This window comes from Pinus tabuliformis, chromosome X (genome assembly GCF_031772625.1).
Source record: "Pinus tabuliformis cultivar Carrire ecotype Pingquan chromosome X, CPIR1, whole genome shotgun sequence".
In the NCBI taxonomy this organism is placed as follows: domain Eukaryota; kingdom Viridiplantae; phylum Streptophyta; class Pinopsida; order Pinales; family Pinaceae; genus Pinus; species Pinus tabuliformis.
Window position 1 is genome coordinate 657,200,819 of NC_142308.1, and position 144,179 is coordinate 657,344,997.

Genomic DNA, 144,179 nt, shown 5'->3' on the forward strand with positions numbered 1-144,179 from the left:
AACATCAGGCCTTACAACCCAAAAGAGTGAAATTGAACGTATGGTTGTAGAAATGCTAGAGGTTGATATAATCCAACCTAGTCAAAGTTCTTTCTCTGCTCCAGTAGTATTGGTGCATAAGAAGGATGGATCATGGCATATGTGTCCATATTATAAGGAGCTCAACAAGCTCACTATTAAATATAAATTTCCTATTCCTGTGATTGATGAATTACATGGAGCAATTTACTTCACCAAGTTGGATCTTTGTTCGGGATATCATGAAATTAGAATGAAGACTAAAGGTATTATGAAAAAACATTCAAAAATCATGAGGGTCATTATTAATTTTTTTTCATGCCTTTTGGCCTTACTAATGCACCTTCCACATGTCAAGGTTTGATGAATTCCATTTTCAAACCCTTAGAAAATTTGTGGTAGTATTTTTTGATGATATACTAATTGACAACAAGTCTTGGAAGCATCATGTTCACCATGTTAACAGGGTGCTCAAACTATTGGAGGAGAAATAATTATATGAAAAAGCCTCCAAATGTTTCTTCGTAGTATAGGAGGGGGAATATTTGGGTCATATGGTTGCTATACAATATTTTTTCACACTCCTCGTCTCATATCATGAAGTGTCAAAATGACGAAAGTTGTCAGTGTATTCATCATGAAACATGTTCAGAAGCATCCCTGAAGGAAAGAAGAAAATTTTCCTTGAAATAATTATGAAGAAACTTGTCAAAAAACCTTGTTTTTAATATCAGTGCATTTTGCATCACTAGTGATCGGTGTTATTAACTTGTTGCACTATATTGTCCTAGCTCTGTTAGTACGGACTTTATCAAGAAAACCTGTGTTGAACCTCTTCAAGCAATTTTTCGTAAAGTGCAGGAGAATCTTCTCTTACTAGAAGTCTCAAGAATGATGAGTTGGTTACAGGTGAATGAGGATTGGAAGAAGACCTCCCATTCCTGGTCCTTGATCCTACTTTCATGGATCTTTCCCTTGAGATCTGGAACTTCTCCCCCATTTTATGGATCCTTAACTCACTCTTCTTTCTATAATGAGATCCGTACTGTCCACAACTTGTTGGCTATTGCTTGGTTGCCTTCCTAGTACTAAACTATGCCCAAATGCTACTCATTTTTCTAAGGAGAAAGGAGTGCTTGAAGGTTAAGGCTAGGACTTGGAAACTCACCTAAAGGAGGCTTCCAACATCAACGCTTAAGTGGTTGTAATTCTCCCTTTACTATCTATTAATAATAAATTATGTGTTTTCTTTCCATAAATGTGTCAATCATTGTTCATTTGGTATAATACTCCTTGATCTGTTATATGGCTTATATCATAATAGTTTTTTCTATGTATGTGTTTGTTGTCTCCACGTGATTTTCCTTACAGGTATTCATCCATAACAACAAAGAGGAGAATGAGCTTGGAAGCGGAAGAATCAAGGACAACACTAACTGACATTAGCATCAGAGTGAGCTAGGTCATCTATCCTCCTTTGTGTTTTCTAGTATAAACTAGCAAAGTTTTCACATATTTTTCTTTTTTTGTTGCTAGATCCTCCCATAAGACTAGAGGAATCATTTTTGTCAGAAAGGATTATCTGCACAAGAAAATGGCCACTCCATTGGGGAGCTTATAACCCTTCAAACCTCCTTTTTATGTTTGGTCTTTTTGATTAGTTTTGCCAACCTCCTAGTGATATGTAACTTAGGTCCATTACGGGTCCATATTCAGAGTAGTATGTTCTTTAGAGTGTCAAGTTTGGATATTTCTTTGAGTTTCTTTTCATTTTCCTAAGTATTTCTCACCCATCATGTTTTCTCCAGAAATAGTCGCGTTATCAACGCTGATTTTCCCCATTACATTCGCACTGAAGACCTTGTAAGCATGTCATCATGGGTTTTAACCATTAGAGTAGCGTTGAAATCCCATGTTAGAGCGGATTTTGACCATTGATGTAGTGCTAGTCCAAAAAAAGAGAATTTTTAGGGTTTCTACCAGAAAGGTCTAGTCTGTCTTGATATCTAAAGTGTCCTCCCACTCTATGTGCTTAGAACCTTCCATTATTTTTGTTGATTTCTTATTTGTTTGCAAAAGTCCATCCCATTGTTTGAAGTAGTGAAAGTGAATTTTGGTTGGCTCTTTAGTTCTTTGGGTCATTTGAATTCACTGTTTGCTACTTGTATGTGTGGAAGGAATATTGATTTGTTGTTGGTTAAAGCATTATTAGCTCAATTGGAAACCATAAAAGAAATGGCATTTGCATTTTCTTAGCTTTCATCTAAAAGTTTACTTTTCAAAATTGCATTAGATTACATTGCATTGAAAAGTTATTTTTGGGATTATCATTGAGCATAGATTACATTTCTTAGTGTTGAAAGCTGAAAAATGCATTCTCATTCATTGAAAAGAAAAAGTGAAAAAAATCATGTATGTGCATTTTAGTGAATTGAAATCCATTTTACTTTTGGTGGGTGCATTGAAATAGTGAAAGTGAAAGATCTAGTTAGGAAGCTTTGTTTGTTGCATAATTGGTTGTTGTATCAATGTTTTAACTTCTTCCCTATGCTAGATAACTTTCATTGAAATGAAAAGAATCATTATTTCATATTAGTTGCATCATAGGTGTGTTCCGGTGACATCAATTTTTGAGACTTGAAACTGAAAGTTAATTCAAGATAACTTTAAAATTTACCTCAATTAACCTAAGGAACATTTGGAACATTAATGAAAACATTTAGAGGTCGAGATGTGTTCTAGCATCATTAAATGTAGGAGTTGTTTTTGTTTGCTAGTGTTGCATCCTAGGGGTGAAATATTGTTCCATGTATGGAAGTGTATAGAACAGTTCTATTGTACTTTCAGGTATATCAGAGGCACTCCATGCCTGGTAAGTATATGGGAACACTCTCATCAAATGGTTACACATTAGAAAACACTAGTATGGACTACACTCCCATGTACCGTCGAGTATATTTTGGGAGTCCCCTATAGGTTGTTATCCATGCATAGATAACTGAGCCTGTCACCTTGTATACCATGATACACCGAACACAACATTTAGGGATATTGGTTGCTACACATTAAGTCATTGGTACGTCAAGGTGTATATTGCAGTTCACAGTTTCTTGGTAAACCTTTATGCCTAGTTATCCCTTTTTGATTTATTTTTTGTTAAGTTCTAAAATTTATTGACTGTGGAACAACATCCTTCCTGTGGAAATTCTCCTTAGTAGATCTTAGTTTGAGACTAATGGCAAAAGTTCCTGATTCCACTAATCAAGGAAACCCCTCTTACAGGAATCCTGGTCCTTTTCCTTGTTTTGGAAATATTGGTGCTCCCTATATGGAAACATTGTCCCTTCCTGGATTTACCATTGGGTTGCCATTTTGGTTATTTTCAACCCCCATGGTTCCAAATGTTTGAACTACTTCTAAAATAGGTTCTCCTCCACCTGAGAAATATCAACCTCCAATTGATCCTAAAGTTGACTCTTTGCCTTCTTCGCTTGTTCAGTCTTCTTCCTCTTCTTCCTCTTCGTTTGGTGAAAGCCTACAAGCTAGTAACTAGGTGGATAAGAAGAAGAAGATAAGAAATATTATGAAGAATAAAAATAAGAAAGGGGGAAACCAGGAAACCATTTCTATGGATGCAACTAGTATGGAGAAACCTTCTAATCATCCTCGCAAATTTAAATTCCCTTGCATGCTTTGTAAGGGTGACCACCTTATTAGGGATTGTCCTAGTATTCCCAAGGTATTAGAAGTAGGGTCTACATGATCACATTGGCCTTCATCATCAGCCTATGGAGATCATGCTAGTGACAAACCCTCAACTATTGATAGTAAGGTCCATGGGAAAAAGGGTAATGTCAAATTTCCTTGTAATTATGTGAAAGGAATAATCCTATTCACCTTTTTCCTTATATGGATGAAGCCTCAAAAGTGTTGGACAACCTTACAACTTCTTATCCTTGTCTTCCAACTGGTTATCGAAAGCTTTCCCTTGATCCTCCACTAGTTAATCAAGTGATTGATCAAAATTCATCTCGAGTCAATCCCACTCTCTCTAAATGTGAATCCCACGAGCCCATTCCTGACTGACCATTAGTTGAGAAATTGGTTGATCTGATTCCACCTTCAGTTGATCATACCTCTCCCATAGAGAGTGAGTCTCATATCACTTAGGTTCTTCTTGTTTCTTTAGATTCCAATGAATGGGGGGGAAATCCTCTCTTTCTCACAGTACAGGGGGAAATCTGCTCGTTCCCATGGTACACAGGGGTGGTCTTCCCTTTCCCATAATGTAGGGGGGCATTTCACCCATTCCCACGACACCCCCTCCAAGTAGTATGTTCACTTCTTTTGATTGGAGTCAACTGACATGATATCATCTTACTTTATACGTGCCCTTTCATATCACAATACAGGCTTATAATATAATTGTACCTGACATAATCATAGATTAAGGCACATCTATTAGTATTCTATCCTCAACTACTTGGAAAGATTTAGGTTCGCCGCAACTTGTGCCTATTACCTAGAATCTGTTTGCTTTTAACAGAGGAACCAATCAATCGTTAGGGATTCTTCCTAAGTTTCCTATTACTTTGGGAGGAAATACCATATATATCAATGTGATGGTTGTCGAAGGCCCTTTGGATTTTAATTTACTCCTTGGTAATGACTATGTTTATGTCATGGGAGATCTTGTCTCTTCTTTCTTTCATGTGATATGTTTCCTGCATGAAGGAAGAATTGTTTCCATTGATCATCTTTCGTTCGTTGGTACAAATTTAGCTCCCAATCAACCATCTTCCATAAATGGTCCTTGTATGCATGTGGTATCACCCCTGCCATAATTTAATTATGTGGCCACCTGTTTCGTTCCCACGTCTATTGATGTTCTAGTCAGTGATATAGTGAATTATGTATTGAGGGCATTGGATCCTGATTTTTCTATTATATACCTTGATATGTATCCCTTCCATAGTGTTGTTCTCACATATAATGATAACCTCTTGGAAACTGTGGCCTCTTATGGACCATGATCAAGATTCCTAGAGCATATTTCCTTTTCTTGTGTCAAGCTCCTTAAAAAATCAATCAAGGTTCCTAGAGCACTGACACAACAAAAGCCGCATCTACCCACATTATGCAAATAAAACTGCATGTCACACTATGTCCCAAGAATTTTAATATTCCTGCTTAGTAAAACCTTCTTAATGCTACTTCAATAAACTCTATGCGGGAACGTTTGATTTAACTATCCAAAGAAAGGACCTTTATAAACCTTTGAGTGGAGCCTTATAAATCCTTCGTAATCTTTGGTTAATTCTTATTACCTATGCATATTAACCATACCATGGATTTTAGACTTTCGTTAAAACTCAACTTAAACCATAATACATTAATCCCACTTATTTATATTATAATTCCCATATAATAGAAATATTTCATGAACCACACTTAAACCTTACCTTTCCTCCATTCCACAAACCTTTGGACATATATCAATGCTCTCCTTAGCACATTAAATCATTGTCATTGATCTCATTCCTCAATCCGATGGTTATCGCGTAAAAACTTGCACCAACTAGCCTGGCCAATCTCCACCTTTAATTTCTCCTACCTCAATCCAACGAAGATCATGTAATCTCTCGTGATTACATGCACGATTGATATTAGATTGAGAGCACGCGAGAAAAGTGGTTTTCTCATGCTACATGAAAACCCCTCAGGTTAATCGCGTGAAATCGTAGAATACCATTTACAACTCTTAGGGCATGCGAGATACCACTGACCACTTGCAAAGACCGCTCCATCCTTCTGCTAACACGTGGCATGGTCTACTACATTCACTTCTTGACTTCATTTTGCGTGACTTAATCCTAACTGTCTATATCCCTCACTCTCGTTCGTTGATCTGACTAATCGAACAACTGTGCATCGCTGCTACATTTTTCTGCATCTCACCATGTAATAGTCTTCTCACTTCTTTGTCTGTGTTTTTATTCTCGCCTTACAGTCTTTAATTGTTTTAATCCCGATCTTCAGCTCCATTACTTCACTCCTTCGCACCTTTATGCTTCCTTCGTAAATCCTTAGGTTTTTAGGAAACCTTGTAGTTATACCTTCGCTGTAACATTAAAGGGTTTCTCCAATATTGTCTATGTGCAAGACCATAACACTCCTCTATGTATTTCGTCACTAGTTCTTCACACCTCCAAACCTATATTACGCGGAATTACTCTAACTCACACAATTTATCACTTGATTACTCAATCCACACTTGCACAATTCAGAATTAAATCCTCTGTATATATATAAACAAATGATTACATAATGAGTCTTTCTTTGGCCTGATATTCTAATCATTGGCCTTTCTCTCTTTCTTCCCATAGGCTTACAGTCAAAACCTATCTAATCTCTAAACTCTGATTATGTAATTAACTAAATCTCTAACTAACTAACTCTCTCTATGCCTTTTAGGCTTAAATTTATATAAAAGGTTTTGTAACCCATTTTAGTTCAGATCCTTAATATTTTGAACTAAATCCTGAATATTCTCTAAGTCCACTTTTGACTCAACTAATCCCTAAGGATCCTCTCTAGTTCCACAAACCATGAAACCAATTCCTAATCTAAGATTTACAATTAATTCCCAAATCTCTCAATCTCTCAACTATCCTAATTCTCTCATGTTCTCCAACATTCGATAACATTTACAAATATGCCTCATAATACTTAATTAAATCCTATTCTTAATATCTCTCATAAAATTACTTAGAAACCTTAATAATTAAATTAATTTAATACTGAGGAAACCAACTTCCTTGAAAACACAAGACACCCTATGTCTACTAAAATACAATGAAATTGTTGAACTAGATGCTCCTGCATCAAACTCTGAAGGTTAAAATAATCATGATCTCCAGATCATGTGTTCTCATATGCTGATAGAAAACCTCCAAGGTCCCAAACTTTAGTTTGTAGTTGTCTGAATGCTCTATTCCTTTGTTGTTGTTGTATGTTTGTTGTCTTATATTTCATATTCCTCTCCTTGTCAATCAGGTTCAAATTCTGATTGATCATTCTTCCTGTTGTTGTCAATCTCCTCCATCTGGACTGCTTCATCATTAATTTCCATAATTCTTCAATCTCTATCTCCAGCACATCCTTGGGCTGGTACATACTCTGCCATTTGTTTTTGTACTCTGTCCACTCATCTTCAAATTGTTGTTCATTATCTTCTCTTTGAAGTTGTCGGATTCTTACTACCGCCCTTTCATCCTTACCCTCTTGTGACTTTCCAAACAACCTCTATTCAATATCTATAAATTTACTTTCAAAAAATAAATTGTCCTCCAATTCCCCTTGTACTTGATTCCTCTCAAATACATCACTATGTTGTTCATCAATTCCAGCATATTTTCCTTCCTCTTCTTTGACAACCCTCAGTAATTGTCCTTCACTTCCTTAATTGATTCTGACAGTCAATTTAATTTCTTCAAGCATGGTATCTTCATGATTTTATTTTTCCTCATCAGCATGTCCGACCTGGCAACTTCCAGTCTTCTTTAGTTCTAAAATAGACTCTTCAACTTGAAACATGTTTGTCTCATTTTCATCAAATCCTGTAATCATAAAACAATTATCAGAATTAAAAATATAAGGCCTCATTACCTTCTCTCTCTCTGGCAACATCTCAATATGCTTGTATGAGTTTTCCTCCTCTATCAGCACATCAGTATGCTGATTCAACCTCTTTAAAGAATTCTCCTAAGGACTCTTGAAACTGTCAGCAAGTCTCCCTTCCACACCATCTGCTTCAATGATGTCTTTATGCTCTTGTCCACTGTAGTGAACTCCTTCCTCTGCAATCACACTGTCATAATCCGAGTTTTCTATCAAATATTCCAGCAATTCAATTTCTCTTTGACACTTCATAAGTACTTCATCATCACTTATAATTTGTGCATTTATGCACAATTTATCAGTTTGAAAATTACAAGGTTCAATAGTCTCAATTGTTGCTTCACATGTCAACTCTTCAGAATAAATCTCATCTCCTTCTTTCACAAGAAATTGTTCATGTGTTGTAACAACTTCAAACATCAATGTATTACTAAATTTTTTTTGCTACAATAATGCACTGCTTTTCTCATTCAAGGGACATTGTCCATCCTTCTTTGCTTTAGAGTATTTATCTTCTGAAAGATACTCTTCCATACTTTTGATAGCTTCAAAAGATTTCTCATCATCTGCAAAACCTGTAATCACATCAAAATTATTAGATTCAAATATATAAGGTTTTACATCCTCCTGCTGATCTGAATTTTTCCAACAGTTTAGAAAATCATCAATAATTCCTTCCTCAGCAAAGTAAAATTCTTGTTGTCTTAAATTCGCACAATGTTTCATAAGATATTTCACAAATCTCCAGTCTTCATCTTCACCCAGAACTTCACCTTGTTCTACTTCACAAATGGAAACTTCGATTCTCAACTCAACTTCTCTGAGTTCTTCAGACTTCAATTGAACATTCATTACCTGTTCAATCTTCATCAGCTCTTCTTATAACTGCATATTCACCTACTGATTTCTCTTCTCTTATAGCCTCTGCCACTTTACTTTCTTCCTTATGACATAACCATGCTTCTAGTCATCCTTATTCATCTACAACATCTCCATCAATAACTCAAGATGAACTAAAATCTCAGCCTTCTCCCTCTCATATTATTCTTCACTTAATTATCTCTGTATGCCATCTGCTGTGGCATCAGCTTTCTTCACCTTTATTCTACTGTGGTCTTTCTCAGAACCTATGTTATCTCTGTTATGACTATCAATAGTCATCTACTTCTCTAACTTTATGAGTTACTCACTCACTTACTATGAACTGTATTAAATCCTCTGTAACAAAAAGTCCTCCCTGCTGTCACTTGCCTCTGATTTATCTCTTCTTAATCCAAAATCCACTAAGAGTACAGAAGTGCAACATCAGTAGCAGATATTAAATACAGATATCAATAAATCCTGCTCCATTCATTCATCAAAACCTCCTAAGAGGGTACAAAAGTGCATGTTCTGGGGATAATTTTTTGATAAATTTCAGGACCCTTCTCTAAATGCATGAGAAGGGTTTAAATACTACTAACTAAATCTAAAAATAACTTATTACAAAAATTTAGGATGTGGTTTAAAGGACCGTCCTCATTTCAGGCAAAAAATAAAACAAAATTAAAACTAAAACTGAATCTAAAATTAAAATTACTAACTAACTATTTCTGCATATGCTCCTTGAAATCACAAGTGTTCAGTATCTATTTGAGAAGAGTCGGCTAGACGAATTCCGATTTTAGCTGTGCTGAGAAAACAGAATCAACAAAAGCTGGCACCATCTTCTTGGCATAATTGATGATACACTTGAGAGTCATGCACTACCTGTGTGGTTTTACCAAGTATGCCCAGTAATAATCCCAATTCAACTTGGTTATCGTTTGGATTGATTCTGCCTTTTTCTTGAGCCTTTGTCTCCAACCTGTCTGCAGTTGCTGTGCATTTGGTAGATACCCTATTGAAGAAGTTTCGGACAATTACTACTAGCTTTAGGATTCAAGTTTTACTTTTTACCTCTATTGTTGCTTTCCTACAAATTTTGGACTTACAGGTGACTGAGCAATTAGAAGCTTTCCTTTTCAAGAAGTTTTTCTCAGTGATGCACGATTAGCGCTAGGCGCTAATAGCACATTGGAAACTGCCTCTGTTTCTTGATCCGGGCTTCCTTGGTGCATTTTCCGCCTTTTGCGCGTTTTCTTTTAGCAGATATAAAGCTCAAATTTTGTAAAAATAATGATTTCGTAAGCTCTTGACCCTGAGTTTTAAATTGTCTGTTTGTGATGTGAGCGCTATCTGGTACCTCTGTGTATGGAAGAATTTTGGCCTTGCCGCTATCCTGTGTAAGAAAGAACAAGCTAGCTCTATAATGGATGCCTTGGAAGAACCATGTGAGCCTGCAGTAGCCGTTACTTCCATCACTCTGGGATTTTCTTCCTCAAGTAGACTATACAAGCCTTCCCAAGTAGAAATACCATCGTCTCTGTTACAGGCAGTGTCTATATATAAGGGCGCCATTTCTTTCTCTTTAGAGCTCAGGGCTTTGCTTTTCTTTCCCATAGTATCCTGTGTATTGCTTTGTATCGTTCTCTGCTCTCCATTCCTGTAATTTACAAGTGAAGTGAGAATAATGATAAGGAAAGGTGACGGGAAAGTCTTAAATGCCAAAGACATATAAAATATACCACCTTACGTGAAATGACTTCTTAATAAGCACAAAACCATATTCCATTAATGACTGGCAACTAACTCATTAATAGCATTAAAGCGCATAACCAGGTCTCGGTTTATGGAAAATACTTTTTTGAACAACGAGCCCGAAAGATCTGCGATTTTGCGATTTTCTTCGCAATATCGCAGATCGCAACATCGCAGATTTACGACATCGCTTGCTTGCTATATCGCAAATTCACAATATCGTTTTATCGCACTATCGCATTATCGCATTATTGCATTATCGCATTGCTGCTCTATCGCATCGCAATATTACAATATCGCAATATCGCAGGAGCGTGGCATATGACAATTTTCGTTAATCTGTTTTCTGCGAAATGCGATTTGCGATATGCGCCATTGCATATCGACAGTTTAAAGTTTTTCAACGTAAGCAGTGTTTGATGCATGCAATGTGATATATGTTTGTAGTTTCGCATCCCGATCTCGCAATGTTGGAATTCGGCTTGCAAGGAGGTATCCATGATCCTTTTGCGATGCGATATTTCCTAAGGAATAATTTTACTTTATCATAAAACTTAGATTTTTTAGATTTTTCAAGAGTATTCTCCTAAGCTTATGACGATAAGTTTTAGTGAAAAAGGAAATACAAGCACTAATTGATTTTTTAAAATTCTGACTAAGGGTCCCCACTTATTTAGTATTAGGAATAACACTAAATAACAAGGGGAGTTGTTGCTGGCCACAACAATTGGCGATTCACTTGGAAGAACCGGTTATCTCTGCTTTTCTTTTGAATTTTCTAAACTTCCAAAACAGAAAATTTTCCAGAAAATTAAACTTTATTATAAAAAGACAAAGTACATTATGCTTTTACCTGTCAATGATATTTTGTTTCTTCTATTTTCAACTTTGATTATTTACTCCCTCAAGCTAGTCCTTGTATCTACATCAGTCATTAATTGGTTTATACAGATAAAAACAAAGCCTTCTCTGTAATTTAGTTTTGAATATGCTCATTTGTCGTAGGTAGAGCCTCTATTGCCAGCAACCGTTTATAGCCTCGACAGGATTACCTGTTACCTAGCAATGATCCTGTATCCTACTTAGAGAAATTTACAATTTTCAAAGAGAAATCCATATCCACACTTATTTCTTTCTTTTTCTTTTTTAACCTTAAAGAACAATGTATTGGTTTGGTAGCCAATTTATGACACAACCATTCACTTGATTTATGGCTTTGTTGAACAAGCTGGCTCGTGATGAGACCCCTTGTCTTTTGATTGCAGCAATCTTGAGTCATTGCCCTGTTGTGGTATGCAGTATTGGCAAAGTCAACAAGCTATAATATCTATGATCATGATAAGTCGGCTCGTGATGAGACCTCTTACTCTTTAAGTTAAAGTGTATCTTTGGATCATTCTCTGAACATTGTAGTTTCCTAAGTGGGGAGGAAGTCATTATTTCCTTAAGACAGCTCTGGACGACAATAGTAGAGTTTTTGGAAAGAGATTTTCTACAGAGAATCTTTATTTTTGTTATTGATACCTTTCATTGGCTGATACAAAACAATTTCTCACTAAAGTTTGCTTTTCATCAAAATTTACAAAGTCAAAACTAGTATCATCCCTAGGCGTAGAGCCTTTAATTGTATCTTTCAATAATAATGATCAATTTTCTAAAAGAATTCTATTTATACAAGTGAAAGAACAAAATCTAAAAGAGAATTTGTGTCTTTTTGTGAATTCCTAAATGTAACCATTTACAACCGGTTTTATTATGAAACTAAAACAACTACTTTACAAAATAGAAGAATGATCTCCTATGGAAAATATTTTTTGAGGATCTGTCCGTTAACAGGTAAAGAATCTCTTTTTCTTGTTAAATCCTGTAACATAAAAGTAGACGGACCTATGATTTCTATGATTTGAAAAGGGCCAAGCCACATTCGTTGAAATTTTGTATGTTTCCCTTTTTGTTCATGAGCTTTGTCCCATTTTAAAACTAGATCTCCCATCTGAAAATCTTTTCTGGATATCATGTTGGAATCAAAAGAGGATTTTACTAATGCTTGATGATGAGCGTGAGTTATTTTAGCCTATTCTCGTTGTTCTTCTAACTTAATTATTTCCAGTTGCCTTAGTTGTAAGGAAGAAGTTGGTTCTTCATCAATATATTGAACTAAGGCTAAAGAGGGAATTGCCAAATGAGTTGGAAGAACTACTTCTTTCCCATAAACTAAATTAAAGGGAGAAGTGACAATGGAGGCTTTTTGTGTTATTCGATCTGCCCATAAAGCATATATTAAAGATTTGTGCCAATTCTTATGATTTTGATCAATGGTTCGCTTAATGATTCTGATTAAATTCTTATTTGTAGATTTAGCTAACCCATTCCCTTGTGGGTAATAATTGGCAGAGTATTTAAGCTTGAAACCCCTTTTGAGTGCAAATTCAGTCATCACATTACCAGAAAAATATGATGCATTTTCAAACATTAAAGTAGAAGCCAACCCAAACCTGGTGATTATGAACTGATCTATGAACTTGATGATATTTTCAGCATTAGCCGTCTTCAGTGGAACTGCTTCTACCCACTTAGTAAAGTAATATGTCGCTGTAAGGATATATCTATGCTGTTTAGAAGAGTGAGGAACGATCTCACCTATTACGTCCAATCCCCACTGATCGAAAGGCTGCTCAATGTTAACTAGTTGTAGTGGCAAGGATGACAAACTTGACATTTCCTCACGTAGTTATGTGAGTCTTTGAATAATGTGGGCCAGTAATAGCCTGCACGTAATATTTTATGAGTAGTAGCGTCTCCAGCATAGTGTCCGCCTGCTGGCCCATTGTGGAGTTCCTGCAAGACTTTTTTAGCTTCAGATTTCTCAAGACATCTAAGGAGAACATAATCATAATTTATTCTAAAAAGAACATCATTCACGAGCTGATATTGTTTGGCTTTCAACCTTAGAGCTCTTTTATTGGTATGATCGAGGTTTGAAGGAGCGTATCCATTCTTTAGATAATAAATGATATCAGCGTATAATGACTCAACATCGTTTAGGCTTACCTCGTACATTTGTATCTCTGCAGATGGAATTTCGGACATCAGCGATGCTCCGGCCATCATTTTTCAAAAGCCTTGACCTTTTACAATACTTGCTGGTTTGATTTCCACGTCATATTCCTGTAAGGCAATAACCCAATTGGCTCTTTTCTCACCCACATATTTCTGTACTAGAAGATTTCTTACCGCTGGAAACGGTACTATGATTTTTGTATGTGTTTTGAGTAAAAAGGGTCTGAAATATTTAATTGCTTTGAAAATAGCATAAGCTTATTTCTCCACATCTGAATAATTCAACTCAGCCCCTTGTAAATTGAACTGAATAAAGCAATTGGGGCTTTTGCCTTTTCTTGATTTGCTTGAGTGAGTATCGCAACATATGATCTATCAGAGGCAAATGTATATAAAACAAAAGGATTAGAAAAATTTGGAGTTGCTAAAGATGGAGCATTAACAATTTCTCGTTTGATCAGATTGAATGCCTCATATTCATCTTGGCCCCATTTAAAGTTTGAGTTATTTTTAATCATTGCTTGTAAAGGAGACATGATTATTGAAAAATTTGGAACAAATCTCTTTACAAAGTTAATCTGGCCAAGAAAAGATTGCATGGCTTTCTTGTTGTGGGGTAGGGGTACTGCGGAAATCTCCTTGATTATGTCAGGATCAATGTGAATTCCAGATTTTGACACTATGAATCTGAGAAGTTTTCCTTCACTTAATGCGAAAAAGGATTTTTTCGGGTTAAGTGAAATTCCATACCTTAGACAACGTTGGAAGACTTGTTTTAAATCTCTAAGATGATTGTTTCGTTTCTTGGAATATACAGTTATATCATCCAAATAGATTACCACTAATTTATTAACTAAACCCTTGAATGTGATGTCCATGGCTTTCTGAAATGTGGCACCAGCGTTAATCAGACCAAATGGCATCTTTTGATATGCGTATGTGCCCCATTTAGTTCTGAAATGTGGTTTTTAATTGATCATTGGGATGTACCAACACTTGATTGTATCCTGAGAATCCATCCAAGAATGACATTAGTTCTGACCCCGCGACTGCCTGCAATATTTGTTCCATGGGAGGTAAAGGAAAAATATCCTTTTGGCAGGCTTTGTTAAGATTTCGAAAGTCAATGCAGATTCTAATGTCTCCATTTTTCTTTCTAACAGGGACCATATTGGAAACCCATTTGGAATGTCGAACGGGAAAAATTATTTTGGCTTTCAATAACTTATTGAGTTCAGATTTGATCTGGTTTTCTAGATTGGGATGGATCTTTCTCAATTTTTGTTGGACGGGTTTTTCATTGTCTATCATTGGAATAGTATGTTGGATGATGGAGGTGTCGTACGTTTTGAGTTCATCGTAATTCCAAGCAAAGACACTTTTGTATTGTCTCAAGAGACGAATATACGCTAATTTTTCTTCAGGAGCTAGACCAAGGCCTAGATTGATATTCTGTGGTTTGGTATCAGTTCCTAGATTTACTAATTCATAGTTCAAAGTTGAACGTTGGAGTTTTGAATTGGTAGATCTTTTAAACCGATCTTTCAAATCATAAAGGTCCTTTAACTTGACCACTGACTTACGTATGGCATTGTTAGTGCCATCTTGTTGCAATTGTCGGTCATGTTGGTCTTCGTCAATTATTTGATTGGTGTAGGATCCTTCAGATGTGAGGAAACTCACAATATCAGGATCGTCGTTGAAAATCCTCCAATTGGTAATGTTATCAGGAATAGATGGTCTAAAAATTAATTCAATTGAAAATCGATCAGGGCTAAAATCTTCTGAAGGAATGAGCTTGGAAGCTACGTTAGCTAAGAGGTTTGCACTAGCATTCTGGAGTTTGGGAATTGATGAAATATTAAATGCTATAAAGTGTTCAGTCAGATCTTGAACTAAAGATTGGTAATGTTTTAAATGACCTGATAAACGATGTATAGTATTACGTACCTGTCTGATTACAATTTTAGAATCTCCGAAAACTTGAAGGTATTTGACGTCTAATCTAATTGCTTTGTATAATCCTTGGACTAAAGCCTCGTATTCTGTGGTGTTTTTGGTGCAATCAAATTCGAGTCTACAAGTTAGCATAGTTTTATCTCCCTTCGGACTTATTAACACGCATCTTGCTCCTGCTCCTTCATTAGAATTAGAACCGTCAAAAAATAATTTCCAAAATAAAGATTTATTTACAGGACTATCTACAAAATTAATACATTTCGAACTATCTGTTTGAGAGAAACTTTCCACTTGAGATAAAACAGAATGTTCTAAGTAAGGTGAAGTATGAGCATTAAAATTTCCTAGGAAAGAATCTACTGAGTAGTTGCCAATGATGTTATTGTTGTATGCTACTAGTTCATTCTCTCCCTCCAGTTCTGTTACTATGTATTTCTGATGTGTTTCTCGCTCAACTTTTATTTTATTTGGTTTACCATTGTAAGGGAGCCACATGTGCGACCAATCAATTGCAAAGTATCCATGAAATTTTTTTGACCAATCTCTACTTAGAATTAAGCCATAAAATTCTGGAATATCAGAAACTAAAATATCGATAACTTGACATACCTTTGGGTTGGATGACAGTGTTATGGTAACCTGATTTAATTCGCCAATCACTTTGACTTGCGATTGATCTAATTGAACAATGCACACAGCGGATTTTTGTGGTTGAACATTCAATTTTGCACATATTGACTTTGGTAAAATATTCGATGAAGCTCCAGAATCCACTAAGCAATTATGCAAATTTTTATTGAAAATTTCATAAGTAAGAAGAAATGGGGGAGTATGAGATCTCGATCTTCCTCCAATTAAGGCGATATCGTTTGGATCAAATTTATTCATCGCATTAGTTAGAGGTCTTCCCATGTCATGGGAAGCTTGAGAGATTACAGCGGCGGGCAAAGGTGCAACTGGTACAACATGTAATCCTTTCAAAAGTACCTTTTTCTGGTGTTTTAACTTGCTCAATTCGTAAAAAGTGATATTGGCCCTAGTCTTTTTCATGTCTTCTATGATATTATACTCCATTTCATCTGAAATGATCAATGTTTTATATGGAGTTGATGGGTCTGTTCGGACTGGGCTGGTTTGAGTCGCTTTAGGTGTCATTTTCTTGGCTGCGACTTTATCCTTAGTCATCGAGCTTGCTCTCTTTGGCTTAGGTGTAGGTTGAGGAGGATCAAGTTGATTTCTACTGCGAGTACTAACCGGGGATGCCTCTTGATCCTCTTCATCCGGGAGGATGAAATCCCACATACCTTGTAACTCTACAACTTCTTCTTCATCGGTATGTTCCTTAGTAGCGATTTCCTCTTCTTCTTCTTCGGATTCAACACTTGTAATAGCGTTAGGGGGTTTGGAATCGGTCGAAGGGTTTCTTTTAAAAGGTCTGTACAACTTTTTAGAAGAAGTTTCTGCCACTTGTTTCTTAATGTCGACCATCTCGTTAGACATGGTCTTCAAAACTTTTTTCAATCCTTCTAAATCGAATGGTTCGATTGTTTTTTCTTGGGATCTTCCTTGAAAGTAACCTTCTTGGATTTTCATTCTTGTAGCATGTTTTTCTTTTCTAGGGCCATAATACGTTTCTCTACTGCTATTGCTTCTTTCATATTTTCAACTAAAGTTGTTTTGTTAGCCCTATCAACGAAGATTGCTATGTTTGATGGTAAAGCAATGATGTACCATTCACTTCGCACTTCCTTGTTAGGCTTGGAAGCAGTAGGAATTTTGTTTAAGATTTTATTGAAACGTAAATTGAAATATTTGATAGGTTCTTTTGACTCGGCCCTAAGGTTAGACAGGTCATTGATCAGTGTCGCCGTAGACCTGTCATCACCGAACTTAGTCAGGAATTGTTCTTGGAAAATTTCCCAACTAGTAATAAATCCAGACGGTAATGAGAAATACCATGATCTGGCTGTTCCTTTCTGAGTATAAGGGAAAAGTCGAACAACATCGTATTCGTTGGAAAATACATTGAGATTTATGGATAGCATAAAGTTATTTATATGTTCTTCCGCTAGCATGCCTCCCTCAGGGTTAAACTTAGGCAACCATTTTTCAGGATGGACCGGTAATTGACTCAAGGGTGCAAGCATTAAGACTGCCCCTGGGTTATTCCATGGATATTGGGCCATCGCTGATCTATTAGCAGAGGAAATTGCAAAAGATGATCCCTGCGGTTGAGAAGATGAGGATATTACGACTCCAGATGATTGAGAAGGAGCTGTGGGAGTACCGGTGGACTGATGGACAATGATCTGAAGTGGAGGAGTGGATGGTTGACTTCGCGGTGGAGAGGTTGAGATGGATGATGATAATGAAAGAGTCTCGCTATCAGACCCTTTAGGAGATTTTATTGCTCTCTTCCTTGTGGGTAGAGGTAACTCGGTTGGCTGAACACCAAATGTTTCGCTCTTTAATCTGGTAAGAGTATGAGCAGGGTTATATTGCGAGGTCATGCTGCCTTGAGATTTATCAGTTTTTTGAGGAGATATAGAAAATCGCTGAAGTTTGTGAATCAAAGATTCAACTTTAGGAGGTTCAATAGTAGATTGTTATGAAATGTCAGGGTTTGTAACAACGACTGTTGCTCCAGTGACTTTTGAATCTGGATTTAAAGATTCTAAATGCAATGGAGAAGTCAGGGGAGATGGTGAGGGCAATTTACTCTCAGAATGGTATTTAGATTTAGACTTGCTTGCCATTCACATTTCGGGGCCCTCCTTCTAGCACCAAATATGTTGAAGCCCCAAAAATCAAGTCTACAACAAGGGGGATACCCAGCCGGTCCGGACCTTGGTTAGCAGCTCCTTTTCCGTTTGGTATAGTGGGTCCGATTGGGGATATGGGACTAGTTTCCCAATTTATGTGTGTGTGTGTGAAGAGTTGATATTTCCTTTCTAAGAGTTCCTAAGTGATATGCTTTAATTCTAACTCTAATCTAACAATATGCAAATTTTATTCTAATAAGCAGAAATATCTAAGTCTACACTAACCTGGGGTGTAATCCTTCTGTTATGCGATCTAAAATGATTTCAGATAAAAATTGGTAATAAAGATCATTCAACTGTTATGAGAAAAGAATTCAATACAAAAAAACCACTTCGTATAAAAAGTTAGATGAAACAGTTGTGAAAAACATATCACATAATAAGCTACTCATACACTAAGCATAAATAAATAGCTATCACCGTACAAAAGTGCCAAATGATAACTCAAGCATTCACGCATCAACATATAAACAACTGAACATGAATATCACTTGTAACACAAAGGCAGAAATAGTTAAGAGATAGAAGTACCATTTATAACTAGTTCTACTCATGAGCTTCAAGCGATAATGATTTATCTCTTCTTAATCCAACATCCACTAAGAGTACAAAAGTGCAACATCAGTAGCAGATATTAAATACAGATATCAATAAATCCTGTTCCATTCATTCATCAAAACCTCCTAAGAGGGTACAAAAGTGCATGTTCTGGGGATAAGTTTTTGATAAATTTCAGGACCCTTCTCTAAATGCATGAGAAGGGTTTAAATACTACTAAATAAATCTAAAAATAGCTTATTACAAAAATGTAGGATGCGGTTTAAATGACCGTCCTCATTTCAGGAAAAAAATAAAACTAAATTAAAACTAAAACTAAATCTAAAATTAAAATTACTAACTATTTCTGCATCTGCTCCTTGAAATCACACGCATTCAGCATCTGTTTGAGAAGAGTCGGCTGGCCGACTTCCAATTTTAGCTGTGTTGAGAAAACAGAAACTGCAAGAGCTGGCGCCATCTTCTCGGTAGAATTGATGATACACTTGAGAGTCATGCACTAGCTGTATGGTTTTACCAAGTATGCCCAGTAATAATCCCAATTCAACTTGGTTATCATTTGGATTGATTCTGCCTTTTCTTGAGCCTTCTGTCTCTAACCTGTCTGCAGTTGTTGTGCATTTGGTAGATACCCTATTGAAGAAGTTTTGGACAATTACTACTGGCTTTAGGATTCAAGTTTTACTTTTTACCTCTATCGTTGCTTTCTTACAAATTTTGGGCTTACAGGTGACTGAGCAATTAGAAGCTTTCCTTTTCAAGAAGTTTTGCTCAGTGATGCGTGATTAGGCGCTGTTGAAACCTCGAAAATCGGGTCGACAACAAGGGGGATACCCGCCCGGTCCGGACCTTGGTTGGCAGCTCCTTATCCGTTTGGTATAGCAGGGCCGACTGGGGATAATGGGACTAGTTTCCCAATCTAAGGGTGTGTGTGTGTGCAGAGTTGGATGATGCTGATCTAAGAGTTCTGATCTAAGCTACTTTAATCTAATTCTATGCTATTGTAATCTAATGAAAACAGCACATCTAATCTATGCTAACCTGAGATGTATTTCTTCTATTATGCGATCTAAATAGATTTCAAATAATAACTGGTAATAAAGATCATTCAGCTATCATAAGAATGGAAATCAGTTAAGATGAACCACTTTGCATAAAAAGTTAGGCAAAATAGTTGTGAACAACATATCGCATAATAAGTTATTCATATATCAAACATAAATAAGTGGCTCCACCATACAAAAGTGCCAAATGGTAACTCAAACATTCATGCAATAACATATAAACAACTAAAAACTGTATATCACTTTAATAATATAAGCAGAAATGGCCAAGAGATAAAAGTACCATTTATGACTGGCCCTACTCATAAGCTTCAAGAAACAATGGTTTATCTCTCCTTGTTCTAATATCTACCAAGAGTACAGAAGTGCAACATCAGTAGCAGATATCAAATGCAAACATTAATAAACCTTGATCCATTCATTCATCAAAACCTCCTCTGAGGGTGCAAAAGTGCATGTTCTGAGGACAAGTTTTTGACAAATTTCTGGACCCTTCTCTAAATGCATGAGAAGGGTTTAAATACTACTTCCTAATTCTAATAATAGTTTATTTACAAAATTTAGGATGCGGTTTTCAAATGACCGTCCTTTTTCTAATCTAATTTTTAAGTAAAAACAACATTCCAAATTAAGCTACTTCTGAATCTGATCTTTAAAGCTGCATGCATTCATCATTGGTTTAAGGAGAGTCGGCTGGCTGACTTCTGCTTTGAGCTGGGCTGAGAAAACGGAATCTATGAGAGCTGGCACCACTTTCTCGGCCGCATTTATGATACATTTCACAGTCATCCATTGACTATGCCGCTTCACCAAGTATGCCCAGTAACACTCCCAATTTAACCTGTTTAGTGCTTGGATCGCTTTTCCCTTTTCTTGCGCCTTCTGCTTCCATTCTGCTTCTAGTCGTAGTTTATTTGGTAAATACCCCAGGGTGGTCTCTGCGATTAAATTTTCTTTGTGCAAATTTTCATTTACACAGTCGATAAGAATGCTTGCTGTCGTGGCCGCTGTTTCCGCTGCTTGTTCTGCCTGCTTTTGTGGAAATTCCATTGACTGAGCGGTGTCTTTAGCTGACTCTTCGCTCCTATCTTGGTTGTTTTCGGATCTTTTAGAATGCTCAGGCATCTCTTGTCTAGTCTTAGATTTAGATCCGGAAGTGCTTGAATTCCCACTAAGGTTAACGCTTGGAGTCAGTTCTCTGGTAGATAGTCGCAGCTTTTCTAGAGGAACACTGGTTAGTCTTCTTTCCCTGTACACCGTGAATCTTTGGACGTCATCTGGAGACAATCGTGATTGGGCTTCCCGCAAAATTTCCTGAAGTGAGCTTTTACTCTGAAATATATCATCAAATAAATCCTTTTTTCCATCGAACACTTTTATCTTGACTGTCGTTGTGAAATCCTGGGCAACCTCATTTGGGTCAAATGGTCTTGCTGGGAATTTAAATAATTGTAGACACGTCATATTCTGTACTTCGGTGAACGCGTGATCTACATTGAACAACAAAAAGGCCCCACAAGCCACAGGAAACTGTGGCCATATGGCCTTCTTTTTGTCTTTTAGGTCTTTAGTTAGGCCGCCTTCTGAACAGGTTTGATATGCAATTTCTCGAGCCAGAAGTTTGTCAAGGATATACAAAGGCAGGACATGAGGGGGGACGGTGCTTCCAAATACTCTAATATAGGTGAACCATTCTTCTCCGAACCATCTTGCGATGGGGATGATATCTATCTGTGCCTCAGGTGAGCACCTCGGGGGTCTTTATCATACATCATTCTATACATGGGTAAGATAAGCCCGTGACAAATCTGGTAGAAATGTGGAATGAACTGAGAATCCCATAATATCTTATGATAAACATGGATGGGTAATGGGTCCTGGGTTGTCCATTTCCAACCCATAACGGGAAATTTAGACACATAACAAATAGAATCCATAACATATGTGGATAGGTAAAAAGGAGGATAGATCCTTTGAGACATGGATCTTTTAGACCGGTAATTGATAATAGCCATGAATAGGTTATCAGAAAAGATCTTGGCCCAATCTATAATAACAGCATTTGTGGCAGCATCTATTAATGGTAATCACTCAGACGAAAACTTATTGATATCTGGCATCCCAAATAATCTACAAAGCATGGCCGCAGCAAAACAATACGGAGAGGTGAGGGAACCAGTGCTGTACATACCGTTTTTGTCTTTCTTGAGCGGTTCATCTTTTCTGGACCAATCTTTGGTGGTCGCTGATAGGTTTGGGTTCTCCGCCACAATTTTTTTAATGAATTGTGCATTGTAAGTCGCCTGCGGTTCAGGAAGATGATACATGCGCTTTAAATCTTGCGCAACGAATGACCCGATAAGCCCATGTCCTTGAATCTTGAATTGTCTGCTATTCATTTCTGCATTTTCAAGTATCCACTTGATCATATCCGTATATGGGAGAATTTTGGGCCTTGCTGCTATCCGATGAAGGAATGAGCACGCTAGTTCTTCTAAGGATGCTTTGAAAGAGCCCTGTGAGTCTGAGATAGCGGTAACCTTCATTATTCTGGGGTTTTCTTCTTCAAGCAGTCTATACATGCTTTCCCACGTCGATATCCCTTTGTCTCTGCTACAAGCAGTGTCTGTATATAAGGGTGCCATTTCCTTCGCCTCAGAGCCCTGAGCTTTATTTTTCTTTCCCATTTCTTCCTGCGTATGGCTTGGTATCGTCCTTCGTTCTCCGTTCCTGCAGCTCACAAGTGAAATGGAAATGACTGATCAATAAAGGTGATGGGAGAGTCTTAAATGCAGCAAATATATCAAATATGCCACCTTACGTGAAGTAATTCTTTGAAAAAGCACGCGTCTACATTTTATTAATAGATGACAACTAATTCCTTTATTATCATTAAAAGCGCATGATCTTGAGTCAGATTATGGTAAGTGGCTTTTCTTGAGTAGCGTGCCCGAAAGATTCGTGATGGAGTGATTTTGCGATTTGGTTCGCAATCATCGCAGATCGCGACATCGCATTATTGCACTATCACGCTCTCGCACCGACTCACAAATATAACATCACAGAGTTGATTTGGCTTAATATCGCAACCATCATTTTATCGCGATATCGCAACATCGCAGATCGCAGAAGTTTTATGCTTGCCAAATTTTGTTAGCCCATTCCCTGCAATATGCGATCTTGCGATCGGTGTTATCGCAAAACAGAAAATCTTGAAGTTTTTCCTTATTAGCATTACTTTATTGCGATGTGATATATTGCTTAGTACGAGAATCTTGCACATACTGGGATTATACCCAAATGGAGGTGTTTTTCTATCATTTTATGATGCGGCTTTTTAAAGATTTTTTCCTTATCATAAACTTATGTTTTAAAGTATTCAAAAGATCTTCCTAAGCTTACGATGGTAACTTTATTTTGAAGAAAGGAAACTCTTGCTTTTTCTAAATTTTAACTAAGGGTCCCCATTCATTTAGTATTTTGGACAACACTTAAATGAAAAAGGGGAGGGTTGTTGCTGGCCACAACAATTGGCGATTCACTTGGGAGAATCAATTATCTCTGATTTTCTATTGAACTTTTCAAATTTCCAAAACAAATTTTTTTAAGAAAATTAAACTTTATTATAAAAAGATAAAGCGCATTATACTCCAAACTGTCAATGACATTTTGTTCCAACCTATTTCTATTTTAATTATTTGCTTCCTCAGCTTGTCCTTGCATTTACATCAGCCATTACTTGGTCTTGTAAAGATAAAATAAGGTCTTCCCTGTGTACCAATTTTTTAAATATGCTCATTTGTCGTAGGTAGAGCCTATGCTGCCAGCAGGCGTTCATAGCCTCGACAGGGTTACCTATTACCGAGTAATGATCCTTTATCCTGCTTCAGGTGATCTACAACTTTCAAAGAAAAAACCCATATTGACACTTTTTTCTTTTTTATTCTTAAAGAACAATGTCTTGGTTTGGTAGCCAAATTATGACAGAGTCATTCACTTGATTTACACTTTTGCTGAAAAATCTGGCTCGTGATGAGACCCCTTGTCTTTTGATCTCAACAATCTTAAGTCGTTGCCCTGTTTTGCTAGACAGTAATGGAAAAGACATCAAGTTATAATATCTGTGATCATGATAAGCCGGCTCGTGATGAGACCTCTTATTCTTCAAGATATAGTGTATCCTTGGGTCGTTTCTTTAAATGCTGCGATTTTCTTTAGCAAGGAGGAAGTCATTTTTTCCTTAAGAAAGCTCTGGACGACAATAATAGAGTTTTTGGAAATGGCTGTTCTACAGGGAATCCTCATTTTGTTATTGATACCTTTCATTGTACTAATATAAAACAATTTCTTCACTAAGATTGCTTTCGTCAAATTTCTTGAAGTTGAAACTAGTACCATATCTGGGTTAAAGTTTTTAACTGTATCTATTAATAATAAAGATCAAGTTTCCAAAAGATTTGCTATTTATACAAGCAGAAGTTCAAAATATGATAGAGAAATGGTGTCTTTAGTAAATGTCAAATGCTGTTAACCACATCAAATTTTATTAGGGAGGAAAATATTTAAAGAAATGAGAGGTAACTATTCCCTTGGATTATGTACATGATAGGGATAATTTCTTCTCTTATTTTGCCTACCAACATTTAAAAATTAAATTATCCACCTAATAACCTAGCTAAACTACCCCTACTTCTATTCTAACTATACACAGAAAAATTAACTAGGTAAAATGATATTTCCAGTGGAACCATCTTTTCATTTTTATTCCTACACGTATGTACCTTTTAAACATCAGTGTTAAGAATAAAACTTTTCTTGGACTGTGAACATTGAATGTAGGATTAGAAAGTGTAACTTTAGTCGGAATTTTGCCTGAAATTTCTTTCTTATGAAATCTTCTTTCCAATTGGATACCTATTGGATCATAAAAATCAGGATGAATTTCTGTTATGGATTGGTGATCATGTAATAGGAAAGATGACAAGCTAGGATGCGAATATGATTTTTTTAGTTTTAATGGCCTGTAATCTACTATGCGTTAAAGTCAAGCTTTTAGCAATTTCTCGTAAAAGGAAAGTTTCCACATATAAATCACTAAGTAAATCAATGAAGAATAGATGGAAATTTCTCGAAAGAGATTTATCAATCAACGTGAATTGCTGGCAAGTTTCCAAAAATACTTTCTTTCGTTGATGATGTTTTGGATGACATAGAAGTTTCTTTTGAAAGGCTGATATTGATTGATCTTGGAATTGAAAAAGTTCTGTATTTTCTTGACACAATTCAGTTTTCCAAAATGGTAATACATCTCTCGAGTGTTCTTTTATAAGGTGCTCAATATGCCATAGTAATCTATCAAAAGTCTAAAAATTTAAAATACAATCCGATTTTATACAAAATGAGGGCAAGCGAAAAAGAATGTAATGATTATCTGTACAACTAATGTTACAGCACAACTGGGATTGACTTGAAATATCTTCTTTTTCACAAGAACTGACCAGAATTATGGGATCCGAGTAATTTTGAATTATGTCTTGTGAATCAGAAAACAAGTTATGATTGGGAACAGGCATGGGGGTTTGCTCATGATACGAATCATAGATCGGGGTATTGCTTTGGATAGTAAAATCATGCAAATGATCCGTCACTCTGGGATGAGGATTGACTCATATGATTCTTGAATTAGAATACCTCTCATTATCTGAGCTCTGTTGAGTTACTTGAGATAAATCAACATCATCATCATCAAAGTAGCTATCATAAATGATTTTACAGGTTTCTTTAGATTTTTCTTTTTTATCCAATATTTTCAGAAAAGGAAGGTCAAGTCATTCTTGTTTGTAAATGACCAAAGAATGTTCTATAGCTGCCTCTTTGTGATTCATTTGAATAATCCTCTGTACTTTTTGAGATATCATTAATACTGAGGGGGAAAAATTATCATCACTAAATACATCAGGATAAAGAGAAAAATGTGATTATGAAACAATGGATTTGAAAATATCATCGTGAAAAAATTCTTGTTCATCACATTCATTGTAGACATCGGGCTTTAGATCATACCTTTGCGTGTTTGTATTTTCCGAAAGAGAATTAATTTGTTGTTCTAACCTTGGCATCTGCATTTGTTGACTTGCGATGATATTATCTAACCTTGTCTCCAAGTTGCTTTCTGGTTCCAAGGCAGGCTTTCTTTCAACATTCTTGCTTTTGTCTTCTTGCATTAGAGCAGGCATGTTTCCTAAGCTTTGGGAAGTTTCTTCATCATGAGTGATTCGCACATTCAAATTGGAATTTTCATTCCTATTAGAAGAAAATAAAACAAGACTTGGACTAATTTCTGATGGATCGGACATAGGAGGTAGGGAATGCTTAGCATAATCTGAAGATTCTTCATTCATGAGTTCATTTTCAAGATCATATTTTAGACAATCAAGATGAAATCGCATATTAAAATCCCTAACAGATTCATCTTCTTTTCGTAGATACTCAATTTCATCATATACCTGATCATAATCATAACAATCAAATTTACAAATGAAAGCCTTGACAAATTGGTCCCAGCTGTGAATTGAGCCAACCGGGAGGGTTCTACACCATTTTCTAGCTTCCGCCGTGAATTTGAGAGTAAAAATTCTGCATAAAATGCCTTCATCAATTCTTTGAACGTTCGAACTTGAAACATTTTGAATAAATTGAAGGGCATGATTAAAAGTAGAAGAATTATTCTTACCATTGAATTTTACCTGAGACAAGAGTCTTACCACTTCAGGTGGAGTGTTGGAAGAGGCACGAACATGGATACAACTCCAAATGGGAAGTTTGTGAGCAGCCATCCTAATTCAAATGTTACGATTTCAAACCATTCCAACAGGCACTATGCTCAGGCCCTCCTTCTAGCGCCAAATATGTTGAAGCCCCGAAAATCGAGTCGACAACAAGGGGGATAACCGCCCGGTCCGGACCTTGGTTGGTAGCTCCTTATCCGTTTGGTATAGCGGGTCCGACTGGGGATAATGGGACCAGTTTCCCAATCTAAGGGTGTGTGTGTGTGCAGAGTTGGATGATGCTGATCTAAGAGTTCTGATCTAAGCTACTTTAATCTAATTCTATGCTATTGTAATCTAATGAAAACATCACATCTAATCTATGCTAACCCGAGATGTATTTCTTCTATTATGCGATATAAATAGATTTCAAATAATAACTGGTAATAAAGATCATTCAGCTATCATAAGAATGGAAATCAGTTAAGATGAACCACTTTGCATAAAAAGTTAGGCAAAACAGTTGTGAACAGCATATCGCATAATAAGTTATTCATATATCAAACATAAATAAGTGGCTCCACCGTACAAAAGTGCCAAATGGTAACTCAAACATTCATGCAATAACATATAAACAACTAAAAACTGTATATCACTTTAAGAATATAAGCAGAAATGGCCAAGAGATAAAAGTACCATTTATGACTGGTCCTACTCATAAGCTTCAAGCAACAATGGTTTATCTCTCCTTGTTCTAATATCTACCAAGAGTACAGAAGTGCAACATCAGTAGCAGATATCAAATGCAAACATTAATAAACCTTGACCCATTCATTCATCAAAACCTCTTCTGAGGGTGCAAAAGTGCATGTTCTGAGGACAAGTTTCTGACAAATTTCTGGACCCTTCTCTAAATGCATGAGAAGGGTTTAAATACTACTTCCTAATTCTAATAATAGTTTATTTACAAAATTTAGGATGCGGTTTTCAAATGACCGTCCTTTTTCTAATCTAATTTTTAAGTAAAAACAACATTCCAAATTAAGCTACTTCTGAATCTGATCTTTAAAGCTGCATGCATTCATCATTGGTTTAAGGAGAGTCGGCTGGCTGACTTCTACTTTGAGCTGGGCTGAGAAAACGGAATCTATGAGAGCTGGCACCACTTTCTCAGCCGCATTTATGATACATTTCACAGTCATCCACTGACTATGCGGCTTCACCAAGTATGCCCAGTAACACTCCCAATTTAACCTGTTTAGTGCTTGGATCGCTTTTCCCTTTTCTTGCGCCTTCTGCTTCCATTCTGCTTCTAGTCGTAGTTTATTTGGTAAATACCCCGGGGTGGTCTCTGCGATTAAATTTTCTCTGTGTAAATTTTCATTTACACAGTCGATAAGAATGCTTGCTGTCTTGGCCGCTGTTTCCGCTGCTTGTTCTGCCTGCTGTTGTGGAAATTCCATCGACTGAGCGGTGTCTTTAGCTGACTCTTCGCTCCTATCTTGGTTGTTTTCGGATCTTTTAGAATGCTCAGGCATCTCTTGTCTAGTCTTAGATTTAGATCCGGAAGTGCTTGAATTCCCACTGAGGCTAACGCTTGGAGTCGGTTCTCTGGCAGATAGTCGCAGCTTTTCTAGAGGAACACTGGCTAGTCTTCTTTCCCTGTACACCATGAGTCTTTGGAGGTCATCTGGAGACAATCGTGATTGGGCTTCCCGCAAAATTTCCTGAAGTGAGCTTTTACTCTGAAATATATCATCAAATAAATCCTTTTTTCCAACGAACACTTTTATCTTGACTGTCGTTGTGAAATGTTGGGCAACCTCATTTGGGTCAAATGGTCTTGCCGGGAATTTAAATAATTGTAGACACGTCATATTCTATACTTCGGTGAACGCGTGACCTACATCAAACAACGAAAAGGCCCCACAAGCCACAGGAAACTATGGCCATATGGCCTTCTTTTTGTCTTTTAGGTCTTTAGTTAGGCCGCCTTCTAAACAGGTTTGATATGCAATTTCTCGAGCTAGAAGTTTGTCAGGGATATACAAAGGCAGGACATGAGGGGGGACGGTGCTTCCAAATACTCTAATATAGGTGAACCATTCTTCTCCGAACCATCTTGCGATGGGGATGATATCTATCTGTGCCTCAGGTGAGCACCTCAGGGGGTAACCTTCATTATTCTGGGGTTTTCTTCTTCAAGCAGTCTGTACATGCTTTCCCATGTCGATATCCCTACGTCTCTGCTACAAGTTGTGTCTGTATATAAGGGTGCCATTTCCTTCGCCTCAGAGCCCTGAGCTTTATTTTTCTTTCCCATTTCTTCCTGCGTATGGCTTGGTATCATCCTTCGTTCTCCGTTCCTGCAGCTCACAAGTGAAATGGAAATGACTGATCAAGAAAGGTGATGGGAGAGTCTTAAATGCAGCAGATATATCAAATATGCCACCTTACGTGAAGTAATTCTTTGAAAAAGCACGCGTCTACATTTTATTAATAGATGACAACTAATTCTTTTATTATCATTAAAAGCGCATGATCTTGAGTCAGATTATGGTAAGTGGCTTTTCTTGAGTAGCGTGCCCGAAATATTCGTGATGGAGTGATTTTACGATTTGGTTTGCAATCGTCGCAGATCGCGACATCGCATTATTGCACTATCGCGCTCTCGCACCGACTCACAAATATAACATCGCAAAGTTGATTTGGCTTAATATCGCAACCATCATTTTATTGCGATATCGCAACATCACAGATCGCAGAAGTTTTATGCTTGCCAAATTTTGTTAGCCCATTCCTTGCGATATGCAATCTTGCGATCGGTGTTATCGCAAATCGGAAAATCTTGATGTTTTTCCTTATTAGCATTACTTTATTGCGATGCGATATATTGCTTAGTACGAAAATCTTGCACATACTGGGATTATACCCAAATGGAGGTGTTTTTCTATCATTTTATGATGCGGCTTTTTAAAGATTTTTTCCTTATCATAAACTTAGGTTTTAAAGTATTCAAAAGATCTTCTTAAGCTTACGATGGTAACTTTATTTTGAAGAAAGGAAACTCTTGCTTTTCCTAAATTTTAACTAAGGGTCCCCATTCCTTTAGTATTTTGGACAACACTTAAATGAAAAAGGGGGGGGGGGGGTTGTTTCTTTGCATCTGCAAATTCTGCTACACTTTATCTCTGTGTGCCTACTGTTTGTCAGATTTAAAATTTGATTTCCTCTTGCTTATATACATACCTCTAAAACATAACACTGTTATAAGTTTCCCAAAGAATTGTTCACGCAGAATTTCCTTGTTCAGCTCTGATACTAAAATGACGCAACAAAAGCTACATCTACACACATTATGCAAATAAAACTGCATGTCACACTATGTCCCAGGTATTTTAATATTACTGCTTAGTAAAACCTTGTTAAACTAAGTTTCAATGCTCCTTCAATAAACTCTATGCGGAAATGTTTGATTTAACTATCCAAAGTCTGGACCTTTATAAACCTTTGAAGGAACCTTATAAATCCTTCGTAGTCTTTGGTTAATTCTTATTACCCACACATATTAACCATACCATGGATTTTATACTTTGGTTAAAACTCAACTTAAACCATAATACATTAATCCCACTTATTTCTATTATAGTTCCCATATAATATAAATATTTCATAAACCACACTTAAACCTTACCTTTCCTCCATTCCACAAACCTTTGCACATATATCAATGCTCTCCTTAGCACATTAAATCTTCGTCATTGATCTCATTCCTCAATTTGACGGTTATCACACAATAACTCGCACCAAATAGCCTGGCCAATCTCCACCGTTAATTTCTCCTACCTGAATCCAACGACGATCGTGTAATCTCACGTGATTACATGCACGACCGATATTAAATTGAGAGCATGCGAGAAAAGTGGTTTTCTCATGCTACGTGTCAACCCCTCAGGTTAATCGCGTGAAATCATAGAATGCCATTTACAACTCTTAGGGTGTGCAAGATACCACTAACCAATTGCAAAGATTGCTCCATCCTTCTGCTAACACGTGGCTTGGTCTACTCCATTCACTTCTTGACTTCATTTTGTGCGACTTAATCCTATCCATCTATCTCCCTCACTCTCATTCATTGATCTGACAGATCTAACGAGTGTGCTTCACTACTACATTCTTCTGCATCTCACCGTGTAATAGTCTTCTTGCTTCTTTGTCTGTGTTTTTATTCTCGCCTTACGGTCTTCAATTGTTCTGATCCCAATCTTCAGCTCCATTACTTCACTCCTTCGCACCTTTATGTTTCCTTCGTAAATCCTTAGGTTTTTAGGAAACCTTGTAGTTATATCTTCCCTCTAACATTAAAGGTTTTCTCCAATACTGTCTATGTGCAAGCCCATAACACTTCTCTCTGCATTTCATCTCTGGTTCTGCACACCTGCAAACCTATGTTACATAGAATTACTCTAACTCACACACAATTTATCATTCAATTACTTAATCCACACTTGCACAATTCAGAATTAAATCCTTTGTATATATATAAACAAATGATTACATAATGGGTCTTTCTTTGGCCTAATATTCTAATCAGTGGCCTTGATCTGAAATGGGGCACTAAAGGCTTCTTGTCATGCTTACAAGAACCTCTCCCACTCCAAAGCTTAAAGATTCCCAAGACCTATGCTTATGATTGATAGTTAGCGGAATTAATAACTTGAAATAGGTGTATTCTTGGGTTTGCCTTTAATTGTTCAAGTGCTTGAGTTCATTTGCTTAAGCTGATATTTAAACATATAACAGTAAATGCAATGCAACAAATAAACATCATACACATAACAACAATATATTTAGGAGTTTGCCCAGACCTCTTGGGCTATGTCTCCATGAGCTCGAGTCAAATCAACTAGGCTCTTTGGGATTATGGCTTAAATTATTTTACAAGTTCCACACTCAACTCCATAGGTTTACAACTGAACCAATGGGCTTAGAATGCCATCTTTATCCATGGCTATTTGGCTCTCTAGCTCTCGGCTCTCAGCTCCTGGCTCTTGGCTCTTGGATCTCAGCTCTGGCTCTCGGCTCTGGCTCTCGGCTTTGGCTCTCAGCTCTTGGCTCTCAGCTCTATCTCTCGGCTCTAGCTCTTTTCCCAGCTATGAGCTCCCTCAAGGGAGACTCCTGAAGGGAGATCAGCTTCTTCGCTTGGCTCTCTGGCCTTTAAAGAATCCTCCGACTCTACAGCTTCCATCCATTCCTCTGTCCCTAATAATGAGGAATCATTCTTTTCTGCGGCTCTGCATCTCTTTGACTGGCCCTCTGGTTCACTGGCTTTGTGGCTATGCATCTTCTATAATGCATTCCTGTTACAAAACGCTCGCCTACAGCATGGCACAAGTGCAAGAGACTATTTACAGTGGAAATGAACTGGCGGGCATAGGAAACTCGGTTGTTTGGCCTTTCTGTGCAGAAATCCTGAAAATAGACAAATAATGGAATACATAATTAAAACGCATCATGAGTCATTTAACGAGAACTCAAAATATATGCAATTGCCCCTATAATCCTCTCGGGTCCGTCATTCTATTGCATATCGCAATCGCATTGCGTATGGCCAAAAAACCTAATTACACGGAAATACAAAGAAATCCTGTAAATCCAAATTTCAAATTATATGAAATCGCGCTTATAATCCCATTGGGTCTGCCTTTGGTCGCAATATCGCAATCGCATGTCGCATTGGCCTGAGGTCCATTCAACAACCCATGGTTTGTTTCGATGCAATGACTGTCGTCGATCGTTGATCACCAATCACTTCCTTGCACGCTGTCATTTGACACGTCCGATTGTGATTAGTGATTAATTACCGACCGTTGATCTGCTCCTAGATCCGACGATCGATATGCCATCGCAATCGCTTTATTGGCCTGATTGCAATCACAAGTCGCAACAACCCAAGGCCTATACAACATCCCATGGACTGCTCCGATGCGATACACATTTTTGATCACCGATCGCCTCTTGCTGCCTATCGCAATTGCTTTATCGACTCGCTCAGGTTCCTATATAGCATGGCAACCTATCTCCGATGTGATATGTCAGAGGTCGCAGTTGAGGATCCTTAAGGCCTGTTGCTCCACCCTTTAACATTGCGATGTGATATTACATATAGAGCCTGCCCTTATGCCTTTGCGATGAAATATTCTTTAAGGAGCCCTTAAGTCCATTTTTATAAGAAATTGCCTCCTTTTCTAAGGATAATGGGCAATCTTCTTTTTGAATAACTCCTTCGTCCAGAGTCCGTTTTGGCCCCTTCAAATTGTGTTGGATTCAGAATGAAACAATGTACGAAATGAGACTATTTTCAAAGAGAATCCTTCGACTTTAATTTTCCTCTGTGAGGAAGATTTTTAGACTTAGAAGTCTATATTAGATCCATTTTGGATCAGGCCTTTTTCTCTTTTTGCCTGTAGGCTTACAGTCAAAACCTATATAATCTATGAACTCTAATTCTCTAATTAACTAACTATATAACTAACTAACTCTGTCTATGCCTTTTAGGCTTACATTTATACAAAAGGTTCTGTAACCCATTTCAATTCAGATCCTTCATCTTTTGAACAAAATCCTGAATATCCTCTAAGTCCACTTTTGACTCAACTAATCCCTAAGGATCCTCTCTAGTTCTACAAACCATGAAACCAATTCCTAATCCAAGATTTACAATTAATTCCAAAATCTCCCAATCTCTCAACTATCCTAATTCTCTCATGTTCTCCAACATTCGAGAACATTTACAAATATGCCTCACAATACTTAATTAAATCCTATTCTTAATATCTCTCATAAACTTACTTAGAAACCTTAATAATTACATTAATTTAATACTGAGGAAACCAACTTCCTTGAAAACACAAGATCCCTTATGTCTACTAAAATACAATGAAATTGCTAAGCTATATGCTCCTGCATCAAGCACAGTTCCTTACTTGTGTCAAGCTCCTTAAAAATTGAATCAAGGTTCCTCTAGAACAGTTTCTTTTCTTGTGTCAAGATCCTTAAAAAATAAATCAAGATTCCTGCAGCACAATTTCTTTTCTTGTGTCAAGCTCCTTAAAAAATGAATCAAGGTTCCCAAAGCAGAGTTCCTTTACTTGTTTCAAGCTTGTTAAAAAATGAAACAAGGTGTCATGAGCATGGTTCTTTTCCTATGTCAAGCTCATTAAAAAATGAAACAAATCCCCTTCCAATTCGAGTCTTTGATTATATCTCGTAAAATCCCAGTCGAGTCTTTCACTTGATCTTATAAATGAACCTTCATTCCATCCACCTGTTACTAACCGGTAGTCTACTTAGGTGAATTAAATGGAGCTTGGGGAGCATGTACCTCAAATTGAGTTATTAAGCTGGGGGCATGCAAACTTATCTCAAGCATAGTTTTTCTTTGTTTCAATCTTATGTAAAAATGAAACCAAATTCAAGCATAGTTTTTTCTGATGTTTCAAGCTCGTGAAAAAATGAAACCATCTTCACATATCCTTAAGTATAGTTTCCCATGTTTCAAGCCTGTGTAAAAATGAAACCATTCCCATTTTACCTCTCGTGATTTCCATTTTTATCAAGTTTTTTTCGCTAGATGAGCCTTGGTTTTTTCATTATGTTGTCACCGTCTCTTTGGCTAATTATACACTTTCGCTTGGTTGTTTTACCCTTTCCTGAGGAACTTCTATGATGAGTGGTATGATTAGCCAGCATCTTGACCTTTACATGTTTTTGAGTGAGTTCCATCATCACTAGAACTAATTGTTATCCCTTTATACCACTCGTTCCTCCAGGAGGAGTTGTCTTTTAGCTCTTTTCAGACTCCCAAAATATGAAAATATTGTTGAGCGCTTGTCTTTTATAACTCATAAAAGTAAATGAAAATACGTCTACTTAGATAAGTTTAACCCTTTTCTGGACTGAGATAGACTAACTATGAAAAAGGAATACCTTAGTCGAACATGATTAAAATATTCTCTTGATTATTGTTTTCTACCTTTTTGGACTTAAGAGACTATCAATGAAAAGGGAAATTTGTAGTTTCCTTTTTGCCTCTTTTTTAAACTCTCTAAACATGAAAAGGATGTCAAGTTACCCCTTTGTCGGACTTGTAAAACTAAAATGATGAAGGACTTGTCACCATGACGAGGCCAAGCTACTCCTTCCTAGGGCTTGTTAAAAATACTAGGATGGATTCATCTGAAGAATGAACTTATACGACAAGAATATGGTATCCTCTTCAAGCTTGAGATTAAAAATAATGAGATACTCGCTAGAAATAGTGGGGAAAAATAGAATTAAGATTATATCCTGTATTTTGTATAAAAGGAAGCAGGTCAATCTTGAACATGACACTTGTTTGTATCTTGTGTTGGGTTTGGGTTACACTTCATCACTTGCCTTACTGGGTTTTGGGAATCCATTTTCTTATCATTTGATTATATCCTATTGTAATCATAACCTTTGATCCTATGTTGAGTCAAATTCATCCAAATTTCAGAGTCATGTTGCCAATATGTTCAAGAGCAGTCCCATATGCTATTTAAACCACTTATACCTTGTTTGAATTTTTTGCAACAATCCTGAATCACTCTTGCCAACTCTGCAAAATCCTATGTTTCGTGTCGATGATGTGGGAAAAATTATGGCCCTCCTTCAACAAATCACTTCCTGTCGACTCCAACTCATTATTCAGGAAGATGATCTAGAAACTCCCTTTGAGGACCTTGCAGAATGCATGCCTTAATGGTAGGTTCTTCACATTCGTCGATAAGTTCATATCATTGGCCTTCAATCGAATAATTTTTCGAGTGTTTGACTTCAGCTTCATTATTCACACTCATGGATTGTGCTATTGTACCTTGATTACCATCATCATTATTGGTGGTTTCTCTCGTGCCTATTAACAATTCACATCATTAACTAGTAATCAGGTAGTTTATACCATGTTCAAATCTGACACATCTATTAACATGGTGGGATTCGTACTTTGGTTGGGTCAAGATAGAGAGGAATACCCTGGGTTTCATTTGATAAATCCAAGTTGTGTGGAGTTATTAGACATTCATGATTGTGCACATGATCCCTTCTATTTAGATGGTTACGTCCATGTAGTGGATCCATACACATTATCTTTTCTATTCAGATGGCTGCGTCCATGCCGTGGATTCAAGTATTGTTAGATGCCTACTCAGAGATGTATTATTAAGCATACTTACATCAGATATGTCAAATATCTTGTATCATGTTTGATTTGCAGGTCTCTTGACGGTGTTTTTCCAAATCCTTGCCTTGATCTGTAAAGCATTTCAACCATCACTTCTTGTTCTGCCTTCATGCTTTAGGGGGCATCTATTATATAGTATTTTGTCACACTCCCTGTCTCATATCCTGAAATGTCAAAATGATGAAAGCTATTAGTGTATTCATCATGAAACATGTTTAGAAACATCCCTGAAGGAAAGAAGAAAACTTTCCTTGAAAGAATTATAAAGAAACTTGTAAAAAAACCTTATTTTTAGGATCAACGTGTTTTGCATCACTAGTGACCTGTGATGTTAACTTGTTACACTATATTGTCCTAGCACTACTAGTGCGATTTTATCAGGAAAACTTGCATTAAACCTCTTAAGGCAACTTTGTCTAAAGTGGAGGAGAATATTCTCTTACTAGAAGTCTCGATAACGACGATCCAGTTACAGGTGAATGAGGATTGGAACAAGACCTCCCATTCCTGGTCCTTGATCCTAATTTAATGGATTTTTCCCTTGAGATGTGGAACTTCTCCCTCCTTTTATGGATCCTCAACTCCCTCTTCTTCCCTATAAATGAGATCCCTACTATCCACAATTGGTTGGCTATTACTTGGTTTCATTCCTAGTATTGAATCTCCTTAGGATGTTTTTCCTAAAGTGGAGGAGAAGATTCCCTTGCTAGAAGTATCGAGAACAACAAGCTGGTTACAGGTGAATGCGGATTGGAAGAAGACCTCCCATTCATGGTCCTTGATTCTACTTTCATGGATATTTCCCTTGAGATGTGGAACTTCTCCCTCCTTTTATGGATCATCAACTCCCTCTTCTTCCCTATAAATGAGATCCCTACTATCCACAATTGCTTGGTTATTTCTTGGTTGCCTTCCTATTACTGAACTATGCCAAAATGTTACCCATTTTTCTAAGGAGAAACAAGTGCTTGAAGGTTAAGGCTAGGACTTGGAAACTCGCTTAAAGAAGGCTTCCAACATAAAGGCTTATGTGTTGTAATGCTCCCTTTTCTATATATTAATGATACATTATGTATTTTCTTTCCATAAATGTGTCAATAATTACTCATTTAGTATAATACTCCTGATCTGTTATATGGTTTATATCAAAATGGTTTTTTCTATGCATGTGTTTTCTATCTCCACATGATTTTCCTTGTAGATATTCATCCATAATGACAAAGAGAAGATTGAGTTTGGAAGTGGAAGAATCAAGTATGACTCCAACAGACGTTAGCATCAGAGTGAGGTAGGTCATTTATAATCCTTTGTGTTTTCTAGTATAAACTAGGAAAGTTTGCACATATTTGTCTTTGTTTTTTTCTAGATCCTCCCATAGGCCTAGAGAAATTGTTTATGTCCACAAAGAGAATTTCCTACACAAAAATTGTATCTCATGAGGGTGTTAAGGTATACTGATCCATGTGGATCTCTAAAAAGTACTAGTGGCATGGTAAGAAGGCTTAGAAATCAAAGTGTCAGAATCTGGATAAACTTAGCTTTAGATTGAAGTGCTTGTCATCCTGATTCCAATGGTGCAAATGACACTCCAATTCGAGGTCATATGAAGAAGTTAGAGAAAGTCAAAGTTCAAGTTTGACTTATACAAATGACAGAAGAAGATGATGTGGCAGAAATTTTAGCTAATGGGTAAGCGCCAAGTGTTAGGCCACCATTGGCCATGCATTTCTCTGATAGCAAAAATCATAGGTTCAAGAATCGATCCCCAGTAGTCCCCGAGTTGTGATTGTGATATCACATATCACGGGTGGCAAATGGAAGACTGATAGTGTTAAGAAATTGGCCCCAAGCAAGGAGAAGGTGTGATGCGATAATTCCACATCACACATCGCAAAGGGAAGTGTTTACAGATTCAAACATCAGCATGATCAGGTTGCGATTGCGATATCACACAGTGTAAAGTCCGTTATATATGTTAACCCTTGGCTTTGCCGATTGTGATGGATCTTGGATGCAATAAAATTATGGGTTTCAGTTGATAGTTCCGTCGAGTCCACCTTTTATCGCACATCACACATCGCTAAGTGCAGAGTCCTGATAATAGTACCACCCTTCGGTTTCCACCGATTACTATTTGCGATGGGTTATCAACGCCAATAGACTAAGGCCATCACTAATAAAGCCGTTGGTTAAGGATTTAAAGCATTGATTCTCTATGTTAAAACCACGTGTTTAAGGATTAATGTGTGGTTCAAGATTTAAGCAGAAGATAGCTTGTGTGAACTATTTTCGGTAAATTTGTGTGTTAAGATTCCAGAAAACACTGCATTCCATCTGTGGAGAATCTCAGTTGTCGAAACCAACAACCTAAACTTGTCATTTGTTGAAACTACCCAGTTTATGAAGGATCCTTCCCACCAGCATATAAATGGAACTATCCACATAGTGAGAGGGGGAGAGAAGCAAAGAGAAGCATATATTTATAGAGTAGAGCAGTGGAACCTGCTCCTGGAAGGTGGCTGGAACCTTAACTCAGAAATCAGAAGGTTCCGAGAAGGTGCAGAAAGCCCTTTTAAAATAATTGGGCATTTGGATAGGTGATTCTACACGATATTTCGCCAGGAAGTCAGTGGTGCTATCTGTTTCTAGAGATGGGCTCTCTGTTTGTCATCTATCTTCTAGATTGGAGGTGTAAGGGTGTTTATGTAAAATATGCCTGTACTTCTTCTCTTTTCTTTCCATTTAATGAATGAAGGCCTCCCCACTATTGAGCAGGGCCCGAAGATGTAGTCCAAATTGGATGAACTCGGTAATCAATTCTTTGTGTCTTGATCTCATGTGTGATCATGTCTCTTTTATCTTCATTTTATATGCTTATGTTCCATGGATTTTAAGTTCTTTGTTATATGTAATTTAATAACACATACATAGCAAAAAAAATATCATGGATCACATACCCTAACAAAATTAAAGAAATTAAGGAATGGAAAATCCCCACAACCATAAAGCATCTTCGAGGATTTCTTAGGTTGAAATGTATTATTTCAAGTTTGTTAAGAATTATGGGAGAATAATGACACATCTAACATAATTACTAAAGAAATATGCATTTTCTTGGACTCCAGAAACAACAAAGGCCTTTGAACATCTTAAAGAGGCAATGTGCCAAGCACCGGTCTTAGCTATGCTAAACTTCACAAAAACTTTTATTATGGAATGCGGTGCTTCAGAAAATGGAATTGGTGTTGTTTTAATGCAAGAAGAAAGACCCATTGCTTTTGAAATTTGTCCAATCAAAGGAAAGTAATTACACAAACCAATTTATGAGAAGGAAATGTTGGCAATACTACATGCACTAAAGCAATGACAACCTTACCTAATGGGAAGACACTTCAAGGTAAAAATATATCATGATAGTATTAAATACGTTCTGGAACAAATATTATCTTTATAAGAGAAAAAAAAATTGGGGAAAAAGATGGTGGTTGTTGTGACTTTGAAATCATCTACAAAAAAGGAAAGAAAAATGTTGTTATAGATGCGCTCTCAAGAAAGGATGAGGATGTGGAAGCATTGCTTTGTGAGATTTTTATTATCCAACTTATGTGTAACCAAAGAAATGGATGAATGGAAGAATGATGAAGATGTGTGGTCACTCATTCGAAAGTTGCAACAAGATCCCAATACATACTTATGTGTAACCAAAGAAATGGATGAATGGAAGAATGATGAAGATGTGTGGTCACTCATTCGAAAGTTGCAACAAGATCCCAATACATCGATACATTTAGCTGGAAAAATGACTCATTATGGTACAAAGATCGCTTATATCTTTGTAAGAATTCACAACTTAATCAAAATATTCTTTTGGAATTTCACACCTCTCCGGTAGGAGGGCTCTCAGGATTTTTAAAAAATTACCATAGGGTCAAAAAGGATTATTTTTGGGATGGCCTTAAATTTGATATTCAAAAGTTTGTGGCAGAATTTTTGGTTTTGCAACATAATAAAGTTGATGCAATTAAGACCCTGGGTCTGTTACAACCTTTAGCCATTCCTAGTCAATGTTGGGAGGAGGTATCAATGGATTTTATCAAAGGTTTACCCAAGTCTGAAGGAAAGAGTGTCATCGTGGTGGTAGTTGATAAATTGACCAAGTATGCACACTTTTCTGCATTATCTCATCCTTTTAAAGCCAGTGCAGTTGCCACTGCATTTATGTAAATAATTCAAAAGATTCATGGAAATCCAAAGATTATAGTAAATGACAGAGATCCCATTTTCACAGGAAATTTTTGGACGGAATTGTTTTCTTTTCTTGGTACTCAATTAGGTCATAAATCGTCTTATCATGCTCAATCCGATGGGAAAATTGATATAGTGAACAAATGTTTGGAAGGATATCTTTGTTGCATTGTATCTGATAAACAAACCGAATGGATCAAGTGGTTACCTCTAGCTGAATGGTGGTATAATCCTTCCTTCCATGTTGCAGCAAAAATTACCCCATTTATGGCACTTTATGGATATCATACACCATCCATCACATCATATTTAAGATAAAATTATAAGGCTCAAGCTGTGGAAGACCACATCGAGCATCAAAAATAAGTTCTCCAACTCTTAAAGGATAAGCTCAATCTAATATAGAATTGAATGAAACAACATGCATATCAACATCGCAGTGAAATAAGTTTTGATGTAGGTGACTAGGTATTTTTATGGCTACAACCATACAAACAAATGTCTCTCAAGAAATCTAAGAAGGATAATAAATTATTAGCCAATTAATACGGTCCTTACAAGGTGTTGCAAAATATTGGTACTATGGCATACAAATTGGAGTTGCTTACATCTTCCTGAGTACACCTAGTTTTCCATGTTTCATGCTTAAAGAAGGTTATCAGTGACATGATTCTAGTTCAAATAGTGTTTCCAAAACTTTAAGAAGAAGGAAAAATCATATTTGAGCCCAAAGCAGTAACAGAAACAAAAACGTGACAACTACGAAATTAATCAATTTTAGAGTATCTCATTAAGTGGAAGAAGCTGCCCACTAAAAATTCCACATGGGAGGATGAGAATTTTATATAGAAGCATCCAGAACTACTCAAGCGTTGATGACAACACATTTTTGAAGGAGAGGAACATGTTAGGTCCCTATAATACTAGTGTATCCCCCTTATTATTATTGTTGTGCCCATGTAGCCCCCATATTGTTATTTTTGTGCCCCATAGAAGCCCACTATTGTTATTGTTGTGCCCTTACATTATTATTGTTATGTAGGCTCTGATTATATTGTGACCCCTTAGACTCATATATATACAAAGGAGGTCTTATCGTCTGTATCATCCAATAATTGTTCATTTATGTAATGTAAAGGAGGATTGCCCCTCAAAAAGGATAATTTTTAAGTCGTTGATTTATTTATTTGTATGTTGTTTGCATAACACATAATTGTAGAGAAAATGGAAGAGGTTTGAATGGACTAAGGTGTGTGTAACCAATTTTGAGTAATTGAAGGATTTGATTACAAATTCTTTGGCCTTCAAGATTGGAGATGTTGATAAAGACTTTGTGGTATGTACATATGCTTGCAAGAGAGGATTTGGTGGAGTCCCGATGCAGGAAGGAAAGGTGGTATGCTATGAGTCACGGAAGTTGAATGAGCATGAAGAAAACTATGTCACTCATGATATTGAGTTGGTAGCTATCATTCATGTAATGAATATATGGAGACAATACCTTCTTGGCAGGAGATTTATTATAATGAGTGATCATAGTGGGTTAAGGTACTGTCTGACCAACCCAATCTAAATGTTAGGCAAGCTAGATGGTTGGATACCCTTAGTGAGTATGACTTCGAGATCAGGGACATTAAGGGTAAGGAGAATAGGGTTGCAGATGCTCTCAGTAGGAGAGTGCAGGTGATTCACTTTATGGAAGTGAGTTCTTATGGGATAGATTTGTAGGAGAGGATCTTGTAGACAAGGCAACATGATGACAGGTACCAACAACTGAAGCGTAGGTTATAGCAAGAGGGTGAAGGTGTTAGGGATGAGGAGTATTATCTCACAGTAGATGGCTTGGTCAGATTCAAGATGATATTTATGTGCTGGATGACAGTGAGCTCAAGAAGCTTAGCTTGACAAAATTTCATGTCAAGTTGTATTTAGGTCACTAGGGATCTCAAAAGACATTGAAAAAAATTAAGAAATTCTATCATTAGCCAAACTTGAAGAAATAGGTGGTTGAGTTTATTGTGAAATGTTTGGACTATTAGCAGGTATAAGCAAGTATAAGCATCCAGGTGGTCTACTGCAACTGATTTCGATTTCAGAGTGTAAATGGGAGGTCATTTCCATGGACTTCATTACAAGTTTTTTGAGGACACCGAGACAACATGATTCCATCATGGTTATCGTTGATAGGTTAAGTAAGGTAACTCATTTCATTGCAATTAAGTCTACTAATTCAACTAGTGAGGTAGATGAATTATTTATCAAGGAGATAATGAGATTGCATGGTGTTCCCAAGAAGATCATATTAGACACAGATGCCAAGTTCCCTTCCAAGTTTTGCAAGAATTCGTTTGCAGATTTAGGGACAAATTTGGATTTCAACATAGCTTATCATATGTAGATAAATGGATAAAAAGAGAGAATTAATGAGATTATTGGTGGGCTCCAGTATTGTAGCAATAATGCTACAACTCCTGGAGCTTCCTATCTCTAATTTTATCAACCCGATAGTTCGTACAAACTTGGAAGCGACGGTGCTGTATGCACAAGTACTAGCTCTTGTCGCCGCTGTCACTTGGTCAGCTGGCACAAGTCCGCTAGGGCTCAAGCCAACTTCTATATGCTCTCAGAAGAAGCTTGCTAAATGATGGACGAAGGCTATCTCAGAGGAAATTAATCTACTTTGCAAAAATGAACTGAAAGCCAACCAAAACATGGAAACCCTAGTTAACCCTAATCTGACTAGCTTAACCTCTATGATGCAATGGTGGGAGTGCAAGTGTCTGGAAATGATGCCATTACTTCTAATGATGTGAAATGCATGAACTTAAACTACTTTTATTGAAAAGAACATGTTTTTGTATTTTTGCTTAAATGGTTGGAGTGATGATGATTTTGTTTCTTATTAGGGTTTGGTTGTGCAGAGGTGGTGCGAAAGGAAGGAAAGCTTGGGAAAGGACAGGGGGGCTAGGAGAGGTCCCAGGGGATCCTTAGCATCAGTCCACAGAAGTATACAATGTTCGGATGCTCGGCAACCAAGTTTGCAGGCTTCTACAGGATGTCTGCAGGGGATCCTACAGGAAACTAAGGGATTCTACAGGAAATCTGCTAACTTCTACAGGATGTGCTGTAAGTGGAAGTTTTGGGTGATGGTGAAGTGATGGAACAGTATGGGTGGATAGGTAAGGTGGATATGGAGCTTGTGATGACTCAGGGGCAGAGAAATAGGACGGAGAAAGAGTGCACGAAGTGGTTGGTGGATAGAAGGATGGGATCAATGAAAGGTCAAGAAGATGAAGCTACGTGGGCAATGGAAGAGTTGGAAGGTGAACGAGCTGAACAGAGGTCGAGAAGATGGCTTTAGGCGTGGTTAGGAAGAAGAAGAAGAAAGTAGAAGGATATGGAGCAGTGTAAATAAAACAAATTACTTATGTCTTGCACCAAAAACGAGAATTCATTAACCAGTGCTACCTGTGCTATTAAACCAATGAACAACGCTGTAAATCATGAAGAAAAGTAGTGCATGGAACTGTAGTGACGAAGTATGGCTCAGGAACAAAATGCATGAAAGGATCCACGATTAAACCGACTGTGTTGCAGCTTGCATAAAAGTAGAAAAGACTGCGTTTTTTTGGTGGTTGGTAAGACTGCACCCCAATCCCTAAACAGAGATGGCAGTGTAGGCACTAACAACCTTTTTCTTGGAGCTCCAGTGAATTACAAACCTCCTATCCTAGTCTAAGCAACTGAAAGTAATTTGACCATAAGTTAATCCTACTCAATCTTATTAACGAAATCAAATCAGCAGACTGTGTTCTTGAAATGCATATCAAACAAAGGAACAAAGTGCTGGAAAGAAAGGCAAATAACACTACAAGAAGAGGAGATCTATTGCTCTCAGGTTGGGCCCTAACCTGAGAGCTATAGCTCCCTTAAAAGCTCAGAATTAGATCCAAATCTGCTTGCCTTTATTCATAATCAAAAGTCTAATGTCATGCCAAAACTGACTTACAAAACAAACAAACACCGAGCTGTAACTCATGCTCAAAGATTACAATAGTAATTCAGAAGGTCAAAAAGCTTCTAACAAAGGCTACGGCCTTCATATTTATACACAATGAAGATCAAGCTGGCTTCCTCCATTCGTGGAGCTTGGCTGTCCAACTGGAAGTCAAAACTGCTGTAAACTGCTGATCCTGTAGAACGTGTTGGCTGCCTTTAAGCTCGGTGGGGAGAGCTGTTGGAGCTCGGAGTTAAGGTGAAAATCACGAGGAAGGTCATCAAGACTGTGGACAACCTCCCTATGAATCCCCAATGTCACCTTTGCTGTCTCCTTGTCTCCATTTACGTGGTCTTTTGCTCTCTTTAATGCCACAAACCTGAAATCATCATGTATTAGTCACATAGATATAATGCCTGCCCTTCTTCCTACAAACAACACGAATATACTAAGAAATGAATGCATAAGTGGTAAAAGATGAATGGTTGAGCAAGGTAAGTAGGCCAATATGAGCCCAAGTTGTACCAAAAATTGGGGCTCATCATCACCCCCCAGCTAAAATATTTTCTCATCCTTGAGCAACTTTGCTCCAGCTCCTTGTCCTTGGCCGAGAACTAGGGCCCGGAGCATGCTTTTCCTTTCCTGTTCTTGGTGGCCCTACCTCTTCTGCCCCTGGCGGTGACGAGGGTGGCGCTGCCTCCCCCTTTCCTGTTTCCTTGAGCCGGGCTTCGGAAGCTGATTGGCCTATTTTTCGTGTCCAGGAAGTTATTTTTGGGCTTCCCCTCTCGAGGGTGGCCGATGTTTTGGAGGGGGATCTCTTACTGGGTGAAGTAGGGACACCCCCTAAGATGGTTTGGCTGCTGGGTGGAGGTTGTGGCTTGCCCGTTTTTGTTCTCTGACTTCTCCTAGTTTCAAAAGGTAGAGGGCTCTCCCTCTCTCTCTTCTCCTTTGGCTTTGGTGGTGTACTGAGTGCGGTCAGCGCAGCTGCTGCCTCCCTTTCGAGAATGCCAGCCTTCTCTTCCTTGCGTTTTGCTTTCCCAGGGCTACCTGTAGAAGGCCCCTTCCTTTCCGACTTTGGGCTTCCTATAGAAGACCCTGCTTTAATCTCTTTCGGGCCTCCTGTAGAAGCCCCTTCCTTTACCAATTTTGGGCTTCCTGTGGAAGACCCTGCTTTAAGCCCTTTCGGGCCTCCTGTAGAAGCCCCTTCCTTGACCGATTTTGGGCTTCCTGTAGAAGACCCTGTTTTGACCAATTTCAGGCTTCATGTAGAAGACCCTGTTTTGACCAATTTCAGGCTTCCTGTAGAAGACCCTTTCTCTGTTTTCGGGCTTCCTGTAGAAGCCTGTTTCTGCTTTCCTGTAGACACAGGTGTCTCTACCTTGGCTTGCTTTTCTGCCTGGGTTTTTCTTTTTGGTTTGGTTGCAGGTGCTGATGAGGTACCTGGGCTGATGTGGACCACCTCAGCTTTGTCCGTTCTGCTCTTCGACCTCTTTTCTCTTGCTGACACGATGGGTGTGTCACCTTCTTCTTTGTCATCCTTTTTCTCATGCTTCTTCTTTTGTTCTTTCTTCTGCACTGTGGTCGGGGTCTTCTGGCCTGTTTCTTTCTTTCCCTCGGCCACTGATTCTTTTTCCTCACTGCTGGAGGAACCACTTTCTTCAGTCAGCATCCTTATGTCTCCATCTCTTGTTAAATTCCTGAATGATTCCCATGAGAGGGGAACCTTATATGAATGAAGTGCATCCTCCACAAGAAGTTTGATCAACCCATGGTGGGCTACCTGATCTGGTATGCCTTCTTTTAACTTTGTGGCACACTCAATTAGGGACTGTAGCAGGAAATAAGGAATGCTCAGTTTCTGTTCTACAGGAAGATCAATCCGGTGCCTCAATTCAGTGAGCAACCGAAAGTGATACCCGTACACGATGCTATAACGACCTTCACAGGTTATATACTTCATGATTTGCAGGCTAACTTCGTTCCATGGTGGCAACAAACTTGTTCTTCGCACCCCATTTTTGTCCTCCGAGAATTCCTCCTCAGGTGGAAAGAATTCTTTCTTGGCCTGCTGGCTCAACTTCCTTTCTTCCTTATCCCATGGCAAACCCATCAGAAGTTCAGTAATTTGACTGATATATTGCGGGGTGAGCTTGAGGCTTAGACCCCTGAAGTTCACTGTCGCCAGTTTCTTGGATTTCGGCTTCAGAGCCTGCAAAAATTCTTCGGCCACTTCAACGTTGTAACCCTGCAGCTTATCACAAAAAGATATCCATTGAACTCGTGTGAAGAGCTCTACCACTTCCTGGTTTTCCCTTAATTTGGTTGAATCAGTGGGTTCTCGTCTTATAAACCCACCCAGCATGATAACACAGTTTTCTTAACCAGAGGTGGTGGTTATGGAAGAGGTTTTGGTTTACTGAGACAGAGCGTAGAATGTCATGCACATAACCCACAAACTTATCCCTGAGGAACTTAACACAGTTTAATTACTCGACATCCTGTAGAATGACAGTATAGGCACAGCAGACAACAATTTCACCGTTTTTCTATGACCAGACTGTGGACGACAATTCTGCCACCTTTAATAACCAGTTGCATGAAGAGTTCAGGGTTACCTCTTTAATTGGCCACCTTTTTATGTGAGGCACCCGCTTTCCTGTAGAAAACTGCGTTCCTGTAGGATGACAGCGTTCCTGTAGAATGCAGCGCGCGATTTTCGGGAGAGACTGCAGTCGGTCTGCGCCTTGGGTGTGCTTCTCAATCGTTCTGATGGCCAAAGGCTCGGCGTATCACACTGCAGAAGGATCAGGATAGCCGCTCGAGTTCAAAACGGTGGTTGATAAATGCATGAGTGCAATCTAGCCAATTAGATTTTGAATTCGGCGGAATTCGTGGCGTGGGGGGTGAGCTGTCCCCGCCGGACCATTGGGTGATGTCAGCCCATCATTCAACTGCGCGTTCACTTGCTTCCGCACCAATTCCTGCAGATCTGTCGCTGCCTCTTCGGTTAAACTCATTCTCTTCGATGGGATCGCTCTCACGTGCATGCTGCCCATTCTTTTTGTCATGGCTGCCACCCACACATCCAACTAGACCATTAACTGGCCGACGTGGCCGGCCAAATGGCCATATGGCCGCTCAACCCATTCACCTTTACACTTAGCAATCAATCAAAGTAACATTCATGCAGTCTGATGGAAGGAAGGGTCGAGACACTTACCTGCGCGGCTGCACACAATGTTTCGGCTCTTTGGACGCTGATGAGTCGATTTACCTGCTGCTGGCGAACTTACACAGGCCCGGAGGTCCATGTTCACGAGCTGCCGTCGATGGATGGGATGTTTTAGTTGCATGCGCTCACGTTTTACAGGACTCCCGCGGGATGTCTGGTAACAGTTCTTCCTCCTTGGGTGCATGCTGCACGACGATGGATGGCCTCCCGATCACGCTCTCGGGGCTTCTGGATGACTGAGATGGATATGGTATGAGATCTCCAGCATTTTTTGTTTACGATTTGCTTTTTCTTGAGAACTCATCGATCTGCTTTGCTGGTGCAGGTAACTTTGTTGCATGTCGACAAGGATGGTGGAACAAGATAACAACAATGTGCAAGGGTGATAACAGTGGCTTGCATGCGTCCAAACCGATCCTTAGCCGTTAGATCTCTTCATGAAATGAATTCTGGGCCGTTCTGGGCTTCTACAGGAAGTTTCCTGTAGAAATACAGAGCTTCCTGTAGAAAGGCTGCGTTTCCTGTAGAGAGTCTGCACCTTCCTGTAGAAAATCTGCGTCTTCCTGTAGAAAATCTGTGTCTTCCTGTAGAAGACTCAAGCTGTAATAAAATTTCACATACCTTGGAAAAAATGAGTATTCCTGGAGGGGGTGCTGGTGAGGTGTCCTGACTGCATGATGAGGACCCTTGGCTTTGAGTTGAGAGGCTTCCTCTCCTCCATAGAACACCTGCATGCAATTTTACATAATGAATCTGCCGACCTTGTTTTTTTCTTGTGTTTTTTCTTCTTTTTTTTTTTTTTTGAAAGATAACAGGGGCGCCTCATTGAGGTTTTCACCCTTGCCATCTGCCTTAAGTGCCTCAAAGAGGTTTTCACTCAAGGATCTTTTTCCCATCTCCCTTTTTTTTGAAAAGACAATAGGGGCGCCTCAATGAGGTTTTCACCCCTACCACCTGCCTTGGGCGCCTCAGAAAGGTTTTCACCCAAGGATCTTTATTATTATTATTATTATTATTATTTTTTTTTTATTTTTTTTTATTTTTTTATTTTTTTATTTTTTTTTTATAGATTTTTTTTAGATTTTTTAGGGTATGCCCAAAGCAGGGGCAGAACCCTTCTCTATGACCAACACTACCTTCTCCATAGTCTTGATGAACTCTTGTCTTGAGAGGGGCTTCCTGTAGATCTTCAATCGATGCCCATTGACAAGCATGGGGATGGCTTCCTCATCAATGGTCCGAATAAGAACAGATCCATTGTCATGACATTTTTCCACTGAATATGGCCCTAGCCATCTGGTTCTCAGCTTTCCCTTGAAATATTTGTATCTGGAGTCATACAACAAAGCCCAATCTCCCGGCTGGAATTGCTTGTCATGGAGATGTTGGTCATGCCACACCTTTCTTTGAAGTTGAACCACTTCTGAGTGAAGGAGGGCCTGCATTCGGTGTTCATCCAGTCCATTCAGCTGCAATAACCTTTCTTGTTGTGCATGGCTAAGATCTAGGTCCAACTGAGCTGCCATCCTCAAAGTGTTGTATTCAAACTCGATGGACAGCAAAACTTTCTTCCCATAGACCAACTCATAAGGTGTGAAGCCGGTGGTGGTCTTCCAAGTGGTGTTGTAAGCCCATGTGGCTTCAACAAGGCGATCTGCCCAGTCCTTTCTGCTGCTGCTCACCACCTTAGTCAAGATCCCTTCTAATGCTCTATTGGTGACTTCCACCTGCCCATTTGCCTGAGGGTGATAGGGGGTGGAAGTCCTATGCTTGATCTTGTGATGAGCTAGTAGATCTTCAACCAGGTTGGATGTGAACTGGCTCCCTTGATCGGTGACCAGCTCTCTTGGGTAGCCAAACTTATAGAAGATGTTTTCTCTTAGGAACTTGGCCACCTTTTCTTCTGTTGCTGCTTTGATTGCTTTAGTCTCTGCCCACTTTGTCAAGTAGTCAGTACACACAATGATGTAAGACCTTTGCCTCGAAGGAGGGTTGATTGGGCCCACAAAGTCCATACCCCACTTCTCAAATGGCTCAAGAGTCACTTGAGGTTGGAGAGGCATCTCATCCCTTTGGGTCGGTTTCCCCATTCTTTGGCATTGGTCACACTGACTGACATATCTTCTGACATCTTGATGAAGTGTGGGCCAATAGTAGCCTGCCTGCAGGATTTTGAAAGCAGTTCTCTTTGCTGCAAAATGTCCTCCACAAGGCCCATCATGAAAAGTGAGGAGGATATCAAAGACTTCCTCCTCCCTTACACAACGCCTTAAGATCTGATCGGGGCCAAGCTTGAACAGATTGCCCCCGATCCAAGTAAATGAGGCACTTTTTCTGATGATTCTGCTCTTCTCTCTTGAAGATAGGTGCGGAGGGAACTGTGCTGAAACAAGGTAGTTTGCTATATCAGCAAACCATGGAGAGAGTACTGAAATAGCAAACAGATGTTCATCGGGCATCTGGTCATCCACTGTTCCATCCTCATCTGCAGACAAATCCAATCTAGATAAAAAAGTCAGCAACAACATTTTCTCTACCTGGTTTGTCAACAATGGTCAAATCAAACTGCTGCAATAAAAGTAACCATCTAATAATACGAGCATTCACATCTGGTTTATTCATTAAATATCTAATTGCAACATGGTCAGTATGTACAAATGTTTGATAGCTAGTGATATAATGTCGGAACTTGTTCAGTGCATGGACCACAGCCAAGAATTATTTCTCGGTCACAGTGTAATTCAGCTCAGCTTTGGACAAGTTTTTGCTAACAAAGTAAATGGCATATGGAAGTTTTTGCTCAACTTGTCCTAAAGCTGCACCTATGGCTTTGTTCGAGGCATCAGTGTGGATGTGGAAAGGTAGGGCCCAGTTTGGACCTCTCAGTATTGGGGATGACACCAACTTGTCCTTCAATTCATTTAAAGCCTTCATACAATTGTCAGTCCATTTAAACTCCACATCTTTTGCCAACAGGCCAAACAATGGCGAGGCTAGCTTGCTGAAGTCTTTAATGAATCTCCGGTAATATCCTACTAATCCCAAGAAACTCCGGACATCCCTTACCTTTTGAGGAGGTGGAACCTTCTTGATGAGAGCAATTTTGTTAGGATCCACCTGTAACCCTTGGCAAGAAATGGTATGGCCTAGCACGGTCCCTTCAGTCATTAGGAATTCACATTTTTCAGGACTAAGGGACAAGTTCATCTCAATGCATTTGGTTAGGACTTTTCCCAGATTGGACAATGCTTCCTGGAAGTTGGCCCCATAAGGAGTAAAGTCATCCATATAGATTTCTACTGCATCATGGACCAGCTCCGAGAAGATGCTTAAGACAACTCTCTGGAAAGTAGCAGGAGCATTGCATAGCCCAAAGGGAAGAACTCGGTAGGCAAAGGTACCCCAAGGACAAGTGAAGGTGGTCTTATCTTGGTCTTCCGGGCTGATTTGGATTTGGTTGTACCCGCTAAACCCATCCAGGAAAGAGAAGAACTTCTTTCCTGCCAGTCCATCCAACACTTGATCTATGAAAGGTAGAGGGAAATGGTCTTTCTTGGTAGCTTTGTTCAGTTCTCGGTAGTCCACACAGATTCTCCATTTCCCATTTTTCTTGGGAAACAACACCAGAGGGGACACCCATTCACTATCTGAGATGGGGTAGATGAATCCGGCATCCAACAGTTTTTGCAATTCTTCCTTGACAATGTCCTTAAGAGCTGGATTCATTCTCCTCTGGGGTTGCCTAACCGGCTTACAATCCTCTTTGATGTATATGTGATGGGTACAGACCGGAGGATGGACTCCTTTCATCTCCTTATAGCTCCAAGCAAAAGCATCTAGGTGCCTGGCCAACAGGCTACACAGCTCCTTTTCCTGGGAAGGAGATAGGGAGGAGCTGATCTTCAATGCTCTCTCAGGGCCGAACTCCACATTCTTGACTCTGGGAGTAACAGGGTTGGTTGTACAAAGATCCACTAAGGTGCTAGCTTGGGCATCCTCCACCAATTTCTCTAAGGGTAGTGCACTGGAAGGTGGATTCTGGATCAAGGTCTCGATCAAGTCATCCTCGGTTGGGAGGTCTCTTCTAGTGGTATCTAGGGTGCACAGAGGTGCTGAGTACACCTCGTCTTCCTCTCCTTCCTCCAACCAGAGTGGTAAGTCATGCTCTAAGGAGGGTTGGGCAGGAGGGTATAGGACTAGCTGCTTGGACATGGGACCATTTTTGATGGTCATGTTTCCTGCACGACAACTTATGTAAGCATCTGCAGTAGCTAACCAAGGCCTTCCCAAAATGAGAGGATATCCAGTAAGCTTTGCCTTTGGTTGCAGAACCAGGAAGTCTGCAGGGTATTCCCAAGAGTCAATAGAGACCAAGACATCCTCCACAATCCCTTCGGGAGTCACAGTGGAGCGATCTGCTAGTTGCAGTACTGTCGAGGTCTTCCTTAAGGAACCCTGAAGATTGAGTTTGAGCATGGTATCCCTGGTCATCACATTAATGGCAGCCCCCAGATCAATCAAGGTGTGAGGTATGATGGTGCCATTGATGTGGACATCTACTACAGGACTTCCAGGATCTAAGTACTTTGGGCAGATGACTTGTCCTAGCATAAGGTCAGACAGTTGTCCTATGACATTAATGGTTGAAGCATCTTTCTTCCGCCTGCCTGGGTGTTTGAAGCACTTTTCCTTAACCAGTTTGTTGTATATTGGCACATCCTTGATGGCTTGGAGAAGTGGTATTTTCACACACAACTGCTTGAGCTCACCCAGAAGCTCATCCTCCTCTGGGTTGGGTTGTGTGGTGGCTGTTAGTCTCTCAGGAAAGGGTGGAATAGCCTTTGGTTCACTTTCCTGTTTATCTTCCTCATCCTCTGGGGGAGGAGGTTGGCGATCTGGAAGAGTCTTTCCAGATCGAAGATTGATCTCCTGGATCTCCACAGCATAGGTAGGGCATGAGGTTTCCCAAGTGTATACCTGCTGAGCCTGTCTATTGTTGGGGTTCGGGTTCGGTTGAGCAGGCATTTGAGGTTGCCTTGGAGGAGCAGGAGGTAAAGGCTGAGGTTGAACTGGTGGTGGAGGCAAAATGGCAGGAGGAGTGTTGTATTGGGGCCTCCACCCCGACTGAGGTGCATTCCACTGAGGCTGTGGCTGGGCATGTGAATGATATGAATGAGAAGTAGGTTGAGTAGGGTACTGAGGTGGATAAGACCAGGGAGGAGGCATGGACCAGGAAGGATGAGCAGGGGGACCCCAGGAAGGCATAGGAGTCGATTGGTTGGGGCAGTAATAAGCTTGAGGTGCCCCTTGCAATCCCTGCTGATAAGGTCTAGATCCTTGTGGCCTCCTTTGGTTGAGGTAATAGAGAGGTTCAGTGGGAGCTTCTGTCCCTTGGTACATGGCTTTAAACCCAGGTAAGGTTGGACATTGATTTGTGGGATGGTCCTCCTCACAAACGAAACACACTTCAACCGAATGCAATGGGCATTCGTTCTTAGGGTGTCTCCTTGTGCACCTAGGGCAGAAGACAGCCAAGGCTCTCTCAGCTTCTTCTTTCTTCTGCTAGATCCTGAATGTGTCCAGCTGCATGGCAATGGTCTATCTCACCTCACTCTTGAGATCTTCTAATTGATTTGCAAGCTCATGTTTGGAGAAAGGGACACTAGTTGAGAGGAGGTTTCCTCTACCTCGTTTCCGAGCTGCCCTGGAGTGGTTTCTAAACACCGTCTTGATGTCCTCATAAGGCAGTTGGTAAATGTCCCCCCCAGCTAACATGTGAAGGGTATCTAAGAGGTCTTCAGGGACTCCTCGGAGCAGGACCAACTTGAGGGATTCAGGGTCAAGTGTGCACCTGGCCCGCTTATAGCTAAGTTGGAACCTCTCCTCGTAATCCTCTAGGGACTCATCATTTCCCATGGTCATCCGAAAGATTTCCCCCTTGGTTTCCTTGGACCTACAGTAATCCCTGTACTTGGTATTGAAAGCTTGCTGCATCTGAGCCCAAGTGGTGATACTATTCCCAAGTAAACCCATGAACCAGCGTAATGCTGCATCCTTAAGAGTTGAAGGGAAGAGTTTCAGCTTTTGCTCATCTTCAGTATAGTCATAGGTTCTACAGAGGACAGCAAACTCAAACAGGAAGGTATCAGGATCTTCAGTAGTCAGTCCATGGAAGTGAGGTAAGGCGGAGGGGCTAATGTTCTTCATTTTCATCTCTCCATTGGTCTCTCGGATGGGGAAGGCACCTTCTATTCTCTCATCTTCTCTTCTATTGTCAGCCATAGCTTCAGATGGAGTGGTCTCTAACTCTTCTTCTTCTATAGGATCTTTGTCTATCTCAGGATGTTCACCTATAGGTTCTTCTGGGTCACTGTCACCAAAGAAGAGAGAAGGGTGATTCAGTGATGTGGTGGGGGTGTTGGGTAGGAATTTGCCTGATTTATCTCGGTTCCTACGAGGCATGAAATGGAGAAAACTTCTTTTTGATTGCTTTTGTTTTTTTTTCTTGGTACCTGCAAAACTGAAACAGATTGATCTACAACTAACTATCTTACTGAAATAAAGATGCGGAATTGAATTGAAAGCAGGAAAGAACTAGTCTACTTTGCTCAAATGAAATTGCAGAAATGGAAATGCTAGTCTACGCTTGCAGAAATGAAATGCTAATCTATGAAAGCAGGAAATGCTAATCTATGAAAGCAGGAAATGTCTATGCTACTTTTGCAGAATGGAAATGAAATAAACTACTGAGCAGAAGGTAAGAGTAAGAAAATAGAAGAATAGCAACAATCACCAATACTCTGACGCTTCCCCGGCAACGGCGCCAAAAAGATGGTGGGCTCCAGTATTGTAGCAATAATGCTACAACTCCTGGAGCTTCCTATCTCTAATTTTATCAACCCGGTAGTTCGTACAAACTTGGAAGCGACGGTGCTGTATGCACAAGTACTAGCTCTTGTCGCCGCTGTCACTTGGTCAGCTGGCACAAGTCCGCTAGGGCTCAAGCCAACTTCTATATGCTCTCAGAAGAAGCTTGCTAAATGATGGACGAAGGCTATCTCAGAGGAAATTAATCTACTTTGAAAAAATAAACTGAAAGCCAACCAAAACATGGAAACCCTAGTTAACCCTAATCTGACTAGCTTAACCTCTATGATGCAATGGTGGGAGTGCAAGTGTCTGGAAATGATGCCATTACTTCTAATGATGTGAAATGCATGAACTTAAACTACTTTTATTGAAAAGAACATGTTTTTGTATTTTTGCTTAAATGGTTGGAGTGATGATGATTTTGTTTCTTATTAGGGTTTGGTTGTGCAGAGGTGGTGCGAAAGGAAGGAAAGCTTGGGAAAGGACAGGGGGGCTAGGAGAGGTCCCAGGGGATCCTTAGCATCAGTCCACAGAAGTCTACAACATTCGGATGCTCAGCAACCAAGTTTGCAGGCTTCTACAGGATGTCTGCAGGGGATCCTACAGGAAACTAAGGGATTCTACAGGAAATTTGCTAACTTCTACAGGATGTGCTGTAAGTGGAAGTTTTGGGTGATGGTGAAGTGATGGAACAGTATGGGTGGATAGGTAAGGTGGAGATGGAGCTTGTGATGACTCAGGGGCAGAGAAATAGGACAGAGAAAGAGTGCACGAAGTGGTTGGTGGATAGAAGGATGGGATCAACGAAAGGTCAAAAAGATGAAGCTACGTGGGCAATGGAAGAGTTGGAAGGTGAACGAGCTGAACAGAGGTCGAGTAGATGGCTTTAGGCGTGGTTAGGAAGAAGAAGAAGAAAGTAGAAGGATATGGAGCAGTGTAAATAAAACAAATTACTTATGTCTTGCACCAAAAACGAGAATTCATTAACCAGTGCTACCTGTGCTATTAAACCAATGAACAATGCTGTAAATCATGAAGAAAAGTAGTGCATGGAACTGTAGTGACGAAGTATGGCTCAAGAGAAAAATGCATGAAAGGATCCACGATTAAACCGACTGTGTTGCAGCTTGCATAAAAGTAGAAAAGACTGCGTTTTTTTGGTGGTTGGTAAGACTGCACCCCAATCCCTAAACAGAGATGGCAGTGTAGGCACTAACAACCTTTTTCTTGGAGCTCCAGTGAATTACAAACCTCCTATCCTAGTCTAAGCAACTGAAAGTAATTTGACCATAAGCTAATCCTACTCAATCTTATTAACGAAATCAAATCAGCAGACTGTGTTCTTGAAATGCATATCAAACAAAGGAACAAAGTGCTGGAAAGAAAGGCAAATAACACTACAAGAAGAGGAGATATATTGCTCTCAGGTTGGGCCCTAACCTGAGAGCTATAGCTCCCTTAAAAGCTCAGAATTAGATCCAAATCTGCTTGCCTTTATTCATAATCAAAAGTCTAATGTCATGCCAAAACTGGCTTACAAAACAAACAAACACCGAGCTGTAACTCATGCTCAGAGATTACAATAGTAATTCAGAAGGTCAAAAAGCTTCTAACAAAGGCTACGGCCTTCATATTTATACACAATGAAGATCAAGCTGGCTTCCTCCATTTGTGGAGCTTGGCTGTCCAACTGGAAGTCAAAACTGTTGTAAACTGCTGATCCTGTAGAACGTGTTGGCTGCCTTTAAGCTCGGTGGGGAGAGCTGTTGGAGCTCGGAGTTAAGGTGAAAATCACGAGGAAGGTCATCAAGACTGTGGACAACCTCCCTATGAATCCGCAATGTCACCTTTGCTGTCTCCTTGTCTCCATTTACGTGGTCTTTTGCTCTCTTTAATGCCACAAACCTGAAATCATCATGTATTAGTCACATAGATATAATGCCTGCCCTTCTTCCTACAAACAACACGAATATACTAAGAAATGAATGCATAAGTGGTAAAAGATGAATGGTTGAGCAAGGTAAGTAGGCCAATATGAGCCCAAATTGTACCAAAAATTGGGGCTCATCAATTATTGAGGGAATTTTGAGGATGTATGTCATGCATCAACAAAGGAAGTGGGAAGAGTACCTTCCACTGGTAAAGTTTGCATATAATAATGGGTATTTGGAATCCTAGAAGATGAGTCCATTTTAGGTTCTTTATGGGTGGATTTGTAATAATCCTATAAGCTAGAGTGATCCAATGAATAAGGTTTAATTGGATTAAACATGTTGGTAGATATGGAACAAGAAATGTAGGCTATTAAGAGGAATTTGAAGGTAGCGTCAGACAAGAAAAATAGTTATGCAGATCAACATAGGGTATTCAAAGAGTTTCAGGTTGGGGAGCATGTGTAATTGAATATCAAACCCAAGAGGAGCTCCTTGAGGATTAGATCATGTGCCAAGATGGCACCTCAGTATTGTGTGCCTTTTGAGATCCTTAAGAGGATTGGACCAGTGGCCTAGAGACTTGCACTGTCTCTGACAGTGAAATTCCATGATGTTTTACATGTTTCATCGCTTAAGATGTATGTACATGATGCTAATCATGTGATTTCCTAGTCTGTGTTGTAATTGGAACCAGAGGGAGAATTCTAGCCATAAGCACAAAGCATATTGTAGTGGAAACAACTCATGATCCACAACATAGAAATCGAGTAGTTGAAGTGTAGTGGAATCAATTTGGGCTTGATGAAGTTATGTGGGAGATGGCTAACTAGATGTGGTATTTATATCCTTCATTATTTACTGGTTCAAGAAAATGAGTTTTTGGTATATGTATATGGATGTTGCTGTAAATACCACAATGAGATGTGTTCTAAAGGTCCAATAAGAATTATGTTTATTTTGTTTTCAGTAGGATGTCATTGTAAATACTGCATCAAGCTATGTTATAAAGCTCCATGGGAAGTATGTTTTGTTTTCAATAGTTTTTTGGTCATAAGTGTTATAGAACACCGAGGATGGTGTTCACCCAAGGGGGAGGGGTTTGTAATAGCCCCCAGTTGATTTTCCATGTAAATAAAATAAGGCCAAGGTCATGGAACATGTATTCCAAGCTAAATATTGTGAAAAACCTAGTGATGGGTATCACTTGTGATTAATTAATGGCTATGGAAGTCAACAAAGGCATTAACAAATGAAAAGTGGCAATAATTGGCATTCTATTTATGAAAATACAGAAAATAGGAGAAAAGGAAGGCGAAGAGACACATTTTTTCATGCAAGGAAAATTAGAGGAAAAATGAAGAAAATAAAGGCCTCAATGATAAAAAGGCTTCAGAGAATCAGTTCACAACGTTTGGGCCATTAGAGCCTTTTGTTAGTTTAGCTTTGTTCTCTCATACTCTTGCACACTTAGAGTATTCTTGGAGCACTCTAGTATTCACATGGATTTGGAGAAAAAAGGTAAATGAAAGCAAGGAGCATAAGGAAACCATTGGATTGAAAACTATAGTTTGATTTCTTTGCAGGTAACGGGTTGAATGTGTGATTTCCTTGCTGGTTTTTGGATTTATGGTATGTGCATGTGATTCTTTGGTTATGTGTTGTCATTGGGATGAAGATTTTCTTGGAGTGAAAATGGTTTTAGCTTTGCCTTTCCATTTCCTAGATAGCAATGGTGTTGTGGGATTTCCACTTGTTGTTTTTTTATGATTGGTGCTCAAGTTCTCGATGGATGTGGTTTGGAACAAATGCTCTGGAAGCCCTAGAATAGCTTGGGTTGAGTTACTAGTTCCTGGAGCCCGGTTGGGACAAACAATTTGGATCCCTTGGTGGGTTGAGTTACTAGTCACTAAATATGCGGTTGGAACAAACACTTTGGAGCCCCGGAAGGCTGTGGGTTGAGTTACTAGTTCTTGGATCCTTGGACACCTTGGGTAGAGTAATCTAGTTGGTGTTAGTGATTTTTGGGCTGTAGAGGTGGAATCATTGTGGTTGAGGGTTGAGGTGGTTTGGCCTCTAGAAGCCCTAGTTGGTTTTGTCTTGGTTTATTCCACGAGATCCCACATTCATGCTTATAATATGACGTGGGGGTGATTGGCTGAAAGAGATATTTGGTTCAACCCAATCTATGATCATGTGTTATGTGGAAGTCTATGGCTTGGTTGGTATTTTCATATATTAATAAGAGTTATTTTCCTACTATGATTCATGAATACTTGTAGTGATTATGTTGGTGATATTATGGATGAGTTACCATGTTTTCTATGTTAGTTATTTGTTGGTTATATGATCTAATCTATCTATGGCTCTTGAGATGTTTTGATGAATCTATGTAGGTTTGATGAATGCATGAACTAACAAGTGCTATTGAAACTAGCTAGAGAGGGTTTAGAGACCTATTGATGATTCTCAGATGAAGGCTATCAATTTATGATCAAATATGCATCCATGACCTATAGCTTACATGTTTTCCATATGTTTTATGAAATGTATGTTATGGATTGGGTAGCCTAGACCAAGTTTTTGCTTCAAGGTTGAATGCTTGGCATTGTCGGCATGTAAATTATGATTCTAGAAAGATATAGGAAATTATGGGTAGTGGTATGGAGGTTGACCTAAAAAGGTGGCACAAATCCTAGAACCACATGCTCAGAACTAAGAAATTAAGGCTATAACTGCATGGAAGCAGACCTATGCATGTGGTTGGAGTCCTATAACTGCACCCTGGCCTTGTTATGCATGTGGTTGGGGTGTTAGATCTGAGAAACAAGGTTCTAGCTTAGGGATTGACCACCTAGTGTGTTTCTTCAGCTCCTAGGTGACCTGTAGACCCTATAGGATTTCTGTAAGTGTCGATGTGTCTGCCCCACTTCCATAAATGGAAATTAGAGTGTGGGTCATGTCATAGTGATACTCATCTCATGTTTACCATAACAAGTTTGTGAATTTGGGTAAATGTGGGAGGGGAATTACATGAACAATAATACCACAAGTCATACCATATATGGAGATGTGTTTGTCTACTTCCCATGATCACACCAAAAAGACACAAAATAATACACTATCTTGAGAAATTAGGAATAGGTTGGATTTCAAGAGTCTAGCGACATGTGTTTTCATGAACTATTGAACATGTGCATTGTCCTTCCTCAATCTCTTCAAATCCTTCACCACGAACAACCCTTCTCTATAATATTAATACTTAAGCCTTACAAAGCATTCAGATGGATTAAAACAAAAGGAAAAATTAATAATCGATCACAATTTCATACTTTACTTTTAAAAGTTAGGATAAATTTAAATGTTACCTTAAAAAATGGTTCGCTAAATTTGGTTTTTTGAAGGTTAATGTAAGATTAAAACTTTATTTCTTTTAGTACATATATGTTTTACTTTTACCATAAAATATTCGTTAACTTTCTTCTTTAAATTTTATGTAAGAATAAAACTTTACCTTTGCAAGCCATAGAGTAAATTCAATGTTCACTTGAGATCAATGCTTTATATTTACAAATCACAGGGTAAATTTGCATAGTTTTCCAAATGTAGGATGTATGTATATACACATATATATAATGTTAATACTTTATTTTCCTTTACTAGAAAATGTGTGAAAAATTGTGTTGTACTTTTAAAAAGTTGAGGTAAATAATTGATTTTTTTGTTCATGTAAGTTTAATACTTTATCTTTAAGAGAAATTAGTAAAATTGTGTTTTACCTTTACAAAAGGTTCGGTAAATTTACCAATATGGGTAAATTTATGGTTTACATGTGATGAGCCTCATCATTGGGTAACTATATGGACCTTAATACAACTCCAAGCTTATTTAAATCAACTCTTCTCATAATTCCTTACATATTTTAATCATATTTTTCTTAATGAGATGAGTAAAAGCAAGATGTTATGTCTAGTGGACTAATGTGCATTGATTGCAGGTTTTTGAGAGCAAATCATGGCAATTTTGGCTAATTAAGGGCAGAAACGTGAATGAGACAAGGAGGATAAATTGTAGGAGATAGATCCTCCTCATTTAATCCTCATTCATTCAAATATTCCTCCATCAAATCACACTAGCTTGGAGTTGCAAGTAGCTGAGTCATGAAGATCAAAAGGTAGCCAAGACAGTGACAGTTAAAGAGCCAGTTCATCTTGAGTTTGGGAGCCAAGTCTCCCTAGATTTAAGGAAGTCATTGGAGACTTCAGTTGTATAAATAAGGAGGCCTAGAGCCTCCTAAGGATTCAAATATTTTATGTAAGAGTACTAAGCATTTTCGAGTTCAAGACTTGTGGAAGACATTGCTATGTAATTTTTCTGATATGATAATGAGAATGAGCATTTCCTTGATCCAACACTAAGTTGAATTAGAGGGCTAAAGCTCCTGGGTTAGGGCCCAACCCTAGTAGCAAAGGCTCCTCTTCTTGTACTTGTATGCTTAGTTGATTTCATAGAATAATGGTTGAATTGGTGTTAGCATTATTTTATTGCAAGTAGTTGTGAATTTGATTAGTTTGCTTCCATTTGTGAATTTCTTTAACAGTAGCTTAGAAAGATAAAGGAGTACCAAAAAGCTGTTAGCAGGTGGTTTTGGCCTCACTCCTCCCTTCAGGGACCATGGTTTGAGGAAAGAACTCCTATGCAGCCCCGAAAAGACAGAATTTAGATTTCTTATGGAATTTAGGGTTTTCTACTACTTAGGCCAGCATCTCTTTAGTTTCCAAGGATAGGATTCAATTTTCATTTTTGATATCTTTAGCCTTGTATTAGATCGCATAGTGTTTCACATTATTCTGCAAGTATTTCCATGCATAAACTAGGAAAGCTAGATAACAAAATTCTGTTTTCTTAATTGATTGAAAGCCTTTCTTGTTCGACATGATTCATGGATAAATGCTAGTGATTGATGCAGTGCAGGAGTTTCAACAGTGCAAGGGGGTCTCATGACCAGCAACCCCAACCTAACCTCATCCATCCATGATCGTCAAAAGCCACTAAGTCCCTCACCCAATTCATCATTCCATAAGAACAACTTTCTAGGGTTGTTGAGCAAATCTAGACATCTTACCAACTCTGTTTGAGCTCTGAAGGAGCCCGCCACTCCATTTCCTTACTTCTCCCACCATTCATCTTCCCTAATCCCTACACTACCTTCCAAATCACTCTTATTTCTCTTGGCCAGATTGTGTAGGAATACAGGGGATCCTGTAGGAGCATTAGGACATCCTATAGGAAGCATTAGGACATCCTGTAGGATGACCTGTTGTGGCTTGTTTTGAGGCCGAATTATGGAAAAAGCATATAGGAAGATAGGAGAAGACCCCTACTTGCCTCCCAAGCCATATGACCTTTCACCACCTTCTATAACCCACCTGCCACATCACCAAGAGGATTTAGCAGTCATATTCTTCACATAAAAAAGACAAAAAGGAAAAAAGAGCTATTGTGTTCATTTACATCCACAACAGTATAATGTTTGGTTATTTCAAATTGCATGCTTAGGACAGTAGGATTACACACATGTTAACTTAGCATTCTTTTGAAGCAAATCTTCTTAGCAGTTAGTTAGATGAATGGTGTGTTAGATAATTTGATTTTAGTTAGTGAAAATTTCCCCTTTCGTCATTGGTAATCAATCTTATTTTGAATCAATAAAAGGTTGGTTTGAGAAACCATAGTGGTCTATTTCCAACTTAGCAGTGACAAAGAGTGGACCCATCACATCCACTTGTGTATACATCACTGTCACCTCCAAGTTTGTACGAACCCCGTGTTGATAAAGTAAAGCTGGTAGCCCTAGGAGTTGCAACATTCCTGCTGCAATACTAGTGCTCATCACTTTTTAGCGGCGTTGCCGAGAAGGTTTCTGAGTAAGATGTGATTTATGCTTTCTTTCTTCCATTTCTTATCTCTGACATTCTTCTATTAGCTTCATTTATGTAAAAGTAATTATAAGTTGGTTTGATTTCTTTTCCATTCTGCAAATAAGATTTCATTCAACAGTTAGTTTCCATTCAGTTGGTTATTTCAATTCTGCAATTAGTCTCAAAGCTTAAAAATACCACAAAACAAAACAAAAACACTTCTTTCATGCCTCGTAGGAATAGCGATAAATTAAGAAAATTTCTACCAAATACCCCCAATACTTCAAACAACCAACCTTCCCTCTTCTTCGGTAGCTGTGAATTGGAGGACCCCTTAGGTGAACAACTAGAGATTTTTGAAGAGCCTACAGGGGGAGAAGAAGAAGGAGAATCCAATCCAATGGACCTAATGGATGAAAATAGAAATGACAAAGGAGATAGAGAAATAATTGAGGGTGCCTTTCCCATCAGAGAAACTAATGGGGATACCAAGATGAAAAACATAGGCCCCTCTGCTCTTCCTCATTTCCATGGCTTGACCTCAGAAGATCCAGATACTTTCTTGTTTGAGTTCGCTATCATCTGCATAACTTATGATTACACCACTGATGAGCAGAAGTTGAAATTATTCCCATCTACTCTCAAGGATGCAGCTCTGCACTGGTTTATGGGTTTACCTGGGGATAACATCACAACTTCAGCTCAGATGCAGCAAGCCTTCAACAACAAGTACCGAGAGTACTGTAGGTCCGAAATACTAAAGAGGAAATTTTTAGGATGACCTTGGGGCATGATGAATCCCTAGAGGATTATGAAGAAAGATTCCATCTGCACACTTGATCCTGAGTCACTAAAGCTAGTCCTACTCTGAGGGTAAGGGAGAATCTTCTGGATACCCTAAACCTGCTAGTAGGAGGGGACATCTACCAGCTACCCTATGAAGTTATCAACAGTGTCTTTAGGAACCATTCTAGGGAAGCTAGGAAAAGGGTAGGGGTATTCAACAATTGGCTAGTTCATCCTCTTCCAACACATCCATAAAAGGTGAAATTGGAAATATGCTAGAAGATTTCAAGAGTGAAATGCTACAAACCCTTGCACTACAGATGGACACTATGCACATCCAGAGAAGCAAGAGGAATAAGAGAGAAAATTAGCCATATTCTGCCCTAGATGCATAAGGAGGAACCCTAGGAATGAATGCTGATTAAACCTGATTGAAATATGCTCGGTCTGTGAAGAAAACCACTCCACAGACAAGTGCCCTTCTCTACCTAGAATAAAATTTGTGTATCAAGGAACTCAAGGGGTGACTAAAAAACTCTTCTACATAAATCAAAGGATACCCGATAGGCCTCGACCATACCAGCATGGCATGCAAGGGTCATCCCTTAAATATTGTAACCCTAACTAGAACACATCCATTCCCTCTTGGGGGGCCCCTATTCATCCCTCCTGGTCTACACCTCCTCCTTGGTCTTTTGCACCTCAGTACCATTCCTAGCTAACTAGCCAATCATTTCAGCCATATACTCTGCCACAGCCTCAGTGGAATGCACCACCATAGGGGTGGAGGCCCCCATACAACAATGCTCCAGCTTCATTGCCTTCACCTCCTACTCAACCATAACTTTTACACCCTGCTCCACCTAAACAACCTTAGATTCCTGCCCATCCATATCCAAACCCAAACAATAGACATGCACAACAAGTATACAGTGGAGAGACATCCTACCCTGCTTATGTTGTGGAGATTCAAGAAATCAACTTAAGATATGGGAGAGTACTCGCGGACAACCAACCTCCACCTCCACCTAGGGAGAGTGAGGAGGCGAGAGAGGAAAGCATGCCTAGAGTGAATCCACCACCCTTTCCTGAAAGATTAACTCATCTAGTCTATCCTACCCCAGAAGAGAATGAACTTCTGGGTGAATTGAGAAATCTATGTGTCAAAATTCCACTTCCTTAAGACATCAAGGATGTACTTATTTACAACAAATTTATGAAAGAGAAGTGTTTCAAACATCCAGGGATGCAAAATAGAGACACCCCTACCATTAATTTCATTGGACAGTTGTCCAACTTAATGTTGGGACAGGTAATTTGCCCAAAGTATTTCGACCCTGGAAGCCCTGTAGTAGATGTGTACATCAATGGCACCATTGTCCCACACACTTTGATTGATGTTGGGGCTGCCATTAATGTAATGACTAAGGCACCATGCTCAAGCTCAATTTCTAGGGTTCATTAAGAAAGACTACAAAAATATTCCAACTTGCAGACCGTTCCATAGTAACCCCTGAGGGGATTGTTGAGGATGTGATGCTAAGGGAACATTTGCATGCCTTTTCTTGAAGTTACAAGAAAATTAAGGGAGTGAACCCCTCAGTGTGTACTCACCACATTTATATCAAATAAGGTTGTAAAATAGTCTGACAATCCCAAAGGAGAATGAATCCAGCTCTCAAGGATATAGTCAAAGAAGAACCGCAAACGATGCTGCATGAAAGATTCATTTACCCTATCTTGGATAGTGAGTGGGTTTCTCCTTTGGTGTTGGTTCCAAAGAAAAATGGGAAGTGGAGGATTTGTGTTGAGTAGAGAGAGTTAAACAAAGCAACAAAGAAGGACCATTTCCCTCTACCTTTCATTGACCAAGTGCTAGATGGCTTAGCAGGGAAAAAGCTTTTTTCTTTCCTAGATGGGTTCAGCAAGTACAATCAAATCCAGATTAGCCCAGAAGACCAAGATAAAACCAATTTCACCTATCCTTGGGGTAATTTCACATATAGGGTCCTTCTTGTTGGCCTATGAAATTCCCCTACCACTTTCCAGAGGGCAGTCCTGAGTATCTTTGCCAAGCTAGTCCATGATGCAGTGGAAATTTATATGGATGATTTTACACCCTATGGGTGTGATTTCCAGGAGGCTCTATCCAACATGGGTAACATGCTGAACAAATGAATTGAAATGAACCTATCCCTTAGTCCTGAAAAATGTGAGTTCTTGATGACTACAGGGACTATTCTAGGTCATTCAATATCCTAGAATGGACTGCAGGTGGACCCAAATAAGATAGCCATCATCCAGAGGGTCCCACCTCCGCAAAAACAAAGGGATGTTAGAAATTTTCTAGGATTAGATAGATATTATAGGAGATTTATAAAATACTTCAACAAGTTAGCTCCTCCTTTATTTGGGTTATTGGCCAAAGACTTTAAATTTTTATGGTCAAAAGGCTATCAAGAGGCCTTGGACATCCTAAAGGACAAGTTGACCACTGCACCTATTCTCTGAGGACAAAATTGGGTCCTTCCTTTCCATATACATGTTGATGCCTCTCACAAAGCCATTGGAGAAGCTCTAGGCCAGATAGATGACAAACTAGCTTATTCCATTTACTTCCTCAGTAAGAATCTGTCAAGAGCCGAACTAAACTACACAGTTACTGAAAAGAAGCTCCTAGATGTTGTGAATTCATTGAAAAAATTTAGGCATTACATTATAGGTTACAAAATATTTGTGCATACTGACCATGTTGCAATTAAATACTTAATGATTAAACCTGATGTAAATGCTCAAATTATTAGATGGTTACTTTTATTACAACAGTTTGATCTAACTATTATTGATAAGCTTGGCAAGGAGAATGTTGTTGCAGATTTTTTATCTAGATGGAATTTTCCTGCAAGGGAGGAAGGAATGGTTGACGATCAGTTACTGGATTAACACTTATTTTCCATTTCAGTTCTCTCTCCATGGTTAACTGGCATAGAAATTAACTTGGTGTCTGTATAGTTTCCACCAAATTTGTCCTCCAAAGAAAAAAGAAAGATTGTGAGGAAGAGGGCCCCATTCACTTGGATTGGGGGCAACCTCTTCAAACTAGGCCCAAATCAAATTCTGAGAAGATGTGTTAGGGAGGATGTAGTCTTTGACATCCTTCTAACCTGTCATGATGGGCCTTATGGAGGTCACTTTGCAGCCAAAAGGATAGCATTTACGGTGCTACAAGCTGGTTATTACTGGTCCACTCTTCACCATGATATGAGGAGGTATACTAGTGAGTGTGATCGGTGCCAAAGGACAGGGAAACCTACCCAAAGGGATGAAATGCCTCTGCAACCTCAAGTAACTTTCGAGCCATTTGACAAGTGGGGCATAGATTTAATTGGACCCATTGACCCTCCATCCAGGAAAAAGTAGTGCATCATTGTGTGAACTGAATGTTTAACCAAGTGGGATGAAGCCAAGGTCATCAAAGAAACAACAGACGAGAAAGTGGCTAAGTTCTTAAGGGAAAATGTATTTTATAAGTTTGGGTACCCTAGAGAATAGGTCACTGATCAAGACAGCTAGTTTACATCTCACATGATTGAAAATTTGTTAAGCCAGCACAATATCAAGCATAGAACATCCACTCCTTACCACCCACAAGATAATGGAAATGTGGAGGCAACCAATAGAGCACTAGAAGGCATTCTAACCAAAGTGATTAGTAGCAGTAGAAAGGACTAGGAAAATATATTAGTTGAGGCCACTTGGGCCTACAATACCACCTGTAAGACCACTGCTGGATTCACTCCTTATGAGATGGTCTATGGAAAGAAGGCCTTGATGTCCATTGGATTTGAATACAACACCTTAAGAATGGCAGCACAACTAGATCTAGATCTCACCAGGGCACAACAAGAGAGATTTCTCCAGCTGAATGGGTTAGATGAGTTTAGAATGCAGGCCCTCCTACGCATAGAGGTGGCTCAAGTTCAAAGGAAGATCTGGCATGACAATAACTTAAAGGACAAACAATTTCAAGAAGGGGATTGGGATTTTTTGTATGATTCCAGATACAAGGATTTTAAAGGAAAGTTTAAGGACTACATGGTTAGGGCCTTATGTCATAGAAAAATGTCATGATAATGGTTCAATACAAATAAGAACCATTGATGCAGAGGCTATTCCTTTACTTGTCAATGGGTATAGATTGAAGGTCTACAAGAAGCCCTTGTCAAAGCAAGAATTCATCAATGGCATCAGCAAGACAGTGATGGTGGTGGAGCAAGTCTCAGATTCTACCCCATCAAGTACCTGAAAAAATAAAAAGGTAAAAAAAAGAAAAAAAGAAAAAATAAAAAATAAAGAGACATTGGTGAAAACCTCCATGAGGCACTTGAGTCCCACTGTTTGGTTGAAAACCTCTTGAGGCGGCCCTATGGTGTCGAAAAAAGAAAAAAAAAGAAAAAGATCTCTGGGTGAAAACCTCTTTTGAGGCACCTAGAGCAAGTAGCTAGGATGAAAACCTCTTGGAGGCAGACTAGTTGTTTTCAAAAAAAAAAAAGAGAAACAATATAAAAAAAAGAGAGAAAATAAAAACTTTGAAAATGTTGTTTGCAGGCTAGTAGGAGGACGATTAGAGCAATAAGAGAGGAGAAGAAGGACCTATACACTCCATATTTTTATTCCTCCATCCCATATTTTTCATTATCCCATCAACCCCTCCATTTATGAACTCCTGTAGATCAATTTACACAGGCCTTGTGTTTTCTACAGGATTCCCTGTAATCCTCTAGGAGGATCATGTAGGAATTACAATGGCATGGGAATCCCAAGAAAAGTGACCCTAGAGCAAGGGGATGACCAACCTGTGTCAAAAAATAAAATGTTCACTCCACCACCTCATCACCATGCCTCCCATCACCATGATACCCCTGCATTCATCCAATAATTCAATTCCAAAAAAATTAAAATTTTCAAAGATAAAAAACAAATAGAAGAGGGTGAGAACAGAGGTCAAGGGGACAATACTTGAAGTCTATACCTCTCACCTACCAATCCCTAGACCCGTTCTCTACCCATGACAACAATCCTCATGCTCCAGGAGTGAAAACAAATGAAAGTTTAGGGGAGAGGTAGCTACAGGACATCCGGTAGGTTTCCTGGAGGAAATCTTGTAGCAGCCTATCCCACAAAATGAAATTTCATAGGGTTGTAGTCATCTTCAACATAGAGATCCCAATGTCAATGAAGCTCCTCCAGAGCTCAGCAGCAGTAGCAGGATCATCAACATCACTCTCTAGTACTTCCACATCAAAGAAAACAAACATCAAAAGAGGCCAATACAAAAAATATGTAGCAAATATACAGTGCAGGGACATCATTCTCCAACAAGCAACATCATCAAGCATGTTACCCACAGGTGTGTCATCTTGCTTAAGCTCTCTCGTTAGCATAACATGGTAAAAAATGTAGGATTGTGTAAGAGTTGGTTTTATAAGCAAAGGTGGCCAGTTAACTTGGCCACCTTTGGCCAATCGATGAGGAGAAATCAGTTAGACCACTCCACATGTGGCAACAGTCAAATCAGAGGAAAAAGTATATAAGGCAAAAAATGGTTAAATTACAAATGATGGAGTGATAGTGGGACCAACGGTCCAAAAGTCAGTGCTCATACTTAGGTAGCCAACACACCATCCCACACAATCACCCATATGGGGAAATAAAAAATTGATTTCCATGCAAAGGAAGCATTCACAATATCAAGGATTCATCGAAACAAGGTTGGTCTTGGCCCCTTGAATCAATGTTTACAGGAAATATAGTGAGCACTTTGCAGCACAGGAGCACCTACTGGATCCTACAGGAAACCCTACAGGATCCTACAAGGAGACCTACAGGATACAAAGCAGTCATCTACAGGATTATCATTGGGAATTTAGGGAGGAAAGATTAAAGGTTGGCTTCATCAGACAGTAACCAAGAGGTAGGAGCTATACCTTTCCACATTTTCGAGTTAAAAAAATAAAGAAAAATCCTCCATTTTGTTAAGGAAGTTGCAGTCTAGGGGAATTATATTGTAGAAGTATCATTTAAATCTCTCACCCACTAGAATTCTAGAATTATACCGATACGAGCCTCACAATTACCAAAGGAAAAATGACAGGGGGATTTAGCAAGAGGGAATCCACAAACACAGTGACAATTCATCAGCACCCTCCTGTAGTTGAAATCTTCACAAGGCACAATTGGATGGGTTTCTTTGAAAAAATGAGGGGATATGATGATGAGGTAGCTAGAGACTTTTCTCTCTCACTCATACCAATAACTAGGACCCATGCCACTACTATGGTGAAAGGCTTCTCAATGGAAATCACCCTTGAAGTCATAGGCAGAATCATCGCACTTCCTTTAGGGTTGCCTCGGAGAAAGGAAGATAAGGGTAACAACACCCTTGCAAAGAAGAAATTCTTTTTGGAAGGGGAGGAGGCAATGGAGGACAAAAATGGGGTCAGAAGAGAAAGCCTTCCATACCCTTGGAATGAAATTAGCTACCACCTCATTACATATATATCATGTGAAGGGATATATAGTGTGGTGTATGGATACCATTTTAGGCTTCTCCAAGAACTGAGATTTGGAGCAGACACAACTCCTAAAAATAGACTAGGTATACCCTACTTTCTTCTTCAACCAATGATAGATATGAGCATCAAAGTGTAGAAAGGGAAACATCAACAACTAGCCCATCATGGGTTAATCAAACTTATCCTAGAATATGCTCTCCAAAACCTAAGACTCCCTATTACATGGAAAACTTTCAGAGACATGTAGGCAGAGGAAGAAATAAAATCTCTTGAATATGACAAAAGCCCCACTGCTAATGAGAGGGATGAAAAAGAAACAGAGGAGGAAAAAGAGGAAGAAAAGGAGGAGGAAAATGAAGAAGAGACAAAAGAAGAAGCAAAAGAAGAAACATATGAACAGAGTGAGGGAATGGAGGAAGAAGAGGAAGAGAAGGACAAGAATGAGGAGGAGAATGGAAAGTAGGAAAAAAAAGGCAAGGAAGAATAGAGGTCTACAGTTCAAGGCAAAGAAGGGGAAGAATCACCAAGGGTATCTCCAAAACCCATTGAGAAAGAGGTCGCAGCTGCTCTTACTGCCCTAAGTACGCCTATCAAGTTAAAATGGAAGATACAAAGACAAAACCCATTGTAATTTAGGACAAGAAAAAGTAGAAGGATTAGGCAAGGAAGGCCTCAAGCACCCACCAAAATTCCTATTGTCATTGAAGACTCACCAAAGTAGCAAGAAAAGGTAGCTCCTCTTGAGAAAAATCAGGGAGAAGGATCATCGGGACAAACCTCTCCCAAATCTCCCATCACTTATGTTAGGAGGCCTGTCACAAGGTCTTCCTCATAAAAGGGAAAAGGTCTCCTATAGGAGACACAAAAGGACCTACAGGAAGCAGAGGCCATCCTACAGGAAACTCTGCTAAACCTACAAGAAACTTAGAAAATGGACCAAGAAGGTATCACTCAGCAGGAAACAAAGAAGGAAGACATATAATTGAGAGAACCTAGTCCTTAACCAACCTCGACTCTTACTACAGGTTCATTGAAGGGGGAAGGGTCATCCCACCAAAATTTTCCATCCCCTTATTCTTTGAGCTTGAGAAAGAAAGGGAAAGAACACACAGGTGGATGCAAAGTGCCATTTCCAAAGGGGTGGAGGATGTGGGCCACATGGAGTAGAAAGTAAAGGATATCAGAAGAGAACTGAGTAGCATAAGGGACAGAGAGGCAATGAGGAAAGCTTAGTTGGAAGCAGAGAATGCATGGCTAAGGGGACAATTACAAGAAATGGAAATTCAGTTGGCAGCTATGGCCGTTTTATCCTTAGAGGCAATCCAGTGCAGTATGCCAACAAAGTCTTATGCATTGTATCTTAAGGAGTAGTTGCTACAATTCCAAATTAAGACTTTAGCACAGAAAAGAAATATGCCCTTCCAATACTATAGATAATTCATTTATATCTAAGATCAAAGCACCTTGGAAGATAGAGAAACAATGTCTGAGTTTTACCTACACAACTTGGCCTAACAGATTTGAATGTGTGGGACCCAAATTCAAAACTTGGGGACTTGCAATTGATGGCCTTAGTATCATGGATGAATCATGAGGAGGAAAGATCTACAAAGATGAAGAAGGTAATGGCAAGAGAAGAGACATAACCCCTCATGATAAGAGCTGAGCAATCTAACCCAATGGCTGTCATCAACACCCACAACTTGATTGCAAATGATCCTAAGCTTGCACCTAGGTACCTTGCTGCCCAAGAGCAAGTAGTCACACACTTTGAAGACATGTTTAAGTTGTTAGGAGATGAAAACATGAAATCTTGATAAAGGAGATGGAACACCTTTCCCTATGGCCTGAAAACTAGAGAATATCATTCTCCTCAGAGAATGAGACAGGCATTAAACATAACACCCATGTACAAGAAAGCTCTACAAAGACTCAAAGTCAATTGGATTGGCTTGAGACTTAGTCCACCACTGCTCTTAGGAATATTGGAAGGAAGGAAGGAAGAGGAAGAAAGAAGGAAGTGGGAAGAGATAGAGAGGAAGGCATGATTCTATTCATAGGAAGAGGAAACTACAACAGAAGCATGGGATGTCAGGGAGGCCACAACAACAATGAAGGACATGGATATAGATTGAGTTTCTCAGAGGATGAGCAACACTTTGTGTGGGGGGGTGATGATGAGCCTCATCATTGGGTAACTATATGGACCTTAATACACCTCCAAGATTATTTAAATCAACTCTTCTCATAATTCCTTACATATTTTAATCATGTTTTGCTTAATGAGATGAGTAAAAGTAAGATGTTATGTCTAGTGGACTAATGTGCATTAGTTGCAGGTTTTTGAGAGAAAATCATGGAATTTTTGGCTTATTAAAGGTATAAACTCGAATGATACAAGGAGGAGAGATTGTAGGAGATAGATCCTCCTCATTTAATCCTCACTCATTCTAATATTCCTCCATCAAATCACACTAGCTCGGAGTTGCAAGCAGCCAAGTCATGAAGATCAAAAGGCAGCCAAGCCAGCGACAATTAAAGAGCTAGTTCATCTTGAGTTTGGGAGCCAAGCCTCCCTAGATTTAAGGAAGTCATTGGAGACTTTAGTTGTATAAATAAGGAGGCCTAAAGCCTCATTAGGATTTAGATTTTTTTATGTAAGAGCACTAAGCATTTTCGAGTTCAAGACTCTTGGAAGACATTGTTATGTAATTTTTCTGATATGATAATGAGAATGAGAAATCCTTGATCCAGCACTGAGTTGATTCAGAGGGACAAAGCTCCTAGGTTAGGGCCCAACCCTAGCAACGAAGGCTCCTCTTCTTGTACCTGTATGCTTAGTTGATTTCATAGATTAATGGATTAATTGGTGTTAGCATTATTTTATTGCAAGTAGTTGTGAATTTGGTTAGTTTTCTTCAATTTGTGCATTGCTTTAGTAGTAGCTTATAAAGATAAAGGAGTACCAAAAAGTTGTTAGCAGTTGGTTTTGGCCTCACTCCTCCCTTTAGGGACCATGGTTTAAGGAAAGAACTCCTATGCAGCCCCCAAAAGATAGAATTATTATTTCTTATGGAATTTAGGGTTTTCTGCTACTTAGGCCAACATCTCTTTAGTTTCTAAGGATAGGATTTAATTGTCATTTATGATATCTTTAGCCTTGTATTAGATCTCATAGTGTTTCACATTATTCTGTAAGTATTTCCATGCATAAACTAGGCAAATAGATAAAAAAATTCTGTTTTCTTAGTTGATTGAAAATCTTTCTTGTTCGACATGATTCATGGATAAATGGCAGTGATTGATGCGGTATAGGAGTTTCAATAGTGCAGGGGGATCTCATGACCAAAAACCCCAGCCTAGCATCATTCATCCATGATCATCAAAAGCCACTAATTCCCTCACCCAATTCATCATTCCATAATAACAACTTTCTAGGGTTGTTGAGCAAATCCAACCATCTTACAAACTCTATTTTGAGCTTTGAAGGAGTCCTAGCCACTCCCTTTCCTTATTTATCCCTCCATTCACCTTCCCTAAGCCCTACACTCTTATTTCTCTTGGCCATATCCTATAGGAATAAAGGGGATCCCATATGAGCATTAGGACATCTTGTAGGAAGCATTAGGACATCCTGTAGGATGACTTGTAGTGTCTTGTTTTGAGGCCGAATTGTGGAAAAAGAATCTAGGAAGATGGGAGAAGACCCCTACTTACCTCTCAAGCCATCTGAACTTTCACCACCTTCTATAACCCACCTGCCACATGTAGGTTTTAACCCTGTACAAAAATTACCTGCATATGAATTCTAAAACACAAAAAATAAACAATGTAAGAGCATAACATATAAAACACATATACACATAGATTTTCCCTTGGATCCCAAAATCGGGACTACCAAATTGATTTTTCATTATGTTCCTTTCAATGTTACAATACATATTTATACATGCCGAAACATCCAATACCATGGACCAAAAACTATCGCATCCAAAACCATGGACCAAAAACCATCGCGTCGAAAACCCTGTGTGAAAATCATGCACAAAACCATAGGTAGGTCCGCCCAACCTAATATAGGGTCCAATTTTTTTTTCCCAGGGCGCTACCCACCCCCCTCAAACCCCTTGGATAGGAGGGGCTGCTGCCCCCTCCCATGACTCCCCCGCTACGCAATCGACGCAATGAAGGGGGGGCTTTGCTGCCCCTCTAACCTCCTGGTTCACTACATGGGATAGTCATGGAAAGAATATAACACAACCCAAAATTCTCCCACTTGTTGTTTTCTTTTCATAGGGGGCCACATGAGAGCTTAGTAATTTATCCAGCCCTGTAACGCCCATTATTTCTCTACACCAAGAGAACTTATCAGAGCTCACAAATTTTGTCAATGCATCTGCAGTATTCTTCAAAGTGTCCACCTTTACCAGCAACACCTTTTTGTCTTCTATCATATCCATCACAAAGTGATACTGAACATTGATGTGCTGTCTTTGAATGGTAAGCAGGGTTCTTTGCCAAGAAAATTGCACTTTGTTTGTCATAATCTATCCTTATGGCTCCTTGTACTAACCCCATACTTGAACACAATATCTGCACATAACTGCTTCCTTGCTTGCATGAGTGGCTACCATGTATTCTACCTCTGTAGTTGATAGTGCCACTATAGATTGTTTCTTACTCATCCAACTAACTGCACCTCCAAATAGGTTAAACACATACCCACTTGTAGATTTTTTTTGATCCAAATCTCCAGCCTAGTCTGCATCAACAAAACCATGAATATCCAACACTCTATCTAATCTTGGTCTTCCTTGGTAGCACAAACCATAATCACTAGTGCCACACAAATACCTAAAAACCCACTTCACTCCTGTCTAGTGCTCCTTCCCTAGTTTTGACATAAACCTGCTCAATACTCCCACTGCATGTGTAATGTCTGGTCTAGTATAGACCATTGCATACATCATACTACCAACTGCACTTGCATATGGAACATGGGACATGTCCTCTTCCTCTTCTTGTGTCTTGGGACACTGTTCTACATATAACTTTACACCTACAGGAATAGGAACCTTCATCGGTTTACTATCCTACATATTAAACCTCTTCAATATTGTCTCAACACACTTCCTTTGGTTTAACCAGAGCTTCCTCTTTTCTCAATCTCTTTTAATTTCCATGCCCAAAATATAGTTTGCAACACCAAGGTCTTTCATGTCGAATTTGGAGGACAATTAGGTATTCAAATCCTGGATAATTTCGTTGTCATTTCCAACCAGCAACATATCATCCACATACAAGAGCAGATAAATAACACAGTCACCAATTAATTTAAAATACACACCGTGATCTTTTCTTCTAGTGAAGCCAAGTCCCCGTATAAATGTATCAAATTTCTGATACCACATCCTTGGTGATTTTTTTAACCCATATAGAGACTTCTTTAACTTTCATACCAATTCTTTCTTACCCTTCACTGCAAAGCCTTCAGGTTGCTTCATGTAGATCTCCTATTCTAGATCCCTGTGAAGAAATGATGTCTTCACATCCATCTATTCTACCTCAAAATCAAAAGCAACAGCAACAGATAAAAGTAATCTAATAGAAGCTGCCTTGGCAACAGGAGAAAAAATATCACCAAAATCAATTCCCGGCACCTGGGAATAACCTTTAGCTACCAACCGAGCTTTGTATTTCTCCACCTTTCCTTCTGCATTTTTCTTCTTCTTGAACACCCATTTGCTGCCAATGGGTTTCCTTCCAGCCAGCAACTCCACCAGATCCCAAGCCTCATTTTTTTGCAAAGATTCCATTTCATCAACCATGGCCTCTTTCCATAGTTTTCCATCCTCTAAATCGTCTGTTTCCTTCACAGTTATGGGATCATCATCAGTAATAGATAAAGCAAAGTTTGAACAAAAAGTAGATGGACTATACCTTTCTGGCTGCCTTATTTCTCGAACTGACCTTCTCACATTCGGAGTTTGCAACTCTTCATCTTTTGAATCCTCCTCTGTTATAGAGTCTGATTCTTCCTCAATATCAAACTCTATCTTCTTAGGTTCCTTTGGTTGGACTTCATGTTTAATAACATCTTTCACCTCTCTAAACACCACATCTCTGTTGTACACAACCTTCCTTATTACTGGGTTCCAAAGCTTACAACCCTTTAAACCATCATTATACCCAATAAAGATGCACTTTTTAGATTTACTATCCAACTTGGTTATTTTCTCCTTTGGAACATGTACATATGCATCACATCCAAATACCCTCAGATGTGAAAGAGAGGGTTTCTTACCAGTCCATACCTCTTGTGGAGTCTTATCCTCCAACGCTGATGGAGGTGATCTGTTGACCAGGTAACATGTTATCTCCACCACCTCTTCCCAGAATTCCTGTCCTAACCTGACACCACTAAGCATGTTTCTTGCCCTTTCCATCAACGTCTTGTTCATTCTTTCTACAACTCCATTTTGCTCAGGTGTGTATAAAGTATTCTTCTGTCATGCTATACCACACTTCTTACAGAATTCTTCAAATTCCTTACTGCAAAACTCTCCACCATTATCTGTCCTCAACACCCTTATCTTCTTCTCTCTCTAGTTTTCCAATAGAGCCTTAAATAATTTAAACCTGTCAAAGACTTCAGATTTCTTCTTAAGGAAATATATCCATGTATTCCTTGAGAATTCAACTATAAATGATACATAGTACATGGAATTACCCAGTGATGGAACCTTCATAGGTCCAAACACATCACTGTGCACAGGTTCTAATATCTGTTTCGCCCTCTTACCACCAGAGGAGAAACTCACCCAATTTTGCTTCCCATATACACAATTTTCACAAAAATCAAAATCCATAGAGATACTACTCATACCTTCTACCATACCTTTACCATGAAGTATTCAGAGGCCTTTCTCTCCAATATTTCCAAGCCTTTGATGCCACAACATGGTCTTCTCTCCAGAGACAACTAGATTTTCTGCTCCACTTTCAGGAACCACAAAACTGTTGCACCCATCAACAACAGTGCTACCTTGCAGCTTGTACATAGTTCCAATCCGAACTCCTCGCATCAATACCAGTGCTCCCAGAACCATCTTGTAGGTATCCTTCTCGAACATTGTTTTTACACCTACATCATCCAGCTTGCTTATGGAAATAGATTTCTGGCTAATGCAGGAATATGCAGAACACCCGGAAGTGTTCTAACCCTTCCACCTTGCAAGTTCAACTTTACTTTTCCATGACCAATGATTATAGCCTTCTTTTCATCCCCCAAGAAGACATCAACACCATCATATTTCTCATACTCATAGAACCACTCTCTATAGGGAGTGAAGTGAAAGGATGCACCTGAGTTAATCAACCATGCCTCATGAGCTACATGTGTACTTGAAGAAGCCAAGTACACATCCCCACCATCATCTGAGGTGGTTTTCGCCTCTGCAGAAGGAGCATCATCAGATCCCTTTCCTTTGTCAGGAGCTTTAGATTTATAGTCCCTTTTGTAGTGCCCTTCCTTTCCACATTTCCAGCACACCACCTTTATAGGTTTTCCTGGAGTTTTAGATCTCCCTCTAGATTTATATATCCCAGTCGATGACTTATTTTTTTTTTATGTTTTGCGACCATCCTCATATAGACAAGGCATCACCATTCTGGCTCTCCATATTTTTCCGTCTCATCTCCTCCGTCAGCAAGGATGAGACTATTTCATCAAACTATAAGGCAGTTTCATTGCTACCTATTGCAATAACCAGACCATCCCACGAATCTAGTAGAGAACACAACACACTAATGCACTTATCTTCATCTAAAATTTTAATATCAACAGATAATAATTGACTTACCATAGTATTAAATGCATTCAAATGCTCTATCACCGAGTCTCAATCTTTCATCCTTAGGTTATACAGATTTTTCCATAGGAATAGTTTATTCACCAGAGACTTAGATTGGTACAAAGTCCCTAACTTGTCCCACAAAGCCTTAGCTGTAGCTTCCCTAATACATTCAGCAATATTGAATCTGAGACACACAATTGTATTGTGCTCTTTGCCTTTCGATCCAACTTTTTCCATTCTTCATTGGACACTCCTGTTGGTTTAGTACCTAGATCTATTGTGATCCACTAATCTTTATCCACCCACAAATCCCCCATCTTGAGTTTCAACAACTCAAAACTCTGACCATTAAATTTATCGATCCCTATCTTTCCACTGCTCGCCATCTTCTTTCACCACTAGAATCGATCTCACAGATCTCCCATTGAATAGGGTCTACCACAAGCCCGAGCGAAACCCCTCAGCAATAAAGGCATCCCCTTGAAGCCAAAATAGCTCTGATACCAAATGTAGGTTTTAAGCCCATACAGAAATTACCTGCATATGAATTCTAAAATACAGAAAATAAATAATGAGAGATCATAACACATAAAACACATATACATAGATATTTTCCCCTAGATCCCAAAACTGGGACTACCAGATTGATTTTTCATTATGTTCCTTTCAATGTTACAATACAGATTTATACATGCCGAAGCATCTAATACCATGGACCGAAAACCATGACGTCCAAAACCATGGACCGAAAACCATCGCGTCCAAAACCATGTGTGAAAATCATGCACAAAACCATAGGTAGGTTTGCCCAACCTAATATAGGGTCAATTTTTTTTTTCCCGGGGCGGATACCCGCCCCTCTCAAAATCCCCTGTCACCCCCCCACTGCACAATTGATGCAATGAAGGGGGGGTTCCACCCCCCCTGTGACCCCTCGATTCAATACATGGGCTAGTTATGGAAAGAATATAACACAACCCAACACCACATCGCTAAGAGGATTTAGCAGTCATATTCTTCACACAAAAAAGTCAAAAAGGAAAAAAGGGTTATTGTGTTCATTTACATGCACAACAGTAGAGTGTTTGGTTATTTTAAATTGCATGCCTAGGACAGTAGGATTGTTAACTTAGCATTCTTTTGAAGAAAATCCTCTTAGCAGTTAGTTAGATGAATGGTGTGTTTGAGCATTTGATTTTAGTCTTTCCTTACTATAGTAGACAAGATTCCAGTTAGTGCAAATTTCCCCTTTCCTCATTGGTAATCAAGCTTCTTTTGAATCAATAGAAGGGTGGTTTGAGAAACCATAGTGGTTTATCACCAGTTTAGCAGTGACAAAGAGTGGACCCAATCTGATTGTGTATACAACACTATCACCTCCAAGTTTGTACAAACCCCGGGTTGATAAAGTAAAGTTGGTAGCCCCAGGAGTTGCAGCATTCTTGCTGCAATACTGGTGCTCATCAACTTGTAAAATAGGTTTGGTATATTTTCTTTTCAGGTTATTAGCTTTCACAAAATAGTAAAGTTTTTTCAACACCTTTTTTTCAACAAAAAATTCAAAGATCTTTGACCTTTTTTAAAAAAAAATTGTATTCATATGGTATATAAGATCATAAGCTCGTAATTTATTCATATGTTATATAGGCTCATAATCTTATTAATTAAAAAAAAATGTTACAATAGTTTAGGTGAAATTAAGCGACCTTGGAGTATGCCCTAAAATTGCTTCTTCTTGGTTAAGATATTGTCTTCCTCAGATGTAAGGAAATAGATTAATAACTAGGACCCAAAGGCATCTAGTAGGAATCAAAGACTGCTCCCTTACAAACCACCAACTAAGGATTAAAGGGGGTGTGGTTTTCTTTGAATAATAATGATGAGTCAACTTGCATTTGCAAATAAAAACCAATGATGGTCATTCCCACTATTGGTTTGACAGCTGAGTTATGATAGTTTTTCCTACTGTTTAAAGTTTAGGTAAAACTTAGGTCATAGAGATAATTCACTGTTGGTGGTGTTTTGGATCTAGTTTTTCACAACCCTTTGTTTTTCTAATGATATTCTATATATAATTTAAACAAACGTAGATCCATCTTAACTCCAAATCTATCAAGTGCAGAGAGGGATCAAATCTCTTGGGGTGCAAACCTTTCCTCAAGTTTTGCACTCAAAAAAGAGGTTTTCAATTTGAGAGATTTGATCCCTCTCAACACTTGATAGATCTAGAGTTAAGATGGATATACGCCGGTTTAAAGAACCGTAAATATTTAGACTACTTTTCTAAAAAACATTTCACTGACAAATTATAATTATTCATGGCATTCATGGTTCATAATTTCTTATTCAATAATTATTTGATTCACTAATGCAAGGGCTCCATAAAAATTATTTTCTTCAAAATTATTTTAATAACTTCCTTAGTATAACATAACATTTCACTTAGTATAACATAATATACCACCCTTGATGGAGTAATTATGAAATTACGTCTCGTATGCATGAGCATGCAACCCTATAGTTGGAAAATGGGCTATATAATGGAGGGAATGGGTGGCGAAGTCATTCACGAAATATGCTCTGAGGGAGTGGTGAGTCCCTAATCACCTTGGTGCAATAGAATCACTCAGTTTGCCAATGGCGAGTCTCTAGTAAACAAAGAGGAGTGGATGTGGTCAGTAAGTGTAACACCCTCCTCCCACATCTACCCAAGTAACCGACCAACTGGGGTAAACATGTGATGAAGATTTACTATGATATGATTCAACTTATTATGTAACGATTAAGGAAGTGGAACTGATGGAACAAATAAAACCTGACCTTCTACATCTACAACATAACCCCCAAGAGCCATCTGACCCATCTAGGTGACTAGCCCTGAGACAAACTGATATTTTGCTGCCTTAAAGCCTTAGTAACTCCCTTGAAATGGGCATGCATGCGACTGGGACCCTCTAGTTTCTCCCAAAACAAGGCATGTGTGCACTTGGGGACTTTTCTAGGTAGTTTTGTGCCAGTGACTCCAGATTTTATGCCACAATTTTAGGGTCAGGACTCAGGCCATTACCTAGAACTCCATGGAACTTCCAGAAATGAAAGGTAACCTCAAAACAATGATACGAATGCAAATACTTGAAAAAGGACTTGACTGGACCCCTACTATCCATGACAGTCATTTCATGAAACATGTCACAGATATGCATTCTACAGGTTTAAACAACATATCTGAGCATAGGGGTCTCATACTTATATGAGAATCACTAAGGCACATTGATGTCTCATCACAATAACTGCATTACCATCTTTAATCCATATATTCATTTTAAATTCAGTGATTAACCAAAACATGTTGAGATTCATATATTTACTTTCATGTAACTTATTCGTAACAAACATATAACCAACAAGAATATCAAGTATATAAAAATCTTATAAGACACATATAAACAAGCATATTTACCCAAAAAATACATAGGATAAAGAGTGATCTTATTGATGAATGCAAAGGCCAAACAGGTGTGGGACTTCCATGTTCCACCCAACCATATATTTGTTGAATCAAGTCTCTCTTCAGCCAATCACCCCTGTGCCATATTCCAAGCAAGAATGTGGGTTCTCATATTATGAATATATCAAAATAAAACTAGGGCTTCTAGAGGCAAAACCACCTTAACCCTCAACTAGTGATTCCACGTCACGTTCAGACATCACTGAACATCACCATATTGGTCTCTAGCCAAGCTATCTAGGGCTCCATAGCATTTGTTCCAACTAAGGCTCCAGGACTAATAACTCAACCCACAACTACTATCGGGCTCGAGAGAATTTGTCCAACCAAGGCTCCAGGACTAGTAACTCAACGCACCAAGGGCTCAAGATTGTTTTTCCAACGTACGCTCTAGGACTAATAACTCAACCCAAGATGTTACACGTCTCTAGAGCGTTTGTCCAACCAACGATCCAGGAAATAATAACTCAACCCACAACCAAAGGAACATGAGAACCAACCAAAAAATAAGGGGAAAGACTCCCACAACACCATGGCTATCCAGGAAATGGCAAGGCTAGGCAAAACCACTGTCAATCCATGTAGTCATCCATGCCAATGATAGATCATGATCAAGAAACTACATGCATATTCCATTCATGCCAAAACTAGTAAGGAAATCATACATGCAACTCTGTACCTGCAAGCAAAACTCACTATAGTTGCTGATCCCGATGTCCTCTTGCACTTTCCTACTCTTTCTTTGCTTTCTTGCTCTAAATCACATGTATGCCACATTCCTCCAACAGTGCTCCAAGAAAACTCTAAGTGTCGAAGAGTATGAGAGAGAAAGAGAATAGAATGAGAGCTCCAAAACTGAACTGATCAAAAGCCATGAAATGATCATCAAAAGCATTTTTATTAATGATGCCTCTAGTTTCTTCAATTTTCCATTATTTTCCTTCATTTTCCTCCTCATATGAAACTCGTGACCTTTCACCTTCCTTTTCTCCTAATTTCCATTGTTTTCATAAATAAATTCCACTTTGCCTTCCCAAATCCGTAACCATTGCCTTTATCAATTTCCATAACCATACTAAACCAAATGAACAACCACACTAGGATTTTTGTCCCAACATTCACCTTGGAATATGTGTCTCGTTACCATGGTTATTATTTCTCCTTTATTAACTTGTATTACATGGATTTTTGGACCAGGTTTGTTACAGACCCCTCCCCCTTGGGGGAACACCATCCTTGGTGTTTAATCACCTACAACCAACAAGACTGGTGAAAGAAAAAAATACTGCCCATGGAGCTTTATAAATTAGATCATTGCAGTATTTACAATGATCAACATGATAAGAAGAAAACCAACATGACAACATAATAACATGACAACCATAATGACATGACACCCATACCTCTTATTGGAGCTTTATAACATAGATCAAGGCGGTATTTACATCCATATACATATGTACATATACCAAAACATCACACCAACACATTTACCAAAACATATACCAAAACATTTGCTCAATCATTGGATAGAGAAGGATATGTAGCCCACATCTGATCCACCATCTCCCATGTAGCTTCATCAGGCCCAACGTGCTTCCATTTCAGTTTCACCTACTTGATTACTCAGTTATGGAGCACGAGCATATTTCTCTGCAATATACACAAAGGTTCCGGTTGGAATTCTCCTTCTGGCTCCACCTATAATACAGAGTAGTCAATCACATGATCAACATCTTAACATACTTTTTAAGAAATGACACATGGAAAACATCATTGAATTTCACTGTCGGAGGAAGTGCAATTCGACAGGTTGCTGGTCCAATCCTTTCAATAATCTTGAAAGGTCCACAAAACCAAGGTTCCAACTTTACACATGATCCAATCTGTAAGGAGCTCTTCTTGGGTTTGATGTGCAAGTACACCTATTCCCCAACCTGAAACTCCTTAGACAACTTGTTTGATCTGAATAAATTTTCTTCCTATCCTATGCTTCCTTTAGATTCTTCTTGATTACTTGCATTTTCTGTTCCATTTTTGCTAACAAGTCCAGTCCAATTAATACCCTGTTCACTAGGTCACTCCAACTAATGGTAGCATTATAACTCTGCCCATAGAGTACCTCAAACATAATCATCAAAAAATATTCTTGTTAACCATTATTATAAGTGAACTTGACCAATGGAAGATACTTTTCCCATCTCCTCTGCTGGTGCATCACATACATCCTCAACATGTACTCCAATATTCAGTTGACCCTCTCTATTTGTAGATGATAAGCTGTACTGAAGGCCAATTTTGTACCTAAACTTGCAAACAACTCCTTCCAAAACTTAGAAGTGAAATTTGGATCCCTGTCTGACACAATATTCTTCAGAACACCATGCAATTTGATCACATCTTTGATGAACACCTGTGCTACATCACTAGCTGAATAGGTAGATTTCACTGGAATGAAATGTGCTAGCTTAGTGAACCTGTCCACCACAACCATGATGGAATCATGCAGTCTAGATTTTGTCTATAAACCTATGATGAAGTCCATGGAAATGAAATCCCGTTTGCACTATGGAATCAATATGAGCTATAGTAACCGACCTAGATGCTTACACTCTGCCTTTACCTATTGAAAATCCAAGCACCTCACCACAAACTCTGCCAATTATTTCTTCAAGTTCGGCCAATAATAAAACTTCTTCACTGCTATCAATGTCTTCTGGTATCTCATGTGACCTGAATGTGGCTTCACAAAATACCTCAAGATAATATTCTTGAGCTCGCTATCATCTGACACATATATCTCATTCCTAAATCTGATCAATCCGTCTACTGTGAGACGATAGTCCACATCGTGTGCACTTGTACCTAGACATGTACTCTGTTGTAACCTCTGCCTAAGCTCCATGTGCTTATTATCCTGCTGACCTCCCTATAAGATCCAAGCTTGTAAATCTATCCCATAAGAACTCATAGTTGCTATGTGGTTCACTTGTATTTGCTTACTAAGAGCATATGCAACTTTGTTCTCTTTACTTTTATGTACCTGATCTCAAAGTCAAACTCGTCGATAATGGCCAACCATCTAGCTTGCCTACCATTTAGATTCGGTTGGTCAAATAGGTACCTCAATCGACTGTGATATCTCATTACTACAAACCTCTCACCAATAAGATAGTTCCTCCACATATTCAATGCATGTATTATTACTGCTAACTCAAGGTCATTGTCACGCGGAAAGAGTCGTTAGTGCGGACACAACCGACCTTCCTAGAAGCCTAAGACTTTCTAATGACAAACAAGACAAATAAGAGCAATCCTTCCCTAAATATGCTTTTACAATATGAGAAATCAAGTGTTTAGATCCTACCTGTAATCCAACGCTATTGTAGTAGTCCAGCTTCGTTGATCCGGATGAGCTCCTCCTTCCCTTTGAAACCTGCATTCACCAACAATCAAACGATTAAATAGCACCTGAATATCACATAAAATAAAACATATTTAACATATAGACCAAGGAGTATATGAAACAACTCATAAATAACAAATTGTTGAGAAGACTGGACTAATTTGTATTAAAAGGTAACAAAAGGAACCATTACAACCTGAGCCTTGGTGTTGTGCAAGCTCCTCCCAGGGTCCACAAGAGTTCTCCCTTACTCTGATCAGCTCACCCACCTCCCAATGGAAACAAGCAAAGATGGTAATCTCTCCTCAGAAGCTTCTACAAGGAAGTCCTAATTCCAGCAGCATCTACCCTTAGGAATATTCAGCTTTCAACCTCCCCTCCTTCTGGCCCAATGCCTGTATTTATAGTGCTCTAGAGGAAGTTAATCAGGTCCACCATCAATGGGATAAGCCCCTCTTTTGGGTGGGTTAGCTCCCCTCTTGATGGGATAAGTTCCTCTTCTATAGGGATACATGAACCATCTGGAGGCGCTCCATACACGTCAAACAAGCTTCTAGAATGCTCTAGAAATAACCACAAGTAACTTTTTTGGAGTGAAATTTGCGCTTATTGACCTTTACAGGAGTATGCACCCATTGCTTTACAAACAGAGCGTACAAGTACGCAGGTATTGTGAACTTGGATTGCGTACCCGCAGGTAAGGCTGAGAGAAACTGCGTACCAGAGATAACTTGACTTTAAATGACTTTTCTCTCTTTCTTTGAGTTTGACATGAAAAGCAGAGGCATGAGACTTGCCAAGGAGGATAGTATGACAGGTGATGGAGCCATACAAACTGCAAATAGTCATGGTGAAATTTTTTGGTGTAACAGATTGCCCCCTAAAGTGCGAAGCCTGTAGTAGATTAGGGTTTTTATGATCTAGGAAGGGTGAAGTACTTTATCATTTCAAGGAGTATCTTGCGGAGGAACTGGTCAGAACCTGCAAATATTCAACACAAAATACATATATAAGATGATATCATCGCTGAGGTAGGCATTCCCATACTCAGATTCAAAACTTTAACTAACAATCTAACTACTGCTCTGATACAAGAATGATTTTGCAATACATCACAATCATAGACTTTTGTAGACACAGTATGGACGCAGCCATCTGTTTATGATTAGTCTACTATATAATGAATACAAAACTCCTCGCAGCCTGGATGGTGGAAACTAGATCCAGGGTCTTCATTTCTACTTCCCGAATTGGTACGATTCTATCCATGCGAATAAATGAGTTGATGTCGAACATGGTAGAAACCACTTGATTACCAGTCAATGATGTAAATTGTTAACAAGTGTGAGAGAAACCACCAGTGATGTCAATGGTTCTCAAAGTACCCAGTACAATCCATGAGATGCGAATGAATGTGTTGATGTCGAACATGTCACGGAATCCTTCGATCGAAAGTCAATGATGTAAACTGTCGTCAAAGGCGAGAAACCTGCCATTGATGCATGCAGACTTCAAGGTACTGACGATTTCTAAGTCATCTCTCTAGATAATGTGCTGATGTCGATAGAAAGCGACCCGTTGCAGGCAAGCCCACAACACGAAATCACAGTTCAAGTTGAAGAAATGTTGCTGTAAGGACTGACTCAGGGATGGTCAAAATGGATGACAAGTATTTTGCATATGAATGGTTTATTTGCAGAGACCTCTTGAACACATAACGACACGACAGATGGCTTGGTGACGATTGACCCAAAGTTAATACCCAGAGACGGTTTAAGACTTTCAAAGTGGTTTGATCAACTTTAAGGCAAAGGATTTCCCAACCCAGGTGAATGAAAAGTGTCGTGTTTAAGAGCGGTGATAAGGTTCTTCTATAACAAAGGATAACAAATAGGTTCATTCTTCTCTCTTTTCCCCCACCATTTCTGGCAAGTACCTCTTTATTTTTTACAAGCTTGAGGAGGATAACCTATGCTTGATTATAAGCTCATCCTTCGGATGAGTCCAACTTAGTTTAGATTCAGACCCTAAGAAGGAGTGGTCCGTTCCTGTTTGTAATCGAACAGGTCCTTTACTGTGAAATTTTAACGAGTCCAGTATAGGAGAAACTCAGCGTTTTTCATTTTTAGAGAGTCTGAAAAAACTAAAGAAGACTCCAAGGTGAACTTTTTCGTAAATTTGTGTCTCCCAAGCCCAAAAAAGTATAAAATAATACCTGAGAGAACCGCTTGATCTTGCGACCAAGGAGTACTTTCATGATTAATGCCTTTGACCTGAAAAGTAAAAAGCGATCAGAGGCATGTCGTTTTATTTCCAGTATCGAATTTGAAACGACAAAAATCCGGCAATCTTTTCATGTTTTTACAGTCAGAAAAGGGCTGTAAGAGGACCGTCTTTCAATTCCATTTTAACGAGTGTAAAAGAAACGCTCGGCAATCTTTTCACATTTTAGGAGTCAGAAAAGGGCTTAAAAGATGACTCTGATGTCTTGGTTCGTAAAAAATGATGATTTTACCCTAAAGTCCCTTTGTCCTGCACAAAAACAACACATTACTCATACCTGTTTAAGATGGGAAAAAATACATTGAAAAATATCTTTTCATGGTAGAAAATAAACAAACTTAGCATTCATTCATCCAAAAAACCTATAAAAAGGCTTTTTACCATGTCATTTTTACCATTTTACTGTTGAGGGAGAGAAAAGGGCTTTTGACAAGAAACTTCCCGTGGACTTTGCGGAGAATCCGACCATCAGAATCGAACGCCGTTTCACCAGGTATTCTACAACATCCTTCTCTTAATTTCCATCCATTTAGAATTCATTTTTAGGTTTTTATTTGATTTTTTGGAGGCCTTGGGGTTTCAAGATGCGCCCTTTGGGGTACGCAGGTCATGCACTGCTGACCTGCGTACCCCGATATTTTCTCAATGGGGAAAATATCGGGCGTACGCACCCGGTCTTAAGGGCAGTTGCATACATACGCTCTGTCTCTAAAAGCCAGGGTGCGTACCGCACAAAACGCATTTTGAAACCCTTATTTCTCCAAAATAGACCAAAATTTTAAAAATTTATGGACTCTAACAGATGTTTTATGATGTGCAGGGTGCACACCATGCTTGATTGGCGTGAAAGAGAACACGAGGACGTTGATTTGGCCGCAATAAATCATCAACCCTCCATTGATGCTTTGAAGGCATGCGGTCTCTACAAGTACTGGGCCATACCTGGCATGAGGGCCCAGGTGCCATTCTTAGAGTGGCTGGTTGAAAGGTGGAACATCCAGGAACAATGCTTCTACATCGGAGGGCACCAGCTCGAGATAGAGCCCTCTAACATATATTTTCTCACTGGCTTGCCTAATAGGGGTGAGCAACTGAGTCTGTCCGGGACTAGGCCGGGTGGCCAATCCCTTGCTAGCCTCCGGCTAGAGTGGTGCAACAATCAAAACCAGGAGAAGGGGATAGAAATCAAATACATATCCCGACCTGAACTTATGGTAATTGCCTTTACAGTTACCAGACTTTGTGGCATGCGCTTTTCCCAATGCCACTGGGTCCCAAATGCGGATGGCTATAGATTGCTTTCGAGGCACCATTTTCAACTGGTGCGATGCTGTGTTGTCCAATATGAAGGTCCAACTAACCAGGGCAAAGAACGGACAACTGAAGACCTTTGGATATGGGCCTTTACTTGTGAGCTTTGCCCTAGAGAGAGTTCCAATGCTGATCCCCCAGCATCTTACAGTTCCAGTTGGGCCACCTCGGGAGCCTAAGTTGACGCGATGGGTTTCGGTAATGGCCCGGCATCCTGATGAGGGAGCGGGGGTTGTTCGATTTCCTGATGGTTACTTTCACTGGCTGGAGAGCCAGGTCTTTGCGATTCAAGATTTTCCTTATGCCTGAATGGATTTTCGCAATGATCCGGACATGGTTCTTCCACAGGGAGAACAATGGGACGACAGAGGTACTTCATTTTTCACAAATTTTTTAAATTATCTATTTTTTTTGTTTTTTATATATCGTCTCAAAACTGACAGTGACAAATTTTCAAAATGCAGATGTAGGTCCACGGCGTCCAGCCAATCTCTGGGCTTTTGAGAGAAGAGTACCAGCTACACCAGCACCAGCCCCACAGGATGCGGCCGCAGAGACCTTAGCCGAGCTGGAACAGGATCTAGAGCGTCTGACGGCGGGTATACCAGAGACCACTATAGATGAAATTCCTATCCGACTTCAGCGCTATGTGGTCGCAGTCCCAGGACCTTTCAGGAGGTTCTTGTGTAGGGTAGCGCGGGCAGTGGTCTCGTATAGAGAGCACCACCAGTGATTGGCTAGTCACTTTTTGTAGACACATGTGACATTTTTGGTTTTTTGTCTTATCATTTTTGCCGATCATAAGGTTTTTTTCAACCTATGATCGAAGACGATGTATATTTTTGATACACTCCTATCTATATAGATCATTATTACCGGCTTATTTTGTTAAACATGTGTGATGAAATGTTTATAAATTTACATTTATGATTGTTACAAATGTCTATTTAACATTCGAGACGCCATTGCATCTGCTAATGTATTTAAAGACCTTGGAATATGCTGATATTCGATGTAATCAAATTCACGTTCCAAGAGACGCACCCTCAAAAACAATCTTAATAACACTGGATTTCTAATGGCATAGACTCTATTAAGCTGTAATACAACGAGTTCAGAATCTAACCTCATTATCAAACTCCGAATCCCAAATGAAATAGATTCAGATAATAGTTCAATCATTGCACTGTATTCTGCAATGTTGTTTGTTGTTTGACCGAGGCTCACCCCATGCATAGAAACTAACTCGTCAGAGGGCGAATAGATAACCCAAGCTGCGGAAGAGATATTCCGTGTACTACGACAAGCACCATCAGCAAATCTAATGTACGTTTGGAGAGGCGTCGACATCTGCAATATCAAGAGTAAAACCAAGATAAGCCAGAATAACGACGAAAAACACACTCTCTAAGCTAAGCACACTGTCTACACTAAGCAAACATACCAGCTAGAAAGAAAAATTAACCTAACTAAACTAACTGAATCTCCATACCCACCATTTAAGCATAATACCTCTTTAGGTAAAGTCCATTTCTGGGCTTACCCAAAGAGTCCCCATCAAAATCTACTAGCTCATAGGCCCCTTTTGCTAGCTTTCGCTTGACAATGTAGGGCCCATGCCACATGGGAACGAATTTTCCAGCACCTAGTTTATCGTTAGCTTGATCATATAATAGCACTAGGTCGCTTTCCGAAAAATTACGAGGGGTTACGTTACGATCATACTGAGCTTTCATCCTTTTTGCGTGAGTCTCGATTGCCAAAGCAGCATCATGTCGAGTCTCATCTAATTTAGCTAAGTATAACAGACGTTTCTCCTCTTCGGAGGTAGCTGGGAGTAATTCGATAGCCATTTGAAGTGATGGGATTTCGCATTCAATGGGCAACACTGCTTCCAAACCATAAACTAGTTGGAAAGGAGTGAACCCTGTTGATGTTTTCACCGAAGTTCGATATGCCCACAGCGCGGAAAATAACATGTTGTGCCAATTCGACCGATGAATGCCAATGATTCGCCGGATCATGATGACCAAAACTTTGTTGATGGACTCAACCAGACCGTTGGCTTGTGGATAATAAGGTGTTGAGCTATCGTGGCGCAAACCAAGCTGGCCTGTAAGTTCTGTCATCATAATGTTTCGAAAATGGCGCCCATGGTCAGTGATTATCGCTTGTGGGACACTAAACCTAGCAATAATATGATTGAATACGAAAATCGCTGCTGTCTTGCCGCTTGCCTCGAATGTAGGCATCGCCTCGGCCCACTTAGTAATATAATCAACCGCAAGGATGATATACGCATGCCCCCCGGCCGAGTGAGGGTTACATGTAATAAAATCGATACCCCATTTAGCAAAAGGACCAACGGCAATTATAGGGTGGAGAGGAGCAGGTGGTGCGCGCATCTTGCGATCAAACACTTGACAGTTGTGGCATTTCCGGACTGCAATGATACAATCTTTAAACATGGACGGCCAGAAATAGCCAGCACGTAACACCTTCTGAGCTGTGGCATACCCAGACATATGACCGCCACATGCACCAGAATGACAGTCATTCAGAACCCTTTCTGCCTCTTCATGAGTTAAGCAACGATGAAAAACCAAGTCCGCCCCACGACGATAAAGAGTATCTCCAATAATTCTGTATTGTTGGGACTGGAATCGAATTTTCCGGCATTCCGACTTTGAAGCTTTGGGCCGAAAGGATTGGGTTTGGAGATAGACGATGATATCCCCATACCACGGATCTAAAGTGCTGATAAGAAACAGAGATTCGTCCACAATGGGTTCCTCTGCCACAATTTCCGTGTCAGCACGCGGGAAGTCACACATTAACTCGGCAAAGACTAAGGATTTCTTAGATTTGGACTTTTCGAATTCCAAATCGAACTCTTGCAGGATAACAATCCATTTGGAGTACTTGCCCCCTAGCAATTGTTTAGTTAGAATGTAGATCATAGGGTTGCAATCTGAAATCACTATAGTTTTACGGAGAAGAATGTAGTGACGAAAACGCTGGACAGCTTGAACGGCTGCCAGTGCCAACTTTTCCACATGTGAGTACTTTAGCTCGGTTGGATTTAACGTCCGACTAAGATAATATATCACATGTTCCGTTCCGAATTCATCTTCCTGAACTAAGACCATTCCAATGGTGGAGTGGGAGCCGGCGAGATACAAAAAGTAATCCTGGTTGTAGTTGGGAGGATGCAGCAACGGTGCATGGGTCAACGCGTGCTTAAGTGCATCAAAAGATTTCTGAGCTATCTCATCCCAAGAAAATTGAGCATTTTGTTTTAACAACTGGGTGAAACCCTTTGTAACCTCGGCGTAGTTAGGAATGAATCGACGTAAAAAGTTTGCTTTCCCCTGCAAACTTTGGAGTTGGCGCAAACTCGAAGGAGGAGGCAATTTGATGATGCTTTCGACCTTCGAGGGATCGACGCGGATACCGGCTTTTGAAAAGACAAATCCTAGCAATCGTCCCACTTCTATGCAGAAGACACATTTGTGTGGGTTCAACTGAATTCGATAATGCCGACACCTCATAAAAATAGCGCATAAATGGACGAGGTGATCAGCTCGATGTAAAGAATGAGCAGGCAAATCATCGAGGTACGGTTGCACAATGTGTTTGATGTCGTGAAACGCGTAAGACATTGCCCGTTGGAAAGTGGCTCTGGCATTCTTAAGTCTAAAAGGTAATTTGCAATAAGAAAATGTCCCCCAAGGACAAATGAAAGCCATTTTTGGTTGATCAGCAGGTAGAATATTGATTTGGTTGTAACCGGAAAAACCGTCCATAAAGGAAAATATTTCAGTGCCGGCACAATCATCAATTATTTGATCGACATAGGGCGTGGGATAGTTGTCTTTTGGACAAGCACGATTAATATCCCTATACTCGATGCAGATTCTTATTGTTCCCTGCTTCTTGTTAACCGGAACAATATTCGATACCCAATCCGTTAACGGGATCGGATAAATGAAACCTGCTTTCAACAGCTTCTCGACTTCTGCTTTAATTGCAGCCGCTTTCCTAGGGTGTATCTGACGCAGACGTTGCCGAACGGGTTTAGCGTCCGGGTAGGTCTTGATTTCATGAACAACAATGGAGGGATCAATTCCTGGCATTTCCTCATAGGACCAGGCAAACACGTCACGAAATTCTTGAAAAAGGACCTTGTATGTTTGAATTTCGTCATCTGTACACGAGGCACCTATATGAATGTTTTCAATAACTCCGGTTTTAACTGAGATGTCAATGGCAATAGTTTGGGAAATGTTTCCCAAATTCAACTCTGAATCAGGATGTTTCATGGGATTCTGAGCGTCCTTGACATATTCAGCTGTAAAAATTGATGAAAAATCATTTTCAAAGTCATCCTCCTCAGGTAAAAACGAAGATCGATGATGAAGATCTTCCCATGGTAGATCGTCTACACTTAGGATTTCGTGAAGTTGTTCGTCAGATGACACGACTTCAGGAAACGTTATCCATTCTGAGGTTGATGTGAAAAGTGATTCCTCACGGACCACATTCATTTGGTCGAAATGGGTTGAACGCGAGTCGGTAAAAGACTGCACGGCTTCATAAGCAATTTCATATGGACTCAAAGGCATGGCATCACTGAATGAGTCTATCTCAGATTCAGATGGGACAACCCAAGGATCATCGTAAATAATAGTGTCTGAAGTAATCATATGAATGGATGCGAATGAAGGGTCTGCATTGATCGAAGGAAAAGGAAAAGTTCCCAGTAAACCGGAATCTTTAACTAATCCTACACCAACATCCTTGTAAGGGATAGTCGTTTTACCGACATGCTGGATACTCTCTGAAGAGGCTGGGTCGCATGAAAAGTAAGCCAGCTAATCTATCGTTACGATCTTACCATTGTGTGGAAACTTTATAACTCTGAAGACCGATGACACAATCGCTGTCATAGCGTAAGACCAACTGCGACCCAAAAGAAGGTTGTAGTCTAGAGGGGCATCAACCACCTCCACATCCAGACTAACGGTTTTTCCTTCTACCCTTATAGGCAAATCCTGTAGAATGCCAAACGGATGGAACCCACGGCCATCAAAGGCCTTAAGAATCGTCGGGGATTGGTTCAGTGAAGGAGAACCAAGCGATCTCCAACACTGAATCGACATAATACACGTAGAAGCTCCTTCATCAATTACAGTCCGATGAATAGGCCTGTTTTTGACTATCACTAGGATCTGGAAAGCCATCTGATGAGGGAGACGCGGTGTACTATTTTCTAGATCAAATATTATCAGGTTCGGGTCCTGAATATCAACAGCTCCTATAGCCGACAAGAGTAATTTTCGTTGTGCTGGGCATGATTGCAGCACTTCCAAAGCCGACATTGCTGAGGGTGAAACAGCTAAATCCTCAACAATGTTATAATTCTGCGCTGCTCTCGCATGTGGATTGAAAGCAGACTTTCGAAGTATACCCTTGGCGGGCGGTTTAATTACTAAGTCCAGGTTAGGTTTCTTGATCTGTAGTGGATCGGAACCGGGAGCTGAGGTTGATGGATTAGAATGAGAAGATTCTGCTTCTTTGCCATCAACAGGATTCTTACTACCATAATCTTGCGATCGAGTCGCAATCCGTACATGAGACATCATCAATATGGGTTCTTCACTGGCACTCGAGGAAGAACCTATCATTTTACTCTCCTGCTTCGGAAATGGATCTTTCAAAACAGCAGGAGTTAGGGAACCTTTAACGATTTTCACAACCTCTGCCTGATGAGGGCAATCTCTTGTGAAATGATCTTCTTCACAAATTAAACAAGGATAGCGAGGTTTGCGCTTTTCGTCGTTAGATTCCAACTTCTCTTTTTTCTCCTTTGGAGCCTTGTCTGCTTTATCCTTCTTCTTGCCTTTCTTCTTACCACCATTTTTTGATTTAGCCGTAGATGACTCTACAGCGTGAATGTCGGCGGTAATTTCAGGAGAAGACTCTCCTGTCGGGGAGTCTGGTAAGGTTATTATTGGAGAAGAATTCTTTGAGGATTTCTTCTTACTTTTAGTATTCACCATACCAATCATGCCATCAGTAGCATGAGACCCCAAAGGAGCAGCAGCGATTTGATTCGACTTAGGAAGATCTGGGATCTTCTCGTGCAACGTACCCGACTGAGTGTAAACTAAGTCAAGGTACTGGGCTTGAGCAATGACTTGCTCCTCAGTAACTACTCCGGCCTTAGCTACATCTTCAGTAATCTTCGGTAATAATGATTTTACAAACCATTCAGCTAAGATTTGGTCCGGGATAAAAACTTTCACTACACGTCTTCGACGTCTCCATTCATGAATATGATCGGAAATATAAGTGGACGTCGATTGTTTTAATGAAGTTAATAACTCAGTACCATTATCGTATCTGACCGGCAACTGAAAATGAGTTAGGAACGAGGTAGCTAACTGGCTAAAATTGTAAAAAGAGGCCCGTGGTAACTCAATGTACCACTTGGCCGCGAGACCAATGAGCGTACGTTGGAAAAGACGTAAGCGGATCGAATCATCCGAGATAGAATTTGAAGCACACCAGAGGTGGTAAGTCATCACGTGATTGGACGGATCCTCTCCAGACTTACCTTCGAACTTGGGTATATCACTGGGCAACTTATTTGGCATTGGCGGCCAGAACGGAAGATATTGAATTGGATCATTCGTTAGGCGCGTTAAGTCGGGTAAATCCAAAGTTGCGATAAATGGCAATTGCCGGTTAGGATCTCTAAAACTCTGGGTCACAAGACCAGTCCCAGGAGGAGGATATCCAGGATAACTTGGAACAGGAATCGCATTCGGGATATTATATCCTCCTAGAAAACCAGGATTAACCGGACCGTACTGGGGTTGTTGAGGTTGTTGATAAGTGTACCCAGGATACAGTTGATACTGGTAAACCGGTTGTTGGACAGTAGGCCCGTATTGGTACTGTCCCTAGTGCTGTTGATAAGTAAATTGTGGTTGACTTGTTACAACAGTACTTAAACCAGGCTGCCCTATAGGCATCTGGACCGTGGTTTGAATCATAGATCCGGACAACGGTAAAGATGTCTGAGGAGTGGTTGCAGAGACAGTAGAAATCGGAGTTGTCGATACTCCAGAAGTAAGTGCGGTGGATGTTGCGGTAGTTGCAGCAGCCGTTTGAGATGGAGTACTAGGTGCAATTGGCGGCTGAGTAACTACCAAAGTTAGAGAAGTTTGAACATTTGACTGGATAGGTTGCGGTTGCTGGGGTGAACCAGAAACTACGGGTTGTCCAGTTTGAGGTAACAACTGTATACTTGGCTGCAACACCTGTTGACCTTGTGATGGATCCCACACTATCATTCTGGGGTATTGACCCGTAACAGGTTGAGGATACTGAGATCCGTAACCAGGTTGAGGGTAGGATTGATAATTGAAGGGTACATTTCCCGTACCTTGAACATAAGACTGACCTTAAGGTGGTTGATAACCTTGACTCGAGTGTTGACCTTGAGGTTGATAACCTTGGGGTAAATACTGATACTGGGGTTGACCTTGACCTTGAGGTTGATACCCTTGAGGTTGATACCCTTGGGGTTGATACCCTTGAGGTAAATATTGATACTGAGGTTGACCCTGGGGTACATATTGAGGCTGGGGTTGACCTTGAGGCATGTATTGTACTATGGGTACATACTGTCCTTGAGGTTGCCCCCCAGATGCAATTTGTGTACCTTGAGGTTGCCCCCCAGGCGTTAATTGAGGCTGCCCCCCAGGCGGTAATTGGCCACCTTGAGGTTGAGAAACGGGAACTGAACCTGACATCATGTAAATGTCCCCTACACCCAACGGTTTATTACCATCGTTTCCAGCTAATAACCCATGATCAATGGGTTGAGGAGATGCCCCCGAAAAGGTACCAGAAAGTGATTGATACCCGGAGGGAACAGAAGGACCACCGTACAAGAAAGATTCAGGAGATTGAGTGAACACAGACGACTGACCAGACATATTTACAGGAGTATAAATACCTCCAGGTGGAAAAGGAGTACGAGGTGGAGAAAAACCTACCCCTGAGTTGTCTAAATAATTAGTTAACGAAAGGTACCAAGTAGTACTTCTAGGTGGACTGTAAAAGATAGATTCACGCTCTCTTAGGTCAAGAGTAGGTTGATCTTCAAGAACAGGGCCTACTTCTTCTTCTGGAGTAAGTTCTTCAATAGCTAACAAACCAGAAGGAAGATTTTCGGTTATGACTCTTTCAATCCTAGGTGAATCAGGAACACTAGAAGTTGGAGTAACAGGTTCAGATATTTCAGGTTCTTCGCCTATATCACTAGTAGATGAAAAACTACCAGCAAGCTCAGAAACTGCAACAGCTTAAGGATTGTAACCTGTTTCTAGACTTTGGTAATCTGGATGGACTACCAATGAAGACTCTCCTTCTTCACGTGAACCTACTCTACTACCACTAGGAGGAGTTACCAGGACTTTCAAACCTTCTAGATTACTCGGGTCGTCTCGAGGAGGGTCACCCCAAAGTCTACGGGATCTCCTCAACAATTCGGCCATGGAAACAATCTCAGGAGATTGGCCCCGAAGTCTACGGGACTGTCTCGGTAATTCCGCCATAGTTAAAAACTTTTAACTACTGCACACGCAAACAAAGTAAAATCTCAAAACAAACCACCTAAAGTCTCTAAAGAACCAAACAAATTTGAATCACACGCCTAAAGAATCTAGGGCGTCAAACCATGCACAAACAGTAGCCTTTCGGACCAAAAACGCTAGTTGGTGATGAAGCCCAACATCGCCGAATTCAGTACAGAAGTGGTGGGTGGAACAGTTACCCCGGCAACCTGCTTAATGAATAGACCGGCACAAGTTCCTCCACTTTAACCGTCTCGAGTGAAGTGAACCCCCCGGAAAATCCAAGTGAGTCTAGCCGACGTCTGCTCCAGGTACAGTGGGATCTTCCCTCCACCGTCACCTCGGGTAGAATCCTAAAGATAATGGTCACTAAGGTTACCAACAGCAAAAAATACACCTGTGGGAACAGTCTACACTCTGACAGCACGCAAGGGCAGAGTATCAAGCTCAATCCCCTTGCCGGCTCCTTGACAATAATCCAAGGTTTACCGACAAGTGACCCTTGGCTCCTCGACAATGGTTAATCCGAGGTTTACCGTTTGTAATACGTGCGTGTCTGGCATCATTCCCAACGAGGGAGGATTGATCCCCTCACTGGTTCGGACACGAGCTCGTGCTTCTCCTTTAAGAGGAGCTTTCCCAAAGTATAAATGAAACAGTTGGATTTATCCTACCACAAGATCAGCTACTTGTTTGGTTTTGCTGTCTTGGAGAGTTAATTACTCTCCTACTCCAAGACACTAACCTGATCTATATTGGTGTTTCAGAGCCCTAGTAAATAAAAAGTTACTAAGTTGATTTTACTTTAAGCGTTAATTTTATTGTTTTTCTTTAAGACAAAAGGTAGTGGAGATGAAACTGGTGGTGTGTAGACTCAACTCGCAACCACTACAAAGATGCACCTAAGATGATTTACACTACTTTTCTTTTTCAATGAATCTCCTAGCTAAGAGAGTTGAGAGAATGCAAAGTTTATAGAAAACAACTTTCTTAACAAAGACAATCAAAGAAACAATTCTCTTTATCTTTTCAAAACATTTAACTCATGACCACTAATTATTCTACGAAATTTCCTTTTTCTCCCAAAAGTCTACAAATGCTACCAAAGCAAACTTTTTCCAAAAGAATTTTTGTGTTTTTTCTATATTAATAAAGCATGTAAAAACTATTTATCAAATCAAATTTAACAAATTTAACACAATCAAATCAAATTCACTCAAAAGCAAATTAAAAGGAAATTTACCTAAAAGTAAAAGATAATGAGGACAAAAGCCTACAAGGATGATTCCCGGATGTTTTACTCAGTCAAAATGCAACTAAGGGTCAGTTCATGCAGAATCATAAACTAACCAAAAAACAAAATCGAAATCTTTTTGTTCTTTTTTCTCAAGAATGAAATTCAAGGTTTTAACAAACAAACTTTTCGAGATTTGCAAAGAGAAGACACAAAGGTAGGTCTCTCACAAGGGTGACTTCTATGACAGGCCCGACTCCTAAGAGGACTGATCAAAACCAAGGAGATCCAAAGTTTGACAACCTCTAACGCCAAAGTCACTACAGGACCAGTTAAAAATCAAACCCTAAGGCAAAATCCCTATGAATTCCACCAAAACCCTCGACACTAACGGGACAAGTTCAGGTGAAGATCTCTGACAGTAAACTAATGGATCTAGGCAGTAAAAACAAAGTAAAAACAAAATCTAAAGAGCAAAAAGATGAAAAATAAAATTTTCTCAAATTTGACAGGGGTACGCAGGTGATCTGTTGACACAGGCGCGGGTACGCTCTGTGCACACAGTCGCAGTGCGTACAAGTACGCACTGTGCTGAACTCAAAGCCTGCGTACTGCTGGCAAAGCTAAGAAAACTAAAAATCTAAATTGACTCTAAGCTAACCCACCCAAATACACAGCTAGACAGCCAAAAATCAGAAAACAAGCGATTTTTCTCAGACCAAAATATTAAATCAAAAAGAACTCAAACACATTCATGGAGTCCCCAGCGAAGTCGCCATTTTGTCACGCGGAAAGAGTCGTTAGTGCGGACACAACCGACCTTCCTAGAAGCCTAAGACTTTCTAATGAAAAACAAGACAAATAAGAGCAATCCTTCCCTAAATATGCTTTTACAATATGAGAAATCAAGTGTTTAGATCCTACCTATAATCCAACGCTGTTGTAGTAGTCCAGATTCGTTGATCCGGATGAGCTCCTCCTTCCCTTCGAAACCTGCATTCACCAACAATCAAACGATTAAATAGCACCTGAATATCACATAAAATAAAACATATTTAACATATAGACCAAGGAGTATATGAAACAACTCATAAATAACAAATTGTTGAGAAGAATGGACTAATTTGTATTAAAAGGTAACAAAAGGAACCATTACAACCTGAGCCTTGGTGTTGTGCAAGCTCCTCCCAGGGTCCACAAGAGTTCTCCCTTACTCTGATTAGCTCACCCACCTCCCAATGGAAACAAGCAAAGATGGTAATCTCTCCTCAGAAGCTTCTACAAGGAAGTCCTAATTCCAGCAGCATCTACCCTTAGGAATATTCAACTTTCAACCTCCCCTCCTTCTGGCCCAATGCCTGTATTTATAGTGCTCTAGAGGAAGTTAATCAGGTCCACCATCAATGGGATAAGCCCCTCTTTTGGGTGGGTTAGCTCCCCTCTTGATGGGATAAGTTTCTCTTCTATAGGGATACATGAACCATCTGGAGGCGCTCCATACACGTCAAACAAGCTTCTAGAATGCTCTAGAAATAACCACAAGTAACTTTTTTGGAGTGAAACTTGCGCTTATTGACCTTTACAGGAGTACGCACCCATTGCTTTATAGACAGAGCATACAAGTACGCAGGTATTGTGAACTTGGATTGCGTACCCGCAGGTAAGGCTGAGAGAAACTGCGTACCAGAGATAACTTGACTTTAAATGACTTTTCTCTCTTTCTTTGAGTTTGACATGAAAAGCAGAGGCATGAGACTTGCCAAGGAGGATAGTATGACAGGTGATGGAGCCATACAAACTGCAAATAGTCAGGGAGCCAACGCTGTTTCCAACATCCCCAACCGTCTGTGCCTCTTGGGAACTATAAATCTGCGGTCTACGACCATGATACTCTGGAAAATCTCTTGATCATGATCTTTGCCACAATTCCAACACCGTATAGGCTTCCTATCATCATCCTTGTTCTTCTTAGACCGAGATTCTTGTCCTCTATCAGATGCATTCAACTTCTTGTGCGACATTGCATTATATTTGCTACATGTGTCCTGAGGTCTTGCTCGTTTTTTGTCCCATTTCCATTTATTCTTATTATTACCCTTCTAGTCTATTTTAGTCTCATATCTTCGCTTTGATTGCTCATAACAATGCTTTAACTTTAGAATGGCCTCCTGCAATGATCTAGGCTCATCCAACTCAATCCTATCCTTAAATGCTATAAAAACCTACTGATGAATCTCTGAATCTTGGCCTTCTCCTCCTCAAGGTAAGGAATATACCTCAACAACTCTAGAAATATGCTAGTGTACTCCTCATCAATCATAGATCCCATATTTAGCTCATAGATTTATTTTTCCCTGTCATCATAGCACCTCCCCTATAGATACTTCTTCCTGAATAGTCTCTTGAATTCAATCCAAGTTAACTCCTCCTCATAAATATATTTGACATTCTTTACATCTTCCCGCCATATATCTTCTTTACCTATAATACTGAATGTAGCTATTATGGCCTTCATGTTCTCTGAGTAATTATGTATCCTAAAGAACTTATTCACTCCAAGAAACCATGCTTTTGCATCCTATGATTTCTTCATTTCTCCATCAAATGTAGGTGGTTTTACTTTCTTGAACTCATCAGGAAAATATCCCCTTTCACTCCTCCTATAAGGATGATAATGATGATGACCACGATACCTATCAAAACTAGGACTAGAGTAGTACCTATGTCCATCACCTCTCTTGTCTGGTGTATCCAAGAACCTGCCATCCTTGATTGTGTAATCTCTATCCAACATGTTCCCACTGTGAGATCTCCTATCATATGCACCATTAGCCCTATACTCTTGTCCATAGCTGATCCAAAATGGTCCCTACCTATATAATTTTGACAGAATCTGAAGAATTACTGCATTGAATTATGCTTGTATCTCCAGTGCCTGTATGATTTTGTCATTGTCTCCTTTACAACTCCTTATTTCTTCTTTCAAACTCCTCAATGTGTCTACTAAGTCAGAAGAGTACCCAACACCATGCTGCTCATATGATTTGTAGGGAGAATCTCTATAATCTACCATATTGCTAGTCATCTTTGATCTCTTCTTCCTGGAAGGTATATTATGTCAACTAAACCAAATCATAAACAAACTAACGTACCTTAGTATACTTCGGTGAGGATATAGCATATGCAAGATCAACCAGATTAGTGCAATATATATATCTATATATAAACATAATCATATGAACATTTATTCATCGTTCTAATCATTACCCAGTCATCAACACATGACCATACCAACGACATGTTATGAACTCATGCATGACAACTACAACCACATAAATGTATGCATAACGATATATAAGCATTGAAATACATAACCAATGCATGACTGACATACACCCACAAAAAAAACATTCAACAATGACACCATTAACTTTCATATGTCGACACCATTCCAATCATGACCAACATCATGCGTATGAAAAAAACACATAAACCACAAGCATAAGGAACACATGTGGAACTAGCATGTACATATGGCAACACCTTCATCAAAGGGGAACGGAAACCAAACATCACCCAAGGAGAAAGAAACCATGCTATGGTACCACTCTATAACACCCTCCTCCCACATATACCCAAGAAACCAGATAACCATGGTAAAAATGTGAAGAAGAGTTACTATGATATGATTCAACTCACTATGTAAAAGTTAAGGAAGTGGAATCGTCAGAACACAAACAACGTAACCTTCTACAACAGCAACAGAACCCCCAGGAGTGATCCGACCCATCTAGGTGACCATCCCCTAAGAAAAATTGATATTTTTCTACCTTAAATCCTCATTCGCTCCCTTGACATGGGCATGCATGTGACTGGGACCCTCCAGTCGCTCCCACAACAAGGCATGCGTGTGATTGGGAACATTTCTAGGTAGTTCTATGCCAACGTATTTGGATTTTAAGCCACCTTTTCAGGGCTAAGACTCGAGCCACTGCCTAGAACTCCATGAAACTTCCAAAAATTAAAGGTAACCTCAAAAAAATGATACAAATGAAAGTACTTGAACAAGGACTTGATTGGATTCCTACTAGCCATGAAATCCATTTCATCAAACATGTCACAAATATGCATTCTACAGGTTTAAACAATAGATATTATCATAGGGGTCTCATACTTATCTGAGAATCACTAAGAAGCATTGATGCCTCATCACAATAACTGTATTACCATATATTAAGACATATATTCATTGTACATTCACTGATTAACTAAAAAAAGATGAGAGAGATACATTATTACTGTCATATAGCTCATTCATAACCAACATATAACCAACACAAATATCAAGGATATAACAACCGTATAAGCCACATATAAACAATTATATTTACCCACAAAATACCGAGGATAAAGAGAGATTTTATTGATGAATGCAAAGGCTAACCAGGTTTGGGACTTCCACATTCCACCCGACCATAGATTGGTTGAACCAAGTCTCTCTTCATCCAATCACCCACATGTCATATTCCAAACATGAATGTGGGTTCTCATAGAATGAATCCATCAAAATATAACCAGAGATTCCAAAGGCCAAACCACCTCAAATCTCAACTAGTGATTCCACCTCATGGTTAGGAATCACTATGCATCACAAGATTTGTCTCTACCCAAGTTGTCCAGGGCTCCATATCATTTGTTCCAACCAAGGCTCTAAGACTAGTAACTCAACCCACAATTGTTTTCAGGATCCAAAGCATTTTTCCAACCAAGGCTCCAAGACTAGTAACTCAACCGACCAAGGTCTCTAGAGTGTTTGTCCAACCAAAGCTCCAAAACTAATAACTCACCCCAAGTTGCTACAGGGATCTATAAAATTTGTCCAACCAAGTCTCCAGGAACTAATAACTCCACCTACAACAAAAGGAACATGAGAACCAACCAGAAAATAAGGGGAAGAACTCCCATGAAACCATGTCTATCCAGGAAATGGCAAGGCTAGGAAAAATCATTGTTAATCGAGGAAATCCTCCATGCCAATGATAGATCATGACAAAGAAACCAGATGCATATGCCATGCATGCCAAAAATAGTAAGGAAATCACACATGCAACTCGGAACCTGCAAGAAAAACCCACTGTAGCTGATGATTTCAATGTCCTCTTGTGCTTTCCTACTCTTTATTTTCCTTGTTGCTTCAAATCCTAGGTATTCCACACCTCCAAGAGTTCTCCAATAAAACTCTAAGTGTCCAAAAGTATGAGAGAGAGAGAATAAAATGAGAGCTCCAAAAATGAACTGGGCAAAAGCCATGAACTAATCCTCAGAAGCCTTTTTACTAATGAGGCCTCTAGTTTCTTCAATTTTCCATTATTTTCCTCCTCACATGCAACCTGTGACCTTTCACCTTCCTTTTCTCCTAATTTCCATTATTTTCATAAATAAATGCCAATAAATGCCCCTTTGCCTTTCCAAAGCCTTATCCATTTCCTTTTCCAATTTCCATAGCCATAATAAACCAAATAAACACCCACACGAGGATGTTTTTCCAAACATTCAGCTTGGAATATGTGTCCCATGACCATGGTTATTATTTTTCCTTTATTAAATTTTATTACATGGATTTTTTTACCATGGTTGTTACAATAAGAAAGAAATTTCCTCGAGCCACTCTATTTTTTATTATGACGGAGAATGTATTTGGTTTGGCATGGCCTTGTGATGGGATGGATGCTTTCAATTCGAGTTACTTACTCGTATTCAGGTTTGGTAAGTCACATGTGACCTTTTTGGCCTCATCTTGGTTATATTTGTATGTCTTTCTTGGTAATTCTGGGAGCAAATATTTTTCGGGTTTAATGTCTTAGGCATTAGATGTGGCTTGTGTCCAGGGATTTGGGTTTTTTGTTGGGTCTGGAGAACTAGATTGGCTCTAGGCACAGGCTCATTCTCTTCAAGTGGGAGCTGGTAGTTGGGATTTAACTCAAAGGGTGTTCTTGGTATCTTTAATAGTTATGTTGGTCATTTATTCTGGGTTAGGTTGGGTTAATTATCTATGAGCTTTTCGATGCAGAGTTTTATGGGTCTTAGGGTGTAGTCTAAATGGTAAATGGGGTCGAGGCTAAAAATGAAGAAGTATTGGGAAACTCCATGTCTGGTGGGTCTTCATCCAAATCTAGGCCATTTCTCTAGTGTTTCTATGATGAAATTATTTGTAGGTATTTTGGTTTTGCCAAGGTAGGGTCGAGTCGGTATTTATGTCCTTTTGTAGGTAAAGGCAACCCTTGTAAGGAAATTGAAGAACCATCATGTGACTCTACAATTCTTCCAAGGTAGAGGGGGAGGAGAAGGAGGGGAGGAGGTGGAAGATATCAACCAAGGTAGTGTGGTGTAAATATTTTTTCCCATGAATCCATGGTGAATTCTTTTAATTCCATTCCACCTAAGACTCGTCAGGAGATTCACGATCCTTATATCAAAGCAGGAGAAGAGAGACAATATCAATCAGACTTAGAATTATTCGAAGACATGTTTTATGGGTTTCAGATCCTAGGCACACCAGGAGAAGCGTAATAAGTATCTGAATATAGTAGTTCTCTATTGGTAAATTAAAATCCTTATGTGGATGGTGCTGAGAGACAAGTAGGAGGATAAATATAATATCTTTGCCTCTATAGAGGATGTGAAGAGAACGTTGAGGAACGTAAGGTTTCATGTGGAAAAAATTAAGTCTTTTCTTATTCATGTGGAGAGAAACATAGCTTTAGATTCAGACTGGGGAGAGAAGTTGGACCCCCTGGCTCTAGTGCTCAAGTTTCGACTAGCATTTCCTCTTTAGGAAATGAATAGTGTGTGTGGGGGGTGGTGGGTAATTTCTATATCCTTTTGATGTGTTTTTGATATGTAAAAGGGCCCACGATGGTCCTTCTTATCTATGGATAATGATGAAATATGTGGTTCATGTGCTTCTAAGTTTTTATTATGGTATCAAGTGTCAATCATTAAATTCGAATTTTGTTTCTCAGGCATTAAAAGTAAGTTTCTTAATGCTCAACATGTAGTTTTTTTTTTTTTATGAAGGCCAAATTTTTAGGATGGTGTGGGTGTTTTCTTCTCTAGCTAATTGATGGTGTTCTCTCCTTGTTGTTTGATGGTTCTCCAATTGTGGTGTATGGGAAATCTCTCTCTGTATCTCAATGTGATGGCACCGTTGAGCCTGAGGTTTGTTGAAGAAAGTGTAAATATGTTCATTATTTACCAATGTAATTTTTATATTTGTACTTGTAAAGAAAAAGAAATATTATTTTTGTAATTTATAAGAATGAGTTTCTTGCTCATTTCATAGATCTAGGAAATTCAAAGAGTCAATGTCATGTATAAGGAGCTCTTCTTGAGCCTATACATAATGTATACAAGTCTAGAATAGCCCTCGAAGACAAGCACAATCCTCCATGACGAGCACAAGAAGAAGTCTCCAAGATAAATAATGAAGAAGAACAGTCATGTCAGCCTCAATACATATATAATTGTCAATTCGGATCATAAAAGGTGACACACCTGTTCAATGGACTTGTCAGCTTATTTATGGAGACATAAAAACTATAAATAGGCATGTATGGTCACCCTAGAAATGCAGATTTTATGACATCCTGTAACTTCGGATAAGTAGCAGAGATATCTTTGCATTCCTCTCTGAAATATCAAACACTATGTAATTGTGGATGGGTGCAGGAGACACAAAATCTCAGACAAGTATCTTTGCATCACGGTAAGGGTGGACAACATCACTGTAATCTCGGATGGGTGCCACTGAAATGGTTATAGTCTTGACATAATAATGAGGGTCTCAAATACAAGAAGTGAACACTATGTCTCAATATACTAGACAATATCATGAAGGCCTCAGTGCAGGAAGAAAATGCAATCACAATATCTCAACATAATCACACCTTTGGTCTCAGCCATAATCTTAATGAAGAAACCTCGTTGAAATGGTAGTGATCTCAGTAATAGTACAACAATTATCTAGTTATCAGTGAAGGTGTAGAATTGGTGCAACAACGATGAAGATCTTGATGAAAGAGTAGTCATGGTGTAGCAATGATGATATCAATAGAGAAGTAGTGATGATGATGATCTCAGTAGATTAAGAGGATTGGTGTCTTGTTCTTGGAGTGGCCTAGTAAGTCAAGGATCATGGTCTTGGTATTCGTCAATTGGAATCTCTATAAGAACAATTTCTTGCAGTATTTCCTCTCCAAGAGGGAGTGGTTTTGGCCCTAGAAGAAAGCCAACATCTTGTGTTCTTGTCTCTTTGTTTTGATAGCTATTTGATGAATAAAGGAATATACACACTAATGATATCAAGAAAATGATTGTGTTAATAAGCTAAAATACCTCACAAATATTTATCATGCCAAAGAAGAATCTCACTAACTGCATTAGCCCTAGATTCTTCAACATGGTGTTAGTGTCAGTATCTTCATCCCTCCGTCAAAGATCAAATTCTCTTGTTGCATTTCATTTTAGGTGCCCCGCTTAGTTAGCTGCATTCCATTAGGAGCATGGATCATCTGATGGTAGTGGCTTGTTTTACATTTTTCCTCATGTCATTTACCTGTTGGCTCATGTTTATTCATCAAAAATTGTATACAATCACCTTTTTTGTCTTAAAGATTGCAGAAGTCTTTTCTAGGGTTTCATTGTCATTTAGGTCTAGGGTTTCATTATGGTTTCATAAAAAAGGGTTTCAAAAAGTCCAATAATAACCGACAGGCACATGGGGAGGTTCCAGCATCAATAAATTTCATAATCAAGTGTTCCAGGATGTGTCTTCCTCAAAACTCTGTTTTGAGGAAAAACAGGGTATCTTTCATGTAATTTCAGTTCTCTTGTATGTAAATCACTTTAGTGGAAACCCTAGTCACCTTGCCAAGATTTAGATGCTCCATCACCTACAAGGCAAACAAAAAATCAAAGCATTTAGTTCATCACAAAACTCAAATGAGGTGAAGAAGTCCAAAAGACAGAGTTTGAAATAAAGTCATTTGCAAAACATTATGAAAGTGGGTTTGGCAAAAATAAAATTTAAAAGCTCCATGTATAAATCATTTCTCCAAATGTTTGAAGTTCATTTTTACTCCAAGGGCAAAGAGAAGTAAGGAAAAATGATTTTGGTGAGTGAGTGTGAAGTTTGGGTGAAAATCATTGTAAGTTGCCGGCGCGGTGCACTGGGCAGGAGGCACGGTGCACTGGGCCTCAGAATCCTGTGTTATTTTGCAAGGGTGCGGTCATAAGTGGGGCACGGTGCATTGGGTTGTGTGCGCGGTGCACACAACCAGAGAGCCTGAAAACTGACCAAAATCGCTCTAATCGCCCCAAATCAGATGGATTGGTCTTGATACAAGTAGGTAGAGCCTTCAATGCTGTTTTCTATCCATGTTTGATGATTGTTTGATGGTGTGTGTTACATGGTGAGTGTTTAAAAAACAATCAAACCCTACCATTTGAAATACCTCAAAGAAACTTGCTGCTAGTGTTTTGATTGACTGTTTTGCCACCAAGTTAACTCCCTTAGCCCATTTTTCACTGATTCCCTTATTCCCTAAGTTCCCCCTACCCCCTAAATTCACTAATCCCCTATCCCAAATTCCATTTTCCAAACACTCAAATGTAAAACCCCAAACCCTAATCCTATACAAAAACTCCCAAAACATCCCATATTTCCCTAACTAAAATCCACCCCAACAGTCCCTAAATTCTCCACTATTTTTCCCTCCCCTTACAGTCCCTCATTTCACTGTTTTCCCTTGGTGGCAAAGGTCAAACACATCATCAAGGGCAGTCCAAGACAGTTTGACATATCAGCAACTATTTCTCCAAGACAGTTTACCTACCAGCAGAAATGGCATCTGATCCTTCATATGATTATGAAGAGGAAACCCAAAGTGACTCACCCACAGAGGGACATGCACCCAGGAGGCCTCATAGAGGTGGCAAACATATCAGAGAAGAACCAAACACTCTTGCTGAGTTATAGGCCTGCCCTCTTGCCATCTTCTATTTCCAGCATCAGTCATGTTATGAATTTTGTGAGAAGGTTGTTAATATTCAGTTCCATCATGAGTTGACTCGCTTATTTGTGTTGCATTTACATGGTGATCAAGCCACTCTTGCTGGTGTCACTTTCACATTAACACCAGAATCATTTCATTAGCAACTGGCATACCTAACATTGAAGAGCCATGGAACAAGAGGCAGAAAATTGACTGCAACACTATGAACCGTACATCAAGCCCGTCTTTTTGAGACAACTCAAGAGAGTGTTTCATTTTCGGTACCTCAAAGATGAATATGCTCCTTTAATGAAACTCATCATGAAGTATTTCACCTGTGAGGGCCGGTTCTCCTGCTTATATGCTTATCATATCAGGCTGCTGATGCATTTTACCTGGGTATGGATGATGAACATCCCTTACTTCATGTGCCGAAACATAGAGAAGATGACCACCCTTGTGCAGCACAAGACTCCTCAGCAGCAGTTTAACAGTATTTACCATTTTTCTCTCATCAAAATTATGGTCATTCACCAGCTTGGTTTATAGGGCATCACTTGGGATGACTTCATCTCTTGTGAGTTTTTCAGAGCTTCACAGGGGCCATCAAAGGCTGGACATGCGACAGGTGAACCTTCCTATCAACATGAGGGCCATGAGACACAGACTGCTAGTGTGCCAGTGTTCATCACCTATCAAAAGGGCACTAGACGGTTGTTTGCAGCAGAAAAGCGAGTGTTATCTCCACCCGGGGTGGAAGGGGCCTCTTTTCCATCGTTAGCACAATGGGTTTAGGACTGAGGCAAGAGGCCACTACAAGAGGAAGGACCATCAGGTGAGCGGGAGACTGATTTCATCCTCATTGAGGGTGATGATACTGATATGGGCACAAATCTTAGAGAAATAATTAAGGAGCAGCAGGCAGACATTGATGCCTTTTCTACCAACTTGGATAGAGCCCAATGGACTATACAGTACTTGGAGCAGAGGAACAAGTAGCTTGAGGACCAGCAGGTGATTATGGAGTTGCAAAACATTCGGGAGAATCGCCAAGCTGCCCAAAGGAGGAGGGTGGAGTTCACGTCATTGGAGCAAGAGATCAATGCTGATAGGGGGTCATGGCTTGAAAGAGTCAATGCCTACTTGGAGAGGAAGTTGGAGAAGGCCATCAATGAAAATAATATTCTTAGAAACCTGTCCTATCATTACTTGTCCCGGAACTTGGCGTGCCAAGCAAGAATCAGGAGTTTGAAAGAAAAATTGAAGAGAGCATCAAGGAGGCAAAAAGAGGATGAAGGACTTCAGATATTGGCTTTGGATTCCTTAGCCCAACATCATGCTTGATAGAGAAGACTTAGCCCAAATTTCAAGAATTTTGGAGAATTTTTTTCATTTTGCAAATTTTTGGCAGAAAAAAATATGTTTTTCTGCCCTATGCGCCGCGCCACGTGGCGCTCGCTTTTGCTAGGGGCCTCCAAATAAAAAAAAAATCAGAATTTTTGGATTTTTCATGAAAAATTACACTTTCCTACCTATAGCCGAGAAATTTGGGTAGGTTTTGAGCCCTCAAAAAGGTCAAAAACACTCAAAAAATGACCTCACTGCCCCTATTTTGACACACGGGAAGTAGTGTTGGGAGAATGGACTTTTGGAGGGGCAAATGGAGGCCAAATTGAAACATTCCGCTTGGGTTGGAAAGTAGATAGGTATACCTTTCCCACAAGCACATCTAGATCTCATTTGGACATCGGGAAGGCCTCCAAAAGTTGGTCCAAACAGGCGCGACACATAGAGAATCAGGCGCGGCGCATAGAGGAAAAATTGCCAGTTTGACCAAGTTTTGCTCTATTTTGCCCAGATTTGCCTAGTTTGAATTTTTTACTTTCCTAATGAAAAATTTGTGATGTATTTTGATGGATCATGATGTAAATATGTTATAGTTTCACTTCTAGAGGTAGATTCATCAGTTTAAAAGTTGTTTGAAACTGAATGAATCAGTTCCCTTGTTTCTAGAGGCATGCTATTATGTTGCCTAGTTTCTAGTTCTCAATTTAGAATCAGTTGAATCAGCTCCTAAACATGTGAGCTCGACCCCTAGAGGCAAGGATGAGCTATGTTTTTCTATATTATGTTGTTTTTCAGTCATTAGCATGGTTGGACTCTTGAGAAAGAAAACAACTTCATTGTACACTCATATTTTCATTTTGGCTAAGGAATTGAGTCCAGGATTTGTAGCACTCTTTGGGATCCATGTGGAAATTTGTCTTGGTACAGTGCTTTTATCTGTAATTTTGAATTCTCTTTATGTGTTATGTATGCCATTCTCTATCTTGTTTCTTCTGAACTAAACAAACAAGAGCGTAAGTAGAATCCATTGAAATTGCAGTGCTCTACTTGAAGTTTGCTTTATTTGTTTGATGTTTTCAACTATTTGGAAAGATCCATGATTGCTCTTGCCCTCTTCAACACCTAATTTGTCTTTTCCTTCCATCTCATTCGATTTTAAGTGCCAAAATATTTTTCCTACCTTGCCCCATTGAGATCTCTGCAGGACTGAGCCTCAATCCCCACACCCAAAATCTACCTTTCCATCTGAGCCAACAAAACTCCATTTTATAAAATCAGACTCTCTTGCACTTATACCTAGCCTAAGATCAGTAGATATTTTAGTCATCTCAAGCCCTCATCAATCATAATTTGCTGAGATTGACCCAGAGAGATCCCTCTCCCGACCTGGTAGGGCTAGCTACTAGGTTAAGCGTGGTTTGATGTTGGCCCTGGATCCTACCTTTCTCAGCCTGAGGTAGATTTAGGCACTAACACATGGAATCAGAGATAAGGTGCTAAAAGGAAGGGTAGAGAAAAGGGACATTCAAGGACAAGGATCAACTTCAAGAAGGGCAGCAAAGCAAGGACAATCTTGACATTTCTCTACATATCTCAGTCTTGGATATCACAGTCTTGATGGCAATCACAGTCACGATGTCTGCACTATTCCAACTCATACTACAAAATCATGATCACAATGACTTGACAATTCCCTGTGCTATAATAATGTTCCTTTCTTAGTATTCTAGTAATGTTTGATGGTGTAGCTCAATGTTAAAAATATGATGCACAGTAATACAAAGGAACCTCAATTTGATGCTAAAGAAAAATCAGTGGAAGGTTTCAGTATCTCAGTACCACTCACAACTCAAAGGCATACCTCTATGAACAAATGACATACCACGGAATGTCACAAGGATGTGTCAACAAAGTGCTGCATGGTATCAAGAATAATCACATCATACACTACAATGATATCACTTCAAGAAGAGAACACAGTGCCACATCTCGAATGGGCATTATGACAGTACTCTCAAAGTTCTTGGTCTCGATATCATACCCTCACAGTCAAGAGATCAAGTAATCTCAACATAATATAAAAGCAACAGTGCTTGGTGCTAAACAATGCAAGAAAGTCTCAAGGGAAGTCTTAGAACTCAGTTGTACTAAGAAACTCAAGAAAGAATCTCATTGAAGGAGATCATTCAAGAAAGAGTCAAGGTGAAGATTTCATCTTCATGTGCAAATTAAGTATCTTTCATAAATACAATTCTGATTAAATGACTTCATGTTTGCAAGAAGATAAATATACCAGTCGGGTTGTACAAATCCCTTACATGAAAAAGGAGGATAGATATAGTCCCCGGAAGAGAAATCATATGAAATTAGTCCTACATCCTCTTATCCCTGTGCAGCAGGAGAGGTAACATAAAAGAGAGATGTGAAATGCTAGAAAATATACTCTCTGAAATGCAGTGAAGAAGGTCATATCAATTATACCTAATTAAAGATATCAAACAATGAAGGGAATATCTCAATTGGGAGATCTGGGAAAGGTGATAATAAAATAATAATCATTGTTCTAACAGCTAGGCAAGAAAGTAAAGGAAAGTTTTGTCCTCAAGCAAGACAAAATAAGTATAGCTAAGATTCAATGCTATGGAAAGATTATGGAAATAAGATCATATCACCGGAAAGATGAAGGAAGCTGAAGAAAAAGGGCCAAGGAAAGAGGGAGTAATAGATCTCTACTATGATCTAGATGATATCCCTCACAAAAGGGTCCAATCATAAGCTCCTAAATATTGTGTTATAGATATGACCAAGATAATAAGATGCATCATGGCATCATGGAACCATTAGAAACAAGAGCTCATAACATCACCATGGGAATCATGAAGGAAAAAAATCCATGGTAGACAAACATGAAGGATATGGCTCTTGGGAACTTCAGTAAACATTGAAGGAAAGGAAGAAATCATCTAGGATAAGGTTCATCACACATCAGAAGGGAAACATTTGCCAAATAAGGATATACAAGATCCTCAAGATTCTTTGATGGAATCTTCATTGGAGGGTTCACTAATGTAGAGAGGAATCAAGTGTTTCATCAAGAAATCCAACTTGTGGAATTCATGAATGATGTTATGGTGACATAATAGAAGAAACAGATCAAGGGGTTGAAGACACTTCAATCAAGGAAGCTACTGAAAGAAGCCTAGATGACCTAAAGGTAACATAAGGTGTGTATGATTGTGTTTAAAATTATAATGTCATGTCATATGATTGTAGGTAACAAGGATCATTAATTCTATCTTAAGAAGCATGATCAAGAGGAAAAATGATCTCCTCCTATAAAAGGATGCATGAAGTCATAAGAGACACTGGATGAAATCAACATAATATTTGCTCATATGAAGTATGAGGTAGTTGACTAAATTTAAGAAACTCTGATTGAAAGCACTTGGGAATGGAATATGTGGAGAAGGAAGAGATCATAAGATGAGAAACCCTGATGAAGGTGATCAACATCCAAAAGACTAAGAAGACTTAATCAGGAAATCTACCGGAAAGATATGAAGACTCTGATGGAAAAAGATGAAGACCCTTGACAATGGATATCTTTGGGAGATGTGTCAACATGTATGCAGGATGCTGATGCCCACAAAAAGATGTCATGATGAAAAGCCATCTTGTAAGATATGATTTGATTTAGAATCATGTTTTGGTTTCTTGAAAAATATTTGGATAAATTCATGCAGGGCTACTGAAACAAGAAATTGGAAGTACAAATACAACTAGCATTCATGTGGTGGATAGAAGAAGCATGATGAGGAAGAAGTAGCCATATAACAAAGGTTCCAGATATGAAGAAGGCCACTTTCCATGAAGAAAGAAATGATATGACTAACAAAGGAGGAAAACGATTAATGGTTGTTGCCTTACAAGGAAGAAGCTCAACTGAATTTCATGAAATCAAGAAGAGAAGTTGATCAAGTAGTTGAAGGACCCACAAAAAAGAAGTTGCTGATGTATAGAAGAGTCCTTAGATAAGAGGGAGCTCTCACAAGTTCCTAATTAAAATGGAGCTTGGGAAAGTTCCTAATCAGAGGGAGCTTGGGCACATATTCCCCAGTTGAGAGGGAGAGATAGACACAACATTATTGTCTTCACTTTGGAAAAAATAATGGAGGATTGAGTAATCATCTGGCATATGATGCTCTTTAAGGACCAATATTCTTTGAGGGCTGGGAACCTAAGAGAAGAATAGTCCTAGAAGTTCATACTCAGTGAACACCTGAGTGGGTATGTACCTTGAGAGACAATGATTAAGGTGTCTATAATCATTGGTTTTACTAGCATTGTAGCTCATGGTCTTGTGGAGAGATGGAGCTATTAGTCAAGGCCTTGCACTGTGACAATGCTGGTTGATATGATGCTATACAGATTGGATTACCAATCCCATTCTTCTTATGAGAAATTCTTCAAATTGAGAATAACCAAGTACCATTATGAATACCTCCCTAGTTAAGAGGCACTGTTGAAGAACGTGTAACTAGGTTCAATATTTACAAATGTAATTTTGATATTTGTACTTGGAAAGAAAAATAAATATTATTTTTGTAATTTATAAGAATGATTTTCTTGCTCATTTCATAGGTCTAGGAAAGTCAAAGAGTCAAAGTCATGTATAAGGAGATATTATTGAGCCTATGTGTAATGTATAAAAGTCTAGAATAACCCTCCAAGACAAGCACAAGAAGAACTCTACAAGCTAAATGATGAAGAAGAATAGTCATGTCCACCTCAATACATATATAACTTTCAAGTCGACTCATAAAAGGTGACACACCTATTCAGTGAATATGTTGGCTTATTTATGGAGACATAACAACTATAAATAGGCATGTAGGGTCACCACAGAAAGGCAGATTTTCAGACATCCTATAACTTCAGATAAGGAGTAGAGATATCTTCGCATTCCTCTCTAAAATCTTGGACACTCTGTAATCTCGGATGGGTGCAGGAGACACAAAATCTCGGACAAGTATCTTTGCATGACAGTAAGGGTGGACAAAATCACTGTAATCTTGGATGGGTGCCACTGAAATGGTTACAGTCTTGACATAATAATGAGGGTCTCAAATACAAGAAGGGAACACTCTGTCTCAATATACTAGACAATATCATGAAGGCCTCAGTGTAGGAAGAAAATGCAGTCACAAGATCTCAGCATAATGACACCTATGGTCTTGGTCATAATCCTAATGAAGAAACCTCGTTGACATGGTAGTGATCTCAGTAATAGTACAACAATGATCTAGTTCTTGGTGAAGGTGTAGCATTGGTGCAACAATGATGAAGATCTTGATGAAGGAGAAGTCATGGTGTAGCAATGATGATCTCAATGAAGCAGTAGTGATGATGATGATCTCAGCAGAATAAGAGGATTGGTGTCTTGGTCTTGGAGTGGCCTAGTAGGTCAAGGGTCATGGTCTTGGTATTCATCAATTGGAATCTCTATAAGAAGAATTTCTTGCGGGTTTTCCTCTCCAAGAGGGAGAGGTTTTGGCCCTGGCAGAAAGCCAACATCTTGTGTTCTTGTCTCTTTGTTTTGATAGCTATTTGATGAAGAAAGGAATACACACACTAATGATATCAAGAAAATGATTGTGTTAATAAGCTAAAATACCTCACAAATAGTTATCATGCTAAAGAAGAATCTCACTAACTACATTAGCCCTAGATTCTTCAACAAGGTTCAGGCACTCATTTTTTTTTTTATCTCTCGTTCCAAACTCTTGAATGAATATGAAGGTTCCCTGGCCCATAAAAACAATGGGATTTATGTTTTTAGCTTTGTAAGTATATAATATCTCCATATGACATTAGAGGTCGAGATGTGTTTCCTCCCTCCAAACATTCATCTATCTATGATGTAATTTTTCCTCTTGAAGTAATATGAAGTATTTTAATTTACAATATTGTTATCAAACCAACTCACAAAAAGACAGAAAAGAGAGATCAAAGCCTTCAAAATAAGCCTCTTCGAGGGGGAAACCTCCTTTACATCACACAAATGAATAATTCTTGGATGATACAAATGACAAGACATCCTTTCTATGTATAGGAGTCTAAGGGGTCATAATATAATCAAAGCCGACATAACAATAATAATGTAAGGGCCCAAAAATAACAATAGTGGGCTTCTGTGGGGCACAATAATAACAATATGGGGACTACATGGGCACAACAATATAATAAGGGGGTTGCACTAATAACAATAAGGGGTTACACTAGTATTATGGGGACCTAACATTCCCCTCCCCTTCAAAAAGTGTTGTCCTCAACACTTGAGTAGTTTTGGATGCTTCTATATAAAATTCTTGTCCTCCCATGTGGAATCTTGAGTAGGTAAGTTCTTTCACTTGATGAGATACTCTGAAATTGATCGATTTCGTAGCTAGTGGGTTCTTGTTTTCGTGACTTCTTCAGGTTCCAATATGATTTTTCCTTCCTCGTCAAGCTCTGACAATATTGTTTGAACTGGGAGTTTGTCACCTGTAACCTGCTTTAAGAATGAAACATGGAAAACTGGGGGCACTCGGGAAGATGCAGGAAGATCCAATTTGTATGCCATAGTACTAATCTTTTGCAGCACCTTGTAAGGACCATAGTAATTTGGTGATAATTTATTATCCTTCTTAGCTTGCTTGAGGGAAATTTGTTTATATGGTTGTAGCCGTAGGAATACCTAGTCACCTAAATCATAACTTCTTTCATTGCGATGTTGATATGCCTTTTTTTCATTCTATTCTACGCCAAAGTGAGGTTATCCTTTAAGAGTTGGAGAAATTGTTGTTGATGCTCAATGTGATCTTCCACTGCTTGAACCTTAGAATTTTCTCTTAAATATGATGTGATGGACGGTGGAAGATATCCATAAAGTGCCATAAATGGGGTCATTTTTGCTGTAGTATGGAAGGAAGTGTTATCCCGCCATTCAGCTAGAGGTAACCATTTGACCCATTGTCTCAGTTTATCAGAAACAAAGCAACGAAGTTATCCTTCCAAACATTTGTTTACTATCTCAGTTTTCCCATTAGATTGAGGATGATAAGATGAGCTATGAGTTAACTGAGTAGCAAGACAAGAAAATAATTTATCAATGACAGGAATGGGAAATTTATCTTTAATAGTGACCTTGTTGAGCTCCCTATAATCCGGACACATGCACCATGATGCATCCTTTTCTGGCTCCTCTTCCCCATCTATGTAAATTAATTTCTTCTCAGCACACTTATGACCTTTAGTGTATTTTCTATCACAATTGTAACAAAGACCTTTTGCTCTTTTTTCTTCCAGTTGTTTTGGTGTGAACTTTGTAGGTGGTGAAAGGCTAGGAGCAACAATAGGTCCATATTTATAGTTATGAGTGGTAGGATTCCTTGTTGCCATAATTTTGCTTTCAATTTGTCTTGCCAACATGTATGCCTTGTCCAATGAATCAGGTTCCTAAAGGTGAACCTCATGTTGGATGTTATCATTTAAAGTCCATTTGAAGACATTAATCCTCTGCTTCTTTGGAATATTGTTTACCCTTATATTCAATTTTCGGAAGTCCTCAATGTGCTCTGCCACTGAACCCTTTTGTTTGAGATTTATCAATTGGCTAAAGAAGGTGTTGCTCTTTGTATCCTCATAATGTGCTATCATTTCCTTTGTGAAAATTGACCAAGTGACAAGTGGTTTATGAGAACAAATCCCTTTATACCACAAAAATTGATTCGGTTCTAAATATAAAGATGCAATACATACCTTTTGTAACAATTGCACATCATGTAGATCAAAATATTTCTCCATTTGTAGCATCAATGTTACGTGATCCTTGCCATCAAACTTCATCATATCTATCTTTGGAATATGTTGGATCTTCAGTCCAACATTAGATTCTATGAAATCGTGATCAACATTATTTTTCTTCTCATCATGAGTTTCCTCTACTACCTTTTCGCCATTAGGAGGCCTTTCTTGTAGCAGCTTTGTCCCACCTTCCTTCAAAACTTCCATGTCTTTCTTGAAATCTTCCATGCCTTTCTTCCAATATTCTTTCATACCATCAATATCAACTTCCATGGCATAGATAAAACTCTTTATCTTAGCTTGAATCACATTCTTCAAATCATCCAGCCAATTTTGATTACTAGGTGTTTCTATTTTCTTGTTTCAAGTAATTTTTTTTCATGCTTTTAGGATCTCTACCTTCAATATATTGTATCTATGATAGTTCAGATCTTCAAGGTCTAGCATTTTGACCTATGGTAGCCCTCTGTGTCCTCCTTCCAATGCCACAAGTCTAATAGAAATTGGATTCTCAAAGAAAGAGTTATGGCCAATCTACGAAGATGACTGATTATATACTTTTCAATAGATCGAAATTGTACAAAGTGCCACGTGTCACTGTTTCAACCTTCGGACCTGAAAACAATACATAGATAAGTATAGTCTATCCTTTTTCTGTAACTTCTTACAAAATTTCAATCTGATGCTCAGAGAGAAAGTTATGATGTTTTCCCAAGGTCACCTGTTTGGGATGTAATTTGGGACCCTACAAAAACCCTAAATTTCTTGGATCATATCTCCAAAAATATAGTGAAACGAGGTCAAAAATTCGAGTCCGAGGTTCACCATGATTTCTGCTCAAATGGGTTTTAATTTCAGAGTCTAAAACTTTGTAGAAACAAAACTATAGCAAATATTCTACAATGACCTATTTGAGATGGAATTCTCGAGCTTGTAAAAACCCTAACTTCCTCAGATCATATCTTCAATAATATAGCGAGACAAGATTTGAAATTTGGACCTGAGGTTTAAAATGTTTTCGGCTCAAATGGATGTTTTTTTAGCTTCTGAAACTTCGTAGAGAAAATGTTATGGTAAAAATTCCATGATGACCTGTTTGGGTCAGCGAAACCCTAGAATCCAAAGCTCTGATACCGAATGTTATGAAACCTTGCTCACAAAATGATAGAAAAGAGAGATCAACACCTTCAAAATAAGCCTCTTTAAGGGGTAAACCTCCTTTACATTACATAAATGAATAATTCTTGGATGATACAAGTGACAATACCTCCTTTCTATATATAGGAGTCTAAGGGGTCATAATATAATCAGAGCTGACATACCAATAAAAATGTAAGGGCCCAACAATAAAAATAGTGGGCTTCTATGGGGCACAATAATAACAATATGGGGACTACATGGGCACAACAATATAATAAGGGGGTTGCACTAATAACAATAAGGGGTTACACTAGTAGTATAGGGACCTAACACATATATATTTCACTTATTTTTTAAACTTGGGCACTTTATAACATAGATATCAGTTTTTAATACTACTTTTTGACTGAAATTAAAAAATATCTCAGAGATACCATTTTATATTTCTTTGATAATATCAAATATATATTTTTCTCCTTGGTAATATATTGAACTAGTTAGATATCTTCTCATTAATTCACCTACTTAATAGTATCCCTTTTTGAACTTCAAATAATACCCATTTCTCTGAATTTGTTAATCCTCTTCCTTCACATGCAATTTAAAGTGTATGAGGTAACCTTTAAAAAATTATGATACAACTTATTAAACTTTATAAAGCATTTTTCATATGGAATCTTTGAATACATTTTCCCTTTATAAATGCTACTTGTGTTATGAGTAATGTTTTTTCCTTTATTTCATTGCATATTTTATTTTAGGAGGCCACATCTTTTACTTTAGGGTCACAATAATTAGTATTATAGCTAAATTTAGTGGCTCTAGTTGGAAAAACATCTATTTGACTTTGTAAGATAGAAAATTGAGCAAGGTACATGCCACTTTTTTCTTGTATTGATTAGATTGGATCATTATATTATCTATCATATATATTGATGTTTTTTGAGTGGAAAAATTGGAGGAATTAGAGTGTAGGGTCATTTTTATCAATGGGTACCATTTGGAGAATTGGGGTCTAAAACTTTCTAGTGGAACTTTAAGGCCTTAAATAATTCTTTTGGGTCCAAAAGCTCTTACTTGTGTCAGGTTCCCTGAAAATGTTCTACACTAATAGACCTTTCCAACAATGAAATAATTGAATCAAATGGAGTTCGTATGAAAAAATTATGTCACCCACAATTTTACCTACTATTAATGGCCATCATGGCATGAATGCCATGTCAACCCCATTACTCATGCATAAGAGGATACCCACATCTAGACATTGAACAAGGCTCTAGAAGGCTCAAAATTGTAACACTAGTTGAGGTTTGAGGGAGTCAAACCTTACCCCTAGTTGGTTCACTAGAGAAATTTTGAGGTATAATATGGGCCTCCTAAGGAAAATTATAAAATAATAGTGGAAATAATAAAATAATATTAGATTACCTCATCAAAATTTGGAATGAGAAAAGAAAAACCTATTTTTTCAACCTGTCTTCCTACGATTTTACTCAAAATTCGAGAGGAAGCACTTATTGGATGCAAAATTTAATTTCACATCCAAGGAGTACTCATATTAAATACTTTCGATGGATCCTAATACACAAAAAATGAGAAATACATGAAAAAATGTGATTACAATCATGTTTTAAATGTATATCTCATTTTTCTCTGGGAAGATGGTTTTCTCTGGGAAGCCCTTAACATGTGGGTGGAAACAGGAAAATTCCTCAAGGGATGGTGAATGAATTCTAAGGCATCTAAGCTTGGCTTGGTTTTGTGATCTCATGACCGGTTTAGGTGAGATGACAATATTGTGAGGGTGGAGGTGGTTTAACCTATAGATTCCATTTTTGTTTATGGATTGGTTTATCCCATGAGATCCCACATTCATGCTTGGAATATGGCATGAGGGTGATTGGATGAATGAAAGTTTTGGTTCATCCAATATATGGTCGAGTGGTACATGGAAGCCCCTGACTTGGTTGAATTTTTCATATGGTTAAAAAGAGCCAATTTTATCTTGTTTTTTATGAGTAATTATACTTGTTATTATATGGCTTTAATGGTTGTTCTATTGTTGTTATCTATATGATTATATGCTAGTTATAAGCATGGTTATATGTCAGATCTAAGTATGGCTCTTATCACATTTTAATTAATGAATGTCTAGTTAATGAATGCATGAATTAATTTGTGTTATGATAAATATTTTGAGAAGGCATTGGTCCTTCTTGTTAAACCTAATATAAGTTTTAGAACCATATATCCAGACATTCTTTCATGACCTATAGGTTAAATGTTTACCATGTGTTTGATGGAATTCCTGTCCTGGTTGGGAGGGGTCAGGTCAAGTCCTTGTTCAAGTTTTTAGATTAGAAGATTTTTTTCTATGTTATTTATCATTTCTGGAAGTTTCACTAAGTTCCAAGCAGAGGTATGAGTCCTAGCCCACAAAAAGTGGCTTAGAATTCAGGGTCGCTAGCACATAACTGACTAGAAAATTCCACATTCATGGGGAAGTAGGCCTATGGGAGCAACTAAAGGAGTAAATTCACTTGTAGGCATTGTCAAGGGAGAAAATGAGGCTCTACGTCAATTGAAAAGAGAATTGGACCAAAGCTTGGACACTTGGAGGGATTGGGTAGCTCCTAGAGGTCTTGTACCATCTGAGAGAAGCCCATAAGGTCTTAAGGTGTTGGCTCAATTTCATTAAGGTCATATAGGAGGTTGAGCCTTATCATAGTGACCCTCAGATCATGTTTACCCCAAGAAAACTAGTGAAAGTGGGTAAATGTAGGAGGAGGTGGTTACAGGGTGGTATCAGAGTAGGTTGTGCTCTCTTTGTGTAAAATATGATGTTGTCAAGGTCATGGTTGTCATTCATGGAGTCATGGTATATGGTTTGTATGGTCATTCATGATGTTTTTATATTGATATGATTATGATTATATATTTATTATGCTAATGTGGATTGATTTTATAGATGAGATAAGCCTCCCTTAAACATCATTGTAGTAGGGTTTTGATTTTGGTATCTATTTGGTTTATCTGACATGGCCTACCTGTAGGAAGAAGAGAATCAAAGATGACGAGAAAAAAAATATAGTCCCCGTTACTCTCCCTACATATCAATTGGGAAGCAAGGAGATGAGTATTATCTCGGTATAGCAGATACACTAAGGAGTTTGAAGGAATAAATAAAGAGTTGCAAAGTGGAAAATGGTAGGTTGGTTGACACTGAGGAAAGAATTTCAAGGGCTCAGGAAAAGCAAGTAGAAGTCAATGCATTGATTCTTTAAAGGTTGTAAGATTTGCAGAAACAAGGATAGTAGACGATTAGTCAAGAGTAGGAAGAGAAAACTAATGAATCCTATGGTAGCAGGTCTCGGTCTAGATACAGGTTGGATAAAGGGGATGCCGTAAGAGGCAACAGATCACTGGATACACTTGATAGGAGGAATAATATGTATGGGAATCATTGTAGTTCCTCATCCAAGAGACATTATCACCATAATCACCATCATCATCCTTATAAGAGGAGTGAGTAATTTCCTGAGGATTCAAGAAAGTCAACCCTCCTACATTCGATGAGAGATGAAGAAGTTAGAAGATACAGAGGCAGTGTTCCTTGGGATGAAGAAATTCTTTATATCTCATAACTACTCAGAGAACATGAAAGAGACAATATTTGCTTTCAATCTTAAAGGGAAAGAAAATATCTAGTGGGAGGATGTGAAGAATTTCAAAAGCATTTGAGAAGAAGAGTTGATTTGGGATGAATTCGAGAGACTCTTCAAGAAGAAGTATCTATTGAATAGGTACTATGATGACAGAGATAAGGAGTTTTATGAGTTGTAGATGGGTTCTATTGCATATGATGAGTATAATAGTAGGTTCTTGGAGTTGTTGAGGTATGTGCGTTACCTCAAGGATGAGAAGGCTAAGATTCAAAGATTCATTGGTGGGTTTCCAGCAACATATAGAGATCAAATTGAGTTTGATGAGCCAAGATTGTTGGAGGAGGCCATCTAGAAGCCAAAGCATTGTTACGAGAAGTCAAAGCGGAAAGATGAAGTGGCCACCGAAGAGGGGAATACCTTAGGATGTAAGTGAGAAAGAAAATGTTTCTCCTTAAAGAAATTTCAATGTAGTTAAGAAGGGACATGGGTTGTAACTTGGAGAGCATAAAAATAGAGGTGATGGTAGGGGACCATTGTAGTTTTGGATATGTGGTAAAGATCATCACAAGAAGTATTTTACATTATACTAGGGTGGTAGGCCTCGTATGTATAACACTCAGAAGGCACATACAGTTGGGGATGTTGGCCATAGCATTCCTCAGATTTATGTTGTTGTAGACAACAAGTAGGTAGATCACCAAGCATCCATAATTGATATGGAAGGTAAGATCTATGATCGAGTTGTTTCTATTTGATTGACCCTAGATCTAATTATAGTTATGTTAATCATGACCTGGTGGATAAGTGTGGATTGAGAAAAGAAATGCATGCAAAGTCTTGGTTGGCGTAGTTGGCTACATGTACTAAGAAGAGAGTTCATCATTGGGTAAGAGTTGTACATTTGAGCTGAATGGTATGCCTACATGTTGGCTTATATGGGCCTGACCCAGGTTCGGAAGAATTATTTAGCCAACCAAATCCTACAGCTACCGGCCCTTTCGGCAACAGCACGCGAAGCATGGACTGAGGTCTCACCCGAGGTAGCAGGGGAGGGTGTTGGAACCAGGTTTCCACACCCTTGGGATGTCTAGATGTGGTTTGGAGTTTTCGTGCCCCATTCTGCAACTTCACACTACACTGTATTCGCACAAATCCCAAATACCTCTTACTGTCTATTAGCGCATAGTCTACAAATCCAATCTATTGGATGAAGTATTATAGCTCAGATCTACTTAGAAGGGTCTTTAAGCAAATAACAGATTTGGCCAGTTCATGTACTTAGAATACACTTAGATTCACACATATCTATAACATAAGCACATGCACATAAATTAAATAGTTATATCAATCATTCATACAGTCAGATTCACGATAGCTCAAATTGTAACACAAAATTTGTAGAACAAACTTATCTTTATTTCCACTTATCACCAATACATCCAGATCTGCCTTACGCACTCAGCTGCAGGGGTCCACACACACAGCTGCGGACTCTTCTAGGCCTTTGCGCACACAGCTACAGAGCCTCTATCCACTACCCAAACCCCCGACTCGGACTTATAGATGCTTTCAGAGTGCTTCCTTCAACAACCCATTACAATTCAGATCCAAGATCAAATCCAAAATGAATTGCCTTTCCCTCATAGAGCCGCGCTCTATTTATACCTATCTATGGTCAGTGGACCGACTTAATTCCTATTATTTTACATTATTTTTCGGGTGGAAAACCCTTTGACTCGGTCTTTTCTATTTCATGCTCCGCATATTTCGGAGGTTTACAAAGGCTTTCAGACTCAAAACTATTACGTGGGACCTCCACTACCCAACAGTCCCCCAACACAATCATCGTGACTCATCCCGAGTCACTCGTTGGTGCGACTAGACGCGCTGCTGTGGATTTGTGGTTTACCTCCCTTTGAGTGGCGCTCGTCATCCTACTGCTTCTTAGTTGTCTCCTGGCACGCTTCGTCTGGATCCTTCTTTCGTTTTTTTACCATGCCTTGCGACCAATGATGCTCATTCTGCTTTGCTCAGTTAACACAAAACACCTCTCACAAGATTTTAGCTCAAGCGGGGGAGCCACATACAGGACCTCCTTATACCACCGCAGCCACTTCCAACCTTCGTATCTTCTCTTCGCACTGTTTGCTGCAGCTTGTGTTGCAATTTTGCAAGACTATTGTTGTTTTCTGTGAGATCCCAATCCTCAAGGTCTTTTAGAGATGACTTATTAACTTCGTTTTGACTTGTAGTCTCCATTTTTCCATCCTTTCTCTATATTATTGTAGTTCACCGTCCTACCCCCAGGCGGGGCAACGACATCCAGACCAATTCTACTTCGTGTCATCCCTTTTCCAGTACATCCCCTATTGTTGATGCTGCAGCCTGGGGGATGCCCAGAGCTGTCAACACCCTGCTCCTTAGAGAGTCCTACTTCTCCTTCGGCCATATAACCACCCTCGGGCTTACTCCTTGTGCAGAGATAATGAACAGCTCCATATCGAGACCCAACATATGTTTTCCAGAAGTGTAGATCACCCGGTGGATGCCCCTTGGTGATTTATAAGCGATTCGAATTTCAAATGCATTGGTTCCTGCCTGTTCTAGTGTCCTCATGTAAAATTTGTTGCAGATCGTTCCATATATGGCTCATACTCGTTCTCTTAATTGCCCGCCGCCCGCTTCCTTTTGCCATAATACAAACATCTTGTTATGCGTAGTGACATGAACAGTCACCTTTCCTCTTAGCAATGCAACAACATACTTCGTACCGCGTGACTACAATCTTGGTGATGGGCCAGATTGATGCATATCCTGGTAATCACGTCTCTTTCCCCTAGACTACTTTACCGTCTTGCGCTCTCTTTCAACTGGTTGGAGCGGTGAGACTGTCCTTTGAATGGTTAGTTAGACGATCGACCCACCCGTATAGATCTTTAGGCGACTGCCATTCACTCAGCGCAGGAAGGGGTCTCCATTGAGTTTGGCAAGCTGAATTGTGCCCCCATCAGTAACTTCCTTACTAGGGTCCTAACCAATTCATTCTGAGTTTGCCATGGAATTTCTCAAACTTACTATTGTAGAGCAATACTAAATCATTCTCCTTGAAGGTACGCACCTTGATATGGTGATCATGCCATGATTTATCACACTATTTCTGTACTTTTTGATGGAATCTGGCCAAAAACCGTTCCTCCTCCAATACCTCTAATTGTGCGAGCCTTTCCTCCAAAGCCCTGCGGTCTACCATACTTGTGATTACTGTGATCCGTAGACTAGGCACAATATATTCCATAGGCATAACGGCCTCCTTGCCATAGACTAACCGAAAAGGTGTTTGGCCCGTCAACTTCTTGCATGTGGTGCGGTATGCCCATAGCACAGTAGGGATGCACAAGTCCCAGTCATTTCGTCAGACATTGCAGACTTTGGTCAACACTATCTCTAAGATTTTGTTGAATGCCTCCACAGTCCCACTCGCTTGTGGGTGGTATGGTGTACTCTGCGCTGGTCGTTTCATTCAGGAAATGTGTTCCCTGATCGCTCATGAAAATTTTGGGACAACCAAACCTTGTTAGTACGTTCTTGAACAATAACTTCGCAACTGTTGCAGCTGTGCACTCCTTAACTAGCTATGCCTTTGCCCATTGGGTCAAATATTCTGTCATGGTGATGATATAGCAGGCGCCTGTCTTCCCTCGTGGCTCAATAGGTCCTACAAAGTTGATTTCCCACTTCTTGAATGGCTGTAGCGTCATTTGTGGCTAGAGCAGCATTTCATCTCTCTACGATGGTTTCTCTGTCCGCTAGCATACGTCGTAGGCTTGGTAGTATGATTTCGAATCCTGATGTAGAGTGGGCCACCATAAACCTGTGCAAAGAATCTTCTAGGCTGTGGCGAGACTTGCATAATCTTTGCTAGCAACTCGCCCATGTGCTTTGGCCAGGATCTATCCTCGCTTAAACTTCGAGACATACCTACGCAATATTTCACTGTTGCCCATTTTGTAGAGGTTTCCTGTAATCACGATGAATTCTGCTATTCATATCACTAATTCCTTCTTCTGCTGAACAGAATATCCCTGTGGCATGGTTCCTGTAGTTAAGAAATGGCTTATGTCTGCAAAGTGACCATCTGCTATGCACATCGCATATAGATGTGCATCTGGGAGTCCGTCCTCTAGAGTTGTGGGTTCTTTGCTGGTCTCAATTTGGGACAGGTGATCTGGGCCTACATTTAGAGGTCCCAGCTTTACGATGACCTCAAAGTCACACTCCTAGAATAATAGTAACCATCTACAAATGTGCCCCCCCAACACAGGCTTGTTCATTAGGTATTTTAACGCTGAGTGATCGGTATACATCTTAAAATGGCCTCCAAGTAGATAGTGGCGAAATTTTTGAAGCACGTATACTATCGCTAATCCCTCGCACTCGGTAGTGGAGTAATTCTTCTCACCTTTTGACAATCGCTAACTTGCGAACACAATCGAGTGGTCAATTCCCTCCGCTCCTGGTTGAGTAAGTACCACCCCCAACGTGATACACGATGTGTCGAAATGCACATGAGACTTGACGTCCCATTTTATAAAGACCAATATAGGGGCTGATGCCATCTTTTCCTTGAGTGTCTCCAGACTTTTGTTGCATTCCTCATTCTAGCAATAAGTAGCATCCTTCTTCAGTAATTGTTCCATCAGAGCTATGATCTGGGCGTAGATTTTGACAAACTTCCAATAGTAGCCCGTGTGCCCTAGTGTGGCACATAGTTGCTTGACACTTCGCGGTGCTTGTAGATTTAGTATGATGACAATCTTTGCCGGATCCACCATCAGGCCTTGCTTATAGACCACATGGCCCAGCAGGTTCCCGAATGGGACAAGGAAAGTACACTTCTTTAAGTTTAGTGCAATATGGTGTCGGCGACAAGTATCCAGCATTAACCATAAGCTCGCTACATGCTTCTTAACCAGTCCAAACATGGTCCAATCATCAAGGTAGACCTCTAAGAACTTGTGTATAAATTCTTTGAATGCCGCTACCACTATTTGTGAAAATATCGCCGGCGCATTCTTCCATACAAAGGGCATCACTGTGTACTGAAAACAACCCCATTCAGTGGCGAATGTTGTTTTACTCCTGTCCTCTGGCACGATCTTGATTTGGTGGTATCGTGAGAACCCATCTGTGAAGGAGTAGGCTTCCTACACCCCCCCCGCCCCCACATTTTCTAGTACCTCATCTGTAAATGGAGTTGGAAATGGATCATTAACACAGGCATCATTGAGCTTCCTGAGATCCACGCCGATACAAATCTCACCCTTCTATTTCTTCTCCTGCACAACCATCGAACTTACCCAGTCAGATTCCTCAACCGTTCAATGATTCCTACTGCCAACATCTTTTCTAATTCTTAGCGGACCTTTGCTTTATATTTTGGGTTCAATCAGAAGGGTCGCTACTTAACTGGTTTTGTGTTTGGCTTCAATGTTATCTTCATCATTGCCAGGTCTCCTAGGATCCCTTTTAGCTTTGTGATGTTTGTTGGGAATAAATCTTGATATTTGCAAAGTAGTTCGATGACCTCCTCCACTGTGGCGTCATCCCAATAGTCCCCCAACGTTGCATACTTCGGCTCTTCTTTAGTTCCAATATTGACTTGTCTCATTTTCAATGGGACTGTGATATCTGGATCTTCAATTTTGGGTCTGCACACCTCACAGCTCCCCTCGGATTCCAGAATGTTGATGTTTCGCGGATCGTCCTCATCATCTTCTACTTGGACATTATAGCATTCGAGAGCCTAGCTCAACTGTTGCGACCAGTCGGGCTGCACAATTTCCTCTGGGTCCAATGGTGCCTTGAAATGGGTAGCCTTTACTAGTTGTAATGCTTCATCCATAGGATCCATCCATTGACCTTCAAAGAGAAATGTTGACAAAAACCCTGCATGCAAGATATCCCATTCGCTTGTGTCGTGTCGGAGATTCGCTTCAGTATACTAGTTTCTGGGAATGACGTCCAGGGTGCAATAAAATAAGTGCACCCATTTTGGCTGAGGTTCCTCCCCGTTGCCACAAGATTCACTGAGACTGGGTAATGATCTTTGTCGTGTCCCTTGCTTCTGCACTTTATACACCATACTTCCTCCTAGACTTCTGGTTGTGGAACCTGTTCTTGTTTTAACTTCTTCATTTCCAAACACAAGTTTTGAATCTGCGCTTGGATTTGCTAAACTCCCAACCCCGGGTCTTGTAATGGAGTTTCGTGTAACCTCATCATTGTCTCTAGTGCTTCGGCTTGGGTTGAGATCTTCTGTTGTGATAAAGCCATCCTCAGATGTGGTGTTAGGGATGCCATAAACCAAGCACAGTGCTGCGCATCCGTCAATGTCATGTTAGCCTCACAAACACTACTTTTCAGTCTTTGGTCCAAATCCCATGGGGTTTCACCAGACATCATTGCGATCTCTTTGAACCCTATAATTGACTGTGTTTCTGACTTCGGTCGACTAAACTCCCTCTTTAATTCAGTCTGGATGTCTGCTGTCCCCGCCGTTGGGTGATCGCTTGAGTACTTTATGTACCATGTCAGTGCTAGGTCCTGCAACGCGCTGACTAAGGTGGCCTTTCTGATATTATAATCCGCAATTCACTACACATTCCATACTGATGTTAATACGAACCAAAATTGTTCCAGGTGTTCGCCTCTTACTCCTTTGAATACTAGTAATTGGATCGCACTTGCCATCGTTACCCTTGGACTACTACTATTGTTGGTTTCTTTCGAGTCCTCGCGTTTCACCCCAGACACCCCTTAAGTAGATCCTGGTCCCAAAAATGGAACCATTTTTTGGCTTATATGGGCCTGACCCAAGTTCGGAATAATTATTTAGCCAAGCAAATCCCGCAGCTACCGGCCCTTTCGGCAACAGCCCGCGAAGCGTAGACTGAGGTCTCACCCGAGGTAGCAGGGGAGGATGCTGGAAGCAAGTTTCCACACCCTTGGGATGTTTAGATGTGGTTTGGAGGTTTCACGACCCGTTCTGCAACTTTGCGCTGTGCTATATTCGCGCAAATCCCAAATACCTCTTACTGTCTATTAGCGCATAGTATACAGATCTAATCTATTGGATGAAGTATTGTAGCTCAGATCTACTTAGAAGGGTCTTTAAGCAAACATTTAACAAATTTGTCCAGTTCACGTACTTATAATACACTTAGATTCACACATATCTATAACATAAGCACATGCACATAAATTAAACAGTTATATCAATCATTCATATAGTTAGATTCGCGATAGCTCAAATTGTAACACAGAATTTGCAGAAGAAACTTATCTCTATTTCCACTTATCACTAATACATCCAGATCCGCCCTGTGCACTGAGCTACAGGGGTCTGCGCACATAGCTACGGACTCTTCCAGGCCTCTGTGCACATAGCTACAGAGCCTCTATCCACTACCCAAACCCCTGACTCGATCTTATAGATGCGTTCAGAATGCTTCCTTCAACAATCCATTACAATTCAGATCCAATATCAAACCCAAAAGGAACTGCCTTTCCCTCATAGAGCCATGCTCTATTTATACCTATCTATGGTCTGTGGACCGACTTACTTCCTAATATTTTATATTATTTTTCGGGCAGACAACCCTTTGACTCGGTCTTTTCCATTTCACGCTCTGCATATTTTGGAGGTTTACAAAGGCTTTTAGACTCAAAATTGTTATGTGGGACCTCCGCTACCCAACACTACATCAACACATCTAAATGTACTGCAATTGGGATCATATAGTATGCTTTTGGGTATTGATTGGTTGTACTTTCATAGGACCAAAGTAGATTTTTATGACAAGGCTATTGAGTGCATAGATGATAATGGGGAAAAGAGAATCTTGCAAGGGAATAAGAAGCCTACATCAGTTAGGATGGTCACATCTATGCAGGCTAAGCACAATTATAGGAAAGGGTGTTTAATGTTTTCAATTCATATTTCCCGTGACAAGGGTAAGGATGTTGAGGATGCTGAAATCTTCAAGAGGTACCTTGTATTACAACACCTTCAGGATGTGTTTCTAGCAGAGATTCCAGATTTGTCTCCCCACAAGGAAGTGGAATTTTCTATTGAGTTGGTATCAAGAGTAGCTCCAACATCAAAGGCACCTTGTAGGATGAGCACACTAGAGTTAGTAGAGTTGAAGTTACAATTGAAGGAAATGCTTGATAAGGGATACATTAGGCCAAGTGTATCACCTTAGGGTGCACCAGTGTTGTTAGTGAAGAAGAAGGGTGTCTTAGATTGTGCATTGATTACAGGAAGTTGAACAAGGTGATGATCAAGAACAGGTACCTATTTCCAAGGATCGATGACTTGTTTGACCAATTGAAGGGAGCTACCATGTTCTCGAAGGCTTATATGATCAAGATACCATCAAGTATGCATCAAAGAAGCGGACATCTATAAGACTACTTTCAAGACAAAGTATGGTCATTATGAGCTTGTTGTGGTTCCTTTTAGTTTGAATAATACCCTAGCTACTTTTATGTGCTTGATGAATAACATATTGCTTCCTTATCTGGACAAGTTTGTGATTATATTCATTGATGATATATTGATATATTCTATGAATGAGGAAGAGCATGCCGATCACCTAGCAATAATGTTGATATTTCTAAGAAATGATTAGTTGTATGCTAATATTAGGAAGTGCAAATGATTTTAGATGAAAGTACATTACTTGGGACATGTTGTTTCCATGGAAGGAATATAAGTGGATCCAAAGAAGATAAGGGCTATCATGGAGTGGGAAGCTCCTAAGAATATGTATGAGGTCAGATCATTTATGGGGTTAGTAGGTTACTATAGGAGGTTCATTGAGAACTTATCACACATTGTATATCCTATTACATCATTACAAAGAAAAGGAAAGAAATTTGAATGGACAGAGGAATGTGCAACTAGTTTTGAGCACTTGCAACAATTGTTGACAAATGCTCCAGTTCTTAAGATTGCAAATCTAGATAAAGAGTTCATGGTGTATAAATATGATTGCAAAATAGGACTTGGTGGAGTCTTGATGCAAGAGGGATAGGTGGTGTGTTATGAGTCCAGGAAACTAAATGAGAAGAAGAACTAAGTGACTCACGATCTTGAGTTGGAATCTATTATTCATGCCTTAAATATGTGGAGCCATTATCTTCTTGGTAGGAGGTTTGTATTGATGAGCGATCATAGTGGGTTGAGATATCTATTTGACCAACCAAATATGAATTCTAAGTAGGCTAGGTGGTTGGTCATGATCAGCGGGTATGAATTTGAGATCAAATACATTAAGGGTAAGAATAATAGGATTGCCGATGCTTTTAGTAGGAGAGTGCAGATGAACCATGTTGCAACTGTGAGCTCATATGGGACATATTTAAAAGATCGAATCTTACAGATAGGATAATAGGATGACATGTACAAGGATCTTAGGCACTTGTTACAATAGGGTACATGTGATTAGGATGTCAAAAATCATCTCACAATAGATGGTTTGTTGAGATTCAGAGATAGGATCTACTTACCAGATGACAGTGGGCTCAAGAATATTATCTCGAGGGAGTTTCATGTCAAGCCATATTTAGGTCACCTAGGATATCAGAAGACGTTGAAAATAGTGAATGCGTTCTACTATTGGAAGAAAGAAGTGGCAAAGCTTCTGGATATGTTTTTGGACTGTCAACAGGTGAACGTAGAGTGTAAGCATCTAGGTGGGGTGTTTCAGGCTATTCCCATTCTAGAATGAAAATGGGAGGTCATTTCCATGGATTTCATAATAGGTATTTTGAGGAGATATAGGCAACATGATTCTATCAGGATTGTGGTTGATAGGTTTAGCAAGGTAGCTCACTTCATTCTAGTGAAGATTACTTATTCATCTAGTGAGGTGGCATAGGCCTTTGCCAGGGAGATAGTGAGGTTTCATGGTGTTCTGAAGAAGATTGTATCACATAGAGATGCTAAGTTCACTTCCAAGTTTTGATAGGAGATTTTTTAAAGTTTGGGGATAGGGTTGGCCTTCAGTACATATTACCATCTATAGATAGATGGATAGACAGAGAGGGTCAACATGATTCTGGAGGACATGTTGAGAATGTATGTCATGCACCAACAAAGGAGATTGGAGGAGTACCTTCCATGGTCGAGTTTGATTACAACAGTGGTTATCAAGAGTCATTGAGGATGAGTCCATTTGAGGCACTAGATGGTCAGAGTTGTAATACTCCCATCAACTAGAGTGATCCACTAAATAGGGTACTTATTGGACTGGATATATTGGTGGAAATGGAACAAGAAATGTTGGTTATTATAAAGAAGAACATAAAGGCAACACAAGACCAACCAAAATGTTATGAAGACTAACATAGGGCATTTAAGGAGTTTAAATTTGGGGAACATGTGTATTTGGCATCAAGCCTAAGAATATCTCCTTGAGGATTGGATCATGTGCCACATTGGCGCCATGATATTGCGAGACTTTCGAGATCCTTGACAAGATTGGACCAGTGGCCTACTGACTTGCACTGCCTATGATAGTGAAAGTCCATGATGTTTTCCATGTTTCATTGCTTAAAATATACGTAAAAGATGTTGATTATGTTTTTGATTGGTCTATATTGTAGGTGGAACCAGAAGGAGAATTCCAGCTGGAACCTCAGTGCATATTACAACGGAAACCACTCATGCTCCGAAACATATCAATCGACCAGGTTAAAGTGTAGTGGAAGCAATTTAGGCCTGATGAAGCTACATGGGAGATATGTGATCAAATGTGGGCTATGTATGCTTCATTGTTTGTCGGTGGAAGCAAATTCGTTTTCGGTATTGTACATATTTATGTATGGTTGTTATTGTAAATACCGCAATGAGTTGTGTTATAAGGATATAATACGAGGTATGGATGTTATGTTGTCATTTTTGTCATGATGGTTTTTCTTTTGAGAAGGTTGTTCATTGTAAATACTACAACGAGGTAGGTTCTAAAGCTCCATGGGTAGTATTTTTTGGTTTCTAGCAGTTTTGCTAGTTATATGTGTCATAGAACAACGAGGATGATGTTCCCCTAAGGGGAAGGTTTTGTAACAACCCCATGTTAAAAGTTCATGTAATAAAGTTAATAAAGGCAAGATAAGACCATGGTCATGGGACACTTATTACAAGTTGAATGTTGGGAAAAACATCCTAGTGTGCATCACTTATTTTTCATTATGGCTAAAGGGAAATCAACAAAGGAAATGGAAACGACTTTGAAAAGGTAAAAAAGGCGTTATTGGTATTTTATTTATGAAAATGAAGAAAATAGGAGTAAATGGAGGAGAAAGGTCACAAGTTGCATGTGAGGAGGAAATTAAAGGAAAATTAAGGAAAATAAAAAATTAGAGGCATCAATAATAAAAAGACATTAGAGCATCAGTTTAGGGCCTTTTGTCAATTAAATTTTGGAATTAATCTTAGAGAGGAGAAGAGCAAGAGGAGGAGAAGGAAAGAAAGCAAGCAAAGGAAGGACGAGGGAAGCAAAGGAAGGACAAAGAAAGTAAAGGAAAGAAAGGATCAAGCAAGGAAATGTTGGATCTGGTAGCTTTAGCTAGAATACTTGGAGGTAACAGGTTGCATGTATGATTTCCTAGATGGTTTTGGAATGCATGGTTTATGCATGTGTGTATTGGTTTCTTTTTTGTCATTGGCATGGGTTTTACTGGGTTTTGACAGTAGTTTTAGCCTTGAATTTCCATTTCTAGATAGCCAAGGTGTGATGGGATTCATTCTTGGTTATGCTTTGGATTGTTGGAAGGTTTTGGATCTGGGTGAGGTGGTCTGAGGAAAATACCAAGGATTGGGGGTGGAAATGGTTTTCTTTGGGAAGCCCTCAATAGGTTGGTAGAGACAGGAATATTCCTCAATACTTGGATGGTGAAGGACTTATGAGGTACCCAAGCTTGGTTTAGTTTTGTGATATCAGGACTGGTTTAGGTGAGATCATGAAATGGTGAGGGTGGAGGTGGTTTAACCTCTGAATTCCATTGGTTGTTTCTAGATTGGTTTATCCCATGAGATCCCACATTCATGCTTGGAATATGGAACGAGGGTGATTGGCTAAAGCAAAGTTTTGGTTCAGCCAACCTATGGCCGGGTGGTACGTGGAAGTCCCTAACTTGGTTGGCTTTTGAATATGGTTATTAACAGCTAAGTTTCTCTTATTTTTGATGAGTAATTATACTTGTTATTATGTGGCTTTAACAATTGTTCTATCATTGTTATCCATCTCATTATATATTGGTTATAAGCATGGTTATATGGAAAACATAAGTATGGCTCTTATCACATTTTAATTAATGAATGTATGGTTAATGAATGCATAACCTAATTAGTGTTATGAAAACTATTATGAGAAGGAATTGGTCCTTCTTGTTAAACCTCAGATAAGTTTCAGATCCCTATGTTCATATATTCTTTCATGACCTGTAGGTTGCATGTTTACCATGTGTTTGACAAAATTTTTGTCCTGGTTGGGAGCGGTTAGGTAAAGTCATTATTCAAGTTTTTGTATTTGAAGCTTTTTTTCTATGTTATTTATCATTTCTAGAAGTTTCACTGAGTTTAGGGTAGAGGCTTGAGTCCTAGCCCTAAAAATGTGGCTCAGAATTTGGGGTCACTAGGACAAAACTAGCTAGAAAAGTCCACAGTCATAGGGAAGCAGGCCTATGGGAGTGACTGGAGGCTTACAACCACTTAGAGGCCTTGTCAAGGGACTAATTAAGGCTCTAGGTCAGTGAAAAATAGAATTGGCTAAGGGGTTGGACACCTAGAGGGGTTGGGTAGCTCCTGGAGGTTCTGTACCACCTCAATGAAGTCAGTGAGGTCTTAATCTTTTGACTCCATTTCCTTAAGGTCATATAGAAGGTTGAGTCTTATCATAGTGACCCTAAGCTCACGTTTATCCTGGGAAAATCGGTGAAAGTGGCTAAATGTTGGAGGAGGTAGTTACAAGAAAAATGACAATCCAAATTCTCTAGTTCTATAATGGAAAGAAGGATAGACTCAATGAAATAGTAACATTCTTTTTCCACTACTACATATGGGTGAAAAATCCAGCACTTTACTCTCATAGGTTTGATAAAATTATTCATACTATGATATTTTATTTGGATTTTTTGTTTTAAAAATCCCTAGACAACGTTGAATATCTGACGTGCTCGTCGGATATCTGATGCATTCTTCTACATGTTGGATATCAGGCATGAATGCTACATGCGTTAGATTATCTATGTCTCACCAAGTCAAACATAACTATGTTAGAATATTGATGGTGGAGGAGGTCAATTTTTTTGGCCATTATACAATGTCTCTCCATAATATTTGGATGGAAAAAATCCAATTATATATATATATATATATATATATATATATATATATAATGATATTACAAATTGCATCACAAATATTTAAGTTACGATTGATTTTTGAAAATAAGCAATATTGAAAGTTTGGTAAGGAAAAATAGATGATGGAAAATTTTATTTTCCTTGTAATAGATGTAGGAGTTACAATAAGGGGAAAATTTTAATAACAAAAGCTAAATACTATATAGAATTTGGACACCGTGAAGGCAGATGTGAATATCGTCCCTTGGTAAGTTATTCATTATATGTCTTTATATTGTAGATTTTTTTATAAATTAGGTTTTTATGGTTTAAGGGGTTTAGGGTTAGGGATTAAGGGGTTATCCAACTTAGGAGTTAATGGTTTACATGTTTATAATTAGGGATTAAGGGGTTAGTCCATCTTAGTGGTTAATAGTTTAGGGGCTTAGGGGGTAAGGGGTTATTGGTTAAGGGTTTTGGGGATAGGGGTTTCAAGGTTTAATTAGGATGATCCATGTGGATATTAGTAGCCACCCACCTATCCCACCTAGACTTCCAGTCAGTTTCATTTGTTTCCTTGCTTATTTCAGCATTTACTATTTTTAGCATTTTTTCAGGTCTTGAACTTCTGGAGCAATTTTGACCCCCTAAACAACGTTTTTTTGAGGTCTGCAACATACCCATCACCAAATAAATGTACTTGTAGAAAAACCTATATTACTTGGAGAGACCTTTCCAACAAGGTATCATACGCACCAAACAGAGTTAATACGACCAACTTACGACCCTAGGAAGTTGGCTGCCCAAATAAGCCCAACAGGGCCCACTAACTCTTGGCGTTACATCTCATGGGGTCAGGGTTTTGGTTGTTTAGGGTTTTCTCATGTTTTCCAATAATAAATAGGCCCTTGAGCCTCATTGGAACACAGTTCAGAGGCATGTATCCACCACATCTCTTCTCATAAATAAGCAACCATCGCCCGAGCTAGTGTTATTTCCATTTTGTTTGTAAGCATATTTCAGTTTTTGATATTAATGAAATGAAGTGTTATTTCTGCTGCATATTTTTGTTTATGGTTATATCTATAATTTGTTGTGTTCCTGTTTAAATTCAGATCACTGGTATCAGAGCAGTATGCTCGTTCTCTGTTTTTCTTTACATGTCCCCAACGAGGTCGGGATATAACGAGTTAGGGCCTGAACTGGTCGAACCTTTGCAAGACGTGCCTCACAAATCTCGATGACCTCCCTTGGTGGAAGAAAATAAAGATGAGGAGATAGGAGATCCTCTCAAAATCTTGCTCAAGGAAGCCCTCGAGTGACAAAGGAATGTGATGATGGACAAATTTGCCTAGATCCTTCAGCGACCACCCAAGGGCGACGCATCTACTTGCAGAAGCTACTCTGGAAGTGCCACACCATTTAAGGTACAAGTTAACTTTGGAATTCCCATATTTGAGGGTTAGATAGATGCAGATAGTGTAGATGTTTCTAACTAGAAAAAGATTACTTTTTCTCTTCTCAAAGCTGCCCCCCACGTCAAGGACTGGTGGGAAACCTACTATGAGCAAAAGGATGAAATTACACTCTCACTATTTTCAGCTGCACCCACTTAGGATTTCTTCTGGGACACCATCAAGGAGTAGTACTACCCTTTCGGAAGCTATGAGGATAAAGACATAAAGTGAACCATATTGCGACAAGGAAGGGACCAAGATGTGCCAAAGTTTACCAATGTTTTTCATACCCTTCGCATGAAGTTGGGTATCAAGGATTTTGGGAAACATTTGGTACTCAAGTACATGACTACCTACATAGGTACATCCAGGATTAGATGGAATTCTTGGACATCTCCTCACTTGGCACGACGTACTGATATGCTGTCAAGATTGAGCATAAGCTTAAATAGAAAAAGTGAGACTTTGGAGCTATGAATTCAAAGCAATGGAAAGACACCCCCAAACTGCAGAGAAAAGGGAAAAGCCAAGGCGAGGTGACCCAATATAACCCACTGAAAGCACAATAAAATAACAACACCATGAAGACAAAGAAGGACATGGGAAAGTGGTGTGAGATCCATAAGAGCTCCACTCACAACAAAAGTGAGTTTCAGGCCAAGCAGTCACTAGTGGCCAAGTTGAAAGCCTATGAATTTGACGCATATTCTGGCTCTGCGTGAGAACCCGACAAGTGTAATGATAAAGGGAATCAAATCATTGACACAGGGCCCAGTGTCACTGTAGCCACCACCAAGATCCAAATATTGAGCCCGAAGATCCATAAGAGGGGGAGCGCCTATTCCGCTCATAGATGTGGGTGAAGGGTTCTCCGCTGCAGTTCATTGTTGACAATGGAAGCCAAAATAACCTCATTTCAATAGAGGTTGTGAAGTGGCTGGGCCTACTAACTATAGGACATCCACAGCCGTACACCATTAGGTGGCTTCACCAAGAACGAGATCTCTGCATCAACCAGCAATGTCGCCTACCCTACAACGTCAAGCCCTTCACAGATGAGGTGTTATGTGATGTTTCTCCTCTTGAAGTTTGTGATGCATTATTATGACAACCATACTTATGGAAGTAACATGTTGTATATGAGTCTAGACCTCTCTCTATTATTATTTCTTTGGGTACTAGGTTACATAGGATACTGGAGGTAGCCCCACATACTACCATCTCTTTGATCACTACTAAGCAATGCAATAAGGTCATCTCCCAAATTGGGAAATTTTTTTTCTTTCTAATTTTCTCTCAAAGTAAGGGAAGGTCATAGTCACGTCCATGGCCCCCAGGAAGGATTCCTCCAAGAAGTAGAAGCAGGTGGATGCAGTCGTGGAAGAATACAGGGACATATTCTCCTCACCCATATGGGTACCCTTGCATTGTCACGCCAAGCATTCAATCGTTCTGACTCCCGAAGTGCCTCCGCCCAATGGGCTGATATATCACTGCTCCATTCTAGAAAATGAAGAGATCAAGTGGAAAATCTAAGAGTTGCTGGAAAAAGGGCACATCCGACCAAGTTCCTCGCCTTGTGGGAGTACGATTTTACTACTGAAGGAGGAATGAACTTGGAGGCTCTCCATTGATTATTAGGCATTAAATAAAATCATTGTCAGGAATAGGTATCCAATCCCATGAATTGATGACCTGCTGGACCAACTCAAGGGGGCCAAGTATTTCAGCAAGATCGATCTAAAGTCTAGTTATCACCATGTTCCATTAGATCCCACAGATGTATGGAAGGTTACCTTTAAATCCAAGGAAGGCCTTTTTGAATGTTTGGTTATGCCCTTCGAGTTGACAAATTCACCTGCTAATTTTATGAGGTTAATGCATGACATCTTGCAGCCCTTCACCAACTCATTCGTGGTGTTTTATCTGGACGACATCCTCTTCTTCAACAAGAGTTGGGAAGAACAATTGCAACACATTTGGTAGGTCCTTCAAACCCTTCGGTAGCACAAAATATGTGCCAACTTGGAGAAATGTACCTTTGGCACGAGCCAGGTCCAATACTTGGGGTACAACATAGATGAGTGTGGTGTGCATGTGGACCCAACCAAGACCATATTCATTCAGGATTGCCAACCCCGACCACTCTAAGGGAGCTTTGTAGCTTTTTGGGCCTTGCAAATTTTTATCGGAGGTTCATGTTCGGATTATCCCATATCACTTGGCCTTTGAGTCAGATTACTAAGGGCAGGGAAAAAGAAAAGTTATTTTGGTCTGAGTCCCAACAGATGGTGTTCGTTGAGTTGAAGTGATACCTCTGCTCTATACTGATATTCACTTTGCCAGACCTGCAGTAGCCATTTGAAATTGAGACAGATGCCTCAGACTATGCTATTGGTGCAGTCCTCACCCAACATGGGCATCTAGTCAAATATATGAATGCTCCATGCAATGCTCGTATGGACAATTCATGATGCCCCAAGGCCAACACATTTTTGTGGTATGTTATAACGTTACAATGCACTTTAATAATGTTTAGTTTTTGAAGTTCATATAATGCCTCATTTTTAAATAACATACTTCAAATAATTGGCATATAATTTAATCCATCTCTTGCAGGTCTTCAAACAAAGGGTAAATTTGCATGTCCAGTTTGTGGTACTAAGATGAAATATCTTTGCTCTAGAATTTTAGGAAATGAGGTGTTTGATTAGTATAGACACTTCCACTCTTAGACCCATAGGTATCAAAGTACTTAACAATATATTTTCAATGGGAAAGAAGAGACTGGATTAAAACCACAAAGAATGACACCTCATGTATGGAAATTGCAATATAATAGAATTAATCGTCAAAGTATGGATTGACAAATCATCTATGTTTCATACATAAAATGTTTGAAATATTTTATATTTTTTTTTGTATTTATTCATTGTACTAATTGACAAACATTTTTGTAATATTTTTAATTATACTGCACCTTGAAGGTTGTGATCGTGAAGGTAATAATAATGGGGTGCTTCCATGAGGAATGAAACATTATCTCGTACAATTCAGTAGGCTTTCCTACTATGAACACTTTGAAAATATTCATTTTTTTTATACAATGCACATTGGAAAGAATGTAACATAAATATTATGGCGAATCTTAGATGGAAGGAGTGACAAAGAAATTTTTTTCAAGATTTGTAATGACATTAAGGAGGCCAATCATGCAATGAAAAGTTTGATTCATTCAAATATAGATGGAGACTAAAATAGAAACACTCTTCGATGGTTATTGACAAATTAGCAAAGCAAGGATGTAAAATAAGTCATTGAAAAAAAAAATCCCACTAGATTTTCTTCAAAAATAAAGAATATCCTAACAAAGAAAAGTGAATTAAGTGGGATAAACACTGATGATTGGCATATCTTGATTAAGGTAATTATTTTGGTATATATATTTGTATATTGGTGAAACATCTGTTAGTGTTTTTTTTTGCTACTAATTTGGAATAAATAATGAATATTCATTTTTTTGTTATAGTACGTTCTACCTCTATCTCTTCTAGGCAACTTTGACAACAATGTCAAACAAGTTATATATCAACTTGGAAAATACATGAGGTAAGTGGTGATTTATATGCAAAGTGTTGTTTACTTTGTTCAATTTTTCATGCAACTTAGATTTGATTTCATGTGTTTTACTAGTAATGTACTTATATATGCCTTTTTGTTGAAAACTATGATTACATCAATTGTAGATGGTTTTCATCTAAAGAAATTGATAAAGAAGAAATACAGTATTGGAGCAGACATATTCCTCAATTAATGTGTGAAATGCAAAAGTATCTACCTCTGAATTTTTGTAATACACAAGAAAACTATTGCATACACCTAGTTGAGGAGAATGAAAAGTGTGGAAATGTACACACAAGGTTAATGTGGATGGTTGAGAGGCACTTGACATCATTGAAGGCTTTGGTTAGACAAAGAGCATGCCTTGAGGGTTCTATGGTTGATGGATATATGGTATATCAAACCATGGTTTATATTAATAAATATATTCATAAATTCACTGTAAATATTAATATTGATCGCATCTGGGATGTCAATTCCATCAACAAATTTGAAGGGGAACACCTCTTGGGGAAATGTAGAATGAGGAAAGTGACATGTAAGTAGATGATGGAGATTTATAACACATTTGAAATTTTGTTTTTATTTACATTGTACTTATTTTTTATAGTTTTCTTGCATAGTCCATTATTATGAAGGTATACTGTGGAAACTAATTATATGTGAATTGTTTTATTTTAATACAGGTGAACTAGAGTGGGATGCAATACATGTATACATTGAAAACAATCTTGATTGGATGAAGGTCTAGATTGAACTATGTGAACAATATAATGATGGTAACATATCATGGGGTGGTGTGGCTACATTGGTCAAAGAAGCTGAACAATGCAGTGAAAGAGATATCAAACTTACAAAGAGGGAAATTGATTTACCAAATGGTTTAAAAGATAAACATGCAAACATATCCACCCATAATATTTTTTTTTCAATATTATATTGATGTATATGGTGTGATTGTTTTCTTGATTTTCATAATTTCTAGGTATAAATATGTTCGCAATTGACAATGCATTTCTTACATTCCTAACATATTGTAGTTGAAACACTACAAGGCTATGTGGTGCAATGACCACAAATTTCATACCAAAAATTTGGATGAAAATATGGAAACTTCTGATAGTGGGATTACTATATTATTTATGGGTACTAATGTTTCCTTTAAAATTGAAAAACATCCAATAGTCTCTGAAAATCGATACTATAGGTATTTGGAAGATATACTTGAGTGCGGCTTTAAATCCTTCAAAATGGGTTTGTTGGATGTCAAACAATACATGCTACAAATGAATGAATATGATCCTGGTAGAACCTTTTTTAGGAATGCTAATGGATTTACCATGGTTAATAAAAGGAATATTGAGCTAGGATCAAACCCCTATGTTCTTCCAAGCCAATGCGAATATGTATTTTACTTAGAGGTTCCAGGTAGATGGGGTTGGTCATATGTTGTTAGATATGATCCAAGAGGATGGTCGATAAAGTATAATGTAGTAGAAGAAGATGTAGAGGAGAAATTAGTTCATCTATCAAATGAAGACACCGAGGAATTTCAAGGATATGTTAATTGTGACAATGTTTTTGATGAAGATGATATTGATAATGTACTATCAGATAAACAATTTGAATAAGTTGAACCAATTGTAGAATACAATGTTCTTCATGGTGATATATATAATGATATAATTGGAAATGATGACATTGATGATGATGCTGATATGACCAATCCTTTCAAAATCAATTCCACCTTCACATGGTTGGCCTTGTTTAGAAGATAATATATTATTATTAAAAACAAGAAAATCTCATTCAGGGTTATACCATTAGCTCCAATGGGTCAAGTACTTTCCATCAAAGAACCTTAATTTTCAATTGAGAGGTCATGGGTTCAATTATATCGATGCTATTTGGGTGAGGTAAATGTTCATTTCATTTAAATTTTAGCGATAAGTGGAAATTATGCTTTAATTAATTAACCCTGCATAGAGGGGGTGGTGAATGGGACTAACATTGATATATATTTTTTTTAATTTTTAATTTTAAATTTAATTAATTAATTAATTAATTTTTTTCCCATGGAAAAATTCGTAATTTTATTCATAAGATAAAATTACATTTTGTAGATGTAGAAGCATATGCAATAATATTTATCCGGTTTTCGCAGAAACCAAAAGAATAAAAAAATGAAGTGAAAAACTATACTTTTCTCCCTTTCTTTTTCTCCACCTTTCACCATCCCCCAGAGTTGGGGGTGATGGTTACTATGGAAAGCTGATTTTTTATTATAGTTGTGGGAGATTCCTTGTCCGACTCAGATCCTTCAGATCCATGAGTTCTCTTGTTGCCAGATATTTCCTTTCCTGTTATTTGGAGGTCTTGTTTTTGCAGAGGGTTGCTGGGAGCTTCCTCTTTCTTTTGTGTATTGGGCTGGATTTCTTATTCATCCTTTTCTATTTTGAAGTCTGTGGTGTCTGGTATGTCTTCTTCTTCATCCAATGGCATTGTGTTTTTCCATCCTTTAGGCTTCCTCTGTTGCTGCTTGTTCCAATTAGGGGTTCTTGCCTATGGACAAGCGCTGAGAAGGTGGCCTATTTGTAAACATCCTCGACATCAGAATGCTGTGTTTTTGTAATCCAATGATTGTAGCCACTGTGTGTTGTTAAAATTTAGTATTAAGTGTAATGGGAGGTTATTCAACCTGACCCATACGGGTATCTTTGATACCACCATTGTATTGGCGTCGAAATCTGGAAACCATGGAGTGATGTAGAGCCTTGCGTTGCCCCAGAACCAAGGCCCCTTATTAAGGATGTGTTCCTTTTCCTGTTCTGTGTTGAATCTTACTATAAAAAACCCCTTAGGGCATAAGTAGATTTCACAGTTTGGTGTCTAGATGGTATGGATCTAGTGGTGTAGATCACCTGATTTGGGCCAGTAACCATTGAATCTACAAATAACAGAGTGAGAAAATATATCTGAGTATAAATCCTTTGCCTTAGGCATTTCAATGGTGAGAGCAGGATTCTCAGGTTTTTGTTCGACTATGTAGGGCCCAGGGAGAACAGGGTTTGTTGCTGGATTGACTTGTGCTTTCCCTTTACCCTTCATAGCGTCCTTGAAGGAGCTTGTGTTCTTTGAGCTGGATCCAAAACATCCACCTTGCAAATGGAAGTTAATGATGATAGTCGAGTCTCTGGTGATGTTGTACTCCTGAAGGGTGTGCTTGTCTTGTAAGCTACGCCCCCTGTAGATCAGATTTGCCCCTATTCTAGTATGCCAAGAAGGTTTTGTATTTCATTCCATAGTTCTTGGATGCTACTGCCCCTCCATAACTTCAAGAAATAAATCCTACCTTTTGGTGCTTTTATGAAGAGATGTGTGAGATCTGCCTCTCTGGGGTTTGAGCCCAACTGAGTTTGCCCCCGTTCTATTGCCTGGATTGTCTCATTTCCAAACCCATGATCATCGCCATTCAACTAGCATTCCTCTGCGGTTTTAGCCCAGGTTTCAGGATTGTGGGGTATCCTGATTTTCCCCTAGAGTTGGATTTTGTGCAGAATTCTACTTTGTCTGAGGACCTGATATGGTGGTTCAATAGCAGATATGGGCAGCTCTTTGTCTTTCTTGGTGAGGTTGCTTGATCCAGATCTATGGATTGGCCCTACAAAGATGCCATAGGCAAGTTTGGGTATACAGGGTGGATATATAAAATACAAATTGGCCCTTACCGCAACAATGATGTCATGAAGTCTGCTTGATCCAGTCCCAGTAGCACACAGGTGTCCTTCTGCAGCTCGACCGCCTTAGAGATCCGAAAATTTGGATTTGGGTTGTTTCTCTCACCGGGCTCCTTAACGGCTACCATCTAGGTGCTTGTTTTTGAACTCGTAGAAGGCCAAAATGAATTGTCTGATATCGGTGGGGTGCGCGACATTGTGGAGGCCCCTGATAAGGCCAGCAACTTGGTAGTTCTCACCTTCCCAAACGCCGAAGTAGGCATATTGGCTTCCTATTGAGAGGTCCTTGC